We start from the raw sequence: 138,850 nt of genomic DNA, 5'->3' as shown, positions 1-138,850 counted from the left end.
TTCCTATTCAGTTGCTGATGTACTCCCATCACACATCTGTACTGTGTCTCTCTTCTGGAATAGTACTGTTTCTTTCTCTTTATACCTTTTGAAGATCTCATACACTTCCCAGTCCAAAATATTTGGGCTATTTAAGAGATGTGTCCTTTGTGAGATGGACCCTGAGTGGGCACAAGGGGAAGCACAGGATGGCTGAAACATCAAAAGAGGAAGCAAAGGCTGGAGACAGCACATTTCCTCTCCATGGGAGTAGGAGAGAAAGACATGGCTGGGAGTTTTCCAACACAACAGGTTTTCAGCAAAACATTCTGTTTCAACAGAAAGATCTGATTCATTGAAATGGAAATGTTTTACAAAGAAGCATCTTTCTCAGTGACCCGTTAGCAGAACTCAGGCAAGATGCCACTGAAATCCACCTGTTACTCTGCCAACTACAGTTAGAGAGCTCACTACACTTGCCATGTGAATCACAAAAATTAGAGACACTGTAGCTTCTGGACTCTCTGGCCTGCTAACTCCCAAGCTGTGGTACCCTCCTGTGCCACCTGCCCATATCATCCTCTAGGGGAGATGGAAGTGTACAGGACTGTTTTGAGACTGCACATCCTCAGAGCTTGTAAGGGATGACCCCAGTCTTGTCTAGCCTCCCCTTTTTGCAGCCACCTGTTTCTCTTGAAGTTGGGCTTCAAGAGAAATTTGAGGAATTTTGCCAAAAAGACTCCAAATGATTGTGAATTCATCTGCCATTGCTAACAAGCTAGTCCATTTATATTTGTTATTCTTGCTGCAAATTTGAAAATATGTCAACCTTGAGCTTGATTACTGTTTTAGTCCCTGTATCACATGACTTCATTTGCAAGAAAGAAAAGCTCCTTTTATTCTGGAAGTGCATATGCAAGGTGCACTCAAATCCTCCTAAGTCCATGTAATTTCCCTTATGACTAACATTAGATGAATCTATTGCTCTCACTTACCCTTTGGCTATCCCCCAGTACTTGAAAGGTCTCATTTAAAAAATAAAAGTATAAACATTTATAAAAAAATCGTGCAAAGAACTCGAATAATCATCTGAAGCACTTACATGCAAGTTGGGTTGTCTTGGCAGACAATTATATCTCTTTGGCAAATGGTAAATGTTTGATTGAAGGTACATCACCAGCTGGGATGCATCCAGCTTGGGCATTCCTAGTACAGAGAAGGAAGAAGTAATCAGAAATTCTGTCTTATTGGCATCGCTGCATTTTCACTTTGAGTTCCTTGTCGTCACTGACTGGTGAAGTATAATAGCTTTCTAGCCAAATGAAAAAGGCTTATGGACTTTGGTGCCTAAGCTATATATTATATTCTAGGTAAGTGATTAACTCACTTATGTCTGCCTGAATAAGGTGAATATTACATTACCTCTTGCCATGGAACATGGCCTTTGGGTCGAAAGAAATCATTAGTGTCTCTTTTAGAAATGCAATGGCTTCTTCAGAAGGAGCTTATCTGTGATAATGCAGTTTATGCAAATATTGGAAGAAAGATATGGCAAGAGAAAAACTCACCAAGTGAAGAGCGTTCACGTAGTGACCTCTCAGCTTTACTAAGGTTTCCATTTCTTCTCTCTAGAAAGCTGGTGGTGGCTATTCAATCTAAATTTCAGTTAATTTCACTTGTACAGAATGTAGCAGTAGCATGGTCTTCTCCAAGGTATAGCAAGGGACAGCCATTAAGGCTGGGAGATAGCCTACTACTTTTGTCACATCTCATCTGGAATTTATTTTTAAGTGAGATAGAGGCAGATGCTAGGCACAGAATTTTATCCAACTTCTATTCAAACTGGAAATAAGAAACAAATATGTCATGCTAAAGAAGGTTCAAATGAGGTGGCAATAATAATGTTTAATTCAGAAAGTAGCTTCTGTACTTTTGTCATGTGATCTATAAAATTGTAAACCACTGTTAGAATTAACATTTGTTTAGCATGGCTTTGTAAATCTCCTGTTACTTAGCGGTTGACAAACGAGTCTGATTTCTTTAAAAAGACAGCGTTCTTGAACTGAAGTGACAACGAGAGATACAATTTAAATAATTTCAATATGCTCATCCTCTTTGCCCGGGAGGAGCTGGAGGAGCAGAGGGTGCTGGGGAGCGAGCGGAGGCTGCCGGCAGAGGCGGCGGTAGCCGGGGCTGCAGCTCCCTCCAGCGCCCGTTTAGCGGCTTTTCCTGGGGAGGGGCCTCGCTGAGAAACCACCGCACCCGGGGAAGGAGGGAGGGGTGTTTGGAAGGTCTTATGTTATTTCTCATTATCCTGCTGCGATTCTGTTAGTAGTAAATTCAATTAGTATCTCTAATTTGCATCTGTTTTGCCCATGACAGCATTTGATGAGCGATCTCCCTTTGTTCTTATCCTCAACCTACGAACCCTTTTTTATATTTTCTCTCCCCTGTCCAGCTGTGGAGGGGAGTGATAGAGAGGCTTTGGTGGGTGTCTGGCATCCAGCCAGGTTCAACCCAACACACACAGTATCCCACATTTTCAGCTGATATTGCAGGATTTACTATTATTGAGTATAAAGGTGCCTGGTTTGCTGGAGAGCATTGCAGGAGCACAGGCTCCTTCCCAAGACAGTGATACCAAATTATAATGTCATTTGTATTTATCCAAGTAGTTCTATTTATAATAACCTTTCAGGTGACCCAATTGTACATTTGGTAAAGCATGTCTAAAGAAGATTAGTTTCTACCTTTCAGAGTATGAAGTAGTGTACTGTATAAATACTGCAGCTTAGCTACTGTCTGCTTGGAATGTCAGTTAGGATCAGGTAGTGTTTATGTGCTCTTGAGATTTAGCAGTTTTTATTCAGGATTTCTCAAATTTGCATCAAGCTGAAACTTGGCATGTAAGCTGTCAGCACAGATGCTAGTTTTATTCCAAAAATAGAGTAAGTTGAAGCTTTTAAAGGTGTCAAGTGGCTTATTTATGCAGTGGTTGCAGATCCTTTAGTTTTCTGTCTCTTTCAACTGTACAGAAGCTTACTCTGTAACCTTCCTCCAGCATTACTGCTTTCTCCAGCATTACACTCCTGAGCAGTGAGGAATAAGAAGATAAGTAATCACACTAGAGTGATAATCCAAAGATGGCATGCCCTGGAAACAGGTGCAAATAATGGAAATTTTTGGTGAAACAGAACTCCTTTCACGCAGTTACCATAAACAAAAGTAACTGAGAAAACATCTGAAATGCTGCCCAAAATGCTGACATACTGCTTGATAGCAGAGTGAAACGACAGGCAAAATCCCCAGCACTGTGAAGGTTTCCTAACACTTCCATTTAGTCAAGGAAGGACCTTCTTTCAGGGATCACTGAAACCTCTTCCTCCAGGAATCATTTCTGGGTACAGCTCTACCTCCACCATGGTATTGATTGAGTGTGTGTATTAAAGTCTAAGGCATAATAACTCAGAAAGTTTGTAGTAGTATGGATCACTTATGTTCAGTGATCTACAGCACAGTTTGAGGGTAACAAACTGCCCCTCATAGAATAAATCAACCCAAATATATATATATATATATATATATATATATATGGTTATATATGTGGACTCCTTTGCTCTATTTTGTGTTGCCGAAGAAAAGCCCTCTGCCATCATCTGCCATAACCTAAGCTCTGGTAGATTAGAAAACAAAACTAGGAGACTGTAAAAGACATGAGCTTCCTTGCAGAGTGTCCTGCCAACTGCTGCAGGAGAGGGCAGGTCAACGTAAACATGACATACACCCTGTCCTCTTTCCTTTCTAAGAACCCTGAAAGACAGGAGGAGGAAAGTAAAGCCAGGGAGGGCCTGCCTGGTCAGAGATCTGTCTGCACCTCAAGTTTCCATCTGTAACAAGTGGAGGCAATATCCAATTACTTGCAATAATGTTGATATATAAATAAATGATATGTAGGTTTTTTAAAATTTTGTCAGTTTTAAGAATAGTTACTAGTTGCAAGGACTGTGATGAGGTTTCAACTGAACTTAGTCATTTAACACAACCTTCCAATTCATAGCTGTAATTTTTTCCAGTGAGAAATTTAGTCTTTGTAAAAGCATTTGTGCCAGTACAAGTCAGCGTGCATGACTTCTTCATTCTACTCTTCTTGGGGAGGGATTCCCCATCTGTTTATGAAACAAAGAGAAGTTGTCACAATGGTAGCATAAAAAATATTTTTAAGTTAAGACTCTTTCATTCTACAGAACCAAACTAGGTCCAAATACGAATAAAGACCAATAACTAGATTATAAGCTTGAAGTATTTGCTCACATGTAATGCATATTCAATGCTCAATAATTTTATATTCTCTGAGGAATGGTAGAATTTCAACACTCACTGGCTATACCTCTTTTTGGAGGTCTTTAGCAGTAATTTCTCTTCTAAAATCTACTCCATAAAATGTTCAGCTGTATCAAAATCATAGACAAGACCATATCAAGCTCAATTTAGTGGCCAAAATTTGCCCACATACAATGCTCATGGCATGCAAACATTTTAGTCTTTCCTGTCAGAATGAAGCAATGTGAAAAACCTGAGCTAATTTATTTGGGCTTTAGATAGCTGTGGATGAGAGCTAATTTCTGGTCAGGATTTGAAATCATGCCAGCAGCAGCTTACCCTTAAAAAGATGCTCCAGAATGTTATAAGGAGGGTCACATATCTCATGTCATCATTTGATGGGTACCTGGTCAGAAGTCTCTTCCCTTCCTGCTACAGCTGTCCCTGTGAAATAGCAAACATGTTTTCTGGTCATTGTGTGCTCTGTGAATCATTTCTCTAAAAGGTTATTTATAGAAAAGTCAGGGTCCATTTTCTTAACTCTAAAAACATGGAGGTTTAACCAAATCTCGTTTTTTAAAAATCCCATCACTCTCAGTGTGGTACAATTCTGAATTTGTAAAACAATTTAAAGATGTTAAAATAATTTTACAGATAAAAAAATAAAAATTCCCAAACCCACAAGGGATCTTCTTTATCAATCCTTTCGTTTTGAAAAAAAAAATATAAAAATTAGAGATAGTATTTTTCCCTAGTGAGCATAAAAATGAGACAGCCCAGAAATATACAGGCAGAAGAATTCATGGAAAACACCTTGTCTAGATGCTTTTTGTGTCCCTTAAGCCTCCATGAACTCCAGGTCTCATTGCAATGTTTCCCCTCAGGAGACATCATGGTTTATGCCAGAGATTTCTATCTCCCAAGAGTTTCATCTGTACCTGTCTTCAAGCAAGACAAGTACAAGGTGGGTATTTTTGGTAGGTTGCTCATGCTGTTGATAGTCAGCAGTGCCTGTAGTTTTATGAATGCTTTCAGTGCTGGTGTGTTCAGTTCCGTTTTTGTAAGAAATAATCCTCCATCCTTTCCCGCAGCTATGTGCTGTCATCCTCCCTTCCACTGGTTTGCAGGAACATTTTGTGTGGTCATGCAGAGCTCTGGTTGTGCTTAAGCCAGGGAAAAACTCAGAAAGGTTGGTACATCATCCTTGAAAAGATGGTGAGGGCCAGGAGAAGGGGCTGGGGCCAGCAGTCACTGGGCTCAGTGCAGTACCTGATGGTCAGGCACCAGCTCCATGGCTGGAACTCACCCCACTGATGGTGGTGCTGTGCAGGAAAGGGTGACTAAATCAACCCCTGGGAGAGACTCAAACAGGGCGCCCCTGGGATTCAGAGCCCAAGTTCACTTCTGGTGCCTGTCTGCCTACACAAGCACAGAGGGGAACGTGCATGCAGGTTATATTTTGCAAGAACTGCCCAAAAAAGGTACAGCGAATATTTTTTGCTTGTGGTGTGATTTGACACATGACATACCACAGCAACCTTCCAGGGCACAGAATGTGATCCCACTCTGAATCTGATATAATTAAGGATGTATGACTTAAGTACCAGCTGTAGCCTGAAGTGATACCATTGGACTGAGATACAACATTGTGGTTTTGCTTTCCATCTAGGGAATTGTAATATGTGCTAAAAATACTGTTTGGCACATGGAAATGCCGACTGTTATCTCGTGCAGAGTGGGACATGGAATGTCAATCCCAGTAGAAGTCACCGCAGAAGAGGGAAAATGGACATTTGAAGGAAGCCTTCTTGTATTGCCAGCAAGATAAGCTGGGGCTGGGTTGATATTCTTTATCCCTCTCTCCACTCTGTCCCTTGCAGGATGAGGAATGATCTGTTTAAAGTGAGTCATAGATAAATAAATCCAGCATAGGTGATCATTTGCACCATATTAGGCAGCAGTTTTCCATCACATATTGTATCTATGAAGCTACTGGAGACGTTGTTTTCTTCCCTGTGTTTTTTCATGGGAAGATCCATTTACTTTTAAACTGTATTTAAAGTCACCATCTCTAGGGAAACATGGAGGGGATACTTGACAGGAAAGGACCTCATCCTCTCTCCAAAGCCACTTTGTGACCAGGCTCTACTATCCCAACTCTGGGTGGCACACCATGACTGTGGTTTAAGAGAGCATCCAGGAGAGAAGACTTGTTCTGGCAAACTTTTTAGAAAAAGTATCCAAGAGCCTGTCTGAAATTATGATTACAGACTGCAGCATCTGCTGAATTATTTAAATTGATACCTTTAGGTTCTATAACCATAGAATAAGAAAGGTGGGGAGCAGAGAAATTTGTACACTAATTTACTTGTGAAGGACAATAAGATAAAAACAAAAGATTCTGGATAAATATCAAATTAACCAAAGTGATTGAATTTCAGCCTTAGAGAGCTGTAGAGACAAATCCTGCCTATTTTACCCATATGAGTAGTTTCATTAACAACAATCTGCTTCTTAGTAAATTGCCAGTTATAATAAAAACAAATAACTTGTTCTTTTGTTTTTCCACTGCTATGCATTTTAATAATTCCAGACGTACTCATTAAAACTGGTGCTTTTGTACTCAAATGTTGTAAAACACTCTTGCATTACTGTTAAACCACTCCATCTCCCTTTTCTGTCTGAGCATCCATATAGCCACAGAAGAGGCAGAGGAAAATAAAAGCCTCCAGAACAGGTGCAAGAGCAGGATGATGCAACTGTCTGCTCACTCTGCCCACAGGAGCAATGTGGCACCTCGGGGCCATGAGCATGGATCCAGAAAGTGGCACTGAGTGAATTCCATGCCAAAATGTTGACAACATCTGATATGTGCAAGAGGGCCACTGAGTGCACAGAACTGCATGTCCAGCGGAACATAACACCATGCAAACACCGCTGGGGTCAGATTTGCACACAGTAATCATTTATTCGCTATAAAAACAGATGTGCCCTATAATTGCATCTAAAAGGTGCACTACCAAAATTAACAATCCAAAACCTGTAGGAAGATAAAGGTTTCATCACCTTTATAATTTATTTGAAAAAGTTGTTCTCCATTTTCTCATGCTATAAGTAGCAATTTTAATAAAGTACTGCGTGACATCTAGGTTATGGGTTTTAAAATATGCTTTACTTTGTCTCATTTTAGTGTTTATAATGAATGCATACTATGAGGAAAAAGGGGTGACAGAGCACCAAGATTGCTTTAAAAACATTGTTTTTTCTTTTATATTATTCAGGAATTACTTAAGGCTATTCAGGAGAATCATGATGTTTAATATGCACATGTACAGTACTTAGTCTGCAAAAACAAATTGGCAGATTTTTTGCATGGAGCTGTTGCTAACATCTCTTTCCTGAGCAATGGTACATTTAGGCATCTGTTGGCAGTTTTTAATTCTGCCTATGAGAAGGGACACTGCAAGAGGGTCACTGTGCCCATTCTTCAGGAGCATTACCAAGAGGGCAACTGGCTCAGCACTGGGACAACTCTGGAGGGAGAGATCTCACTCCAATGCCCCTGTGAATGGGGAAAACAGAGGTAAAATCAAATGAATTTGGATTTTTGTCCACACTTCCAAGAGCTACACTACAGAAGCTAGTGGAGTTCTGTATAGGCATTATTCATCCTTGTTTCTGAAGCCCCTGAATCTGTCATGCTCAGTGCTGTTTAGAACTGGGATAGAAGGACAGGCCCAAAGACAGCTGGCAATCTGTGTGTAATACAGCAGATCAATGAGTGCTAATAGATGGAAATAGGGAAATAACTCTGTTATGGGCTCCTCAGCCTTTTGGTATACAGGAAAAGTGAGAGAGGGTAAAAACTCACTGTTTTCTAGAAAAAAAGAAATTGTTTCCAAATAGGAGGACTGCTCAGTGTCTTTTTCCAGTCTGTTTGAAGACTCATGTAACACTGATGAGTATCTACTGAGTATGAAGTATTTCCTCTTAAACTTTTAGTGTTTTTGATGAATGACTGTGGAACCCTGTTGGATGGCTACAAAGCAGTGATCTCTGGGTTAAGGAGGGTCCCCTTAACCTTAGGGATCTGTCCTATGGTCAAAACTGCTCCCATCAGAGTTCAGCATTTCAGTGATGCTCTGCAGACAGAAATCAGCACTTCTGGCTCTTGTGTAGATTTATCAAGAGAATAAAATGGAGACCAGGATGCTGCCAGTATCCACAGGTCATGGCAAACACATTTCAAGTGGAAAAAAAATCGCTTGACTCTTTGTACTGCACCAAGGATAACATAGTCCCAACCCAAACAAGTAAAAATTATTAATGGTAACAGACAGCTGGAAACACAGGTCAAGGACAGAAGAGGTCCCTGCCTCAGTAGTTTTCCATTTGCTCATGGTGCAAAGTGACCACCTGACTGCTCTCCTGGCTAGTTGTAGTCTCGTGGGCAGAGCACTAACTGTGATGCACTTGGGATTCATGTGAGCTCAGCTCACATGGTAAGGCAGACTCCAGACTCCCAGTCTGTGGGTGGAACTCCTCTGATGGCATTTCCTTTAAAGCTGTAGCACTATGCCCTTTATTCTCTGCTGCATAAGCTTGGGCCCATTTAATCAAAGTCATCGTGCTTAAAACTGGTTGGCAGTGGAGTTTCTGCCTAAAGATGATTGAAAAAAGAGAGAACTGAGTGATAGAAAGTGAAGCCAAGCTGTAAGTGGTGTGAACCTTGTTTTACTTTTCAAAGTAGAAATAAATGTATGTGATTTGATTTTAAATGAAATATATATATATATAATGTTTCATTTTAGTAAGAAGAAGTGCTGAAAATCTTTTTGCTACCAAGAAAATGTGGATGACATTGACTGACAACAGAGTGGTACAATGGGAATCTTTTCAAACATTGCCACAGTATATGCTTTTTTTTTTCTGTTGAGATCTCACTACTATAACGCCAGCCAACTGAAAAGAATTTTTCATGTTTTGGATAGTAATAAATCTTCTACAAAGTGTTAACCAACACCTTGGGCAGCTTTTCTGGTTGATACTACTCTAGATCCCACGTTACAAATCGCTGAATCAGGAGAAGGGACTTAGGTACACGTTTCAAACATTTCCTCCCTAGTTTTGGTGAGCATCATGTGACTACATGAGTGAAATAGCAAGGGATTCATTAATAATAGTGGTAAACTAGAGCTCAGGGTTTGAGTTAAAAAAGAAAACAAAACCAAAACCACTTTTCCTTCCCCACTCCCCCTCCTTATTCCCGTCTAACAGTTCAACAGACTTTGTGAGAAGTCTCAGAATGATTTCTCTTTTCATGCTTCTAATTTAAATGATTTACTAGAAATGAATATTTCATGACATTACAGGACTCTCCAAAACTTCATCTCTTTAGTGCTAATTATTTCAACAGGACGTATACGAAAGGCAAAGGCCACTTTTCTATAGTGTCTGCATTAACACTATAAAACTATCTTCATTTGACAGTTAAAGTTCTCATTTCTGTATTTTCTCATTTTTGCTTTTTAGTGTCTCCCACAGAAAGTGACATAGTTTGAAGTGTCATGGGGTTAACCCTGCAGTCAACCAATTATGTCCTCATTAGTAAAAACGATGCAAGACTGCTAGCACTTAATCCTTAGTTTTTCTTTCTCTTCAAGCCAAAGCCACCTTCAATTTCCAAACTGGAAATTCTCATAGCAGTACCCCTAAACAAAGGACTGTTTAATCCTCCGGGCCAGTCTGATATAGTATCCATTGCTGGAGCAAGGAAGCAAGGTCTACTTAAGCACCTACATGTTTGGAGCTAAGGAAGTTTCCACTTTGGAGTAAATAGTTTCCACTAGACCTCACTCCTCTTGTGGTAAAAAAAAACCAAAACCAAAACCCAAAATAAATCAACCTTCCATCTGCGTTTCTTTCACATTCTGATGGGCACAAATGAAACAAAATAACCTCTAAAACCACAAACTTATGTCATTTGATCAAATGGGAGGACATGCAGTACAAAACTGGAAATCTTTTCCATGTACCTTAGCCAAGGTCAGGACAACTCTGAGTACAACCTGTTGCCTGGGGTGTCAGCATTTCAGATGTGCTTTCAGAGGCTCTTACCACGTTCTTGCATGCAACATCCACACTGAGGAAAACAACCTGCAAGTCCAGGCTCTTCACCCTTTGAAGTTCCCTCCTGTTCCTTAACTCATGCTCAACCTTCAGCAGCCCATCTCTCATAAGGTGCAATTGACAGTGATGGTCTTCCTCTGTTCTGGTTTCTTGAAGTCTAGCTGAGCATCCAGGTGGACCCTCACATGAGGGGTCAAGTAACAAAAGCCATGGGAATGGACTACAAGAGATCAGCATGGGGGCTCATGGTTCTGCCTGCCCCTTGCTGGTGAGAGCTCTGAGAGCTGCTCTGTGATGCCAGAGCAGCATAAAGCAAGACCAGTGCAGCCAAAGAGAGTGAATACTTTTAAGCATGTGGCAATAATTTCTCCAGCCTACTCTGTGTCATTGAGCAGCCCAAAGGAGGAAAGAACCAAAGTCTCAGACTTCCACTTCTTATCCTACAGCTTCTGAACTGAATGACCTAGAAAATTTGACTTTCTAAAAGTGGTATTCACAAGTGTGGCACTTCACTGCTCTAAATACTCTGGGCAGCTTTTCCCTCAGTACCTCCATATGGCCTTTTGTCAGCCACACTAAGTTCTCTGAGGGAAGGCTGGGTGCCTTTGCATGCCCTTACCCATTCCCCCAGCCAGTCTCCTGAGTACCCAGCATCCTCGTTCCCAGTAATCAGATGCATGAATCTAACAAAGCAATTCCAGTTTTATGAAGTGCAGATTTCTGTAAAGGAGTTATTAGCATAAAAGAACCTGATGTTTATTGTCAGACCCTATAGGTTTTGACAAGTTCATTCGTTTTGGATGTGGGTCTTAACTAACTTCCATTCTTTGGGTATTACAAGACTTTGGCCTCTTAAACATTTCGTAAATGTCATGAAACAGTAAACTAGATGAAATTAAATGTCGTGGAATTAACTCTGCATTTGAATTGCACTTTTGTTGTATAATTTAGCAACCAAAAGGATAAGTTTGCAAAGTGGTTCTTTTGAAACAGCCAAACAAGTAAGATGATTTGGGGACACATGGTGTAAGTAGGATGAAGTATTATAAAGAAAATTCCTTCATGACATTGTAGCTGAATTAAGCCAAGGCATAATAATTTCCATTTGTCCAGACAAGCTACTGGCACGATTTCTGCAACAGAGCTGAAATGGTATCTGCAGATGGTGATTGGGGTGCAAAGTTAATTTTTTTACGCATGAAGCATCCTGACATGTGCAGGTGATCTTCAAATGCCAAGGATTTGCTCTCTCTTTTGCATCACAAAACATCTGCAACAGTCCTACAGCATCCAACAACACTGTTTATGATCAAGAGCCAGATTGTGATATTTGTGTTCACAGCTATTTAGCTTTTACCCTAGATTCCCTTCCCAAATTTTCCTTCATTTTATCCTGCTTCTGTTGGGCTTGTAACCATATAAATTAAAGTAACAATTGTATTTCTGTCAGGCTAGTCGTAGTGTTGGAGCTGCCAGAATCTCACTGGGCTGGTAAATCACAGTTTGGTAGCTGCTGCCAGACATAACAAGGACATCCACCAATGTCCAGGAAGCTATTTGGGAAGCAAGACTGCTCAGAGGGAATATGGGTATCTCACAGTTGTTCTGCTTGCTAGCAGTATGAAAGCAAGGGGAGCAAAACCAGGCAGAAATATTAAAAAGCCCTTTTGTATGGTTTAATACTTGTTTTGGGATTGCAAAATACAGGAAAATAGGGAACATAAATATTTTAATCCAAAAAAACCAAGAGCGATGAAAAAGGTTCTGCACATAAAAGCTGAAGCCCAATGATGAAAAAGTAAATATTCCAGCAAAAAATCCATCACTATTTACTTCTCTCTATTAATACAATCAAATAAAATCATAGCTTAGTCAAAATCTGATGTAAAACTGAACTGGAAATGTGAATAGTCTGTTCTGCAACTGCTAAAAACAATTAAATGTGATGTAAAGTTCACCACAGGTTTTGTTAGCAAGTCCTTGCACCTTTAAACTCCTATGTACAGGCTTTCTAGTCTTTTGGAGTGGGGAATTGAAGAAGTCATTAACTTGGCTTAGTTTGCCTAGGAATTATGCAATCTGGACAATATGGAAAGCAGCATTTGAAAGACATTGTTTGCAAGGTTGTGCTGGGTGACAGCAGCATTTCCATCTGGCAAATGCCTGAAATGTGTGTTCAATGTGGGAAAGACTGGCATAAAAGAGGAAAATAAGGTGATATTGGCCTAACTGGGCAGGCTCAGAGTATATTGTACAACAACAGATAACACAGAAATAATTCTCATTTTGTCTGCAGTGCTTAGCAAACAATTTCACTAATTTTTCTTTAATCAGATTTGTAACTAAAATATTCCTTGCTTTTGTACAACTGGAATAAAGACTATTCTAAAAGCATTACCAACTGATAAGACATGAATAAAATTACTTCCATGTGTATGAGATTATTATAAAAGGGACTTTTCAACAAAGAACACTGTAAACAAATACGTGATCCAGTTTATTAACTGAGATTGGCTGGATTACATTTTGAAAATAAGATACACATGTTGACAATTATCACACTTCACTATAGTTATGCCTTTGAAAGGCATACATCATGTGTTTTTTCCAGTGGAAATGTTTTGTATCTTTTTTAGCTTGACTTACTAGAACATTTTAAGAAGTATCTTTTCAAAATGCATCTATTAGCCTGATTTCTGATTCCATGCTCAGACTTGAGAGGGCAGATGCAGATTCCTCAGTTACGTGGGCTGAGGTGGAAGTTAGGGAGGTCTAGGTGGGATACACCACAGAGGGGGACTGGGTGTGAATGTTTTAGTGGCTGCTGTGTTTGCCTGTAGCCTGTGTCACTCAGGGTGAGACCAAGAGAGCCATTGCCTGGTTCAGCTAGGAGAAGAACTGTGTCAGTGCTCTGTTTTGTTGGGGTTATTTTACATTGCAGGATGGTTGGTCTCATGTCCTGGTTTGTAAAATGTGGCAAAACAGACCTTCCCTACTTCAATAGATGTTATTAGGGGAACTTAAGCTGCTCGACTCAGGCAGTAGTTGCCTAAGAAAAGTAGATTTTTTTTTTTTTTTTTGTAGTTTTGAAAGAAAAAGCTTCTCTGCTTGATAAAAATAAAGATAGAAACCTTTTGAATAACAGCAGCCTGGCATTCAAGGCACTCATGGCATGTCTAGGCCAAGTTCTTGTTCCCTAACAGGTAGAGTCCTTGTTTTGCCCTGGCTCTGCTGCCTGGCTGGTGTACTAAGCCCTGAGCACTGGGCTGCTGGCCATTCTGTAGCAAGTCTCTCTCAGAGTGAGAGACTTCTGACACACCACAAAACGTGATTTAAGCACTCCACATGTTTTGAGAGAGCTCTGTGCTGGGATGCACTGGTTACAGTGGAGAGGGGCAAGTTAGATCACATGGAAAGTGATACAGATCTGAACCAGAGCACCACAGTCAGTCTAAATGTTGCACAGTTTGGACAGATGGCTGGCAAAACCTGCTAGGGGCATTTGAAAGATAATATTCATGTGTTGTCCCACTTCTCTATGCTAAGGAAATGCATGGTAATGTTAGCCCTGGCAGTAATCCAATACTGGGCTCTGACATTAGAAGGACATACACAGCAAGTAGGAACATGTCTGCAGAAATTAGAGATGAATCTTCACTCTCACAATACCAGAACTCTGTGCAACAGCTGAAGGGAAAAGAAGAGGAAACCCAGGCCCAAAATCTTTGCTTCAAGCCCATTATAATTTCCAACATGTCCAATAAATGATAAAGTATTTTGCAGACATTATTAGACTTGGGTGCTGCTAGTCCCATCCTGGCATAGATAACACACAAGCCTGAGAAAGACAGACCTAACCTCTTCTTCCTGTCGTGCAGCCTAGAAAACCAATGAGGTATTGCAATATAAATTAACAACAGCACAAAACAATCTCCTTATCTAATTGACACTAGTATTGGTAGCTCACGGTAATATGACTTAGGAAGATGTGAACTTGGAATGTCAAGTGCAGAAGATAAAGGAGCCCTGGCCTCAGCGAAGGTTCTCAGACAGCAACTCCCCAGGTACACAAGTGCCACAGTTCAAACTTTATTTACTTCAACCAAAACTTTGCACCTTTACAGTACGAAGGATTCCCCCAGGGAAGGAGCGCTGTCAGTCCTGTCCCTCCTTCCAGCACATCAGAAACAGAGATGGCCAGGTGATGGGTTAACTTCATGTACTGCACCTCGGGCTTCATTGAGAGTGTTGCAAGTCCTCATTTGTCAAACAAAGCCTGGGATAAAATTATATCAGAATGCCATACAAATCTTCAGCTGCCTTGAGAAGGCCAGTAACATGGGAAACCTTTTATCCCTATCTTAGGTTACAGAAAACCTCAGATTATTTTTGGGTTTGGTGCTGATTCTAATGTCACTTTTAAAAACCATGAAAAAATGGAGTTAAAAACAAGAACTTTATAAATCTTATTAGGAAAAATTCTGTTTAAATAGCAAGAAATGAAAGTATGTTCTGAAAACTCTCCAAAGGGTCTTAAAAATGCAGTAGGAGGAGAAAGATGCCATCTAATTAGTCCTCTAGTCCTACCCACGCAAAAATGACCACACTAAATAGCAAAATAATCAGTTAAGGAGGGATCAGAAGGCATGGGGCAAAGGACTCAGCAAAGCTGGCATCCCCACCTCTCTCAGTGTTTCAATTAATCCTACAAAGCCAAAGATTGTTTTCTTGAAATTATAAAATGAAAGTCAGCCCCGCCCTGTTTTGTTAGAAAATATTGATCTTTTTATATGAGCTACCTGTTCAGAGAAGCAGAAAATTTCAGATAAATCCTTTTAACAGGCTCTCTCTCTTTTTTTTTTTTTTTTTACTCTAAGGTCAAATAAATGGATGAGGCATTTATTTTTTGGAATAATGACAGAAGCATTTCTGCTCTGCCTCTGTGTTGGTGGCCCCTAACTGGTGACAGCAATTAGAAATTACTGCCTTGTAAATTTTCTTCCACTACCAGCCCCAGCTCCCGTGTTGGAGGCAGGCAGAGGTGAGCAGAGCCTCAGTCAGTGGGTTCCTGGTGCTGGCTGCCAGCAGTGGCACTATTGCTGCCAGGCCTTTATTCCTGCAGTGGCACTATTGCTGCCATGCCTCCATTCCTGCAGTGGCACTATTGCTGCCATGCCTCCATTCCTGCAGTGGCACTATTGCTGCCATGCCTCCATTCCTGCAGTGGCACTATTGCTGCCATGCCTCCATTCCTGCAGTGGCACTATTGCTGCCATGCCTCCATTCCTGCAGTGGCACTATTGCTGCCATGCCTCCATTCCTGCAGTGGCACTATTGCTGCCATGCCTCCATTCCTGCCCAGGACTGTGCTGGAGCAGAGATCCATCGGCCTTGCAGCTCGTACCCCTGCAGCCCCAAAGGGCTCACCTGGCTGTCTTTGCTTTCGTGTTGCCATCTTTGCTGCATGCCAAGCTAAGCCAGGAGCCAGCTCAGGGCTTTAGCAGCCACCTGCAGAGGATTAGGTGGACAGCCCTGGACTGAGGTTTCCCGGCGAGCCCAGGCAGCGGCTCTGGCACGCGGGAGAGAAGCGCGGTGTCCCACGGCCCCAGCAGAGATCAGACTGCATTTACACACCCAGGCTCTGCAGAGCAGCCATCTGTCACTCTGCAGCCACGGGGGACTTAGAGGGGCTTTGGCAGCTGGATCCAGCCCCCATGTACTGCACAGTCTAGATGGGACCAGATAGTAACCAGTGTTACAAGTCAGTGATGGAGACCTGGGGAGCAATGCCCATGCCAAGAGCTGCAGCAATGGAAGGACAGAAACATCCATCTCACTACCTAGAAGGTATTAAGTCTGTGCTTCATACAGTTAGAAGGTTATTATCACCCGCAAATCTGTCCCTTTCTCCAAGACAGAAAATCTGCAAAGCTATGAAGCCAGGTGTCTGATAATGTGGAAATCCCATCAGAGATGAACACCACCAAAACTGTTTTTAACTGCCATTCTGGAGGTGCTTCCAAATTTTAAAGTGATTGTTTAGGGAAAACAGCAAAGTTTTCAGGTGACAATAAGGTTACCTAAAATAGAATTTAGAGTTTGGATACTTAGTACAAAAATGAACAGACAGGATCATAAATCTATCTTATGCTAGATGCCTCTCTGTATTATTCAGGGACCCTTAGATTTTAATTATTGTATTTTCTAATGCTGGAATTCCATTCTGGCAGTAGTTATACTACTGTAATTTGGTCAGCTAGCAGCCATTACTTTGAATAAACCCAGTGGAAACAAAATTAGATGCAAACCCATTTACAGCAAAGCCCACTAACCCAAACAAACCTCAAAACCTGTAACTTATAAAGCACTTTCTCTGATGCAGCTCATGCCCAGCTCTATGGGAACCACAAGGGAGTTTATTAATTCCTCTGTGAGCCCAAAGAAGGCAAGTATGCAAGACACTTTATAGTGGGCCTGCTCTCAGTCATTCAAACTTCAGCAGCTGTTTGAGAAATCTTCTGGTTCGCTGACTATAGTCTGTTCTTTACAGAGCAAACATGAGAATTCTCAAGTCAAAACATTTTTCTAAACAACATCAAAAAGGATTAAAACAAAACCAAACCTAAAGCCCTTTCTCCCCTACAAAGTTAAGGGAAAGCTCACAACAAGTTACTGAAAACCAATATGCTGCTTTTATACAGAATTTCCAAGAAAATAGGAGTGGGGAAGCAAGTATAATGAATAGCCAAGGGATGGTCTTTAAGAAGGATGAAATATTAGAGAGTTTTCAAGCTTACCCTAAGCAGGTATCATTGTAAAAGCAGCTTTTGTTGGTGTAACAAGCGTAGCTGGAAGTAGAATTCTGTTCTGGTAATAAAGCTGCTACTGCAAATATTTTACAATGGAGCAATAAGCTTTCTGTGGTGAATAAAAACATATATATTTAAAGAAATGGTCAGCATTATATTTCACTTCTGATTTCCTTTTTTTCATACCCCCTGCATGCTTCTTCCTCACCAAAAACTATAGTCCTTGAAGAAGAGGCAGTCACGCTCTGCACAAGTGTAATAGTCTAAACACATTGCTTTTTTTCTGCAGATTAAGGCCTGAGAATTTAATGATTTACAGAACACCTCTGCTTGAGGCCTTCTTTCAGCTTTTATTAATTAAGAGTATGTGTCATTGATACAAAGGAGAATCTCTGAGAGGCCAGAGGCATTGCACTCTCAGGTATATTTAACACAGAGCAATGTGATGGATGCAGTTCAGGGTTCTACACCGCTCATGCCTTTGCTAGCATAAATTTAGAAAGTGTTAAAAGGTCTAGTGCCTATAAAAGTTGAGCATGTTACAGCAAGCCAAGAAAAGGGAGATGATGCATTCTCTCAGGAATCTGTCTAAGGAAGTTATGGGTGTAGCTGCTGCGCTCTTTGGCTTTGGTGAAAGTCTAGAGCAGGAAGTGTTGTGGGATGGCCCTGGCAAAACTTACAGAAACAACAGCTCTAAAGCAACAGGGAAATTTAGATAAGAGAGCTGATATAAATCCTTAGGACATATGAATCTCCTATTGGACTGAGAGTCTAGAAGATTAATATCTTCCTCCTGCAATTCACAGTTTATGGCAGAAAAATGAATGAAATGCGATAGCAATAAGACATTCCCCCAGAGTGGTCACTGTGACTTCTCACTTGGAGAAGAAATGAGAGGAATTTTCTTTTTTTATTCTGCTATTTTATTAGTTATGGCTGTAACAGAAATTTAGACAACAGAAAAAGATTCCAAGCCACTTGGGAAACTTGTTAACTTTTTGTGATTCATACAAAATAAGTGGAACTCAATGCAGTGGGACTCCAAATCTTGTCCTCTTCACCACTGACCTCAGAGCTGCTCTGAGGTAGTGGTGCTGTAGAAGCCTACATTTACTACTGGAAAAAGCCATTACTGACAAATGGGGTCTCAGAAAATGTTCTAAGGAGTCATGAGACTCCTAAAAGCAGAAGTTACCCTCATTAAGTCTATTCTGGAACAATGCTGTCAGTTGTTTTCTGAGTATTCAGAAAATCCTGTTTTGCTTTCAAAATTAGAGCAGAGAACAAACAAGAGTAAACTGTCAGCTTCAGCAAAACCATCTATTTGGAGGCAAATATCAGGATACCTTGCTGCCTGAACATTTTGGGCCAGACTACATCAAGTGGTGGAAATCAGAGTCAAGTTCAGCAATGCTATCTTGCCCATTCCCAGTAACAAACTGACTCCTTGCTGAGCTGTTCCATTTCCAGACTACAGCACTTTCACCCACAGAAGTGCCCAGCTGCCCTGCAGATACATGGGTGAAATTGTAGCATCAGTGTCTGCAAATGGAGACCAATGCCTTCACTTATATAATGCACAGGCTCTGCTCAGCATTGAAAAAAAAGCATGTTTAGTATGCTGTGATTCTTTAGGGAAATGGGTGAATAGAATTAACCTCCTTGAAACTTTTTTTTTCTGCTGCAGCAGCTTTTTAAAGTAAAGAGTTTATTGGCGTAAAAAACCAGTCATGTTCTTAATTGCCAAATAATGCCAAATGCCAGTGCCCATGTTTTATATCTGTGTTTGCTTCACAGCACCATTCAAGCCCTGGTCCAAGCAATCTTAATAATGATTGCTTGTTAATACTAAAGTAGTTCGTCAGGAAGTTCTCACATGAAAAAAACACTGCTGACAGATTGAGAAGGGAAGAGCTTCAGGTAGAAATTCTCCCTTCTGCACCAGCACTACAGGATTTGCTGTGAACCTAAACATGTGAGGAATATAGATTTCACCCACAGACAGCGACGAATACAGTCTGTGCCTTCCCAAGATAGAAGACTGGAGCTTTAGGCTCAAAGAAATGCCAACATACAGCTTAGAGAAAGGGGCTCTAGTTTATGTTAAAACAGGATAACCAGCTTGGCAAGAAAAATGTGAGAGTCAGATTGGTATCCACCCATTCATCAGACTCTGAGCAAGGCAGGGAGGCGAGGGGTCAGAAGAAAACTGCCTCATCCTAATAAGGCAGAGCTGTCTGGCAGTGACATAGTCTGGATGCCTTCTGTATGAACTAGTGGAGCCATGGAGGAGCCATGGAGGAGCCACTTCTGCATGGCTCAGGGGCCCTGTCATCTTTCCATCAATAACTGAGTGTGATCACCTCTGCAAGATTACTTGTGCTGAGTTGCACACAAATGCTGGGCTCGCTTGTGTGCTGCAGGAAAATCTCATGTTACAAGGAAAGCCACTTACCAATGTCCCAGGTTACCCCCTGCACCTCCTCCAACATGAAAGCCCAGGGAAAAGAAAACAGCCATCATGACTGACTAGCAAGCACTTTTTTCTGCCCAGGGGTTATAAAATTATATCAAGTATTTTATTTATTTTTTTGACTCTGTAGTAAAATGATATTGCCTCTTTGCTTGACTTGTCAAGACCTTCCTTTGTTTAGATTTAATTTGATATGACTGATTCCTTTGGAAATAATGGACTTAAAATGGAAGGCAACAGCTCAGAAGATGGGCATCTATGCAAACAGCTGGGTTTCTGCCTGCTGCTGAGTGGAGGTGGCAAGGTGTTTGCTGAGGTAGGAGCTGCTGCTCACTTATTTTGAAGAAATGTCTTTTTTTCTTGGTGTATTTATAACATTCATATTCACTAATACATTCCAGGGAGAGGCAGATCTCCCTACTGATGTCAAGAGAATCAGCTGAAAACAGGCCAATAGCAATTTTAGGACTTTAAAGCAAGCTCTGTGGCTGTGCAGGAAGAAGGAGATTTAGCATTATAAGCACAAATAAGAACCAAGTCATTTACAAAGAAGAGAGTAAGTACATCATGTTGAAAATTATTAATGTAGTTGCTGTTCTTATACTTCATAGCCAAAAAATGATCTTGCAGCAAGATTTCCATCTGACTTTTTAGGGTATTTGCTTGATTAAGTGCTGCAAGGTGTGCCTTTTGGGCCAAATCTCCTTTTGGTCTATTGGCATTGTGGACCTTTGTCATTCAGTCATAAATATCCAATGCATTAAAATGAAAAACAACACTCAGCTCCACTATTACATCTTACTCTTTTCTTGCAATAATTTTAAATACTGACCCAAAGTATGGTGCCATGTTGACATTTCCTACTTTTGCAAAGCAAGACAATTAAAGCAAGTGGTGACCTTTTCTTACCACCTACAATAGTCAACTATGGCTCTACTGGCCTCTTAATCCCCCTCCATGCCCTCCTTCCAGGCTTTGTACTACAATGGGGTAGTAGTGGCTAAAAAGAGAGTGAGAAATTGTGGTGAGGGACAGAGAATGTGCTGAGGTGCTCTTGGGTGAATAAACAGTGCAATTGAAAAGATTTTGTTTAAACACAGATGTTTGAGCAAAACAAAGTATGAACCTATTCAACTCTCACTTTATGAGATAGTTTGGGTTTGTTTAATCATCATTGAGGCTCCCTAAACTTCTACAATTAATTTTCAGTTTGGAGGAGGTGCTCTCCTTGCTCATCAATTACTCAGGAAATGAAGGTAACCCAAACATTCCCATACAGAGGAGCTTCCACCACAAACCTCCCAGCCACTGTAAGCAGCTCCTTTAATAGTCAGCTTCTGCAAAAGCATAAGGTGCTCAAGAGGTGCATCAGACTAAGCATAAATACACCTCCATAAATTTCTGCTAATAATGCAGAAAAGTGGAAAGTTTGAAAGGTACTCCCCAAAGCCCTTCTAACTCATGTACGTACACATCACCAATGAAATTGGGGACAGACTCCTGTGACATGCCATCTCCTACAGACACGTCTGTTCTCTGCCATGTCAGACTCCACCTGTGGCAGGAGTGAAGCTGGGTCTGACTGAGACCTACAATTCACTCACAAGGTTCCTATTTCACTTGCAATTCTTTAATAGTTTCAAGTTTCTAGACATAGGTTCCAACACTGTGCAACTTCCCTGCCTGAGCTATGGCTTCCACTTCAAATTGCCACATCTGACTAAGGAGACAGAACAAGCAACTTGAATTCACAGACCTTGGAACAGTCCATTCTGTTGGGGCAACAGAGAAGGGGGTTGAAATACACCCAGCAAAGAGACCAGAAGTGTGAGCAGTGCCACAAAAGCATTGTCAGGGTGCCTGGCCAAGCCACTGTAGGTGTAGTCAGTACAGAAACCCATCTGAAATTTTCCAGAGAGCACTTTCCTCATGACTGAGATCTTCTACAGGTCATTATCTCACCTCTCTGTCCCAAGGAGGCAGGACAAGAACACATACTGACACATCAGCATTGCACAGGAGAGAGAAATTGTAGTTTATGACCACCTCTGCATTTTGCTCCTTTAGATAAAGGATTTCTTCTGCCCCAGAATCTGTCAGCACACACCAGATATATTTAAGTGTAGTTACTCAGCACTATGCACCTACAGCTGTGAGTGCTGTTCATTTAGTAAGCCAAATTTGGAGCCTCATTCTGCCTACCCTGAAGAAATGCTCCAACATCCACAGCCAGCACTCTGCATGTGCTCTTGTTCTGCATCCACAGAAAGCCTGGTGGCTCACAAGTGCCCACTCTTGGGCAAAAGAAAATGGAAGACATTCCAAAATGCAAGCACAAGGAAAGCAGTCTCTCCAAGGGTGGGAGATCACTCATCTCCCACGTCAGTTGTAATGCAGGTTTGCTAGCCTGAGCTCCTTCATTCTGACTGAGAAAATAGATCCTTCATTTCACTACTTCCTTTACTCTTAAGTTTCACTTTGCTCTCTCCATGTCACTGTAATGAAAGAACAGTCAGCCCATTCCCAAGCAACAACTCTGAGCATGTATTCCAACATTGCTGTGGTTAATAAGCTTGTCAGATAGCAATCCTGGAGCAGCAGATATATAGGTCCCTCAGGCATGTTGCATATTTTATCTTTGCCATATCACTAATTATAACCATGGTTGTGATTAGAATGCTGAGATTCATGATTTTACATGTCACTCTTTCCTTGCCTATCTGATTTCAGCCTCCTCTCCCTGGCTCCAACAGCACAGAGACATCAGTGACAGGGAATGCCTGCCAGTGCAGCAGGAGGGAGCCAATGCTGATCCCTCTTCCTGTAACACGGCCTGGCTGAGCATGTCCAGGCTAAAACATCATTGCAGCCAAATTTGCACCTACCCAAAAGCAGTCTTACTTTGTAGCACTAAGTGCTAGTATGAACAGGACTTCACCCAAGCTTCTTGAACAGACACCTTTAGATTAAATGGATGCACTGGAAGCAGGTTTTAGGCTATCCTTTCCATATACTGGAGGACACTTATGTTTAGTTGCACTAGAAGTATCTAATCTCTTTAAATTCTTATCCTTTCAGAAAACTGTTAGGGTTCTTGAAATTAGGGAATTCAGACCAAGAGACCTGGGATAATTTTAAAAAACCTCAAAAACCAAACCAAACAAAAAAATAAAAAGAGGGAGAGAGGGAGACAAAAAAGGCATACAAGGACATCAAAACAGAGTTGTGCAGGACTCAAATATCCCGTTCCAGACTCTCTTTGCCTGATTGCCTCCTAGCACTAGAGAAAACCCAATTTCACAAATACCTCCTGTTTCCACTTCCCCATCCAGGTGCCCCGAGCTGCACCACTTTATGCAGCCAGACCTGCCTCAGCTGATAGTTAGCAGAGATGCTCAGCATCCTGCTCTGCTTTAACCCACTCCACACCCAGAAGCAGGGCTTTAGTTCAGCCCAGTGGCAGCAAACACAGCCAGTGGCAGTGGGTTCCCAAGTCTCAGAGATGCAGATGGATGTCATGGCACCTCCTGTCTTCCTGTAGAACAGAGAATGAGCTGGGGTGCTCTCAATTACTTCATCTGATGCTTGGCTGCTTCTGCCTGTGGGCAAGAAAGCTGTGATTCTGAGCAGGATGCCTCTGTCACTGGGTGACATCATCCTCCACAAGGCAACCCTCCTCATCTCACCAGCTGAAGCCATGGCACTGTTCAGGGAAGCACTCACCATGCTCAGGCACTCCAGGGGGTTCTGGCTTCTCTGGTTTCTCTCCCTGCTGCCAGAAGAGCTGGCACACATTACTGTTCCAGTGCCAAATACAGCTCATCCTGGGGGGCAGGAACCACGGCTCAGAACCCCCCTTGTCCTCAGGAGTGTCCTAAGCAGTAGCCACAGCCCTGCAGCCTTCTTGTTTCTCTGTATTCATACTTTCTCTCCTTTTAATTATTTGTGGTTTGGAAGAGCACATTCAACAGGAGAGAAGGGTTTTCTTCCAGGACAAGTGGTTGCCTTGGAAATGTGGATTTAAATTCTCTCTAGTAGAGAAGAGAACCAAATGTAAAGACCCTGCTTTATCTGCAAGGGCAGAAATCACCCACTGCCATGGGAAAGGTGCACATCTGAGACATACAGCAAGCTGCAGAAATGGACCATGGAAGTGTCCTCAGGACAGAGCCAGGAGCAGGCTCCTGCAGGAAGGCTTTTCCCTGAAGCTGTGGTAGGACATTTTACTCATGTAATCATCCAAGCAACTTCTTGCTGAGCATAGAGACTTTTCATGATTTCTTCCTTTCTGACTGTTCATATAATATGTCAGGGAGGAAAGGAAAAAACCCAGCCATTTTGCCTAAAAATTGGTATGGTAATAATGAGGATTTCTGGATTGAGCCAGTAGGTATAAGTAAAATGGTCTCATACCTGATTTAGTTGGTTTGTTGTTTTTGTTTTTTTTTTCCTGAAAAGTTCTTTCCCCCATAGCTTCTTTTCTAGCAATGTTAACATTAGGTCTGGGTTACTTTCAGCTAGTCAAAGTGCAAAAGGGCTGTCTCAGGGCATGATCTCCCTGATAAAATGCCAGGAGATTCACAAGCTGGACCCGGTGCACTTACTGAGTGTTTTAGGCTACTGTGAATGTGTCAAATGAAGACCACTTCAGGCATCCATAGCAAAGGCCCAGGAGCCAGAGAGACTGTCACCCTGCCCAACCTTTAAGCCATATTGTCTTGTGTGCCCAGGATCAAAGGAACAGAAATAACAGCTATCATGTTACATCGGGCTGTTCCAATAAACAAATGTGTGTCTTTCCACTTCAGCTTTTCCTGCCCTTGAAGAAAAGTGCAGTTTTAAAAACAAACCCCAAAAGACTATGAAATTAAACTGTATATGTCCAAAAGCCAAGACCGTTATGTTTTGCTACTTTCAGTTAGTTTACAATAAGAGGATTTTTAGGAGTTCAACATACCACCGCTGTCCTGCAATAATATTTCACAGTGTAGTAAGAGATGTTGTCTTATTTTTCTTCTTGGCCCAGAGTGAATAATTCAGCACTGCATGCTTCATAGTCTGAGTCATAAATGTTGAAATTGATTACACAGAGGCATTGGAGCAGCCTCTCATTTTGCTTGCTTAAAGAACCACTGAAATTCATTAGGACATTTACAATTCCCATGAAACTCAGGCTTCTAACTTGAGGCTCTTTATTTCTCCCCACCACTGTCAGGACAGCAGCTCCAAGGGCACAGTACATGTTCAGAAATCACAAGAACATTTAAACTCCCCTAAATTCTGAGAAGGGAATATATGAGGAACATTGCTAATCTGGCTCACTTCTAGCAGTGAACAGGTATTACCAGTACAGAGCTATATCCTAATTGTCAGTACTGTGTAACCTCAGTGGCAGTCCCTGTTCTTCTGCCTATGCAGCATTTTACTATTTAACAAAGTTTCTGTTTACTGAAATTACCTTTTAACTCTCCAACAACCCATTTGGTAGCAGAAGAATGCAGCTGGATCCTCCCAATCCCTTCTGTCCTGGGACACCAAACCCACCCTCCTTTGCCTCTCTTCTCCTCTGTCACATGCTCAGCCTCCTCCTCAGACCCCCATTTTAATGGCTTGCCATTGAATTTAGTTTTCAATAACAGCACTTGATTAAGAAGAAATATATATTAATAGTCTTCCTACTGGGAGTAAGCCCAAATAGACCAGAATTCAGATGAAAGATATGAAAGCCTTGTGTTTTTTCAAAAAAAGATGGGATTTTGCTTCTCACCTATGGAATCAGTTGTGCCCCTGTTGAAGGCCAACCAGAGCTGAGTAAATCTGCTCCAGAAAATGCAGCCATTCCAGCACTGGGTATGTTGTACTTCAAACAGGTACAACTGAGCCCATCCTTTACACCAAATCCAACACAAAGCAGATCAGTGTTTGCCATTTTGGTATGGAGATCAGAACTGACACTTGTTGGGCTTCCCTGAGACACTCCCAGTGGAAGGTGGAAGAGCTTCCTAACATAAGCTGGAGTCTAGTGGAAAGGGTGCAGCTCAAGGTAACGTGGCTGGCATGCAAAGGGCACTAGCAGCACTTCTTTCAATTCTGAATGTGCTGCCTCTGGGAAAAAAAAAAGTCAGTGGAAGACTAGGAGCTGTTGCCCCATTTAAACAATTGAGTTACACTACATTCAGTAGAGCAGATCTTCATCTGCCTGTAAATACTATGAAAATAGTATTAGTATTTGATTGCAATGCTTAGTTATTTTCTCTTCTGCAAGCTGATGGAGGCTCTGGGGCAGATCAAGGGAGTTGGTGCAACAACCTCAGCAGCCCATTCATTAGACCTCCTGTATGACCTGGGCTGGGCAGGATTTTCTGCATAGAATGTTCCTCTTCCCCAACCTCACAGGGCAAATTAGAGTACATCTAATTAAGCTATAGAGGACACTTCAGTTAGAGGGAAATAACCTAATTCATATTTCTCTGGGACATGAGAATGATACATCCATCTTTATTAAAACAATCAGAATGAGGATAAAACAGCTCCGCAATGCAGGGCAGCAAAACAATCCTCACTGTAAACAGAGGGTTTAAATTATTATTTTTAAAATTATAATAAATATTATCTTTTAGGACTAGGACTATCTCTTAAAGAATTGCTGAAATGTTCATTGGCCAGAGGTGATGCCTTCTGACTTGTAGGAAGCTGTATTTTTTAAAATGTTTTGTCTTTATGATAACCTTAGGAAGGCCATCACACATCTCATTCTGTGCTTGTTTCACACCTAGTACTCTTCCCTTTGTTGGTTCTATTTCCAGCACTATATTTCAGCACTGCTCTGATCAACTAATTCCCTATAAGAACATTTGGAATCAGAATAATAGAATTGTTTTGGTTGGAAAAGACCTTTAAGATCATCAAATCCAGCAGTACCCTAACACTGCCAAGTCTACCACTAAACTATGTCCCCAAGTGCCACATCTACACTTCTCAAATACCTCCAGGGATAGTGACTCAAATGCTTCCCTGGTCACTCTGTTCCAATGCTTGCCAACGCTCTCCATGGAGAAAAGTTTCCTTATATCCAATCTAAACATCCCCTGGTGTAACTTGAATCCTACCACGAGCTGCCTGGGAGAAGAGGCTGATCCATATCTTGCCATAATCTCCTTTCAAGCAGTTTAGAGAGCAGTAAGGCTTCCCCTGAGCCTCCTTTTCTCCAGGCTAAACACACCCAGCTCTCTCAGCTGCTCCAGACCCTTCACCAGCTTTGCTGCACTTCTTTGGACACGCTGCAGCACCTCAAAGCCTTTCTTGCAGTGAGGGGCCCAAAGCTGAATACAGAATTTGAGATGCAGACTCACCATTGCTGAGTACAGGAACTTATCTCTGAAAAATCACACAGCAAAACCACTCCAGAGAGAAGAATTTTCGGGTGGGCTAGGAAACACTCATCGTCACTGATGGGAATTTCATGGAAAGGTGCCCAGGCACGAGGCAGTGCCCATCAAGAGGGCAGGGCAGGGCAGGTGCTGCCACCAGGCCCTGCCAAACCCCGCAGTCAGTCCCTGCTGGCGCTGTGGATCTGCTTTGCAAAGCCCCAGACTCGGCGCTGGCTTTCCTTGCTGCACGCTTCATTAGCCCTGTTAGAGGAGTGCTGGGGAGGGATTTGCAGTGAGAACAAGGACCACTGCTGTGAACCCTTTATCCCTTCCAGGCCAGGCCCCCAAAGCTTTTCCCAGGGGCAGGGTGCCCTTGGTGGCTGCAGGGTGCCCTTGGTGGCTGCAGGGCTGTGCCAGTCTGGGCACTGTGGCTCCCCCACGGCTGCTCAGCCCCAGCGTTTCCCTGCACACACCTCTGGGGCTGAGCTGCTCCGGGCTTAGCTCTGGCAGGGAGCAGTTCAGTTGCATCAGTGCAAAGTTATTCTGTTCCACAGGCAGCCTCCCAGGCTAATGTGTGAGTTTTAAAAGCTTACTTAGTAAATATCAGATTTCATATTGTTTCATCTACCACTTCCCACCCCAGTCTCAAGGCTAAGGACAAAAAAAATAATTTAACTTTTATCAATTTGCTGCAAGTGTCCTTTCCCTTTTCCCAAGATTTCCAAATAAGAAGAATTACCATTTCCTAGCAGCCACTCCAAGCCCACAGCATCATAAAAGCCAAGTGAGGCCATGGCATCTCTTCAGGAACTCAAGAGGAAATGAGACCCAAGACACCCACGAACTGGCAGAAGGTAGAAACTCTTTCAGCCTGCTCCTGGGTTTAAAGAGTAAGCTGCCAGGACAAAAGACTGTGGAAAATGTTCTCTTATAAAGACTCACAGTAAATGAGAGAGGTCAGCAGTGACAAAGCTGCTAAAGAGACAGTAACTGTAGCTAGTTAGATGGGCTGCTGCCTGGGTCTCTGAAACCTAAGGATTTGTCTGGGAGGTATTTTAACTTTTCAGGGTCTTGCCATCCTTCCTTAGTATGCTGAAGTACAAACATACAACAAAAAGCTCTTTCTTTTCCCTCTCTTTATTGTTAATGTCTTGAATGCATCATTGTGTCCTTTTTTTTAGAAAAAGCAGGTGAAGGTGGGTAAAGGATAGAGCTGCAAAACCCTGCACACGCAGCATTAATGTGAACTTAACATATTTTGCAGGTGGGCAATTATTTCTGTGCAAATTTTCTCATTTAAAAAGTTTTAGCATTTGGAATGGCCAGTTCCAATATTTTCTTAATGTATTTTTTTTAAGTTAATAATAAAAAAAATCCTATTAGGGTCATTTTATCTTGTCATCTCCAAGTCAGCATCTATCTTCCTTTCTTAGCACATTTCTGTTCTTTCCCTGCTGGAGATAAGCTGGTGGATTTGCATGCTATTTTCTCACTGACTCATTTTCCAAATATGGCCATTTAACAAATATTATTTCTGCAGGCAGCCATCCCCTTCAGAACCTTCATAAAGGAAATTACTCAATCAATAAAGTTAATTTTCCCTCCCCCCTGAAGCAGCCACCCACCTCAGCAGATGTTAAGAAGCAGACTAAAACAAAACTGGAAACCTTCTCAGATCCAAACATCTCTTGCCAATATCCTCCTGTAGCTAAGGTTGAAATTAATACTTTATCTATACTAGGAAGCACTGCAAAGAGCAAGAACGTGTTCTGCTTCTTTAATTAGCTGATTGAAGGATTAATAAAGAGCAGTGATGAGCTCTGGTCCACTCTTGCTATGTTTAGACTCAACCCATTTCCATGATAAATCCTGTTTTCACGTTGAAACAAATGCAAAGTTGACATTAGGTTCAATTAATGATAAAGCCCAATGATGTGCACAGCAAAGATGATAACCATTCTAAAACTGCCCCAGTGGGACAGAAGGAGCCAGTCCCATTCCTGCTTTCATCCCAGGAGGAGTTCTGCACTGGAAACAAAGAGACTCACCTGGAGAGCTTGAGGAGACCCTGCAGCACATGGATATTCCTGGGGAGACCCTCAAAACCACTTGAGTAGGTAGGGGCTGGTTTTGCAAACCTGTGGGAAGTGATAAGCAATAGCAGTGATCACAGCAATGAAACACACAACAGCACCCACTTTGATTCTCTTCTGTTTTGAATAAGAAAAACAAAATTCAGCATTGTACATACTAAAAAGGGGACCTTGGGATCTAATTACTCTGCTTTACATGAACAGTTAAGGAGAAGAGGATTTCATGGAGAAATATACATCAGAAATTAGTCAGAAATGCAATATCAATGTGGAAGATTTCTCCTTGCAGTATGTAAATCATAATGCATGAAAGGTGTGAAGGAACTGGAGGAACTGGGACCATCAAGTCTAAGTCTATGGTGTGAACTAAAACCAAGAGAGAAACACTGTGAATAATTATTGGAGAGAGGATGAAAGGAGAAACTGATTTAACTACCTACTAGTTAGGATTTTAGATTAATATACTGCATTCTTAACTGAGTGCTGCCACTCAGGGCACTTACAGAACAGGTCTGCTCACATACCCAGAACAATCCTCCTGTCTCTGCAACATCAAAGCTCCCACTACCATGGGCCCAGCAGGGCACTGTTTATGTTACAGGTGGCACCAGTTAAGAGACAAAATTAGCCCATCACCCAGAGTTTATCTCCCAGGAATCTTCTAGGGGGGAGGCAAATCAACTTGCCCCATGATCTGCTGTAGGGCTGGGTGGGGCTGCTGCAGGTGTCCCAGGAACCTTCCTGTGAGTTTGTGCCACCCCATGCTGGTGGGATGGGGATTTTCCAGAGGATGGGCTACTGGGGGAGGATGTCCCATGCTTTGATGTTGTTAATAAGGAAGGAGTTGAGTACTAAGAGAACTTTGCATTCAGACCTTAGCAACTGCACGTACCTGTGGCTGCTGGTTTAGTAGCAATTTCCATCCTGCACAACAGGCACTGGGAGAGCTGCTTGCAAAGAAATTAACCACTGTAATTTCAAGCAGAGTTGTTGCTCTTAAAAGGACAAAGGCAGGTTAATGACCAACAGAGGGAAATCTTCTCTAAGAAAATCTGATAAGTCAGTACCTGTTTTGATGTGAGATCCAACGTGAAAGGATGGAAGCAGTTTAGCACAATGCAGCTGGCTTCTTACATGGGACTTCTGGTGTGGAGAGCAAGGACAACACTCACTGCTGCTGGGAAATCAATGGTTAAAGCCTATGCCTTCAGCAGCCCATGGGCTGCTTCAAATGAATTGACTCTAAAAGATGGTGGGCAAAATCTTTCTGTGATTTAAACAGACATCTGTGACATGTACCATATATAATGAACTTTAAATGTGGAGGTCCAGCACATTCATACCTACAGCTCCAGAATATGAGTAACTCCTCTGCTTATTGCTGGGCAGCAAAGCACCAGGTCAATTTACCTTTGTTTTTCTACATAACCACCTGCTATAAATGCCATAATATTGGCATTTAGATACAAAAATCAGAAGAGTCCAGCTCCAGCTGTGTCACATATTGAAAAGAACAAAGATTAAGGATATTGCTAGAAATATTTAGCACATAAGAGACTACAGCTGCAGAGCAGTGTTTGGTGTATCATCCAGCATGGGCATGGACTCACTGTTTTACTAACACCAAACTCCTAAAGATCAGGGCTGATGACAGACTGCACACAGATGGAGTTTCCAGACCTTAAGATAACTCTCTACACCTCCTCCCCAGCAATCACATCTGATCTGCAGCAGCTGTCTCATGCATTTCAGCTCAGTTTTCACCCAACCATTGTAAAGGTGGTTACCTTTACACTTCAAAATCTTGACTAGGACACATCTGAGCCCAGGGAAAGGCTGCTCTGCACTGATAATTAACAGCAGTATATTATATGCCAACTGCTTAGGGCTCAACAGGAAAAAACCCTAGATATTAATGAACATGGTGAACATCTATAAAAACATTAACAAACTTTCGGTCTTTTTTTTTTTTTTTTTTCTTATTTCCTTGGCTTTTATTTTGATATACTTGAGCTATTTTTAAAAAAATCTTTTGCAGTATTTTCTATTTAATAAGACATTTTCCATTCACAGACCCCCTCTTTCTTTTGCTGTAGTTGTATTTGTCATATTTGTAGTCTCTCCATGCCAGTGAAGTTCTCCCAGCGTAAGGGGGAAGCTTTGCCTTTTGATCTTCCAGTATTGGGCTTTATCATTAAATTTAGAAAAATAAAATGCCTAATGGGGCTTTTGGAAAATTGTCAAAAGGTACTTTTTCTTTGAATGCAAAGCACAAACTCGACATGCATTCCACCCTTGATGAAAGATCAGGCTGGGGGTGAAAGCAAAACAAGCCTTGATCCAACTGATTCTGAAGAACACCTGAGGAACTTTTCCTCCCATTCCTTGGGATGGACACCTGTCAGGGCTTTGTGTCCCACCCTGAAACCTGGGTCTTGCATACATCCACAGGGCTTTGCTGAGAGCAGTCAGCTGTGTGCTGGGCTGCTGCTCCCCATTCTTACTCAGAATTGCTTCAGCTCATGGGTGCTGCTGTCTTGCTCAGGTATTTATGGAAATCAGAAAAGTCTAACCACCTCCCTTTGTGAGTTTTGTAGAGACACAAGTGGAGCCTCTTTAAGTGTTGCTTGGAAGGAATCAGTGACATTTTAAGAATTCTTAATGCAGCATTCATTGATCATCATTCTAAATTTTACTGATGCATGAAGAGAGAGGAATTCAGTTCAGCTTTGGGTCCTCAGATTAAAAATGTATATGTGCCTTGTGGTCTGCTGCACTAGAGGTGCTTGTACCTGTAGGCTTTTGGAGATGATTATAATTGATCCTGGGCTGAAGTGGGAGAAAACATATTTGACTTACAGAGTCAGGATCATCTCTACATTTGGGTGAGTTCTCTGAGCAGCAGTGACAACCCATGATGCTTTTGCTTTTGAGACATTCTATCTTTTCTTAGAAGCTATTAATAGTATGAAGCACTGTCTAGTGCTTACTTTCCTACAGAAACCTTTGATTTATATTCACAACTGTGCACTCCTTACCACAGTATATTCCTTACCACTATTCTTATTCCAGTGGTTGATTGTGAGCAAAAAAAATGCAGAGTAGATGATACAGCTGCTTCACAACAGGTGATTTTCCTTCCCCATGACCTTTGCTCCCAAAGTTTAGCAGCAAGAAATCTGTGAACCCACAGCCTAGGTCTCAAGCTGATGGCCCCACCAACAAGTCTCCTGTTTTCTGTCACAACTTCTGCCTGCAGTCCTCTAGGAAGGCTCAGGAATGCTCTTCTACTGATTTCCAACTCTTAAGGTCAGGCTGCAAACAGCAGCTGAAACTACAGCTACACTTCCTAGTAGCACAATGTGAGGACATTTAGAAAACACATTTATCTGCTGGCTATGTACTTGAACCTGGCAGCAGTTAAGAATCTGGGTGGTATTAAAAATGTTTATTGGTGAAAAGTCCCACAGTGTATTTTCTATATAACCCATGGACAGACACCTTGTCTACAGTGAGGTGTGGGCTACAGGCAGGCTGGCTGGCAGTGACCTGAGCTCTACAAGGATTCAAAGCCCACAGCCAGTGCCTCTGAGCTGCCAGTTTCCTTGCACAGAGCTGTGAATAGCTCAAACAGTCCTGCACCACGGCAGCTGTGGAGCTTGTGCCCAGCTGGCTGGCTCACTCCTGCTCCATGGCTGCCTGGCACACCCTTGTGTTGGTGTGCTGAGCAATTTCCTCCACATGGTGCTCTCTGTGATGTTACAGCTCTGGCAATTCTTGTCCTCACCTACTCTTGTGCAATTGAGAGAGACAAGAACTACCAGAGCTGAAGACTGAATTTCTTAGGGCTATTCAAATCTGGTTTTAGCCAGTCTCCTCTGTGACTAGCAGCTGATGACATCAGGATAAAGAGAATTAGTGTACAGCCCTCTCCATTAGGAAGACAAGTAGGTTCTCCTATCACATCTCCACCCCCTTCTCAAAATCTAGAAGATATTAGGAGGAACTCAGAATAATTTAGCTTCTTGTCAGATTCTTTAAGTAGTGATTATTGTTTCTTCCCCATGATGGGAATTGAGACTTTAAAGTCTTTATTAATAATTCTTTAATTTAAAGAATTATTTACTCTGATTTTTTTACCTGAGAATTTGCCACTGAATAGACTTGCCACAGAGTAGGAGCTGCAGGCAGAAATCGGTGTTTTGAGCCTTAATGCAGATGGTAGGCAGCTCACTGTGTGGTCACTGAAAAGGTTGACTGACACTTTTCTCCAAAGTCAGGGAACAGAGCTGATTAGATTTAGGTGTGAATTCTGATTTCACATTACTGTTACCTTGAACACTTCTCTTGCACTTAAATTACTTTACTGGGATGAGTTGCTCTATTCTGCTTTTACCTATGGCCACGTTGCCATGGCAAAGTCACTCCTCATGTGTATGTTTTAAATACATAACCTAGAAAGCACTTTGGGTTCCTTTGGAAGGCTAGGCATCTATTTTCCAAGTTATTTTCTTGTTTTAAATGAAACCTGTAAAGCAAATGGAGAGCATGCTACCAGCAGTTGTATTTCCACAACACCACAAACCTATGTCCATGTCTTGCACGTTACACACGTGAGGATTCTTTCAGCACAAGCTTTTATAGGATCAGGCATCTACATAACACATGTTTGGTTTTATGCTGTCATTATAATGTGACATATCACCTTGTTTTTATAGCAAGTATAGAAAATTAAACTATAGCAGCCCTAGGTCAAAAGCAACAGCACAGATTCTTTTCCTTCATAGTGTCACTTCTTTAAATAAACTATACTAGTATAATTTATATATTTATTTTTATATGAACAAAAATTTTGATTAGCAAACATTTCTAATTTTTTATGTCTCTGAATAAATTAAAAAAAAAAGTTAAATTACATGGGCTATGCTTTGAACATGCATTCATCCACTCAAAGTATTAGCCAGGGAGCCCTTTTATAGTAATTTTTCCAAATAATGACTAAAACCAAGTTGCATATTGCTTACCTCAAGCCCTGTAGTAATTTTTTTTTTGCTTATTTATAAGGTATTCTGGAAGAACCTTTTCATTCTAAGAAGAAAGATTTTGGCAATCAGCAGAACATGGAAAGTGGGATAGGCTAACTGCTGCAAGTTACAGAACTATTCAGCAGTACAGACCCATGCCTTTTTCTTCTCTTGTTCCAGGGATTTTGGTCACCAGAGAACTGTCACAGCACATGTCACAGCTGAGATGGCCACAATACACAGAGTATCATCATGCAAGTTCTGAAGGCTTCAACCCATACAGAGTAACCCCTTAGCACTTCAGAAGGCTGCAAGCAGCTGCCCTTCTTGTTGTTTAGCCCAAGCTTTTATAGCCATGTTGATGCACTGCCCCTGTGTGCCCTCTGTTCCCTTTAGTGTTGGTCAGCGCCCCTGGGCACTCCAGGGCTCGTTGCTGTCAGTGCTGCTCACCTGCTGCTCACAGCTGCACCCACTGGGGATGGGGCTGGGCCAGCCCCACTCCCAGCCACACACACAGTGTGCCTGCAGTAACCTGGAGAGAGAGAAAGGCCCTGGAAGCAGTCGGTGTAATTGCTGTTCAGCATTATAAAGCAATCCACACGGGAGATGAGGGCAGCACTCAGGGAAGTACAGCTTCTATTCTGTTGGCTTCCAAGAGCAATCAGCATTGGAAGCCCTGCCTATTTCCCTGTCAATAGTATCAATTAGTCCATGAGCTCTTTGTGAGTACTAAGGTGCTTTACAAATCCAGCATCACAAACTAGCAAAGCACAGGAGCAGCACTGAACTTTCCTGAGCTCTCTATTTAGGACGTTTAGAACTCCTGATGCTGGGTGTAGCATAGGGACATGAAGAGCACACAGAGCACTCTCTCCATATCTACATCACTGCTAGAAGGTTGTAGGCAGGAACATGGGAACAAAATGCATTTTAGAAACTAGTCAAGAAAAAATCACACTACTTGGAGAAGGACGTGGACAGAGAAATTAAAGGAGGAAAACTGGCTAGTAACAAGTTCTGCTGGTTCTGGAGATGTACTAGGACACAAATGGAAGTCTTTGGGGCATGGGACACATACAAACATGTGCAAAAGGGTGACATTAAATCCAAGGCATTTAAAGTGTCTCCAAAATTGCTTTTAAGTACAGCTTTTCTAAAGCTCCTTTTTGTAATTATTTTCCATATCTAAAAGTGCACTTACTGTCATCATTTGTGTACTACAGGAAAGGCCAGAACATTACCTATAAATAGTTTAGAAAAGATAGGGTGTTTTTGCATATAAGAATGTTTTATTTTCCTGTGTGAGTTTAATGGGATGATGCCAATGCTTTTATGAATTGTGAATGCAGCAGTCTTCTTTCCAAATGAAGATGTTGGAAGTGTGCCACTGGAACAAGGTGCTCATATTACATACTGCCAGCAAATTTCTGTTGCTTTAATGAAACCTAAATTACAAAAGCACTTTTCTTCTGAAAAACATTACTCTTGCCTATAATGACATTGCATTGCATATCCTCCTCTGGAATAAAAGAGGAAAAATAATTAGGGTAGAAAGCAATGTGAATCACAGTTCCAACAGGGAAATTCATGTGCTACACCCTTGATGTAAACAGCTGTTTGTATCCCACCTAACTTCCTCCTTCTATAAAACATAATCCAGCTTTATGATTTATCAGGCATTTGTTACTATTCTTATGCATGGGTTTTTTTTTTCCCCACAAGGGTTCTCTTTTTAGCTACCCGAAACAAAGCAATTATTTAGAATAATTTAATCACTGCATTTTAAATGGAAATCTTGCTTGAGGAAAAGTTCCCTATTTAGGAGCAGAATGTTGCACTTATTTTTTGCACTTGCAATTCAATTTCTCTTTAATAAATAATGGAATGACATTATATAGAAGCATTATGTAAAGTTTGGGGTTTTTTTCACTGAGTGACCTTAAATCTCAGGAACACTTTTAGAAGAAGGGAAAGTATTAGTTTGTAACCTTTGACAAGTGTAGAGGTCAAATATCCCATGTGAAAAAGGTCCAAAGAAAGCCACTGGGGCTGCACTGCTTCCTGTGCACAGGTTACAGAGCAGCCAGTGGTGCCACAGCTGCTCTTAGCCTGTTAACAGCCAACTGCAAAATAACTAACAAATGCTATCCAATCATATGCATGTTTTGCAATGTGCTGCATTTCACATTTTGTACTCACAAGTGTTTCTTCTTGCTAACATGTAGAAGAATTTTACAAGAAGATACAAAATGTACTTTGTCTCAGATCACTTTACTTCAATCAGCAATCCTTTCTATTATTTCCAAATCTGAGCCACATCTCAGAGCTCATGTGGTGGTGTTGCAGGTTTTGTAGGAGCATCTCAGACAAAAGGTACAAGTTCTCTTGAATAACAGGGCTCCCTCCATTGTTTTTCTTTGCAGTAATTCAGTATATAGTGTGAATAATGCTACTTCACACCAAGGGCTCACTTGTAAGGATATCCTCTACCTTCCAATTTGCATGCACATTTATTTCACACTACCTTAGAGTTAAAACAACTCAATGACATAATAAAGGTAAGTGCACAGAATAATAAATACTGCTGAAACCATATTAACTCAGAAAAACATCAAAAAGGGAGAGAACAAAAAGCAGTGAAATTAGGTTAAAAAAAGTTGCAGAATCTCTATGGGATTGCTTTTGTTGTTTCTTTTCTTTTCTTTTTAAAAAAAGCCTCAAGCACACACTCATACTGTAACCCACCTGGTTATATTTTACAAATGGGTCCCAATTGCAGACAACTTTAATGTTAGGCAGAACTCTGGACCTGTGAAAATGAATGGTGCACTCTGACATTAACTAGAATGAAATCAGGCCATGAAAAAAACCTTCTTTTTTTCCATAATGAATAATATTAGAGCATTCTGTTTTCTACTCACACTTCTGTGAGTTGACAGTATGCTTGCATGATTAAGATATAAAGCTAGCAAATGTTTTAATTCAAATATTATTACAAACTAGAAGGAAGTCAGATAAAACCAGAGATTTTTTTATTGCACAAAATAAATTATATAGAAACAATGCAACAAAACAACTCGTATTGTAGGCTGCACAACAGATGTTACAACATGAATATATTTATTGCTTTGAGAAAGGAGCAATTCAGTGCTAGTAAGCAGATTAGTTATACTTCTTGCTCATCTAGATTTTTCATAAAATTAATCCAACTGGGCTAGAGGCATCTTGCAGCATACAGGTCAGGCCAAATTGTCATTTGTTATCAACCATTATAAAGGTGCTGTAAACCTTCTTGACATTAGCATGGAACATGCAATTTAACATCACCAGTACTGAGCCATACAGGTAGTTCACTGTTAGAAATATCATTACATATCTGATACATTTATACACAAGTTCTAGAGGCCCACTCACAGGCTTTGCATGAGCTGTTGTTTCAAAATAAATCTTGCTTACAAATGTTGATACAGATTTGAACAGGCTTCACTCTACATCAAGAGGCACGAGCACGAGGTTTTGCCAGAAAACCCCAAGTACAGCACTTCCTGTCCCTAAATGGAAAATTGATCACTAGTGCTGACTCACTTATAAGTGTCTCACTTTTTCTAGGGCCACACTCAGATTCCAGATAAAAAAACTCCTCACATTCCTTTGGTAAAACTGGGTGAAATTTACAGTGCTTTTTAAAAGTACTTCAAAACACAACATATTTGGTTCTTCAAAAGATACAAGCTTGCAGTACTGGTATTGCACTCAGATCAAATGGATTTTAAACTGCTACTTTGTGGACCCTGAGATGTTGACCCTAATGAATTACTATAGAAATTAGCTCTTAACAAAAATTATAAAAATGGGCACTGTTCATGTAATTAAACATATCAAATCTTGATCAACTGCAGATCTTTGCAAAGCATGAATATAAATGAGAGAATGCCATTTCAAATGTTCATAATCTGAGTCAAATTCTCCCCCGGTTTGTCAAGGACACAAGTATTTACTCAGTTGAGTTCCTACCAATGAATTCTACTGCTAGTGTACACATTCATTATTGCAAAACTTACTCATGAGAAGGTTAATATAATAAGAGTAAATTTAAGCAATATTAGTCACCCATGAAAGGAAATTAGGTGAGGAAGTGGGAAGCCTGGCTCATTTCAAGTCTCAGCTACAAGGATAATTATAGAAAGTCACTCAACTGAGGTCAAGCTGAAGAACTTAACTGAGCATCAGACCCATGAAGTTGATCCCTGTAGAATCCCACTGAAATAAGTAAAGAGATGTTGGATTGTACACTAATATGTACACAAGCAAATATGGTTGCCACTCTTTACTATACTTTAATAAAATTCTTTATTTTTTTTTCTTCCCTGAAACTGTGTAAATGCATTATGATAAATCAAAACACAGTTGAAAGTCAGATTTCAAAAAGCTGCAAATTATGACAAGAGGTGAATTTATTCTGAATTTAAAAAAAAGTAGTATTAGCCCAAACTCTCAGAATCTTTAGTGATGTACTTACATTCCATGCATGTACCCAGCAGTAGATTCCTTTGAAGGAAGGTAACTATTAAACTTGACTAATCTTGCACACTTTTTCATCCAGGGGACTGTTTATTAAATACTGTATGTAAAATTCTGTCATCTTATAAAAATGTTAGTAACATAGTAAAATCAACTAAACAGATATACCCTGAAATGTCCATTGAAACACATGCAGAACAAAAAAATGGTTAGCATTTTTTATACTTATTATGAAGTAGAAAAGTTATAAGGCAGGATGAAGCTAATATCAAAGATGAAAAACAGCACCACAAACCTGTGTTTTGCAATTGCTTTCTGACTGGACACAATGTATTATCATAGCCAGATACACTTGGTTAAGGTGAGAAATGCATTTAGCCCAGCTGCACTAACTATACAGCTTCACACAGAATAAACATTCCATAAATCAACAGAAATTGCATTTGAGCACAAAAAATAAAACATATGTAAGTGATTCTCTAAGCAGCATTTTGTTTTCTTTTTTCCAAAACATTAACATAGATAGATGTTGGACTGATTAAATATCTACAAGTGCTTTTCCTTTACAAAAATACATATATTCGTAAGAGTAGGATAGACTGTCATTAACAATGACCTGTGTTTTTTCACTTCAATTTGAATGATTTATAAGCTAAATTTTACAACCACAAAAAGGTTTATTTGTAATAGGATGTTATCACTTTTGACAAAAAGCTTAAAACATTTTACATTTTAAAACAAATTAGCAACGTAAGGTCACAATATGTTCTATGAGCTCCTAAGTACTGTGAGGGCTGCTTTATTAAAAACTGGTAACTACTGATCAAATGCAAGGAAGCATTAGAACATTATTACTGCTCACCATAGGCTCCTTTCTTTTAACTTGGATCACAGCTTATATAAGGACACTTAGGCCCCCACCCCCAAAAAATCCATTGAGAGTAACTCTAGATCATCTATTCAGTAGCCTGGAACATCCAACAATTCAGGCTTTGCATTAATTTTAAAAAAATGCAAAATACTTTCCTTTCAATAGTTAAGTCTGCAATAAGGGAAAAATGATGCATTGCTTCATGTTTGTGCTAAGAAGCTTCTATTTGAGAAAAAAATATGATCAGTATTAGGATGAAATCTTTCAGCCAGCTAAATAATTATATTGACTATATATAATATAAATTATATATAGTTTAGTTAGCCACTATCCTGGAAAGGGAAATCAAGATAATTTGGATTTTTTTATTTTCTCTGTTTTATACTTCACAAGTAAAATAATCACTTCTTACTAATCAATGGTCTCACATCAAGAACAGCAATGCCATTTGCTAAAAAAATAGCTATAAAAATCTGTAAAACATACTTAATATCTTCTCATTATCCTCCAAATCTGTCCTTTCCACCCTCCAAAATATCACGGAACTATGACTAGAAACCCCAAAAGTAGCTTGGTGACTATTTTGTGCTTTGGAAGGTTTACAGAACTGACAGCACACTGAGTTTTTTGTTAGTTCACAGGCCAGGTATAGCAGACACATCAGTAAATGCAAGCCAACGTGCTTTTCTTCAGGAACACGAGCTAGGACTCAGAGCTACTCTATGTCTGTTGACTAAACCTTAACGCTGTTCCTGTTGTTTCTTTCCTTTTCTAATTTGTTTTGGAAACTGCTAGGTGTGCCTAACCCTTTAGCTTGGTGACACAGACAACTACCACTGGTTCAGTTCTGCTTGATTGACTCCAGGTACCTCTTGACCCTTCAGGCACTCCAGGAAAGTGTCAATGTCATTTTCCAGGTTCATTTCTGGGCGGCATTACCTTTGGTATTAAATAGGTCCCTTAAAACTATCAGGCAATCAGATTATCCATAAAAATAGTTTATTTTTAAAAAACCCTAGTCTTTAAGAACAAACTAAGTATCCAACAACGAAGACTAATTTTAAATCAATAGGTGTGTGATATTTTTTCAGTAAAAAATGGAGCATGTTTCATTTTACCACAACAAAATTCAGGAGACAACAGGAACAATATCTACCATACTCAATATAATACAAAACTGAATTTTAAGAGTAGAATACCATTATAAAATATGTGCCTTGCACTTGGACAATAACCATCTTCATTACAATTTCATTTGTAATAAACCCCTCAGTATGTTAACTAGCAGCAAAACCATTTTACTGTGCAGCCATTCTGTATATTGTAGAGTAACCTTCTCTCAACTCTGCTTTACATTGACTGTCATAAGGAAAATGCACAGTTGCTACTTCTGTTCACCTCATCCTGTCAACTGTCAGCCATGTTAGAAGCATGTCCTAAAAATACATGTAGAAGTTACTTCAAAGAAGAGGACCTAATGGTTCAGAAAAGCAAGCAAAGTCAAACCAATGCCTATCTTTGGTTAAAATTAATGTAACAGCAAAAACTACTGCTCTACAGACATCTCTCATTCTAGAATTTCTCCTCCATCCTGAGCTTAGCAAACTTTGTCTCCTTCTGCAAATACAAAAGATAGCCTGGCCATCTCTACCTATGTAGAGAGCTCCTCTGCTTCACTGCCCCACTCCAGGATCACAGAGACCTAAGTTAAAAAGGGTACCTGAATGCAAAAGATTTATGGCACATACCTTGGATGGAAGGAACTGTTGGGAATTCATGAATTAATTAATTTCCTATTCTGGAACCTAAGGTTTTAATCTGACCTACAGACAGTGCAGACAGAAGGTAGAAAAGAAGATCAATAGGTAGATCTCCTTATGAAAAAATAAAAATTAAATATTGCAAGATCATCTTTTGAAGGGCATTCCAGCAAGGGATGTTTCAGCTGAGGTCTGAAGGTCTCGCAACCCCTATGTGACAAAATTATAGGTAAATGTGCAGCTGGAAGTTTTCACATTTCCTTCAGGTGAATCAATCCCCTCATGTTTTGGAACTCATCCTGGAGCACACTCCAGCAGGCTACAATCCCCCCTCAAAGAAATGTTTTTAGCTGAAACCTGTATAGAAGCATGACCTTGCTCAAATTGACTGTGAAGGATTGAAAATGCAGAGCTGTGAAAACTTTGCTGAAATCCATGAGAGCTGCCTGATAAATGCAACCTGTGAGCTGACACTTCATGTGCAATTTCACCTTTATAAGTCCTTAACATTTTGACTTTTGGATAGGAAATGGGATGCAGTATGGGAATGGCCAAAAGATGTGTAAGAACCTAGAATTAATTACTGGAGAGAAGGTGCCTGTTTAGACATTTTAACTGGGAAAAATAAGTCAACAAAGCATGAAGTAAAATGAGAAGGGAATATGCAGCATGATGTATGCGTTTTTGTAGGAAGCAAAGAGATGCCTTCAATCTGCCACATTAAGTGAAGTAACTGGACCAAACTCTTGGATAAGGATGTAAGTCTTAATCGCCTCTGCACTTTTCCAGGACAAAAATGAGTTTGATCAGTGAATGCTATTAACCAGTCTTTTATGTAGCCCCTCTATACACAAGGCTCAATCTGTTTATTTTGAGACCTGTTCTCTAGTAGTTCTACCAGACATAGGATCGGGCTGAGCTGATGCTATGACTTTTTTTGCAAGTCCTCTCAAGAATGATGAGAGTGAATAAATACCTCTTGTCTGCAGTTATATGAAAATGTAAAAAACCCACAACATTAACTCAGTGATTGGTTCAATTAAAGGACTAAGCCATGGTCTATTTTTTTTTAAACAGCAGAGAAGAAAAAATTGTTTACTTCTCTCACTAAGTCATGTACACCAGTTATTCATGGGAGAGATGAGATGGACCTCTGGACCATTATTTTGTCTGCAGTAAGAGCCTAGCTTATATCTAAATGGAATGGGATGAGTCTCTTTTCTCCTGCAGATACACTAGAACTGTTTGTGATAAGAGCAGAAAAGTCAAGTCAAGATGCTGAAAGCTATGGAGACAAAAAGACCAAGATCCAGAATTACAGAGTTCCTCACGCAGAAAATGGAATATTTTCAACAAAGAAGTACTTATTTTAATATAATTTCTACTGAGATAGGCTGGTTTTAATTTAAGCTATCTAAAAGAACACATTTCTTTTTATCCTTTTTTCCCATGAAAGCTTCTCAATACAGTATGCTTAAGATATATTCTTGCTGAAAATATTAAGACCATAGATAAAATTCAGAAGCAAATATTACCCTGTCAAATGAAAATAATGGGCTTAAAAGGTATTCTCTATTAGTAATCAGGCACTTCACTTTGTGTAACATTTTCAGTAAAGTCAAGATAATACTTGTGTAACTTTTTTTTGCATAACTGCAAGCTAGCTGAGTATGCACAATATACTTCTTGAACTGCAGACTCCTAGGACCCAAATCCCCAAAGCTTTCATGTGAACAATACCAGCTATGGTGATGAGTCACTTCAGTTATTGTAGCAATCTTATTTGGTATTTCATGAAAAAACTCCTTCATAGGACTAGGCCCTTAGCTACCAGGAGTGTAGTAATGCATCATGAAAGATACATTTCTTGATTAATCATCATAATTCCATATTGTTTGATATACTATAGGATCTTGTTTCTAAATTCTAGCTGACAGCTTGTTACTAGATAAATGCAGCAACCAGCTATGTTAAAAGAAAAAGTTGTTTATGATTTTCATAAATGAGTTTTTCACTTCTAGGGGAAAAAATCCAAGCAGCACCAAGTGTGCTAAATAAGGGACAGCAAGGTTAGGTAGTAGTACAGAATTTTTTAGGTCCCTCTGCAGTTAGATGCTGCTAATATGGAAAAGTCATAGAAACACAGTGGCAGCAACACTTATTTTATATTCCTATGTTTTACAAGGATGCAGCGGTGACACCTTGTCATGGAAATGCTCAGAAAGTGTGACTTTATCCAGGCATCAGTTCTAGCATGGCATATGGTGCAGTCTGAAGGGAAAGCCTAGGTACTCATTTCACTTTACCCCATCTTTGGCACACAGGAATCTGCACACGCATTCTCATATTCCTATGGTGCTCAGATACTCTTAATTGGCACAAATGAATTAAATCTGTGTATCTGCAGAGACATGGCACATATGTACTATCTGAGTGAAAATTTCCTGTAAAGAAGGCAGTGCCTGTGTTGCACAAGCTGCCCAGTTAAGATATGTATTTCACTGGCACTTTACTTTTACAAAAACGATTAAACTATAGCAGCACTCAGGCACCATGCCATCAAACCAGAAATGCAGAAAGTGTAGGTGGGTAGTTCATATGCATTTAATGCCGCCATTCGCAGCTGGGAACGTTCTGTCAGTATTTTCCATGCTTAAAATGAAGATTTGCCTTCTGAAATCTAGCTTTAACTTGCATCAAGAAAATACCAGGAATCAAAACCAATGTCCATCTCCGATTGAGAAAATTCATGGTTCTCTGAATTATGACTACAGCAAGTTATCAAACAGTCAAAAAAAAGCTTCCATTAGTGGCCAAGCTTCTATTGGCCATTCCAAAGCCATGGCAAAATAGTGCTATTCCAAGGGTCCTGTTAGGTAGATGGATTAAAACTTGTAACTTCCTGTCTTTTTAAAACAAGTCTGTTCAATTTTTTCAAAACAGCAAACACAATTGTTGAGAAAAAAATTGTGCTGTGAACCAAGCAGAAATTATGCTTAAGCATCCTAGCATTAGTTTTGTGATAAACTGAAACAGGTGTTTTATGTCAAGCAAATTTACAGTGAAAATTCTGGTATAAAAACACATGAAATATATAAAAATTGTAAGGTGTAATTGGTATGTGCATGTAAATATTTACAAATAATATCCTATTTCTACTGTACAAAACAACTGTATATACTAAAGAGAAGAATGATTTTCAATCAGAAAGCATGCTCTGCTCTTCCAAGCTGCTCCATGAGGTGCACTTCTGTATACAAGAAGAATCTATTTTCCCCTAGAGACTCTGCAGAGAAGGGCCCTCCCTACAAGGAGCATCTTCTTTCTGTCAAGTAGTGCATCACAGACTGGGTGGGCAGTAGGATGTCTGCTCCCTGCAGCCAGCACGTCCCCCCTGCCTGTTTCTGGGCAAAGCAGTGGCTGTGCTGGCCAGCACACTGCAGAAAGGGACAGCAGCTTCTTCCTAGACATTTTCCTTCCCCAGTTCCACTGGCATTCCACAATATGTGCAACCTTGACCTGTAATGGCAAGGTTCCTTAACAGACTGCTATTGACAGCATCTTGATTTCTGCACGTCATATGGGCTTTGGAGTGCAGTGGTAGGATTCAACCCAACTTCATGGGATTCCTCGGGTCACCTATGTTAGAATGCTTAACAACATTAAAGGGGCCAGACCTAATCCACAACATAGTTATTTCTCCTACAGAACATACTACTGTACATGAACATACTTACAAAGGAATTACAGCCTTACATCTATCTTTTGTATTTGATCCCAAGAAAGATTTTTCACTTTGTCTATCTAAGAATGATCAGTGCACTCTGCAGTAGTTTGTGAAAAATTGATTTGGTTCCTTTCTGCTGTATGCAAAAGGCATAAAGAAAGTAAATAGCTATCTACAACACTAGCAGGCATGTACTAAGCAGAAGTTACATAACATGACTGAACTGTAAGTATCTCCAGAGAATCTGATCAGAAAAACTCAACTGACTTTTAAGCAAAGACAACGGAAGACAGAAAACATACACACTGCTATGCTCCCTGCAACATTATCAAAAACCCCAAGGAACATCCCATACTAGAACCATTATGCTCCTAATACCTAAGGCAACAATCAATTTTTATCCAGCACAACCAGGTCTTAGGAAAAAAGATGACCTGAAGAATTATTTTGTTCAGACTGCTAATCTTCAGTATTGCATTACCTCTAATTTTATGGAAATAGTTTTATGATGTGATTTTAACTAATGAAAAATTTCTGTAATGAATTCTAAACTCCAGACAGTCACAAGAGATACAGTATGTAATTAAAGCTATGTATTTTTTTGTCTTAGTATATTATAGACCTCTATTCAATCTTAAAAGGAAATATTTATTATGAAAAGTAATAATTATGAAAAATTTTCCCTTGGTCATAATTTTGTAGCAGAATTTAGTTGTTCCATAGACATTTGAATTATTTTACCTTCATTTTATGGAGGCTTAATTAGAAGAAATGTAATCTGACCAGAAGACATTTTTCCAAAAATAGCTAGTATCCCAAATTCCCAAACTTCAGGGAAACCACGGAAAGTGCAATCACAAAGGCTACAATGCTTTCAAGCAATATTAGCAATTTTAAGGTTTAAAATTACTATTTTGAATTATCATGTTCTACATCTCTTGTTCAGTGTAATTAATCTTCATTCACTGCAAAAGGACTGTTGCACACTCATGAGTGAGCTATACCTGGACCCATGAGAACCTTATCAAGGAAAAGGTAGTGGCCTAATCACCACTTTTCTAAATATATTTTCTATACAAAATATCGTCAAGGTATAATCCTTAGTTATTTTTACAGTACTCTATGATTTAAACAACAATATTCAGTAAAGTAGTAAGTGTGTGAAACTGCAACACCACATGAATGAGCACTCTGCCATTTTGCTAGTGTAATCAATATTAGGACCAGAAAAATTTTCTAACACGCAAGCAAAAATATTCCATAGGTTTTGAGTCTTGACTGTACACTTCATGATTTTGGCTATGATTTGCAGCACACTCTTAAGATACACAAATATCTTATGCACATTTCAGTAGCAGAATGGCACTTGGCTTGCTCTAATAGAAACAACAGAGATGCAACTGACAATTTTAAGAAAGACAATGTCCTTATTTGCATGCTGAAATTCTGGCTGTGTCCCCCCAATCCAGGCACATCCATTCATTGTGCAATCTGTCGATGGGTAAACAAATAGTGCAGGATTCATCTCAGTGGGATCTGGCCCTTTGGTCTAACCGAAGTCAATTCTAGGTCGATACTGAAGTACCATAGGGTAAGACTGAAAACAAGCAAGGGAAAAAACAACAACAAAAACAGACAAGAAAGCATGAAGACAGGATTCATAAACAATACAAAGAAAATGCAATTAAAGACTACCTTAAGAATAGCCAGACCTCATCTCTAAGGCAGATGTATATGATGATGTTAAATCCATCCCTGTACTTCAAATCTATTAGCTATTTGTCACTGATATACAGTTTCTGTATCTGCTTTCATATATTTCAATATTTATGTTTTATTACATTTATACTTGGGAGTGCTCACACGAGTCTTATTTCTGGGTTCCTGTGTTTGATAAAAAGCAATCTTGACATTTTATACTTTCTAAACCCAAGTATATTTACAGGTGATGTACTTGGAAATTTATATACAGAGGTTCCATAGCTAACTACAAAAAAAAGGTCAAATTGCTGTCAGCTGGTTTTCTGAGAGATGACCTTCTCCCCAAAACCAAACTCCTTAACCTCAGATCTAGTGATAAGTTTTTATTGACTCCTACTGAAAAAAACCCCAACAAACCACACAAAAAAAAAGCAAATCAGCTTCTTGGATCCCTAAATTGGATAGAACTTGTGGAATGGAAGGCAAGAGCGGATGGGTTTCCCAAAAGGGCTGTAGAATATCTGGGCACTTGTTGCTCCTCTTATTTTTCAGTCTGTCAGCATTTCATTTGTCTCAAGTTTTCCTCTTAACTTCATTAGCATAATGGATATTTTTATAGCATAAAACCCTGGCAAATCTCATTGTCTCAGCTGCTGTATGGCCTTAAATACCTCTCTGCTATACAACAGAGAAACAAAGCTAATATAAGGTTTTTTTAATTCCAAATTTGGAAATACAAAGAATTATTACAGAAGCTATCATTAAAACCAGAAACATTTTGTTTCATCCTTCAAATGCAACAGAGATGAAGGAACGAAGACATAGCTCCAGAGACCTAGAGGGTTAAAAACTTTCCATGCCATGGTAGTGAAATATCACCAGAACTAAATGAGATCACACTTGAAGGGGATTTACAAACTGGAGTTCAGAGAAATCACAAGGTAAACCCAGAGGTATTACGAGTACCAGGAGTATATAGGAGAGAAGACAGGAAGCACCACGTGCAGACTGCATGTGCAATTAACAAACATGTATCTGTGATATCATAAATTACTTGGTCTCTGATTAATTTTTTTGTTTGCACAGGACATGAATACCATTTCATTTATATGCTGTTTCACATTTTAACCTTGATTATATAAATTGTCTCTAAAAGTGTGCAGATCTAATTGGAAGTGCACACAGGCAGAGACAGAGCGATCACCTCACTGAAATTTCCAAGTAAGCCAGTGAGGCTCAGTGTTTTAGCAAACAAAATCACAAAACTGTACAAATCAAATGCACTATGCTGGGACAATTCTAATTATTGAAGGAGGCATGGGTGCAGTAGTTCACTTCCATCACTAATGGGGAGTGACCCTCTACCACTAGCTCTAATTTTTTACTCAAGACAAAAATAATATTCCAAAGTTGCAAAGCAACTTTTAGAAATCAGTTCAAATCAAAATTCTCAATGAGGAAACTGAGATACTGTTTCAAGTCGTGTTGGGAACCAGATTGGTCACTGAAATTTAGAAATCAACTTCACTTTGCAGGTTCTGGATGTTTTTCTTATAGAGATTATTTGGTTTCTAATTTTAAAAATGTGAAAAGAAGTTTAGAAAAATCTAACATTTTTTTTACTCCATCAAAAAGGACATATGAATTCCCACAAAGAGATGAAACCAGTGTAGTCTCTTAATTCATACTCTTAATTTTTGATCCTTGCCAGTGACTGCCCAATACTGCTTAGTTAGAGGAATGAAATAGCAAGAGGTAGATAATCCTTTGAGGCTGATATTGATATCAACCTACATCTCTCAAAAAGATCACAAACAAAACTGGCCTATGGCACAGAAGACAAACTCCTAAATCCTTGAATAAAGTCTGTGCTGCAGTGATGAAAATGCTCAGACCTTGCTCACAGAGTTTTAGCACTTTGTAGTGAGGAATTATAAAAACTCCACAAGCTGAATTACAATGGATTGCTGACAGGACCTTAATGGCTGTAGTCTGTACAGTCGTGAGTGCCTCTTACCTGATAGAAAGTGCCATCCTGTGAGCAGACTTGCGAAGATGAGCAGTTCTGACACCGAAACTGCGGAGGAGATGATTTTCTGATCAGATAAGAGGCATCCACAACTGGACATACACATTTACCATTTATTGATTTTTAAAAAAAAATTTAAATGTAAAGGTTACAATCACTTTACTTATTTTATAACAGGAAAGACTTGTTTAATGAATAAATGGATATTTTTCCCTTTTCTTGTCTATCTCATGTAAGGTCCACAGCTATGCAGTAAAAGTTCATGGTCAATAGTACCAGAAACGAAGATACTGGATTCACTTGATCTTCATTCAGAAGAGATTGTTAATTAATTACCATTGCAACTTCATTGAGGAAAACAAGATCATAGAAGCCTAGATATTACTGGATTTATTGCCAGCACAATTTAATTTTTAGAGGTGTTAATCATCATTGACTTCAGAGGACTGATTTAAAACTACATGAAAGAGAAGATGAACGCACATACCTGGCTATGCTGTGTGTATATAAATACACTTACAAACTTAACCAGGAGTTGTGAACTCTTGCATTCACTAAATGTTAAAAGCTATAGTTCTGAGATCTTTGAAAATTTTTAGTGCAAATTTTTTTTAGCAAGATCATAGTTACTGTTGCCTCCAATTTCATGCAGTAGGCAAGGGCTGCAGGATGAAATACCATGAAAAAATTCAACTATCACTGAAATTGTTGCCTCAACAATTCCTAATAGGACAGCTAATGCTAACAAAAATACAAGATGGCAAACCAAACAGACATCCACTGGTTTCAGGGCAGTATTGGAAAAAATTCTAGTTAAAGCTCTCTTGGAGGTTTCAGCAATCCACAAATTTCAATGCAATATTACTTTCAAATTTATCAAATACTTGCCTAAATATATTGATCTCCCTAATTCCTATCAAAATCTATCCTTCCCCCTCCAGCTTCAGATTAGGGTAAAACTTTAGGAGACTTGTGAATTTTTAGCTTTACAGTGTATTAATCCTCTGTCTTCTCTGTCCATGCCCCAGCACTTATTATTCTAAGCACTAGGAAGCTTAAAACAAAAAAGAGTAGAAGAAGTTTGGAATTTTCTTCAGATCAGTACATTAGGGTATGTTAACTGCTTATCCTTAGTTGCACTCCAGTTTAGCCTCCACTAGTAATGATAGACAAACTTGCATGTACTACAAAGCAATAAAGAGTGAAGACCAATCAACAGGCACACACAAACAAATGCATAAAAGAAAGAGAAGAAAAGGGGATATGACTTCTAATAAAAAAATATACAAGGCAATACTAAACCAAACTGAATATCATTTCTGAAAAAAAAGTATTTTTAAAAGTTAAAAACTGCAATTCTAAAATATACACATGCAGTAAGGAAAACCCATCTGGCTGTTATCTGAATGTTATTACACAGCATATCCAAAAAGAATAGATGTAGTATTAACAGAAACAGTAACAAAACAATTAGATGTCACTAGTGTCACTTTCAGTTTATTGACTGAATAAAACAGGTTCTTACTGAAGAACTGTTGGATGCAGATTCCTCAACTATTCTAACTCAAAAGGTCACCAAAAGCAAATTTGCTGAAAAAGAACAAGGGCTTGGGTTTTCAGTTACTTGACTTAAAACTCTGAGCAGAACTTGCATGTACACAACATACCTCCACTATTCTGAAGTTTCAGAATCTACACAATATATGTGCTGAAGGGTTTCACATAAGAAATTAAAAAAACATGCAGAAGGTATTTCTAATAGGGTTTTTTTGAAGGGTCATAGGCCTAAGATGTGAAAGCATGTCTAGTGTCTACAATAAATACACCAAAACATCATTTATCAATAATGTAACAGCATTTACGTTTTCGCCTCTTAGCCTCCATCTCGTCATATAGATGAATTCCATAGTGTGATCCTTCCCCATGATTTCTCCGTTGCATAGTACATCCAGCTTAAAATACAACAGAACAAACAGTAAGACAAAGGGATGCAGAAATTTTCTGTCTAAATTAACTGCTAAGTGAATCTCCAGAGTTAATCCTTCCACTCCTACCATTATATAATGATTCCATCAGACACTTATGTCAAAGCTGGATGAATACAGCATGCTGACAATATGTTATTTTGTACCCTGGTATTCACTTTTGTGTTTTTATTTGAAGTGTGGACAGAAGGAGGTCTACTACTGAGGTATGAAATCACCAGTAGACAAACATTCCCTATATTTAGCTACACTACACAGTATCCATTTGAAGAGAAAGCCTTGTGCTGTATTTTGAAGGCTACCTTGCTATGCCAGTACTCTTTCAAACCCAAAGATATAAACCAGAGGTACAGTAATTTTCATTTAAAAATAGATTGTAAAGAAAATTTTTAAAATTAGTTTATAATTAACTATAAATTACAAGAAAAATGCACTTCAAACTACACAGACATTCCTTAACTGAAAGCAAAAGACAGCAAAAAACAATGATCTCAGTGTGAAAAATGTCTACTTTAAACTGTATTATAGCATCTTACTGCTGTCTGCCACTGCAAATGTTTGACTGTATTTTCATTATTAGATCTATATTATTCAGACAAAAAAAAAAGGCAAAATTTTGAAGTCAGCAGATTCTTTGTAACACAAGCCATTAAGGTACCAGGCAGATTAAAAATTAAATGACACCAAAAAAGCTGGTCAGCATGTCATGACACCATGACAAACTCCTGTGTATAGTTATAATCTGTGCACCAAACCTAAGTCAGCCCTACCCCTGACCAAAGCCGGGAGGCTGCTGCTGGTGCTACAGACAGCCTGCCCTGCATGGAGCCTTTGGCTCCTGTACAAGAACAGGCTGAAGAAATAGTCTGTGCTTCAGTCTAAATTCCTGTATCCCTAGAAAGAGGGAAAGCAGTTCAAACATGATTAAATTTCACAGAAATATATTATGTTGCAGGGAAATTAAAATACAAACATCTTTCTTTCAAAAGTACCTCATAGGAACTTGGAAGTTTTAACTTTAAGCTGAGAAACTTTTTGATAGTTCCCACGGTCACTCGAGTAGAACAGCGAATAAATTTCTTCATTAAGCCCTGAAGCAACAGCAACAAATCAGTAAAAAAACATGTTAGAAATTTAAAAATTTAAAAACATGTGAGCAATCTTTCAACCAGTAACCAATTCTCTTTTAATTCATAATGACACAATAGGTTCATTTTTGTTCACTTGTTTTCAAAATTTAAAAGATGACAACTTCATTTGACCCATCTCTAGTTCTAAAGATATTTCTAAAAGATACAGAAGGGAGGAAAGAAAAAAACCAAAGCCCAGCTACCACCAAACCCATCAAAACCCCCAGAAGAACTTAAATAATCAGTGTGTTTGTGTTAGTAACACTGGGGGTCAAACAAATGTTGCATTTCTTAGAAGTGTTAAGAACCTCCAAAGTTATACATGTAACATAACACTCAGAAAATACAAGCAGTTTTATTAGAAAAGTTCTCAAATATATTTTTACTTTTATTCTTCTATTTTTAATTTAATAAAACATTGTTAAAATCTAAGGTGATTTCTAAAGACTTCTAGACTCAGTATGTTAGGTAATCCCCTTCAGGAATAGAAACCAAATTCTTAAAACATCAATTGGCAGGTATTTCTCCACACATTTTGCAGACTGAACTGATCTCCCCAAGGCCACAGACAAAACATCAGGGTCAGAATCAGGTTTACAGCTCAGAAGATCTGGATCCCAGTCGTTCAGGGCACCACATATTTGATAAGCAGGCACATTCTGGCACGTTAAAACAAAATTAATCCTCAAGGTACAAGGCAGCTCCTCTACAGCTAGCTTTATAAATACCTCTGTGGTGTGCTCAAATCTGTTGTGTAGTGCAGTTATATACCATAAAGGCTGTAGTCTAAAAAACTATAATCCACACACAAACAAAAATTCCACTGTCACAGATGGCTTTCTGAATAGAACTGCATTTTTCACAAAATTCCCAAGATGCACTGAAATGCCTTAAAGGGAAGGACTAAATAAGCATGGAAGTGGGAACAGGTTGCTCCATTCAGGTTCATCTTTAATGGTTATAAAATGATTTGGTTCCTATAAGCTGCTGTTCTGTCATCAATTAGTGCAGCACAGTTTGTTTGCTACTCACTTTGACAACATTATCTCCGGACTGCCCGTTGTTGCGCAAACAGTCGAGGCAGATTGCAATCTGTGGGTCACTCCTGTGATAGTCTTTATCTTCTTCATTTTCATCACACTCCTCATCTACTTTGGGTTTATCAGCTTTTGGACTTTCATCTGTAAAATATGAAGATCATATTATTTAAGTATAAAGTAATTAGGAATCATATATTTAAGGAAATAAGGCATTTTTATGAGCCATAATATTTCTTCACATTGACTTCACACAGTTTTAACTCAGTGCATTCTTAAACTGACCAACTTAAAGATCTCTGGAAACAAATTTTTACTACTGAAATTTTAATGCAATATGCAACAACAGATTTCTATGGAACAGAAAATAATTAGTTGATGGACTATATTGGGTATGGCTGTCTACTTCTGATACGTTCAATAATTAAAGCCCTGCAACTGTGCATGCGCCACAATCACTCAGACATGTAAACCTACTGTATAGTGTGGCAGTTCAGTGACAAAAATAACGCTTTTAAAAAAACAATAGAATGACTAATCCCAACACTTATATATCAAAGTAACACAGCTATTCAATTCATATTAAATGTCACAATAATCCAGTGAAGACAAGTCCCTGTAATGTAATCACAAGGTAAACCAAACCTTAGACCTCATCCACTTCTGACCAGATCTAAATAGGTCACTGTAAGAACTCCAGGTGTTTCTCTCCAGAAGGATTTTACAACTAAATAGCCAAATATTTACTTACTCCCTTTTAAAAAGAAAATTATAAGAAAAGAGGAAAGGTCTGTGTATTTTTTAGCAGAGCTTATACAAACTACATAATTGCATAGAAAATGTTATCCCCTTTCCCTCTGCTGTTAACATGTTCTATTGGTTCCTGGTTAAAATTCTAATTCTTTGGAAAAGTACCATCTTGTATAGTTTAGAAAGGTTTAGCAAAGTTGAGCACTCAAATGCTAAGACTAGCAAGTACATCTTGGAGTAAGTTTTACAGATTTAGTGTATAGTATACAATCATCTTATTGTATACATTTGGGTTTTTTCTGCATCCCCAACTTACTTATTTTGATTTAAAACAAAGGCTGCTCTCTATTGGAATAAAACATTATCACAATTAACTTGAATAAGCTGCTTTCATGTTTTTTAAAAACCTTTCCAATCAAGTTCTGCTACTTTCCTACACTTACCAGATTCTAAAGGAATTTAGAAGAGTTCAGATGAGAAAATGGAATGTAAACTTTAATGAACACCAAGCCACGACCAAGTTTCTTGACAGAGTAATTAGTTGCCTTTGTTCAATTTCCATATTCAAGATGAGTTTTAAGCTATATTAATTACTTTTCTCTCAGAATTTTTAAGTTTTCACTAATTGGCAATATTTATCCCCAAGTCCCTACTAGCTACTGACACATTTAGTTGAATGTGTATTATACATTTTGTTCCTATCATCCTCCAGGAGCAGAATTTACAGTATCAAACTACAGATTTCTTATCTATTTTTCTGAAAGTCCAGGAAACAAATTCTGTCAACTGAGTCCACCTGTCACAAGCATTTGTTCACTTCAGGCTGGACAGTACCAGTGAATATTTTCTCTCTGTACCACAGTATTTCATCATTCATCAATTCTTTCTGGTAACCACTCTCCTACAGGAGTCACCAATGGCTGAGTCCTGCTTTATTGTTTGAGGGTTTTTCCTTCTGATATGTGAAAATTTTAAGTCCTGGGACTTTTTAACAGCTCTTAGATGCTTAGGTTAGGAACTGTGCTGCAACCTGTGGCACAGGACATAACTGACAGACTCTTAAACTACAGTGACAATCTGATTGCAGGGCATGGTATCGACAACTGAAACAGTCTCTTCTAAATGAAATTATCCTCAGCAAATAATTTCTTCCCAGGCAAGATTCTAAATACTTGTTTGTGGCAGAAAATAGCTTAAGTGCTCATAATTTGTATCAATGAGTTGTCATGGCTTTCAAATACTTTGCAGAGACAAAGTTCCACAGCCCCAGGCTACAGTCTCTAAAAGAGTTGGATACATCTGTAGCTACTCAGCAGTATAATTTGCGAGTTGGAGCCTTCCTCTCATTCCCAAACACAATCCAAGCTCTCACTACACTGACTAACTCATCTCCATTGGGTTTAATCATTAAATTAGGAGAGGAAGATAAGAACCAGAAGAGTAAGTTGGTCAAAAGTAAGTCACATTCTACAAATTTGCAAATTATCTGTTGATTCTTTCTATGTATATAGCAGAAGACCATTTTCTAAACAGTCAAGAAATGTCTCTATCTCACAAAAATATTTTCCAAGTTTTTTTAAAACTGAACAGACATACACTGCATAGTATACTGTAGTAAACTAAGATAATTTCATCTAAACTGTTTTCTGCAGTTCATAATTTATTTATATAATAGAGAAAGTAACATTGTCCCTCACAATGAATGCCAAATCCAAGTCAACAAAACTTGTGAGAAAGAAAATTAAACGTTACAAAGTTGAAAAGAAGACATTATAAAGAAATGAATGCAGAAGAATATTATAAGATGTTTACTTGACAGTTACCCTTTACTGAAAATAGCCATTTTTTTAACTTAGCAGAGTCTTTCAAGAGTTCTTTAAAATCATATCAAATAAACCATGGGATTAAAAACTTGATGTCAAATTAAAGGGGCATAAAATCAGCTGGATCTAGTCCTCGCTTAGCACCTCAAAGCTCACGGGTCAGCTACAAAAAAAAAATGAAACAAAACAAAGCAAAAAAAACCCCCAAAAAACCAAAAAAGCAAAAAAAACAAACGAAAAAACCCAACCAAAAAAGCATTGTGGGATCTATAGAAAACAATTATTTGGCATGTGTGGAAAACTGTTTTACTGCTTGTCATAACTAATTCTTGACAACCTCCTACTTAACAGATGGTGAAATTTGGTAATAGAAAATAATTTGTAAAAATCCTGTAAAAAAATCCTGTCTTGCTCTATTAAGAAAATTAAGAATTCAGCTGGACAATTGTGAGAGTGTTGCAAGTGAGCACCTAGGGTAATGCAAATGAAAATAATGGTAAAACAGCTCGAGTTTGTTAACCAACTGGTTGATAGATAAGCAGTAGAATGTGAAGGCTCATACATCTGCACTGAGTCACTACAAATTCCTGCAGTATCTTTGAATTCAAGAAAAACAGAAAATGAACTTGTGTCAGTGAAGAAACTGGTCTAATAAGCAATGTTACTTAACACACAGATGAGAGGGAAAAAATCATCACCTTGTCCATTTTCTTGAGGTTTGTTTTTCTTCCAAAATTCAATCTCTCGCTGCAGTTCCTCTAGTTAACATCAAAGAACAGTAATGTGAATTTTTAAATCAATACCAGGTATTAGAAAGAGCCATATTCCCCCACCAACCCAAACAGTTCCCAGAACCAAATGAGAAACTTACGTTCTCGAAGTCCAGGCACCAACTTAAATATAATTTCCTCTAAGGTGTTATCCAGCCTTTCAGAGGGAAAAAATACATTTCACATTAAATGGATACCAGCATTTTAAGTATTTTTAGTGTTTAAATAACAAAAGCTTTTGAATAATGTGTTGCATTTTTCTGGTAAATAACGAATTGTGTCAAAGCCAACTGATTTTAGTTTGAGAGACAACAGCCTTAAAGCTTATCTCAACCATCTCCTAAATGGTATCATAGAAATAATTAAGGAATTACTTTTTTAACATATAAAGATAAGAACGAAGCAAAAGATAAAAACATTATACACTGAAATTTTTATTTTTGAATTTGTATTACATGCAAACAGTAGTGTTACCAGAAGGAACAGACTGGAAAAGTAGTATCCAATTTTAAGGTCCAGCTCGTGAGTAGTAAGCATGAAAATGATAAACTCCGTTATCATACGAAGTGTTGAAAAGCTTTGGTAATAAGCCTGTTACAAAAAACAGAATAGACTATTCCCTCCTTACCACACCACAGCAAAGCAGTCTTGGCAGGATAAAGAAGACCACAGTGCACCCATGCTGCTCTGACTTGATAGTTCTCAGTCTCCAGCACAGTTAATTTGAACTATTTAAATCTGCCATGTGTTGCACACCAGAAGAGAGTACACAGCACAGGCATGTCCTCTGATACCCTGATATCAGTGCCAAAACTAGTTATTACAGTCCCTTCCAGTGTACACACTGCAGTTACCATTGTTGCTGAAGCTAAAGTACTTTTCTTTCCTTTTCTCTGAATTCAACCAACTCTTCTGTACATTTAGTTTATCATCTGCTTTCTAGTTCTACTTCCTCTCCTGGTCTCTTATCTTTCAATTTCCTCTGGCTTTCATTCTGTTTCCTTTTCCTTCCTCTCCTTTGCCCTTTATGTTCTCTCTTGTCAACAGAAACTTCCATTGCCACAGCCTAAACAAAAACTCATGACAAAATAAAACACTAAATAATCCAGAGCAATTAAGTATCTTGACATTCAGTCAGAATCTGGCATATTTTAAATTGCCTTTTTTTTTCATCTCAATAACAATATATTTCTTTATATATATATTTGCAAATACATGGGTGTACATGGTATTAATAAGACACTATAGGCTTGTCAAAAAAAAGTATGTTTGTCTGTTCTGTCATTTGCTCACCAACAGTTGCACAGTAGGAGTACGAATGAATGTCTTTATTGTTGAGGAAAGCCTACAATCCATATAAAATAGCAAAAATTATCTTAAAATAAATACATGAGTATTCAAGGTTCTCCTTAAAGAATTTGTACTTGTGCTTTACAATTAGACTCATTTCCCAACCATCAAGTTCTGAGACTAGATCCCTGTGGTATCCATCAGGAGATTCAGTCATACCATAGTAATATTCATGTTTCAGCTACAACCACAATCCATTTTTAATTGCTTCTTCTTAAGGGGACAACAACAACAAAAATTCAGCAAGTGAAACATCCCTCCCATAAAACAAAGCAGTGCAGAGAGAGCACTTTCTCACAGATAAGAAGGAAATTAAAATTGTAGGATGTCTGAGTGCTGGATTTCTGATAGATAACAATGCAGGTCTACCTTCCCAGGTGGTGTAACTTGCAGCCTCCTCTGTCAGTATCTGAGGGAACTACATGGTGCTGCTTTCTGTGAGGTACCCACAGCAGAGCTCTGGGAACTTGGGAACGTGCCTTAGAAATGGAATTCATTTCACACTGTAAGAAAGCTCCAACCTTCATCATTTACTCATTAAAAGAAATGAAATAAAGACTTCAAAAGAGAACACCACTACCTTAATTAAAAATCCCTCTGTTCTTGATGATGGTATAATACATGCTGGTCTTTTTTCATTTATTTTTGAAAATTCCCATTTAGCACTTTCTAATTTACTTTCAGTGGCTCAAAACAAAAGTCACTGGTAATGCTTAAATAGCAAAAACATCCAGTATACTTTGCAAATCTACAATTCTAGAAGCAAGAAGTGGCTTCCCACTTGAGTCAATGACTTAGGTTTTTTTTTTCAAAAACTAAGCAAAAAAATCTTCTTTCTTTACAGAACATAAATAGTAATCAATACTCTGACAAGGAGCAGGAAAAAAAGTCCAATCTGATCTTTAAATGAAGGGAAACATGAAATTCTTACAAGATTCTCAATTTCAGATGCATCTTTCAGTGTTCCCACAATCCACACATGTAAGCACTCTGACAAAGATTTGTATTTCTGTGTCTCACATCAAACTTATTCCAAAATGAAACTACTTGAAAATGTGGTCTCAGTCATTTACTGTGGTACTTTCTGTTAATACTGAAAAAAGAACATTGGTATTTCAGAGACACCTCTTTCCATTCCCATATCTTTTAACCATCTTCCAAATCTCCAAACCAGAATATACAGAAAGTAGAACCAAGCAGTTCTGTCAGCTTATAGCTCCTTTTTCCACCTCTTCTATAATATTGAATGAGTTACAAGATCAACTCTCTGATAATTATCAGCAAAAGTGAACCAAACTAAGACTACTGCTCAGGAAAACTTGCATGCACAGGAGCATGCCAGCAAGAGAAAAAGGAAGTCTGCCCTCATGACATTATCAACACAGACCCTACTGAGTACTGATGATGCAGAATTCTGCTAAATCAGTCAAGGGAATTCTTAACATTTAACACTCTTCCTCCTACATTTTCATTTTAGAGCTCAATGTTGAATTTCAGACTTAGTCTGTATTTGCAAGAGACCCTAAGTGCTGCCAACTAAGAGATAGATGTAAAAAAATCACATAGTTATGAAGTTACTCAGAACTGAGTTTAGAAGTAGTTTATAAAGCTTATCTGAGAGATCTTAGTTAAAACTCCTAAGTGGTGTTCAACACAATTTCTCAGAAAACGACTGCATTCTTTTGCAATGATGGGGCTGATCTCCATGTCAGAGTGTAACTCTTGTATTAAGTTATGCAAGCAACATCCAGGAAAGATAATTCCATTGCATGGCTCATGTGCTCTTCTGATTATTAGTTTAGCAAATGTTTAAAGCTGGTTCATAAAATACAACCAGGAAACTACTAACTATATGCAGTTTCTTGGCAAAGAGACCAAATGACTCTAAAAGGAATTCCAGGAAATAACTGCAGAGAAAATAGCTCTTCCCACATTTCTGGCCTCAACTTTCCTCACCCATTTATAATTTCCTTCTCAAAAGACAATATTTGTTTACTAAACATCTACTACATGTTTCAGAAAATGCATTTTTCATCTCATATGAAGTGGTCCTATCAAAATAAAAGAAATATTTCTAAATGCTTTTGTTTTCAGCTTATTATTAGCCTACAGCATATTCTGTTATGACTCACACAGCACCTCAGAAACTGACAGGAAATCAGAAAAATAATCTACGCGAACCTTCTCAGCCCCACCCTTCCAAAAATATTCAGATGAAAAAGTCTTAGGCCAATAACACCCTTTACAGTGGCTGAATTCAAGCTCTCAGTTATGCTCTTGGTACAGAACTGGGAATGGTTGTGCACAAATGGATCAGTCAGAAATCAAAGCAATGTATGACAAATTGTAACAAAACTAATGACATCAGAAAATTATACCAAGCCCAGTAAATTCCAGTTGTAAATTTATATTTTTAAATTAAGGTAAGAATAAGCCCCTCTAAGTTCACAACAGTATTACAAAACAAATACTGGGGGATGGGGTGGAGATAGTGTTGGAAGTGAGGGCACAGAGTGCCTTCATCACTCCAAGAAAACATGAAGTTCTTCCAATTATGATGACATTTGCAAATCTTTCTATCTTATTGTATGGTGTGTTAATACAATAAAGGAATCTCAAAAAAGGGTGTTTTTAATGTAAAAGCTTCTTTTCATGAGTGTCTTTTCATTAATCTTACAATAGATTTCAATTCAGCTTGGTGGACTTATGCTCTGAAAAACATTGCTTTTAACACTATTCATTTTCTATATGTTGCTCTGAAAAGAAAACATTGCCATGAGGTTTGGGATGCCCTAAATAATTTGAAAAAGCAATCCTCTAGAATTTAATTTCATGTAAAGAATAAAAAGTATCTGGTTCGTTTATTTGTTTAATAGAGATACTATTTTTTTTTTAAACTTGTACAATAGAAGCACTATTTCTGTGTCTTTCCCTTATGTTTCCTCCTTTTACTATATCTGAAAAATTCAATTTAGAATGTAGTCTGAGCTGAGAAAATGAAAGCCTGTATGGCTTAGAACAGTTAATATATGCATTATAAAAATAACCAAAACAATTATTGCCCTTTTAGGATAAAAAATTAAGATTTTGTTGTTGTTCTTCTTCTTCCATTTCAGCAAATGCTATGAAGTAGATTCTTACCTTAACATTTCTAGTGGATTGGTCTCATGCACTTGGTTGCCACATCTGGGACAGTCATTGCTGTCTTCAAAGTGTTGAACAATACAAGTCTTACAAACTAAGACAGAGAAGGGGAAAAAAATGAAATAACACACTTAGACAAAATCCAAATAATATTGCTCAAGTATGACCTAATGGTACCTGGTAGCTACCTCACACATCAGAAATAAAAGAGTATTGTCTTAAAGTAAATAATGACAATGTATCTTATCCCCTTCTTGTTCCTCAAAACAATAGTTAGTTCTGCTCTGCTGGGACACCAAGGTCAGCAGCACAGGCTGGACAAACACTTTAAATTATGAGATAATTTTGCTACTTAGAATTCTCCCAGCATCATAACACATCAAGCCCATAGCCTGTACCACCTTAAAGAGCAGGTTCTCAGGTGGGTGCTGGGGAACTTCAGCCAGCACAGCCCACCATCACCTCAGCTGATCTGAAATAACTTACATCAGTTCAATGGTGTTGCTTGCAGCTGAAAATACTGGTTAAAATACTTATTGTAAGAGAAAAGGTCACAGAAATTGTACACAGGTTCAAAGTGTTTCCTTTTTGACACAGGTCTTTCCAAAGCAATGACAGAATGTACCCTCAACATTTAATATTTGAACCTTATAATGAAAAATCAGGATCAGGACCATGGCAAGTATCAATAAACCCAAACCAACAACAATGTGAATTTAAAAACCAATCAACTGAAAGTAAACTAAACAAGGTGCTACACTACTGTTGCTTCTAAATGATCAATTAGAGACTGTAGATTTTAATGTCATTAATTATGGAAGCCAAGCTGATGAGAAAAAATATGCCTGCTATTATTACTGCACAACAATGTTCTGGATGGAGATAAACTCTACCCTCTTTTTATTATTAATTCACCTACACTGAAATAAGAACTGCAAATTCATCAGTAAATGGACTGAAAAAATAAATGGACTGCTGTGACTGCAATATGCTTTCTGCTGAAACACTGTAACTTTTTTCATCAATTACTTAAAGAAATATGAACATCTTTAAACAAGCTGGTAAATCCTAATTATAAGACCACTCTAGGAATATTGAACTTTCTTTAACAAAGCCTTTATTTGTCTTTGCCTTAGAATGCTCAGAAGAGTTATATCAAATCAGCCGATGCTGACAATGCACACACATTGTAGGTGCTTCTTCCAACTGCTTTAAATCACTAACTTAAAGACATTAACTTCACAGCCCAAGATTGTCAAGGAATTGTAAAATAACTCTTCTGTCAGTTAAGCTTTTCAGCTGCAGCACCTGATAGCTCCTAATCCTGGTATCTATATTGTGCTGAATTTACTGCTTCTGTCAGGAGGTGTATGGGTTAGGGCTGGCTGAGGACAATACCAATGAGCCACCAGGGTAAGAGTCACCTGCTGTCTCAGAAATGCCAGTAGTTGGAAACCTCAGTTTCAAGAGTGTGGGGGAAAAGGGCTGAGGAGCAAGTATGATGATGAAATCGTGAAGTCTAACACAGATGTAAATTACTGTCATCTGGAATTTCAGCTAAAAGTCACTGAGGCAAGTAACAGAAGAGTTTGGCTTACTCTAGGCCTCTTCTAACTTGACTTCATAGAAACTGAACTTAAAGCTAACTCTTTTTTCAATGGAGTTTCATCTGCTAACTCCTATAAAAAAGGAAGGAGTTAGTCTTTATGGTTTTGGTAAACCTTCTGTCTGGTACAAACAGCAGCATCTCTATGGAGTCTTTGTAGCCTGACACCAAGTTAAAATGATCAAGAATAAACAAAGTGGAAAAATTTGTAAAAATGTAATTACAATTGTTCAATATTAATTTTGGAATTGATAATCTCAACCCCTAACCTTCTCTTGTTTGGAAAATGTCCAGGCTGGATGAGGCTCTGAGCAACTTGAACTAGTGGAGGGTGTCCCTGCCCACGGGAGGAGAGTCACAACTAACTAAGGGTCTGTTCCAGCCCAAACCATTCTATGATTTTTTTTTGCAACAGATTCAGAGAATTAGCACAAAAATTCTTCAAAAGGAGAAGGGGCTTTGTTTCAATACCAGAGTGATTTGGTTTCTTTTCTGTAAGCAATAGAATTAGTCTCCTTCTGAAAGAATTTCCTTGCATTTTAGAAAAACTTTCTGAAATTCTTATGAGAATTTAATTCCCTTCACTTGTTCTTAGGATTTCTGCTCCACTCATGTCAGAGAAGTTCTTGAAGTCTGTGATGAGATGTCACTGTTCCTACTGCACTGAGCTGTCTTGTAAAGAGATTTAACATTTGAGCTTCCTAGGTTTTTTGTTTGTTTTCCAAACTAAAGTCAAATAGGGCCTATCTGAGCTATAGCTTTCATTTACATCCAGAAGAAATCTGAAATTTTACTATTCAGAAGAACTCCATGCCACAGGATCAATAACTAATACACTTATATAAGTCAGATAATTGACTCCATAAAATCTCCCAAACACTAAACACTGCTAAACATAAAGCATGCTAATATCCAAAATAATGTAATTGGAAGAAATATTTATAATATAAACCAATCTATGGAAAGAAACTGAATTCCTCAGTCTGAATATATTTTTGTGCTCTCTTTTCACCTTTTGTTTTTAAGAGGAGATGACACCCTTGGAAGGCATGCATGGTCCAAGAAAGGACCTAATGATTAAGAAAGAGCTTCATTTCAAGTGGAGGAAAGGTCTTTGAGTAGAACATATACAGAGACAACATCATAAGGAACCAAGAACCTTATTCCAGTCCTATATGGATGTTTCTCCATGCCAATAAACACACAGATCTGGATCACCTGTTTGTACAGCAGGCTCAACACCATAAAAACCCCCTTGAAACTGTAAATCAATATTGAAGTAATCTAAACCAACTTTTGCTTTTTCTCATGTAGAGTTGGTGCTATGAGGATTTGCTGACCACAACTAAATGTGATTTACCAACAGGAATATAAGGGTAGAAAATGCATATAAATTCTAGCATGGAAGAATAATGAACTGATACATGACACTCCTAATGGGATCATCAACCATATATTTTCCTATATGATAGGTATAATCGTCCTCTGTTACTCTTAATGTAAACACTGGACATTTTTCAAAGCCTATCTCTTTGCAGTTTCAGAAAATGGGATGAAATCTAAATATTGAGTGAAAAAGGTAGGCAAAAAGGGAATCCTTGAACACAATTAAATGACAAATATCGTTAATTCACCACCTAGGGAAAAAACCAAACCCCTTAACCCTTTAACCAAACCTTTCCAGTACAGATTAGGAAAATAACATGGTTTCATTTGCTTTACTGTAGTCATGGTAGGGCAGCAAACAGGCAAAATAAAACTGCTTAACCTAAATGTACAGTTTGCAGAATTTTGAGGTATATGCTACACATGCCAGTGAAATGAGAACTTCAGTTTCATAGTCGTACAATGACATTTCAGATGAGACACAATAAAAGTTAAACTCATGTAAGTTGACTTTCTATGGCTGATAAAAGTACTCATGTGACATATGCTAATTGGCTGGCTGCATAACAATGCTGTTTCCCAATACAGAGATATCTGGTTCACACATTCTTTCAGATCTTCATAATCAGATGAAAAACATAGATACAAGTGCCAAGACTGTGCAGTATGTCACAAACAAACAAAAAAACAGGATATAGCTTATGAATATCTACACACATATGTATCCATCCAGGTTACTGTTTAAATGTTGATTAATGAGGTACCTAAATAAAACTTCATATTGCATTTTTAAAATAAAGTATTCTACAAGATAATCTTTAATTAATTAATTGTGGTACAAATTCTTTGTCAGAACTCATCCTTTGAATTTTTCCAAGGATTTCCTCTCTCAAAGTTAATCACTCTGATTCAGTGAGCAAAAGAAGGGCACAGCTACTGGAACGTCAAACCCATCCAGTGGAACATCAAATCCATCTCGCTGATGGCACAGAGGTGCAACAAGGCATTTGGTATGTTTACTGAAGTATTTAATTATCTACCGTAAGCCTGCTTTAAAAGCATTTACTTTTAGGGAGAGTATTTGCTTAAAAACAAGACAGAAAACTTCACTTAACCACCCTTTTCAGAAACTATACAAGTGGGACTACTCCTCTCTTAATTACTACTACCAGACACAGTCACACTAGATTTTTTTTGTTAGAAGAGAGACAGAATTTACGTATGTGATAACCAAGAAAGACTTTTTGTCTTGAAAACTATTTAAAAAGAACATTTAGGCCCTGCTACATGCCATTGACTAAAGTTTCTGCAGGAGAAGGAGTCTGAAGGCAGCTCAGCTTGCTTGTCTGAGGGTGAGAAATTTTGCTGCAGTGAAGTTTTTTTGGGATCTTGTGTTGACAGCATAGGTTTTTAGCAAAATCTGAAAACCACTCTGGCTGAAAGATTATTTGATATTGAAAATTATAACTCTGGTAAATTTCCTGCAGGGAAGGACATTTCTGAAAGTTCCTAGACTGCCTTGGTTGGCAATTTCTTAACACAAATATTAGAGACCAACTAGGAGTAAACCACCTTTTGATCTCCTGCTCATATAGAGGGAAAAGTTGGTGATGAATACAGCCACAGAGAGCAGCTTGCATTGAGGTGAGTTGAGGATCTTGAGAAAGGATACACACTTAAACAGCAGTTAGGACTCTGAACTTCAGGAGATGGGACTTTAGCTTGTTTAAGCAACTGCTCATCAGATTTCCCAAGGAGACTATCATTGGAAAGAGACTTAAGGGAGCTGGCTAAGCTATACAGTCCACTGTACAGGGAATTATGTCAGAAGAACTGCCTAGTGCACAAGAATTGCTTAGTGCACATCTTTCCTAATTAATATGCAAAAGTAGATCATATTAGAAGTGGAAACAAGAACGGGAAACAAAATGATATAAAATCACTACTGTGGCACTTAAGAGACAAAGTTAGGAAAGCCAAGGCCCAGCCATAGCTAAAACTGATGAGAGACATAAGGAATTGTGTAAGTATGCTAGTAGCTGAAGGAAGCTTAGACAAAATATGCCTGTTAATGAATGAGGGAAACAATTCCTTATACAGAAAGGTTTGCAATCTTCAGTATCTTTTTGCCTTGGTCTTCACAGGCAGTGCTTGATCCTCCCTGCATACCAGTTTGATTTGGGAAGGAGAGGGATGATCAACAGCCAAAGAGCAGCAGGTTGAAGCTTACTGAGAAAGACTGGATGTACTTAAATCTACAGGCCAGGTAGGATCCACTAAAATGAAAGCTCATCACCATAATCAGGGTGATTATGAGAGGTACCTGATGACTAGAAAAGAGTAGCATGTTATGGTCACCTGTAAGAAAGAGGGGAAGGATGGCCCAGGGAAGTACAGCTAAACAGCCTCCTCTAGCTCACTGGGAAGATGGCAGATTACATCATGTCCCTTGGAGTCACTTTCCAGCTATGGGAGGGACAAAAATGTAATCAGAAAGTGGAAACAGCAATTTGCCAAAAGCAAATCATGCTATAGGCTGGCAGGTGATGTAATAATACCTTGTACCATTTGGACAGCAGTTACAGGAGAGATGGAGCCCATCTTCTGGGGAGTGGCAAATAGTATCACAAGGAGCAATGGTCACACGTTGACATTTGGCAGGACATTCAGAAAAACTAGATGAAGACTGTAGCACTGGAAATGGTTATTAGGAGAAGCTGTGGAGACTCCATGCTTAGAAATTCAAATGTCAACTACACAGAGACATGGCTTGACCTGGTAGAGTGCTGGCAACTAACCTGCCTCCTGCATGAAGTTAGCCGAGACAACCTCCAGATGTTTGTTGATGTTTTCAACCAACATTTCTATGATTGTGTAAACAGTCTGTTATTTTTTAAGATACTAAAGAATGTTCTCAAGGAAAGTTTATTTTGCAAATTTTGTAAGTGCACACTGTACTAAACAATGGAGTGACTCAGGAGACAGATGATGGGACATGCCCTTTAGCTCACATCCAGACTGCTTCCATCAGTGGTTCTTAAACATCCTTGACAACTGTGTAACAGACTAGAAAAAAAGGTTTCAGTCCATAAGACAAAACCATTTTGTTGAAAACAGCAAAAAAGAAATGAAGTACTGACTTTGCAGAATAAGTAATTTTGCATTAACACAACCGTTTCCTTTCCAACAGAGATAGGAAAGTTTGCACTTCTGGTACTCAAGTTGCACTTAGGTTTCCCAGCAAATAGTGGAATTTTCTGTCCAACATTTTCAAAAGCCCCAGCAGAAACATCTCCTATTGAAAAGACACTAATTTCTCAGAGCAGGACTTAATATTTTCCAGAAATACAGATTATGCAAATCAACTGCTAATTCCCTGCTGTGGTTACTACTGATCACATTAGCTCCCCTATGATCACTGGAGAACATCTATGTCAATACATTCTCTTCATCTTGTCCAAAGTCATACATTGTACTCCCAGTATCTAATGAATTTGCACTGCTTCTTCAACCATTAATATCTGCAGATTTTGATAATTTGAACAACACTGCTTTCAATCATGGCAATCGGTAAGCACAAGACAAATACCAAAGGACAGTTAAAATCCCTGTACACTGTAGTATCTATTTGGACAATACTGAAGAACCATACCTATTTGAAAAAAAAAATTAAAATATTAAATATTTTCTGCAAGATAACTTAGCAGAGTACCTCCCTGAATTCCTCCATCACCTTTTCCTTTGCAGACATAAGATTTGCATATCAGCACTGTTTTCAAGTTTTAAATTTTTCTTTCCATCACTGTAATCTTTGTATTTTGGTAACTGAAACTAGACTTTGCTTTAAAGAAACACCTCCTTCTTTCCTGCATTTCCACTTAAGGACCCAAATGTGGGGCAGATTTTCAGTGAGAAGACCTGTGTAACTATATGGCAGCTCAGTAAAATTCACGTGCTCTGACCTGGGAACTAGGGAGTGACAGAGCTGGCTCAGTGAAGACCTCACAAACTACAGAAAAAAGAACAAAAGAAGCAGATGCTGCTGAGAAGAGAATGCTCCTTCTGCCATTATTGTTTTGTAACAGGACCAAAAGTAAATAAAAAATAAATTATGTAAACAAAAAGATAGCACAATAAAAACATTTTTTTTCTTAAATCTGATTTCTGATGTAACTATTTTCCCCTAACCCCAACCTTTTAAAAGCTGTCAATGTTCATTAAGCTTCAACCATAAAAAATAGCTAATACTGGAATTTTTCCAGTTTCTTTAAAGGGAAAGAGAATTTATTAATATATTATCTGTCTCTAATAAATTTACCTCTGTTAGGTACCTCAGTCTTTTCCTGATTCTTTGTCACTATTTTCTCCCTGTATCCAATAAAGAATGAAGATCTTCCTTAGCGCTCCTTTTCTTGATAATGTATTTATATAAACATTTTTAATTGTCTATTATAGCAGTAGCCAGATTAAGTTCTGGTTGGGCTTTGGCCCTTCTAATTTTCTCTCTTCATAACTTCATGGTGTCCCTGCAGTCCTTCTGGGTTGACTGTCCCTTCTTCCAAACTCAAAAACTGTACTCTTCTTACTAAGATCCAGAGAAGGCTTTCTGTACAGCCAGGCTGGTCACCTTTCCTGCCAGCTCATCTTTCTGCACATGGGGACAACCTGCTCCTGGTGCCTTTAAGATTTCCTTCTTAAAGCATATACAGACTTCCTGCACTCTTCTGCCTTTCAGGACTGCCTCCCAAGGGACTCCATCAACCAGGCTACAAAATCTGCCCTCCAGAAGTTCAGGTAAGTGGTTCTGCCCTCCTTACTTTTCCAAGCATTGAAAACTATCTTTTCGTGTTTGCTGTGCCCCAAGACATCCTCCAACTTTCACATCACCCACTAGTCCCTCTCTGTTCACTAACAGAAGGTCCAGCAGGGCCTCCCTCACCAACTACCTCAAGAAGTTATCGTCCACCCACTCCAGGAACCTCCTAGACTGTCTTCTTTTAGAAGACTTCAAATGTTATTTGGAAAGATTCAAATTCTAAAGGAGGTCCAGTGAAACTACTGGTTATTCAGAAATAAATGTAAAAAAAGCAAGCATGTAAATAAGTTTGTGAAAGTAAGATAAGAGAGTTTGTCAGGACCATTCATACATTTAATACAATTCATACATGACAATGTATGATGATGTAGTAGGAGCAGAAGACAACCTAAACAACTTTTCCTGAGACAGTTTCATTGAAAGAGATCTATTCCCTAAGCAAATATTTTGCCACCTTCAAATGTTTCTCTGCATTGTGTCATGGAACACATTAGAGAGATGTGGGCCACTACTGACCAAACTAGTGTATGCATCACACATACTGCCAACAGATACATCAGTTCAAGCTTTCAGCGTGGTTATATCATCAAAAGAGCACATCTGTCCTAATGATCTCACCTGTGATCAGACAGGCTACAGTGATATGTTAGGTGTTAGAGCCAGCACTATCACCACTAGTCTAGGGCAAAGGGTCTCTGTACTCTGCCAGGTCCAGCAGAGCTGGCATAGCCTCACAGAATGGGTCAGGTTGGAAGGGAGCTCCCTGGGTCATTTGGTCCAACCTCTCTGCTCAAGCAGGGTCATCCCAGAGCACATGGCACAGAATTGCATCCAGACTGCTCTTGAATATCTCCAATGAGGGAGCCTCCACACCCTCCCTGGGCAATCTGTTCCAGTGCCTGGCCACCCACACAGTAAAGAAGTTCTCCCTCACGTTCAGGTAGAACTTTCTGTGCATCACTTCCTGCCCATTGCCTCTTGTTCTATTGTTGGCACTACCAAGCAGACCCTGGCTCCATCCTCTTAACGTCCACCCTAGATATTTACACATCTTAATGAGGCCCTGTCTCAGCCACCTCTTCCTGAGTCTGAACAGGCCCAGCTCCCTCAGCCTTTCCTTGTAAGATATTCCAGATCCTTGATCAATTCACTAGTCTCTGCTGGACCTGCTCCAGGAGCTCCATATCTCTCTTGTACTGCGGAGCACAGAACCGCACACAGTTCAAGATAACCCAGACTGCAGACCAGTGTTTAGGAAACTTCAGAAGAGACTGGACTAATTCAAAATATTTCATGTAAAAATTCAGTAAACAAAAACAGGCACAGTGACCATATTAAACACATTAACACTTAAAAAAACCCAACAAACTTATGAAGGCGGGTCTATTTTGCAAAGTATTACTTACAGGTATGGAGGCACTCCGTTACTGTAGTTGGCTTGATGAGATAGCCTTTACAGATATAGCAGGTGATATGAGGATTAAAATCTTTCACCAAGTGCTTCCTCTGAGTAGCCATTCGTGGATCAGGAAACGCTGGCAGAATGCTTGGGGCCAGATAAGCAAGTCTGAGAGGCGCTGATGTCCACAGTTCACAAGACCTGCGGCGCTGCTCTGTGCAGCTGGACTTCTCCAGGCATTTGATCTTAATTCCGCAGGTCTCACTGAGACATGGCTCATAACTCCAGCTTCTGTGCCGGGCGAGTCATTTTCCTACCTGTAACACACGTGGAAAGAGAGAGCGATGTGAACCTGGCCGGACAGCGGCGATGTCCCGGAGGACCAATGTCGCCATGAACTTGGCAGAGGCCCGGGGCTGTAATTTACATAACAGCAGCCGCCGTGAGCCGGCAGCCGAGGTCCGAGGCCGTGCCCCCGCCCCGCCGGGCTCCGGCCGCGGGCGGGACGGGCCGGGGCCCTCGGTGACAGGTGCAGGGGCCGCGGCCGCCCCGCCGGCACAGCCCGCCCCGCTCCGCCTCGCCGGGCCGGGCCCGCAGGCCGCGCAGGGCCCGCGGGGAGCAGCCCCCCCGCCGCCCCGGCCCGGCGGGACCGCGGCCGGAGAGGGCGGCGGCCGCCCGGCTCTGCCCGCGCTCGCCCGTCCCTCCCCTCCCGCACCTGCGGCGCCTCCCGCCCCCGCCTCGGCCCCGACTGTACCTGGCGCAGCCCCGCGGCCTCGGGCGGGCGCCCGGCGAAAGAGAAAGGGAAACGCCGTGCGCCTCCCCCGCTCGGAGCGCTCCCTCCTCCCCGCCGGGCTGCCGCGGCCGGTCCCGGGGCGGGCGGGACGGGCGCGCAGGCGCTGCTCCCGGCCGAGCCCCGCTGCGCCACAGCCCGCAGCGCCGCTCGGGGCGGCGGCGGCCGGAGCACCGCGGGCCGCCCGCGCACGGCGGCCGGACGGCAGCGGGGCGGCGGCGCTGCCGGCCCCAGGTAAGCGCAGCGGCGGCGGCCGGCCCGCGCCCTCCGCTCGGCTCACACCCGCCGGGGCACCGGCGCCGTTTCGTAAAAATAACTTCGGCTTCTGCCCGTGGAAGGGTGGAAGTTCAACCCATTTCTCAAGCCTTCAAACGCAAACACTAAACACTGCACTAAGTTAGCCCGAATCCCGAGAAAATACGTGTGCTTTCCTCGAACCGGGACCAACTAGCCAACGGCTTAGCACGAGTAAAAGCTGTCTCCGTGGTTCAGTGCATCTGCTTTTGCCCCCCCCCCCCCCCCCCCCAGTCACAGAAATCCATCATATTACCAGGTAATTACCCATAAAACTAATGCCTTAATTTTCCAATGGTACTGTTTCTAGAAAATTTCTTTTATACTGCATTTAACCATAATGACAGGAACATAAGGAGACATTTCCTGTATCAGCTGCAATGCCACCACATTACCTGCAACTTTTTTAGGTTTTTGTTCTTCTGTTCTGCATTTTGAAATAAACACTCATTTTGCAGTGGCCCTCCAGTGCACTCTTCCCTTTCATCCATGTGTAAGTGCTGCAACAGCTGAAGGCTTTAATAACTTTGGCATGTTTCTGCCATCCAGTCCTACTGCTCTAATATTTACCAATAGATCTCCATTAACATAAATTCAATGGCTAGTCTGAATCAGGTGCATCAAAAACTGTCACAATTAAAGTTACAGTGCAATGATGAATGCATGATAAACCAGACAGAGCAATTCAACAGAATCTGAATGATTTTCCTGATAAAACATTCATTTTGTGTGAGGTTATTTCTCCACAACATGAACAAAAGTTTATATAGCTAAAAATCTTTTGAAGCAGCATAGAATCATAGAGTGTCCTGAGTTGGAAGGAGCCCACAAGGATCATTGAACCAACACCTGTTCCTGCACAGGAACATCCCTGAGTCACACCATATGTCAGAAAGCATTGTCTAACTGCTTCTTCTACTCTGTCAGGCTTGGTGCTGTGACCACTTCCCTGGGGACCCTGTTGCAGGGCCTAATCACCCTCTTGGGTGAAGAACCTTTCCCAAGATCCATCCTAAACCTCCCCTGACTCAGCTTCAGGCCATTTCCTTGGGTCCCGTCACTGGTCACCACAGAGACAAGATCAGTGTCTGCCTCCCTGCTTCCCCTCATGAGGAAGCTGCAGACTCTCTGAAGCCTCCCCCAGGCAGAACAAGCCAAGTGAGCTGAGCCACCTGCTCCTCACAAGGTTTCCCCTCTAGCCCCCCCCCACCATCTTCAGAGCCCTCCTTGGGCACTCGCTAACAGTTTTAGATCTTTCTTTGCTCCAGCACCCAAGGTGAGACTGCACCACTGCAGAGGAGAAGGGGTCAGCCACCTGCCCAGACTGGCAGGTCCCTAATGCACCTCAGGATTCAGTATAGCTTAACAGAGTTGTGTTTTCATGGTTTAAACCTTCTACTCTTAACTGTTATTTGCAGTTTTATATCACAAAACACACATTGACAAGTCACAGGCTAAAGAGAGAAAGAGACACTTTCTCTCTCCAAACAGAGAAAGAGACAACAAAAACTACATACATATCATGGGAATATTTCCATTAGTCACATTCAGTTGGTTTAATAGAATTTGACTTATTTCAGAATGTGCCTAAGAGTGGCCCTGCTCAAATGCAGTTTGATACAGCATTATTAAACTTATATACATGCATTTAAAACATGCAGCTGCTGATGCTCTCCTGGCTGTTTCCAAACCACTCCTTCTGGTAAGACTTTTTTTTTAAACTAAACTCTATTCTAAGTGAGATTTCACAGCATAGTTTATCAAGTGTCCCATTTGAAAAAGTAAAGAACCCAATGTTTTCTAAATGAATTAATCAGCTGGGCTCATGTTTACACGTTAATGGATGCACAGTATTGTATTCAAGCACATTAAAAACTCAGTTGTGTCATTCATTATACTGTGTAGACCATGCAGTAATGCTCACACAGCAGTTGGGATGCTTGCAGACACACACAACTGGTATTGATCCCCATAAGTCATGCTGAAGTCCCTCTTTTAAGAACAAGTAGTCCCATGCCAGGTAAGTGACAGTGTACATGACAAATTCTTGCCTCATCTCTCCACAGTGCAGGAACTCAGTCCTGCTGGTACCAAGTTGATGCTGACTGAAGGTGATGAAAGCTGAGGCTTTCAGCATCTTTCCAGACCACAACATGAAGAGCAAATGAGAAGCAGCACAGAAGAAGCTCACATTTCATTATCAGAGAAAAGTACATCCTTAAATACTTATGTTTTATATCATCAGGAAGCAAATTATGTTAACAAATGCCTATGAATTAATTATAAATTCAAAGATAGTTAACTCCTAGCACTGCATGCAACAGGTTTGTTTAAACATACAGGTCCATATATGTGATGTGAACATTTTGACCTACTTAGAGCAGTTCAAAGGTAATAACAATGTTTGAATCAAACAAGGTATTCATTTCATATTATGAAAGAAACAGAATTAAGGAATGAACTGAGCTCATCAGAGTAGATATGTGTCATTAGTGACAGGAAACATGGTGTTCTCTTGCCAATATTTCCCCAGCTCATCTGGGTTCTGAATTTGTTCACAGGAAAAGTCCCAGGCTATTGGGTCAGAAAATTCCTTCAGGGTCTGGCCCATTTTCTCCCATTCCCCACACCACTCAGGATTTTCCCGCCTGGGTGTGCCTCCTCAACCCCTCTGGACATCTCAGCCCTCACTCTAGACAAGCTGCAGACCATATACAGGAAGCTTACCAGATAAAATACCAGGAAAGTGGTCTCTTTAACATTCAGGGGAAACTAAATATTCTCAAAAGGTGACATAACAGATTTAAAAGAGAAGAAGGAGAGGAAGGGCTGGGAAACCTCATTCCCTACTCCTCCTCTAACAAACTGGGTGCAGTTACCAATAAATCCCCAAAACAGGCTACAGAAGCTAGGATGAATAAACAACAGACCATACATATTTTGAACAAACCCCAGTACTTTTGTTAACTCTCTATAAATCATAGTCATCACACCCAGCAAAATATCAATCCTAATCAGTGCCCTTCTTCTGTAAAAGCTACATGTTAGGGACAGTACTGGAGCTATCTGTGGGTAAGAAAACAAGCCTAAGCCTAGGGACCAGAAAGACATCAGTGCCTCAAGCCAGAGAGACGTTGTAAATTCAAGCAGCATGGCTACTGACTGCTTTATCCCAATACAGGATAAGTAAAACCAAAATGCAATTAGAACAAATTTTTTTCTACTTCCTCAAGCCCCACATTGGGCACCAAAATATTTGTCCTGGTTTGAGGCAAATTTGGGAGGAAACACCCAAGGGCTGTCTCCTCTGAAAAGGCAGATTCTAGCAGCTCTTCCCCCAACCAGTTCAGGAGAAAATCTCCTTGAAGAAAATGGAAAAAAGCCACTTCTCTAACAAGCAAAGTATTCACAAGCCTGGAAAAATGGATAATATTAAACAATAAAACTTCTCGCTGTTCTGAAGAGATGGCAAATTCAGAGAGTCCTTCTGTGGTTCGGAGGGTTCTCTATGGGTTTGGCTTGGCTCTTGCTCCATCTCTCCATGGCTCAGGCCTGGTGTCCAGGCTGCAGTGACACTTGGGGGGGGGGGGCAAGCAATTGTCCTGGTGTTCCAGACCAGAGAAAAGCTGAGCAGTTCCAGAAAAAAGACACTGTCCCAGGAAAAATTTTCTTGACTCAGCTCACAGACGAGAAACCAGCTTAAAAAGCAAAGGAAAGCTGCCCTCCCTCTATCTGTGCTGCAGAAAACACACCAAGCAAAAGGCATCTGGGGGAGGAAGTGAAGCTTCTGCAGACAAAACTTCACGCCACTGCTTCTCCCTCTTTTGGCTCTTGGATCTGATCTTAAGGCACAGAACTCAACTTCCAGCATCAGCAGATGGTGGGAGATACAATACAGTATCATAGAGTCACCCTAGGACACAGGGTATGACAGAGCTGGTGACTATAGCCCTCAAATGAGTGATGGAAATACAGCTGCTCTCATTTTTCTGTGTTTCTTCAGCTTCTGACTTTCTCATCAACTAACTTTCACTCAGCAGTCCTCAGTGTTCTCTAACACAGTGCTTACTTTTTTTAAAAAGCCAGGTCCTTTTTCACATATATGACTTTCCTAACACATAGAAATAACTGCTGCTTTCTAAACATTCCCATCCTCAAGGAGTAGTTTCTTGAAATCCCTAAAGAACTACTGTATCATCCTGATGTGAAACAGAGTACTTACTTACATTTAATCTCAATAAAATGTATCTTTTGAAAGGAACAGCCAGGACACACAAGAATTTGTGAACTCCAAGCATTGCGTTAAAGCAGTTCAATACTTTTTGAAATATACCAATGTTCAATGTCAGCTCCCAAATTAATTTCAAAGACAAAATAAACACTGATCAATAAAGCCAAATTCTCAGCAAAATTTGAAATGAGTGAATAATTCTAACTTTGCAAGAAGATCCACATTGGTACAATGTTACATCCTCATCCAGCTACTCTGGAGTCTGTTTCTAGGCAAGTCTCCACCCCATCCACCCTCCAGTTATCCTAAGAGTTACTTGTATTTTGTAGATGAAAGAATTACTGAAGTCCATCTGAACTAGGAAACTAACAAAACAAAAAATCCTTAGTTTTCTTGATAGAAATTGTGAAGCAATCTGAATGGCATTTAGAGAGAACCACAACATTCACCTTCACTGGATACTGATTCTCTAGACATCTGATGGAAATGCCATTCTACAGCTTTTAAAACTTTGAAACCACAGAATTCCTTAGGTTGGAAGACACTTCTTGAGAGCATCTAATCCAACCTGTCTGCTCAAGCAGGGCCAGCTAAAGCAGGTTGTCCACGACTGTATCAAGATGGGTTTTGACTGTGTCCTTAGATGGAGCTATACACACTCTCTGGGCAATCTGTCCCAGTTTTGATCAACTTCATAGTGGAAAAAAGATATTTTCCTGTTATCAGATAGAATTTAATGTGTTTCAATTTGCACCTATTACCTCTTTTCCTGTCAGTGGGCACTACTGAGAACTGTTTGAAGTTTGACTTCTTCATTCCCTCCCATCAAGGAATTATATATGCTGAAAAATCCCCTTGAGAGTTTTGTCCCCCCAGCTGAGCAGTCCCCAAACTCTCCACCTCTCCTTATATGAACAGTGCTCCAATAACTTAAACACCTTTGGGGCCCTGAGACTTGCTTCATGTCCTTCTTGTTCTATGAACTGGACACAGCAGCCCACTTGTCACTTCACCTGTGCTGCACCACAGACAGGAAAATCAGCCTCCCTCAAACTCCAGGCAACCTACTTAAAATTACTGCATACTTACTCAGGTAGGAAGAAGAGTTCACACATAACCACCTGGGATCTCTTATTTCCAGTGTTAAATTCCCAACCAAGCAGAACATTATCTAGAATAGAACACTAATTGGGTTTGCAGGACCTTTGGACATCATCAGGTCTAATGCCTTTGCTCAGACCAGGTCTAATGTTAAAGTTATTTCAGACTGCTCACAGCTTCATCCAAATAAAGTCTGAGTATATGTAAAGATGGCAATTATACAACCTCTCTAGGCAACTTGTCTCAACCCCTGACTATCCTCATTGTGAATGAATTTATTTAGGTCCAGTTGGAATTTTTCTTGCTCCCTCTTGTATACTTTCTCTCATATATGAGCAATTTACTAGCAGCAAGTCAACTTAACTCTTACTGCCATTATCCAAGTCTTTGCCTTAATCTTGGGATGATGTGACATTTCTTTGCTTTTTAGGCAAAGAGTAGTAATATTGTTTATCATCTAAAAATACTAGTATGCTCAGTGTGAAAACTGCCTTTGATTTGATAGGAAACAATAGGAATCAGGCTACTCTTATCCCCATCAGTTACACATGAAAATGATCAGCAGTGAGGTTTTGCATTTCTACCAATAGGGTTTTTCTTCATCCTCACTAAGCTCTCCATAAGAAGCCATACATTAGCACAAAATAGCACTTCTGGGATATATATAGCATTTCTTAATGCTTACTCTTCTTTTATAGCCTAAATTAAAGTAGAAAAGCAGGTTGCAAAATGCCAACATCTGTGTTATTAGGCCATTGACAAATACATAAACAAGAAAAATGCATTCAAGAAATACTTCAAGTGAAAGGTAAAATTGTGTCACACAGTGTTCCAACTGTGTTGAACTAAATTCCAGGAACTTTTTAAAAGTAAGAGAAACCATAAAGTAAGTTACTACAAACTTTATAATAATTGGCTGTTAGTAAAGAAGAGAGAATCAAACAAGTGACTCCAGCAAGGGGAAGATGAGCAGATCTGTATTGTTAAACATTTCCTTAGAACACTGAAATACTGGTCAGCCATAGAACACACACTGTCTCTTCCCAGCTAGGGAACCAGAAATCAATAAACAAGGTCATAACAGTGGGAAAGGGAGATTGCCAGTGCAAGGAAAAAAAAATCAGAACTCTGAAACAAAAATTAACTAGAAATTGTCTCAAGCACGAAGGAGAAAATTTAACTTCAGTCACTTGTATGCAGAGGTTGAAGGGAAAAAATATCTGGTTTAGAACATATTATTAACTGACCATTAAACATACTGAGGGAAGATCTTGTGACCAGTTTTACATACCTCCCTGGAAACAGCAAATTCAAGAACTGTGATTATAAGTCTTCAGAGGTATTGCAAGTATAAAACCAATAATCTATCTCAGCAGAATCCAAGCTTTTCAGCTAAAAGCAGCTGCAGTGTGATGGGCATATTTTAAAAAGGTGTTTATTTTCCTTCTTTTTCCTTGATTCTTTTTTCACTATTCTGGATTTTTATTTTGAAGAATATTTTGAATAGGCATGATTACATGTATCAGACACAAACATATTCAGAAACTTCCCAGAGGAAGTGAGACAAACTTAGAAAATTTTACAGACCAAATGGTCTGTTCAGTTACCCCAGTGTCCAATGTGTGAACTGTGATCAGCTGTTGCTTTCTGGTTTGTTTGGGCTTTTTAAAGCACAGTTCAGGTATAGATGGCCATGTAGCCAAGCTGATTCTTTATGTGCAAATAACCTAACTGACACTATTTTGGCTTTAAAGGCAAAAATTCTTTGTTATAGTATAAAACTTTGTATTGTGCCACAACACAAGTGGCACATTGGTTTGTGTTTTTTTTCCCCCCACAGGTAATTGATTTTTGGTGAAGTGGGGTTAGCCTTTGAAGCATCAGAGACTGTTCACAGGGGGTGGTGCACTTTCAGGAGGTTTACAAGACATAAAACCAAGGTGCTTCTGTGCCTCCATTTGTCTGTGTGCTTTTGTCACTGGTTAAAAGCCAGTGATTTGTGGTGGAGTTAGGATCTCTGGGCAACTAAAATACTGGTATCCTCAACCTCTCCTGGATTTATCTCATGGCATGCCAACTTCCATGCACTTTGCTCTGCTGTGCTACATCTCCTTCACCATTTTATGGGGTATTGGGAACAAATGTTTTGTGGTTCATAGCATGTTCTTTAGACTGCAATAGAGCAGGCAGTATTTCAGAGTTGCCTGATCATGGAGACCCACAGGGCATGACCAAAGTAGTCTTTTACAGTCCTATGCTTTATATAAATTTCTAGCAGTTCTGTATAAGCACAGAATCTAGCAAGTCTCTGTAAGTAGAGCAAGTAATGGTGGTGTGTTCTGGTAAGATCTTAAAGAAGATACATAATTTGAAACAACTACCTTGGTTCCTAATCAGGTGTTCTCCTTGCACCACGAACATCTTGCATCATCAGAATTACATTTTTGGTCTCTAGCCATTTACTTCACTTCTACTGAAGAGTTTATTAGACTGTCTCTGAATTAATGGAAATCCCACTTGTGTTTCCATTTCTATTATTATATAATCTCCAATACTTCTTAACTACTTTACCTATTGCTATCTGATATACTTCTGCCAGTTCAGTTTCCTTTTATGCTCCTCTCTACAATAGTATCACCTGCTTATTCTGAGGCTTCTCCAGGGAAAATCTGCTCTGCAATTAATGCTACTTCAAGTATCCGTGCTACTCCACAATGGGAAAAAAATAAATCAATCAGTGATACTCAGAGCTACATTATCAGAAAAATTCCAGTGGTGTACTCATGCACAGAGCAGCCTGACACAGCTGTTGTCTGCATGGGCAAGACTATGTCTCCTCCATAGATTTCCAGGATCTGTAGGTCACAGAGCAAACAGTTTCCCAATTTGATGTATGCATCCTTCCAGAGGAAATGCATTTCTAGAACAGTTTGATCATAGGTTTCAAGTTTGCTGATCAAGTCACAACATAGTCTATGCTTTTTCACAAGACATCCTAGCAGCTACTTGCTATAATTCTATTACTTTTTAAAAATCATTGTTTCTGTAAGTAATATATATCCTCTTCCATTCTATATCACATTGTACACATATATAATATAAAAATACCTATTATAGATAATATTTTTTCCATTCTTTTTTCCTCTCAAATTATCAAAGCCACTTACGTCAACATATTCAGCTCAGCTAAACAATAACCTGAAGTCTTCAAATAGTTTTATAGAGTTTCATCTCTCAATTTCCATGAAATTAAAAGACAAATGAAAACAATGAAAACAAACTGTAAGAAGCCTCCAGTGACTACTACTAAAACTGTTACTAACAGATTTTGTTTCTTACAGTTGGAAACTGGCAGGAATGCAAATCAAATTGTATCACACATGTCAAACAGCTTCACAATTATGCAATCAACTTGCACTGCAAATTAAAAACAAGACTTGCTACTAGATCTTAAGTCAAAACAAATTTAAAGCGTCAATAAGCTCAGCAAAAGCAATCCTCAACAAAATCTACTCATGACTCTTATGATGGCAGAACCAGAAAACAAACAGGCTTGAAGGGAGATAGAAAAGTAGCAACCAAATTGCCTCATCTTTTACAAGACAAATTAAGGATATTCACAATGTCTTAGGGAGTTAACTACTCTATGTCAATCGATTTTCAACAGGAGTTCTGTTTGCAGCTCTCTCAAGAATAAAACATTTAAATTAGTAAGACAATGCTGGGTGGACTCCATTTCATTTGAACTGCATGGGACTCATTCATGGGAACTGCCACTTTGTCAGCCTATTAAAACAGTCAGCTTTGTCTGAGAAAACCTAACACAGACACCTGTGCATTTAAATTGTAAAACAGAGAATGTTTCTTCTGAATAAGCTAAGAGAAAATAGGGGGCAGACTAAGATACCAAGCTTCATATCCTCCTATGATCTTTTCTGACAGCAATTTAACATATATATGTATGTAGAGAGTCAATGTCTGTGCAGCAACACATTCCATGTGACCTGTCCATCTAATCATATGACCATAATCACTGTAGAATTTAGCCTACTGAGTTAGATAAAAAAACTTCTATATGAAAAAGCAAAAAAAAAAAAAAAGGTCTTTGGGTATTTTAGATGTTTTTAACAGTTTGCATTAACAAATGAGAGTCACTGCATGTAATATTTCACAGAAAGCATCATCTTGAAATTCTAATAATTTTTATCCTCTATACTAATGGTAACAATTAAGTAAAACTGATACATTTAGTTGACTCTTCATGTGAATAATGTGCTAGTTTTGAGGAGAGACAAACTCAGGATTCTAGCTAGAACCTATTCTCAAGTGAGCAATCAACCCATAACTTGGCATCGTCTGCCAGTTCTGCAGTGGCATAGCTTAGAAAGTTGGCTGCTGGTTTGCCCAACCTTAGTTCCATGACTGCATGAAACTAAAGAAGTTTGTATAAATGGTGTCAGCATGTGACATTATCATAAGGGAGTTTTCTAAAGAAAAGATGTATAAAACAGTTCTCAAGTATGTAAAATAAGCTTGATATTGTTTTTGCAATCACAGAATCCTGGCCTTCAGACTCTGCCTGCATGTAATCAGCATATTCCTGGTTTATGTGCATTTAATTAGAATGAACACAAAATCAACCAAAAACTGTGAGACCACGTTTACCATCCCTGCATCTTGAACTTCCTCTTGTAGTACCTGGAAGTCTGGATTTAGTGCAGTGCCAATGAGATCATGTGGCTTTTAGCTGACTAGGCTGTGGCAGTTTGGACTGCCTGTTTTTAGGGTTCTCGACAGAGCAGGGCTGAGTCTTTCTCAGAATACAAAGAATATACATGATCCATTTATAAAATTGTACTGCCTGCTGAAGCTCATTGTCACATTTCAAACTTAACCAGTCTCATCAACTAGACTTGATTGTGGACTACTTGGCTACAAAATTCTGAAGGAAGAAAACGGTGAGAAATGTAGCTAATACTTCTGGAGATTAGATGCTTTTGAGTCTAAAATGAATACCAGTACAGGCAAGGCCCTTCTAGAAATCCAGATATTTGAATAGAACAAAATAATATCTGTTTTGGTCCTTAAATATATAATGGCACTTAATGAAAACATCTAACAAATATACAAAGTGGATCATTGATTAAGAATCTTGCTTTCTGTATAGAGAAACAGATCATAATTTCCTCCTCACAAAGAATCACAATCCTACTGAAATCACTACATTCCCCTGCAGGTATATCTATATTACCTGCCATCTATAACATAGCAGATTAACTATATTTATGTTACATCTTTAGGCCTGGATTGTATAAACATTTCTATCTTGCTTCACTATGCATACCCAGAGTCCATGCAAGCCTGCAGTGCTCATTAAAATCATGACTATCAGCCTTCATCAAGCTTTAGTCTGGAAGTTCATGCAGGAATGTACAGATATATGTAACTCACCTCCTTATACCTTAAAAAGGTGTGTAAGTAAGTCAGCAGAGAGAATGCATCATTGTTTTGTTTCATACCTCACTGCTATTTCTAATCTGTGTTGCAAGAGTTCCAAATTCTATAGTGACTGTCAAACACTACGACATTCTATGAGATGAGATTTATCACAGATATAACAGCTCATCTTCAGATTGCCACCTGACTTTTCACTGTATCAAAACACTTGAAAAAGCACAAACATATCCTAAACATTTTTACTTGCAAAATTTTTCACATTTTGTAATGAACTGAGCTCCCACAAATGTTAAATACATTTCAAGGATGGTTTTCCAAAGCAAAGGATAAACTATGCTAAAGATGTCCAATTTCTGACCTTTCTACATTACTACAATCTGTATGCATTTTATTGGGTTTTTTTAGATGTGACTATTTTCTTCAGTGCTGTAATAACTTTAGGTTCTAGAGGCATGAAGCTAGAAGGTTTTACCTATCAATTTATATGGCAAATCTCACTCCATTCCCTGATCTAATATCCTGGGGAAGCTTTTAAGAGTAAAAAGCATAATACTCTTAAAATTATTTCCCTTTATCACAAATGCATAGATGGGAATATGAAATTATGACAAGGAATTTGGCTTATGAGAACTTGTTGATACATGTAACACACAGTCTGCTCCTATCATCATCATGCTGTCTATTTAATAATTCACAGTTAAATACAAGACCTCGGTTGCCACAGCTCAGTAGGAATAAAATTAAGGCGATTTACATTTTTCCTGCTGAGGAATATGGAATTCTGTCTAATGTTTTATCCTGTGTCTTTTAAACTTGTCAGAAACACTGGTACCATCAAAACCCTCTATCAGTCAGGAACTAAAATATGTATTTGGGGGCTGTGTCTTCCATTATGCATCAACTTACCAAATTCCTGACAGAAACCATTGTTACAAAATATGTCTAAAACAGATAATTTCAAACATAGAATAGCATTTCACAGTTTTACTTGATATATTTAAAATCTATTGTACAATTTTCTTCATTGCATCTGTTTTTCTTAACATTTGTACCAGTGAAGCAATGCCTTTACCCTGCCTTTTTCTTTATATATCAGTTAATAGTACAAAAAACTCAAGAACAGTTGAAAACTGTTAAGATGAGCTAGTGAAACTGCTTTCTTATAATCCTATTTTATGTTAATGTCCCTCAGTCAATAAGGGAAATGCTAATGAATTTCAGTAGAGAGACTCAAAAATACTCCTGAAAACTAATGCTTTTGGTGCAATTAATACGCTGCTAACAAAACCACCTAATAAAAATAGCCACAACAAAGAGAAATTGAAAGTGTACTGGTTTGTTAAGATAGATTGCATCCAGTCACTTTTTTAAAGATGGAAAAAGTAACTCCATAATTTGTCTGGATTTTAGGAACACCTGTCCAAATCTTTACATACAATTTTTACTCAGTAAAAAAGTCAGTTTTACTATGTTTGTTAGAGCAAACATCCTTGCTATGAACATGACTTCTCAATGGTGTTATTTTCCAAACCACTGTCACTGATGTACACAGGAACCAATTTAAATGGCATTTAGTGGTCAAAGAACAATAAACTTGTAACTGTGGGAAACAGTAAAAGTAAGTGGAGCCTCCATCACTGAAAACTTTCAAAATCAAACTGGATAAGGTCATGAGCAATCTCATCTGTTGATCCCACTTTCAGTGGGGGACATGGAATAGATGAGCTCCAGAGATCCTTTCCAACCTCAGTGATTCAGGGATTCTGTGAAATACCAACCAGAATTACTCATTAGGTCAGGAATATGTTCACTTCATGCAGTTTTAGGCTACCTGCAAACAGGAAGTGTACAAGTTGTCAGTCACCCCAGCTGAGTCTGACCTGTATCAGAGGTGAATGCCACGGTGAGTGATGGGGTTTGGTGTCACACCATGGCATTGGTCTCTCCTGACACCAGTGGTTACCCGGGATACACACAAGCCTGCACTGGCTCTGGCACCTCCTTGTCTACATTACCCATTGGCATCCACTCTGCTGAGCATCATAATGTCAGCTAAACAAACTCACTGGGCTCTCCTAAAGGTCAGTACAGACTGGTATCAGATTGCACAGCACCTTTGTGTCCACTCCCATTTGCTCCATGCCATGTCTAAAAATTTAAATTATGAAAAAGCTGCTAATTTAAGGACAAAACTACCATTGCTGTAAGCTTCCTGGAATAGTGCAGAACAGCAACTACCCCACAGTCCTGTTAAACTGTGTTAATGACTGCTTTGCATGGCTCAACTTCCCTCTTTTTTCCCTTAATTCAAGTTTTTCTATTTCTCATCTCCCTTCTGCATTCCCCTGCTTCTGTGGGTTGCTCCATTTCTTAGAAGCACTAAATTTTAACTCAAAATCTCTTGAACAAATGTAGCTTCCTGAGAAATAATTGTGTTTTCAAAACAGTATAGCTTTGGGGTAGAGATGTTATTCCATGTTATGTATGTAACAGGAGTCTAAATTCTTCTCCAAGAGGAAAACTCAATAATCTCAAATTGCAGGAGATGTCCTTTCACAGTACAGAATTCTACTCAAACAACTAAGTTTTATTTTCAGGTTACTACTTGTCTTAAAACACCTACAACCCAACTGTCCTAGAGGAGACTGCCATTCCAGAAGTGGGCAATTCAGGCTGGAAATGGGCTCTCTGTTAGGTGTGGTTCAGGATGAGAATGACAGTAGCCAAATTTAGGGTCCAGGCTATGTATTATCACAATCCAGCTCTAGGGAAATCTGGGCAAAACTCCATGGACTCAAGCTTTAATTAGGTCTGTCTTCTTTTCTGAAAGCACCAAGGAAATCATACCCCTTGGGAATTCTGGGGCAACTGTCAGCTAGTACTCCCCAGTAAAAGAGCTCTGTTGAGCAGAACAGCCACAGAGGTGTGCCTTTTGGTCTTCTGTGCACAAAGGAAGAGCCTGTGTATTTTGGGGCAGAGAGGGCCAAGGGAAGACAGAGGATGGAAAATTGCTGCCTCTGCAAGAAAATAAATCAGAAGCAAATCTAAAGGTTGTCAGCAGTATTTAGTAAAGGAGTAAGACAAAAGCTATTAAAAAGAAAACAACTTGTTTTTTTGAAAGGGAAAAGCAGATCCATTCTTTGAACTAGCTAACCCCATTAATAACAGAAGTGAACAGATATATCAGAATAATCTAGTCACACAAGCTCCAGGGCAAGCTGGGTCCCATTTACTGAAACACCTGACAGTATTTTTATTGGTATTTAACAAAACTGGCTAGATTGCATTTAGGGCAAATATATCTAAATATATCCATTTAGCTAATACCTTCAGCTACAGTGGAAACATACCCTTTTGAGAGTCCATCTGCTCTATAATGTCTACAATATAAACTGTGTTAAGAAAAGGATGCATTACTGAGCCTGTTTTACATAAAGACTAAAATATTTCTAGCTGTTTCCTAATAAATTTTTGATGTCAGCAACACAGGAAGACATGACTGCCTAGGAATTAAACCTCCAACTCTCAAATTCCAATACAATGTGTTAATCACAACATTAGTCTTCATCTGAATGTTAATTTGACATGCATTTAAACCAGACAGCTAATCTCTGAGGTGAGATATTTTATTTTAAAAAATAGCCATACTGAACATTCAGCCTACATTTTGCCTCATACTGCTATTGATACCAGCTCCTGAAAATAGTCAAGATATTGGCAGATAGTTTTAGAACAGGATTGGTAAAAAATTAAGAGTCAAGTCTCAAATTTTCAGCATATGGAGTAAAGTAAAACATTTTGCAAGATGCAATATTTGAAGATAAAAAGCTGGATTCTTCAGAATTTCATGCCTTATATAGCGTGTGCCTGTGTATTTATAGATACAAAATTTTATACGCTTGTGACTGAAACAGAACTTTTTGTTTTAATTGCATTTTTGAATTTGGTTTTAAGCAAGAGCAAATGATCACTTAAAATGGCTAAGATTCAGACCCATCAACTCATCTTTTTCATATTAACAAACATCCCATGAACACGAATATTGCTGTTTACATAGCCTAATCCCCACAATACCATCATGACTTCCTGAAACAAGTTATTTTTATGTCTCTATAATGTATTTAAATGTACTTTTACCTCTGCTGTGATGAAGAGATTGTTAATACACATCTAGAGCTGATATAGTGTTTTACAGCTATACATGACTCACTAAAAAGGAAATAAAAATGCACAGTTACACTCATTTACAAAGCAGCAGTTAATATTAATAATCACTGAAACAGAAATACTGTCTCATTTTATGTTTGTAATTAACTGAAAGTATTTTTGGTTGGAAATAGAAGAATACTGTTACAGATTCACTCTGCAGTGAGGTTTAAATATAATATCTCCATCATTGCCCTGTTTGCAGTGTGGTTAGAAATGTGCTTGTAAATTACGCCCATTCCACACACACACAAGTACCCCAATCTCCCAATAACCAGGGGTGAAGACATCAAATAAAGGATACCACCAGTGCCCTCAGTGCATTGATAACTGAGAGAACAAAGTCACTCCTTTTAACTCCTGTCATTCTTATGTGAGAAAATTCCAATGCATTATCTAATACAAGTGTGCTGGAAGCCTGTGGACAATTCAGAATCAAAGTGGTCCTCTGGTCTACTGCTCTGTTGCACTTCTCAGTCCTAAAGCCACAAAGATGCCATTATCGTCCCAAGGGTGTTTGTTATGCTTGCTTAGGTTGTGATCATGGCACAAGCAGAAACTTCTCATTTGAGACTGCCATTTGCTACATTTTTGTTCTTTTTCTAGTCCCTTCCTCAGACCTCCCAAACCCCAGATGGTTAGACACTGCAAGTATCTTCCAATACTTCATAAGCTCTCAAGCAAACTCTCTACTTCACAATGGAGTTGGGGGCTCACTTCACTAGCATGTGAGCAGAGATCAGGAAAGAATAAAGGATAAAGTCTTCACACAATATTCAAACATTGTTATTTAAAGAAAGCTACTCACATGAGGAACACTAGACTGTTTACATCCCTACAGACTCTGTGTCAACAAAAATAACAGTACCCTTTTTTCTCTCTATTCCCAAAACAGCACTGAGAGTAAACCTGCAAAACCCGGTAGATTCCAGCAAAAAATTCAGTTCCACCAGACTAATGCCAAATATGACCTTTCAGATCTCATTTCTCTAAAAAAGGGATGCATTACGTTCGACAGGAGTAGGCACAAACACAAGACAATTAGTCAAAACATCCAATAGGCTCCTGCACAAGAAAATTGATACTCTAGTAGAGAAAGCTGAGGATTATGTAATGCACACCACTGTATAAGTAGTCTGTTTTCTGCAGTGAGAGGAATGAAACAGAGTACCTACTGACCTAAATACAAACTTCTGTCCAAGACAAACATAAATTCTTATTTTTCAACTCTTGAGCAACTTCCATGGGATACACACATACATACCTTGAATATCTTTTATGTGCTGATTTCCTTCTCAGTCTGAGTTAGAAATATTCATCTCCTGCACCATGTGGCCTATGAAATGTGTTCAAAAGCACTAAGGTTTTATCTATAAAATACTGTGTTCCTCCTTCCTGAAAAACGGTTTGTTATTCAGATGCTCTCTAGGGCTTTTTATAGCTTAAGTCTCAAATGCTTTCTAAGTCCTCCTGCTAAATAACTGTACTGGGCCTGGCTAGGACAGAATTAACTTTCTTCCCAGCAGCTCATATGGTCTTTTAGTTACCTGCCCAAAACAGTGCTGACAGCACACTAAGGTTCCACCTATTGCTGAGCAGTGCTTGGCCAGCACCCAGGCCTTCTCTCTTTCCCACTCCCACCACAGTGAAGACTGTGGGGTGCAGTACATTGGGAGAGGATACAACCAGGTGATCTGAACTAAGCAAGGAGATATTCCATGCCATGTAACACCCCATTCAGTCATGATAAGGAATAGCAGGGGCCTTAGGGATGTTAGCTGTCATTTCTTTGGAACTGGCTGCTCTGCAGTCCTCTTGCAGGATGTGGACAGTAGCTGCCTTTGCCCCACTTGTTTTCTTTCCTTCCTCTCATCTTTCATCTATCCTTCACTTTATAAACTTTAAAACCTTTTTTTACCTCAACCCCCAAATTTTCTTAGTTTTTCTCTTCCCTCATCTCATAGGGGCTTGGGGTGAGTGAGTGAGCAATTTGTGGTGCTTAGCTGCCCACTGAGTTTAATCCACAAAAACAACACAATAAACAAAAGGAATGATTTCCCACCTTTCTGTTGTGCTGTCTGGTGATGTATGAGTAGGTACTGGGTGTTTATGCACATTTGTGACTAAGCCTGTATTTGTGTTACAAGAAGATACAAGCTGTCCCATTTCTCCATGGCCAATGCAGATGGGCATGGTATGACATGACCAACATCTCTGAGGGATGGAAAGAATGCAGGAGTGGGCTGGGTGACAGATGAAGTACTTACCTAGGCAGCATCCAGCTCAGTTTCTAGTTTGCCTATAGGTCAGTTAACATAATCAGAATAATTTTGTGTAACACTATATATTGATTATGAGTTGTCAACATAAATGCTGTCAATGGACTAACCTCAAACTAAACAGAAAAATTCTACCAAAACACAGCCATTAAATGCACATGCTTCTCAACCAGGGGAGAGGATGTGTGAAAAGATTGTGACAGATGCTAGGGACATTGTTTACTATGCTGCAGGAAGATGTTTCATTTCTATGGTAATTAATACTTTACAAGAAACCATACAGATTTATGGCATAATCTCAGACATATATTTATATCAAGTTATTAAATATTTTTAAGACTGGGAATATACTAGATACAAATGATATTTTTGTATTTTTGGGTGTCATCCCACTAAATACTTGTTGCTTTTACTGCAATTCATAGAAAGGTACCATTTGTATTACTGAATATTCTTAATGTCCTTTCACTGAGCCCTAAAATGCTGTATTACATCAAAAATAAAAAAACACTTTGCATTAGGTTTTCATACATAAATTTTATGGGTAAAATAGAAATCAAAGGTAGAGTCCAAGTTAGAAGTCATTGCAAGCAATTTTCCCTACTGATTTGAAGGGAATTTGAACCTGTGGCTTTTGACTCCTAAAATAAACACTGCACTACTGTCACATATGAAAAATATTATGAATAGTGAAGAACTAGTTTAATCTACTTCTTGGAGCACACTGAGAATCTCCTAAAGGGGCTTAAAGATTACTGTACATCTGAAGTAAAGCTCTATCTTGCATACCACTGAAATACTGTAAAAAGATGGCTTAAAGAATGTGGTTATTAACAGGGATATTTATTGATCCTAACAAAATATTTATTTTCTGTCAGTGGTCTGAAAAAATTTGCCACAATGAAGAGAAGGAGCCTTAAAGATAGGAATCCTGACTTCTTATGGTTCCTAAGCATATGCTAGTTTTATTTACACAACATACACCCCTGTGTTACTTTAGGGAAGCTGGGCATACAATTCCACTCAATATTTATTTCCTCTAACTTTATTTTAAAAATAAATATGAGCCATTCAATTAAGTCTGATTTTCTTCTTTCTGAAAGAATTCTGGAACGCTGATCTTGGACCATTCTGCACCTTTGCTGGTTTGTTTTTATTAATGGTTAAAACAACACATCTTCTCTAGGTTTATTTTTAAATACCATAAAAATATAAATGGAGAAGGACTTAATACAGAACAAACAAGGAACAGTATTTTTACAGAGAACTTCATGGCTAAGCAGATGTCTAACCTACTTTGGGACCAACATGTTATGCAAATACAGTACACAGCTCTCCCTTGTATCCCAGGGCTATCTTTTGCAGACCAGCTGTTGCTTTACTTTCCACATACTTTTTGAATACTACTCATTGAAAAAGAAGATAAAAGATCATTTAAAAATTAAGTAGTCAGGTATTTTACAAGGGACCCTATCATGCCTTTATAAAGTGCTGACAAATCACACTAGTTGTGTTGCACTTTGAAAATGTCTCACCTGATTAATGTCATCTTGCTGTCTTTCTGTTATAGATGTCTCTGTTCTGCTTTCTCTGAAATAGCAATCTGAATTCTGGAGAATTTGAGGTAATTGCACAAAGAACTCTCTGCCAGGACTGTGTGCAATTAAACTTCCAAAAGTTACAGCAAAGACTGACTGAAGAACCTTTACTCTGATACGTATGAAGTAAAAAAAGACCAATCATCTAATCTGAGTTGCACTAAAAATATTAATTTTCTCCTGAAGTTCAACAGATTATTTTGATTAAAACATCCTTCTCAATTTTATATTGTAAAGAGTGATTTACAAAAATCATTACTAGTTTCAAAAAAATAGTTAAAAAAATTAAAAATACTTAATAGTAGTCTGAATTACTCTGGTTTTTATTACCTCATTTGCTAATATACAGTAGTTTGATTTTCTTTTAATCAGCTAGACTGAATAATCTGGTTTTGAATATGACTTACTTTATCTCAAATGTTTCCATTTATGAAAGATAAAATCAAGAGATGGGCTTGCTTACTGTCTGGAAGTGCCACCTCAGCTTTACTTTTACTAAGCTGTGCCCCCAGCCATCCATGATAAAACATGTGTGCCAAGAACTCTGTCATTCTTTTAGGCTTTCTCTATACAACTTTCAAGATTTCTGCATCCTTCTTGATGTGCAATTGCCAGAATCAAGTTCAGAATGAGTGATGATCACAGCATTAAAAACCACTGAATCAATGTAATTTAACAACTGCTTGATATTCCCCTTGTCCATTCATCTAAGACTACCTTCATTATTTTGTGTCCCCTTGACACTGGCAGCTGATTATACCATGACCCTTCAAAACTCCTTTAGAAGTCTGTGCTTTGTGAGGGAAGAATGAGGCACTCTGTAAACAGAACCTACAAATAGTTTCTACATAGTGGTTTCTCTTTTGCTATCTATCCAATTCTTCTATTTCATTATCTTAGATCTTAGCTCTGCAATATGCCCATGGAAGTGTATAAGACTTCTATTTGAACTCGTCTGATGTCAGGGAGCTTAATTACATTTATAAGGAATATATCAATTTTAGAATTACTCCCTTGTGATATTTTCTGCTGTATCCCTCATGAACAACTGAACACTGCAGACTTATTTCTGCAGCTTTTAGTGTAGAAGGAGTTGATAGGACATGAATACATAGCCTTCCCCATTTTCATTGTTTTGCTTCCAACTCCTTTATGATTCTTTTTTAATTCATAATTAAGCTGACTCTAACATTTGAATCAAATGTCTGTTATAGAGAAATCATGATTATATTATTGTGAGAAAAGTGCCACATTATGTCTCCATTTCATTTTTACCAAAGCACTGGTCATTACTCAAGGGTCTGTGTCATCTTGTTAAACTAATTTTTTCATGAATTTCTCCTCTCCCTGCTTCCTGTTCTTTTTTCTGGCTGCACTAAACACAGAGCTAACAAACTTCTGGTAGAAGCACTTTACACCAGCTGATGTTGGCACTTAGTGAGATCATGGCTTGAACTGCAGTGCAGTGGATACTGTACAGGTGTTTTTATGAAAGAGCACCTAGGATATAGGCCTAGAAAACATACACAGAGACCTTCCAGTCTTCTATCTTGCAATTTCAAAAACAAAGGTTTTGAAATTGTACCAGAAAGTTCATCGACATAAGATTAAAAATAATCTAGCCATTTCTCTGGGATTAGGTGACTGCACTCAGTAAACTTTTAGTCTTGACGAGTCTTTACACAGCACAATTCTGGAAATAATTAAAAGTAAAAAATTGTGCAAATTTGCAGATTTAAATTTAGCACGTCTGCAATAAGTATAATGGATTCAAATTGTAGGCCCTTAAATTAGCAGGAATGCTTGCTAGTGCCTTCAGTGAAAACAGAGGCAGAAATAGACCAGGTATTTTCTAGGTGAATAATGATACAGCTTTATTTAAATGTGTGCAATATTTCAACATTTTCAGTGTTAAAAAAATGAACTGTCTTTTGATTTAATGTTGCAGAGACTGAAGAATGCATCTCAAGTAGTATTTAAAAATTGTTTTCCTTCCTACGTCTTAAGGACACAAAAAAAAATCATACTCAAAACATTTTTAATAGTGGCAAAAAAATCTAGCACTAGAAAGCTGACCTGACTTTTTGGCTAGTTTCCATATTAAAAAAGTTTTCTTACATATAAGATACTTCATTTGGTTAAAGGATGAAACATATCTTAATGGATACCAGGTACAACAGAGTAGGAGCTATGCTAGTCAGAACCCATTTAAACATAGTTTTTCTAGTAAAAAGTGATCTTTGCTAGCTCAATGAACTATTTTACATGCTATAATCTATGCTAAGCGAGGTTTGTCTTGCAGAGTAGACAGTGACCTGAATTCCAAGGAAAATATTTAGTTTCATACCAGAACTTGAACTCTAGATTCTTCTCAACAATCCTTCTGTGATTTCTTTTCAGCATACACAGGTTTCTTCTTATTCCGAAATTTATCTTCTACTTGAATTTTGGTCAGTTCCTTGTGTTTGTGAAACAAGAAGTAACATGCAAAGAAAAGAAAAAAAAGACAATGAAAAAACACACCTCTGAATATGAAGCCTTGCTAACTCAGAAGTGTTGCAGAGAAAAACACAAGCATGAGACCCAAAAAACAAAGGACTCTAAGCATTTGCTTACATAGACAGCACCTCCAGCCCTGCCCCCCTTTCCCCCCTCAAATGAAAGTATTTAGCACCTACTTGCTTACAGGAATACAGCTCTGAAGAAGACTCTTAATAAGTCCAGTAATGTCTGGTGCAGGTAATTGCAAAGCAGTTCACTCCTGCAAGATCCTAACAATGAAGGTGCTGCAAAGATCTGATCTACTGCCTTTCCTCTAGAGAAGGAATACAGCCTAAACACCTCCTCCTGCACCTATGCATGTTCCGAACAAATAAAAGCACAAGTTGTAAAAGAGATTTTTTTCAAAGGTTATTTCCTGAGTTAGTGCCACTCAAAAGAGCTCTGGAGTTCCTGCTCATATTACACTGATTAATTTTGGTACATAGGACAAGAGCAGCAACTGCACAGTCAGCAGTTGGATTTCCATGCCCTGTTTAACTTAAATGGAATCACTGCTTTCCTTGTATTTGGTATAGGTCCAGAGATGAGGCCTGCAGAGCTGGTGACTTCCAAGGGAATGTTGCTCACGGTACCATGATAAAATGAACAACAATGAGCATCAGGTTTTCTAGTCACTATTTAAAACCTGTGCAGCCCACAAAATACTTAAAAAAAAGTGGTCAGAAAGAAGTGACTATAGCTTAGCAGTTCAATTAGCTTGTGAGATGCAATGTAACACTTCATGCAACACCACTGTCCAGTATCTGAAAAAATGGTCACAGTGATTAATGCCAGTTAATAGCATTAACTATGCTATTAACTAGTTATAACAACACCACACTGAGCTGTCAGATCTACTCTAACCTACAAAGAGCTCCTGCAAAACAAACTTCTGAGGCTTCACTCAATACAGGATGCTCAGCAATGTTTATGCTTTTCTTACTGCCAGGAAAGCACAGGAATCAACACTTAACTGTCAATTGTAACTTTCAAGGAATGTGAGGGTTTATTGCTGTGAACAATATAAATTTCACCTACTCCAATAAGCACAATCAGTAACATCACACTCACTGATGCATAAGAGAAGGCTCTGCATTGTCCAGGTTCAAGGATTGTGGGCTTCTTTCTATTGTCCTAAACTTACACTAGTTCTTCCCTAAACTCTGCCTTTCTTCAGGCAAATTCCACATTCAGAACTCATCCACAGGATCCCTATCACAGCTTCCTAAAAAACGCTTTCTTTAATAAAGTATTTTTAATGAAGCTTGTTTGTTTTAAAGACAAGAAAAGTTGCAAGATGGTTCTACTAGCAGCAAGATGTGTCTGTGTTGGAAGCTGACTAAAACCATATTCTAGTCAGGGTTCTGTTCAGGGTAAAGCCTAATGGTGTTACCATGGCACTGAGCCACAGCTAATATACTCTGTCTTTATATTACACTCAACATAAGGGGATATCTTCTCAGTTTCTTCAAGCTCGGGCAGCAGGAGCTTACATATGTTTAAAAATTACACAGATGCACCTCAATGCATAATTCCTTTAAGAAATAAAATAGCACCTTTGTACTTCCAAGCAGCATACCCAAGCATGTTATGGAAAAATATACCTGAATGACTAATGCCTCTCCCAGAACTCAATTTGTCCATTATATTCCTTTGTTTAAATACTCAACCTTTAGACAAAACCAATCTCTTATATATATCCATGAGGCCAAACTCAACAGAATTCCATACATAAATGGGCCCACTGAGATCACTATAACTTCAATAAAAATTACAGATTTTAAAAGACTTACAGAGAAAAAAAATTGTGCCTTTGCACATATGTGAACTGCAGCACTGGTTTTAATATCTATTTACTACCAAACAAATGACAGTTATACCCCTTTTTAGTATTTTACTCCCTAGTGTTTGATACCACACAGAGTTATACCCACTCATTTCTCCAGTATTTCAGTGCTTCCCAAATACTAATAAAAGAATCTTCTTCACAACCTATTCAACAAGACAACTCCGTAAGCCATAATTTACAGATACAGAAAAGGGAGACATAGAAGTCTAGGTCCAAACTGTTTCAAGTACTCTTTATTTCCATACACCTGATGTTCAAAGGTTCAACTTTTCAGGACACTCGGGACTGAGTAAATAGCTCTGTTTCACACAATTTTGATTGTACTGGTGATGTTGAAACAAGAGCAAATTTGGCTGCATATGTCTCACAGCTGTTAAAAATGAAAGGCCATCTGTGAACCCCTGACCTATATTACCTACCCAGCAAAAAATAGTAATTTAGTATACAAGACAGGCTGATACTAGTCCTCCAAGGCAGTATTCAACTTCCCTGAGCTGACTATCCTTTGTCCTCCTGCAACATTCCTCTTGTGCCCATTCTACACTCGCCTGCAGGTGATAAGGGGGGTGCTGGGGAAAAAGCCTTTTAAGAACAGAAGTGAGAAGCATTATAATGGATAAATTACAGTCACACCAACAACCTACTAAAATAAGAAATGTCCTAACATTTTGGCCCTTTAGCTATATTAGAACAGTTTAATTTTTATACTTAATCATTCCCAAAATACAGGAATTCTCCTGCTGAGTTACTATGGCTCCATGCAGTCTAAGCCGTCAGCAGTTTGACTTCTGCACCTGTCAAACAGACTTCACCTTTGTGAATCAACAGAATCAATACCAAGCCAGAAAGCAATGAAGTGAAGAGAGGTTCTTTGCTTTTTCTGTCTGCTGTTCAAGGAGGAACAAAGAAAGGGAAAGTTCTACTCAATGACTTGGCTGCAGATACTGTCTTTGGAAAATGTCATGGGCAAACCCCCACCAACCTCATCTAAGAACATTTAAAAACATAGATTATATTTTTCAACGGCTTATACTTAGATCAAACACTTCTATTTTCACAAGAACAGGAAAAAATACATTTATAATACAAGGACAATAACTAAATCAAATTTGAGGTCCTGGCATAATGAAAAGGTTACCAAAAAAAACATTTTTACACTCGGCAAAATGACAACTACTCCCTAATCTTGTTCTTGGAATTACTTAATAACTGACAATTTTATAAGAAATTTGAGGTAAGGTCTATGGTAACTTAACTAAAGCAAGTACAAGCAGTACTTGTGGTTACTCTGTCTACAGGCATATTCAGTACTGGCATAAAGTCAAGTGGATAAATTGAAGCTAGAGTTACAGCAGTTTCCATCAGCTAAAGCTAAACTTTCACACTATTTGTATTTTTATGGCTTCTTCCTTTGGTTCATGAGAGTCAAGACACTTTTATTGAAAACATCCAGTAAAAATTACATGGTAAGGAGCTATCAACCCTTGTAAGAAATTTCAGTCACCATATTACCTGTCAGTGTTCTCTCGTATTACCCACCCACTCCAAGAGATGGAAACTGTAAATCCAAAAGTCCAATGTTTGGCAGATGTTTGCAAATGTTCTTTATTTATCAGATATGCTTGAGAAATCTAGGTGTAAAACAGCTGGATGGGAGGAGTGGGGAGGGTTCTCTTCTGCCAAGTAGGAAGTCAGATGCAGAGTTTGTATCTCATAGTCCAGAACCACAAAACACCAAACTTGCTCCAGCAGCTCTGGTCCATGTGACCCAAACACACTGCTAGTGCATCAGCCTAGCAAGAAAGGTAGACAAGAGATTAACCTCAGTAAATATTAGAAAACATTTCTTCATGTATGCTGTTCTATTTATGCTATTCTCTCAATGTTACACACATATTAGCAAAGACCTCTGGTGCCAGAATGAAACTTCTTAGTCCTGATCATGAAGTCAGATGTAGAAATGAGGGTTCACAGATCTCCTGGATATCAAAAATAATAAACTTAACTGCAGGTACTGTCTCTACTGTGTGGTGACACTCCAGCTAAGGCCTCCAGTGTTCTGGTGGGAATGATCTGTTTTCTTTCTGCCCAGGACAGAGCACTACCTCAGAATTTCTAACCATACTAATAACCCCTTTTTTATATAGGTGATAACTACACTTTTCATCAAATGAGCTATTTCATTGCCATAACTGAAATAAACTTACATCAACTGTTCGAAATTTGGCCTAAACCTATGGTTAGATGAACAGCAGAGCTGATCTAACCAACCAGCTGTACCAAAAAGAAGGGAAGCAACATTCTGGAGCTTGTTGATCCATCTCTAAGTCCATTTAATACTCTAGAGCAGCAGAAAACTTTTCCCTAGTTTTCTTTAGTTAAACCTAATTTATGTGGGGGTTTAATGACTGCCAGAGCTCAGAGTGAATAAGCCTGAGCAGCAGCACTTCCCTTGTTCTAAACAGTGGCTGTAGATGTCTTCTGGACCTGCAGCCCTAGTTCATTGTTTGCTGCTATTGCTCAAAACCTGAAGAAGGACTTGTATGCCCAACAGTTTGTGTGGTTTTCCCTACTGTACTAGAGGATGTACCTAAAGCTGTTACACCTGGAGAAGCCAGATGTTAAAGTAAGGCTCCTCTGTTACAAGCCTCACTGGTTTCACACAGCTTCACAATAAATAAACTGAAAGAGCTTCTCTGCAATTAATGGTAATTTTGAATTGGACATTATTCCCATGTAAATTTACATTTTAAATTTTCAGCAATAAATACACAAGAGTTACACATCAATAGTAGATTTTAAACACTAGCCTGTGTAAGGCACCAACTGTCACTGTGTACATCATTCCAAGTAAATCTATTTGCATTCTCTGATCACTATCCACACAAAAAAACCCCACACTTGTACTTTTAGTAAATATGTATTTGGGATGAAAGCATTAAAATTTACTTTATCCATGATATATCAAAAGAGTTAAGATGGAAAGCTGAAAAATATTGGTTTGATTAAGCAGCTCTTCAAAATCACTTTGTATGCAGGGAAATTCTACAGCCAGAATCAACCAAGAATACTTACTCAAAATATCATTTATATCATATAAAGGATCTTTTGTCTCTGCTGCTAGTACTGATGATTATTCAAAAAAGTAAACAACAATTTTATAAAACCATGAAAGAAAGAAACATCTTTAACTTCATTCAATACACATACTGGCTATTTAAGAGATGATCTTTCATCTGAAAGAAGAACTGTGTTTTCATTATGAAACTAATCAAGAGTCTGGTTTCTTACATATTCCATTCTTCTTAAGGAAGGAAATAAATATAATTACATTTGCTTTAATCAGTGTTGACACTTCTCTAAGAATCACTCAAGACTTTTATCTCGAGATCTACTACTTTTTTTTGTGGCATAAAGAATTTCTCTCTGTCTGATCTGATTAGTAGTAACCAGCACTGAAATCTATCTCCAGAATACTTAAAATGTGGATTCCCTTACTTTAAGGTACTTTGTTTATACACAAAGACTTTAATAGATGCAACACAATGCAAACACAATGTAATTCAGTCAGACTGAATTACAAGGGGTTCCCCAAGAGCTTTTATTTCAAAAACTGAGCTGCAACAACAGGTAAGCAAAACAAGTGTGTAGGGTGGAGTTTGAAAGATGGGAATAACCAACCGGATGTGAGCAATTCTACAGCAATTAGGAACGAGGGCTCTCCCTGCTGCTATCAGATTGTACTCACAGATTCAGCTGACAGAAAGCAATTCTGTAACACTGCCATCAATATCATGCATGTAATGAGAATCATAGCCGTGAACCATGAAAATACCACTGCTCACCATTTAGGTCTCACTGCTATTCATTGCTACATCTCCACTGGTATGTTGTGTGTGGGAAGGATTCTGTCTGGTAAGAATTGCCATGGAACACAAAGCGGTTTTCCTCCTTGTGGAAGAACCTATGCTGAAGCTGAGCAAAGGAGCCACCAAAGGCATCCCCTGTTTGCAGTGTGGATACCTGCTCTCCAGCACTCATTGCTCCATCTCCAGGTGTGCCCTCTCTAAAACAATGAGCACCAACTCCAGTGCCAGTGAAGACTTGGTGTGGGAAGGCAGTTCTTGAACCACTACAGACTGCAGCAACTTGAAGCTCTCTGTGATGCACCAGTCACTGACATGACAGTATCTCAAGGAAGTGAAGATCCTTCCAATAACTGTTATTCTCATCTTTGAGCTCTTCTGAGAAAGTTTACTTGTGTTTTCCTGGTTAGATCTTCCATGAAAATAGAAGTATTATGGCAAATCAGCAGGCTACTTTCTTAATTCCTTTCAAGTCTCAAAACATACATAAACCAATGGCAAACAAAATTATTCTATTACAGGAAAGAAATTACCAATACACAGCAGTAAATTATCAGTTTGGTTAGCTGTTAGGAAAGCTACTGACATATGCATGGATTTCACTATTAATAATTGAATAAATGGTTTCAGTTTTAGGTAACCAGACAAAATTACTTTCACAAGTAAGAACGAATAGTGACAGCTATTAAGACCACAGTGCTCAAGCAACACTACATATCTTTTATTCCAGAAGTGGCCCACACTTGACAGTGAATTATTTTTGGTCTATAAGCAATATTCCAGATAAGGACAGCAACACTTACTTCCCATGGACACACATTGAGACAGACAGTGTCTTGTCACAGCCTGATGGAACTGGCTGCCAGTGCTACACCTGCTCTGCTCATTACAGGATTCAGTCTCAAAGCCTGTCAAGCTGTTACTTTTCACGGCACTACATCTACTGGAAAAGTTTAAAAGCAAAACTACAATAATCACGAAAATAAGCTTCATTGTAAAGAAATGTTTAAGGCACTACCCACCATCACTCAAAAGAGATAGCTACAACACTGATACAAAATAAACTTTGTTTGTTAATCTTTCAAGTATTTAGTGTAAAAATATAAATGAAACTTTTTGCATAAATACTTTTTAACTGAGGATTTGGGGACCAAAGAACCCCAAGCTAAGGTGTACTTGGCACAAAGTTTTCAATAGTTGTAGAAAGGATTACCATTTTCAACATCAGCAGTATGACTTTCTATGGGAAATGATCAAAACTTTGCCTATTGTACTTGTTTAAAAAGGGTCTTTACAGCCAAAACTGCAAAAAGGAACTAATCTTTTGGGTTGTTTTTTTTTCCTCACTGGCATGTTCTAATTCAGATAGCTGGAAGAATGTATGAAGACGCTGTTGGCACCAGTCTTTCAAAGTACAGAAATATTATAACTTGATATATTTTTCTAAAAAAGGTAGTGTAAATTTATATATATACACACATATCAATAGATCACGATAAGAACAATTCCTATGTATCCCCAACTTGGCAAAAATCAAGATACAAAGTTCAGACAGCTCACTTTATCTGCACCGCCCTCCACTTTTCTCTAAGTTCTTCTGTGTATCCCACAGTAACTTGCTTATCAGTCTAAAAATGGAGCTGCACAGGAGCAACTTTAAGCCAACACATTTTTATCTCACTTTATTTTGCATATTCTGCAGGCTTAGAAGTGAAACCTAGAATTTTTCATTTCCACTTTAAATCCTAGAGTGTTCATAGAGCAGGGAAAACCAGCTAGAGCAGAATGTAAGTCCACTTTCAGTATTATCTCCTTTACTGCTTTCAGCTGAAGTCTGGGCACACAGAATGCCACACACTGTATGTTTTTATCTTCTTTTTAAGGAAATTGAATAAATAAGGATGAATGCTATTTGATCGTTGAATGAAATGCACGACTAAAAGAGCATTTTTCCTGTTTGGTAACTTAACCACCCAGCATACCTAAGAGATTCTCTATTACAGTGCTTTCACTGTCATGTGCAGTCTTGGTTAACACTTCAGAATTTCTGATAGGCAGATGTTAAAATCCATGCAATGAACCCTGAAGTAATACAGTTTTCCCACACTTTCCTGCTCTAATCCTCTAATTAATACTATGAGGTGCCAGTGCATAGTTCTAGACAAACAAAAATGGCATGTTCTTTTGCCCTAGCAGTGACAAACACCCAAAGCAATCCTTTCTGTTCCCACTTGGAGAATGGTGAGAGGTACAAAACACAGGCAGAGTGATAAGGGATACCTGATGCCACAGGAAAAAGAATTGTTTACTAGCAGGACATACAAAGACCTTCACACACTTTAAACTGTAAATCCAGGTGGTTGGATGTGTGAAGCACTGCCTCCACGCTGGAAACAGCGACTTTGCTTCTTCACAGTGGCAGGTATGCAGAGTAAAAAAAAGAAAAATTAATCTTTTAAAATTCATAGTTCTGCCTCTGTACAGGAAGAGAAGAATGCGTCCCAAAACCATGGAGGATGAAAAATCCACTTTGGAAGCAAGCTGCAGTTGAAAGGACAACATATAGGATCCAGACTCTATCCCATTTTAAACACCAACAGGCAAGAGGACCAGGAACAGAAGTCTATCTAGGTACAACTCCAACATGTTTATTACATCAGCTGTCTTGGCTTTTAAAAATACATATTTATGTATTTTTTACTTCAACACAGACTATTTTTGCTTAAAAAAACTAAGCAAAACAAAACCCTGATTAAAAGCATCTGGGATCTGTCTCTGGCTTCATGGTATGGACATAGTGTGATGCTACTTCTAGGTACTTTTGTTTAAATTTTATTTTAAATTAATACACTTTGAATAACACAGTTACTTAATTCTTACCATTTACAGCCCCCTTTTAACTATTTGGCTAAAATTATGGGTAACAAGTTGCTAACTGAAAGAGGCTACCACTTAACCACTGAGTCAGAAAAACTGCAATTGAATGCTGCAAAACTTTCAGAGTTCACAAACCAGCCGCAGGAAGCTGCTGGGTTTCTGAGCATTGTCTGTACTTCTGACATCCTATTGAGCGTCAGAAACTGACACCAACCTTTCACTATCTACGGTACCAACTATGCTCCCTCACAGTTGTGTATGTGAGATGATTCACTTGCTTTTATTTCAGGGAACTGATGATTCATTCAATCGTCTCCAGATCATATTAATCTACTAAATATGCACATAAAGGAAGCAAAAATCAAGTTCTTAAACTTTTTTATGCTCACATGTTTATTTTTTTTTCTTTGAGAGAGAATAGAAGCAATTAAACATGGGAGACGAACCAGGACAGGTTGCGTTTCTGCTCAAAGGCAAGGTTTGGGGAACACACCCAACCCACGTGTAAACCGAGCAGCCGTATTCCAGCGGCGGACTGCGAGGGAAGGGGAGCTCCTGTCCGCTCCCGTCCCCTCCCGGCCGCTCCGGGCCGGGGCTGCTCCCTCTGCTCCGGTACCTGGAGCGGGCAAGGCGCGGCGGACCGGTGCGTTCCCCCCTCCGCCACACCGAGGGCTTGTGCCTCTCCTCCTCTGGTGACATCTTACATAATAAGCCGAGCTAATCACGCCGGAAGCGAGCCAAACCGCCACGGAGCATCAGTGGGGATAACTACCCGCGGGAGGAGATGCTCCGACCGGCACCCGCTCCTCGCTCACTGCCCGCCCTGGCGCCTTGCTAGAAAAATCCTTGCCGGGGCGGCAGCGGCTCCCGCAGCAGGCGCCAGACGCGGAGCTCTCGCTCGTCCCCCGCCGCGCTGCGCGCCGTCTCCCCAGGAAGCGCCAGCATCGTGAGCGGCATCAGCCTCTGCCGAGCGCGATCCGCGCTCCCAGCCCCGCCGGCTCCAGCCCCGCCGCCCCGCCCGGCTGCCGCCGGCTCCCTCCTCAGCGCCGAATTGGAGGAGAAAGTTACTCGGCGGCGGCCCGGCGTCCGCCGCCGCCGCAGTTCAAGAGCAATGTCACGTTCAACAACTTGTTATGACACATGATCCCCCCCGCACGCATCCGCACCTCGCCGCCGCCTGCCCGGCGGCCCCCTTACCTTCCCCTGCAGAGGCCACGGGCACCCGCGGGCGTGTGCGGGAGTGGGTGCGTGTGGCAGCGCGGGCGGCGCCGGCTGGGCGGGCGGGCGGGCGGGGGAGGGGAGGGCGACGGAGCGGCGGGAACGCGCCTCGCCGGACTTGTCAGCGGGCGGGGGCGGCTGCGGGGCGGCGCGGGGAGCGGCGCGGAGGGGAGCGCGGGGGGCGGAGGAGTTCCCGGGGCTTGTTTACGCATTGCCGCCCGCCCGGTGCAGGCGCTGCACTCTCTGATTGGACACAAACTGGGGCACAGCCCGGCTTGGGCGCTGCCGCCCCAGGGCCCCCCGGCGGCGCTCAGCCGCCGGTGGAACCCCCGCCGGGCTGCGGGGCTCGGGACCGCCCGTGCCCCGCGGGCTCCGCCGGCAATCACCGCCCGCCCGTCCGCCCGCCCTCGGACGCTGCCCGGCTGCCACCCCCGCGCATGCCCGGCGCTCCGGCGGGCCTGGGACGCGCATGCGTCCTGCGCGTGCCCGCTGAGGCGGAGGGGCCGGCGCGGAGCCGCTGCCCGGTCGGTGCCAGCGGGGCCGCGGCCGGGGCGCTCCGCGTTGTCCTCCGGCGGGGCGGGGGCGGGACCGGCGAAGCCGCCCCCACAGGCGCTGGTTATGTAACTGGGGGTGTCTCTGGCGGCTCCGCGCCACCTCCCCTGTCAGCGGTAGCGTGTCGGGAGGAGGGGCTGCTGCTCGAGGCTCCCGTGGCTGCGTTTCCCGAGGAGCGGCAGCGGCCGCTGCCGTTTTCTGCCCCTTCCCCGGACAGGTGCGGCCCCATCCAGGGGCCGGGGACAAGCAAGAGCAGACCACAAGTCAAACCCTTTTCCTTCACCTGCTCTTAGTGCATCCCATCCCGAAAACTTCAAAGTTTGGGCAGTGCGCGGTTTCCCTGCGTCGGTGCAGGGCGAACAGCGGCAGGCAAGGAGAGCTGCTGTGTGTGGGCAGCAGCTGCTCACCAACACCGCGCTGCTCCCTCGGTGTAGGCAAAAAGCCATCCCAACAATGGGTATTTCCTCCTTGATTTATTTCTGCTGGGGTGGGTGCGACTCATAGCCTTGGTAAATTCCATTGAAATAAACAGTTTTAAACCAAGGAAATAATAAGGACATAACACAATTCTGTGACATTGCTCATATACTCATTATTTCTAAATAAGCAGCTCCTTAATGCTCCTTTTACTCCCATCCCACAGTCAGCAAATGACAATAAATATAGTAGCAAAATATAAGCCATGAGAGCTCTTTGCAATAGGAATCTCCACTATGCACTCTCTATGCACCACGGGAACTTCCCTGACTCATTTTCAGATGAGTAAGCTTCTCAATCAAGTTTTCCTGGCATTTGATGCTAAAGCATTCAACTTCCTCATACTGATAACAGAATCAATACTCCCTGTAACCTGTTCCATGTTGCCTCTTGCACAAAGTTTGGGATAAGGGCCCTGGCTAGAACTACTTCCTTGCAAGCATTGGAGTGGTCAGCCAGCCGTCAGGCTGCTGCTGCTAACTTAGAGCTGAGCATTCACCTGCAAGTTAGCAGCTTTCCTGACCTCAACTTTCATTCTTAGATGAAAGCAGGAGTGCAGTTTTGAGAGATTAATTTTAATATATCCATGCTGCTTTCCAAGTAGCATTGCATTAAAAAAAAAAAAAATTAGAGAAGACTTCTCTTGTGCCTTCTTATTTAAAACTTCTCCCTTTTAGTCATTCCTGGGACAAATTACCAGGATATCTGAGTTAAAGATGCTTTAACATTGTCTGAATCAGGTCACATTACCACATTTATTTAGACAGCAGTGAACCCTGCCAGTAAGTACATATTTTGAGCCTTTCCTGGTCAGACTAGTGTTGATCTTGACTGTCAGGTCAGCTGTTGGTTATAATTGTATTTTTGATAATAAGCCAGATTGGTTTTATCATAGCAATGCATTGAACTCCATAGAGTTTATAGTCAATGGGTGTCACACACTGTAGAGTATTTTTAGAGATTAAAAGAATCTCACTGAAAAGGAACTAGACTGTCTATACTTCAGACTATCAATATATCAAGCTCACTGAAAACTGAGACCTGGGTCCTATCATTAAAAGTTTTGGGGACTTTTGTAGGGTTTCGTTTTGGGGGTTTGATTATAAGTTTTTATTTGTAAAAATAAAATAAAAAAAGAGAGAGAAATTCTGAATCACGAAAGAACAGTTTCAGAGAGAAACAGTAGTTCTTTATCTGAAAAGAAAGGTCAGAAAGAGAACAAGTTCTTTCCTGTACATCAAAGTACTTGAACACTCATTGATTTTACTGGAAAAACTGATGCTGACACTAAAGACACAGAAAAAAAAACATACCAGAAGATAAAATTATTCAAGGTACTGTTACAAGGTGGAAATGTAGCTACCAGTGATGGTCTAGACATGGAAGGACAGAGCTCAGAGCAGATTAATTTTCTTTACTAAGAGAGCAAGGAAGGCACATAAAGCCCCCAAGGCCAAACATCAGTACTGACAGTTCTCTCACCAAATGTTCTGAGTCTACCTAAATGATAGATACAGATTTCCCTTTTCAAGGGTTTCTTCACAGCCAAGAGGGCCATCTATTTAAACATAAGTACATACATATGTAACTGTAAGTTGAGATGAAAGTTTATCAACTTCTCACTTGTTTTCTTGGCTCCTAGGAGACACCAAATAGTGAGAGAATAATTGAAGCACAAGAGTTGGCACTACTCATTTTGCGTGTAGCAATGTAAAGGTCTAAATCCATGAAGTGGCTGTGAAAACCTGAATTACAGATTCTATTTTTATTCTATATCTTACACCATACTGAATTTTTAGTGCAAACAGATTTTGCAGTTTCATGGTAGATTTTGCATACAGGAGAAAATGGTTTGCCTGGTTCAAGACTCAGTTCTCTAATTATCTTTCTTTCACTTCCTCTGCTGATTTTATTTCTAGTAGAGTGAGAAGCCTTAAACTGCTCCCTGGGGCTTCCTTCTTGATCCCTACCTTTGTAAAATCTAGATGTTCCCTTCAGATGATGGCTTTTATAAGCTGTCAGTTAATTGGGATTAGAGCAACAGCCACATCTGGAACTCCTCTTCTGCTAATGCATCTTTGGAGAACTGGCATGAAAATTGTACTCAAGCGTAAAATATGTGGTTGAGAAATATTTTCTAAAACTATAAATAAGCAAAATTATATTTGTTTAATTGGTTTTCAGCAATTGCTACATGTAGGTTGTGGGTTAACTTACAATTCATTAGTAGATGTTGCCTGTTAAATAAGCTCACAAAGTTTCCAGTGAAGGGCAAGCCACAACCTTTTGGTATATCAGGGATCTTTAGGATCCCTGGCTCTTGATTTCTGACCTAATATACATAAGTCTCAGCGGGTGCCCTCCCCACCTTCTCAGAAATGTTGCCAAGGTACATTTTTCCTTTTCCAAAGATTACATTGAAATTGAAAATTATGGCTTTAAAATGTCTAGCATTAATTATGCAGCTTTCTTATGACTCCTTGCCAGTGAGTGATAAATTCCTCTCTCCCTTTCATCCAGAATCTGACTACTTTAGCAGAGTACTAGGGCACTCTAAAACTACTTCAATTTGAAAAGAGGGTATCACTCCTAACCCCCTATTTAGAATTATGATGCTATTTTAAATACCATTTTACACTATGATTTTTCATTCTGTTTGTGTTACTAATTAACTTGCTCTCCAAGCAAGGTTATCAATTGTTTACTGGTCAGCAAAAGGCACTCTTTGATTTTACTGAGCACAGCTTAGTGTTGCTATAATTACAGAGTATCTCATACCGACAGTGAGACTAAATTGTGAATTCTGCTTTTTGGTGAATATTTTCAACTTGAGCATTGTTTTATTTCTATTCTATAAATACTGAAACCCCCTGACATATGAATTATGAAGCAGAAGAGAGTGCTCTCTAACCTTTGGACTATGCTGGGGGCTTCCTTTCAGTTGCAGAGGGGAAGAGCTGTAAAACACCTGCTCAGCCTGGCTTCAGGTCCAGCAGGAGTAAGAATTGCCAGATATCTACTGTCAGCTGGAATAGCTTTACAAAGCTATTCCAGTAAATTTACCAATTTACAAAGTTGGTATAGAGCCTATCACCAGAAAATCTAAGAGTTTACTTTCTCCTCATGACAGAGGCTGTTGAGATCCTTGGGTAAACAGCACATTTAATCATTTATTGGTGCATTATAAATATGTACGTAAAAGAAAAATAACTTCAGTGTTGGAGCAACATCAGGGTTAGACCCTCAGCAGGGAATTCTCTACCCTTGCAAATGCATCAGGAGTCTCCACTGATCTGCTCCTGTGCTTTAAGGCAGGTCATATCTCATCTCCAGTTGTGCTATTCCAGAAACTTTCTCTACTTCCTTCCATTTCACTACTTTTTAACTCAACCATGCTCTATATTGTTGTATTATGAAGCATTTGGTTGTAATATCAGAGAAAGGTGTTTCTCAGTTTGCTGTTCATCCCTTTATGGAATATGAACTGAGGTATAATTACACTACATAAGAAACTATTACAAGATATCATTTCACAGGCAGGCTAAAATATCTGTCAATGACTATGGGCAATCTTCCTCCAAAACGGAGGAGGGCACAGAGAGGTGGTCTCAGAGTAATGAGCTCTATTTCACAGTGAGGAGTTCTGCTCATAGAAAATTACAAGTAGCTTTTAGCAGACTAACCACTAACACTATTTGAGAGGGATGGCAGGACAAGGCTGATACCTGTGCTCAGTAATCACAGCAGCTCTTTCTGGGAAAGTTTCCTTCCTGCCAGGAAGGAAACAATCCCTTACCAAGGAATTGAGAGTGTAATTACTGAATGGTCTTTTCACAGCCCAGAGAACACACTAGACAATCACGTTTACACTGCCAAATGGAATGAATGCAGGAAAGCAGATGGAATAGCAAAGTCTCCAGGGAGACTTTTGCTCTTTGTTTATAGATGAGGACATGACTAGTCTTCTGCCCTACCCCTGCCTGTGGTGTGCAAAGCAGCTCACAAGGCAATTGAGAGAAGTAGCTGCTCATGAGGAGGAGATGAACCACGATATCTAAATTTAGATTCTATGTATACCCTACCATGTAAGCATTTACAGATCATCCTAAAAGAAAATATTTCCTAAATTCAATCTATTTCCTTTTGTTAATGTTGATTTGAGCCACTGTTGAAGTGAAAGAAAGGAGGATGACACTTGTTTTTTTTAAAGATCCCTAAAAATCAGGGTTTTTCTAAGTTTCTAGTGTTTCAACTAAAATACCTGCAGTAGTTCTTGCTGGCAACTTGAACAAATAGAATAAATTATAACCCAGTCAAGTTCTTGGTATTACACCAATTTCTAAATTAGAATTCAGAGTCCTTTAGGTGACAAGTGTTTCATCTGGTGTACTTTGTCACAGTCCTTCCGGGGGTATCTTAATACCTTTGTACTTAAAGGTGTTTTAAGTTTTAAAGTTTTTTTCTAAGTTTTTATTTGTATGTCAATTAGAATGTACGAGTAAAGATTTTCAAAAGGTAGAGAGAAAAAAGAATGTTCCTCTTACACAGTATTTATTTTCAGTCTAGTCTCTGGTTGTTGAAAACAATTTTTAAGGAGTTTATATATTTGGGGCAATGTGGTTGAGGTCTGGATGTAGATGACTAGAGCTATGGATACTGGAGATTTTTCTTTACAATGGGATGCAACAGTACACAGAGAAGAGGGAAGAGAAAGATTTGTGTGACAAATCCATTCCACAGTTCAGAGATCTTCCTTGAAATTCTTTAAAAAGAAGCAGACAAGACACAATAGAGCACTGATGGATTGAAGAGTTTCTGTGTAAGAGGGAGCTTTTCTAGTCTTCAAAGATCAACTTGTCCACTACCAAATACTTAGGATGACACAGCATGCATGTATTTGCAAAAATTCTATTTTTAGCACATAATAAAATGCACAGGTTTTTTTCCTGCCCCATAGCATTCACATATGTTATACATTTTTTTTATCCCCTCTGCATATACCTGATGGTACCATCCCTGAGAACACAGTAATCTTCCTTATAAACTTCCTTGCAGACAGCAGTGATCTGGCAGTTTTTAATCCTGGATTATTTGTACAACTACTGTAAAAGCACACATGAGCAGTCTGAAAGGCTACTGAGACTTTAAATTATCATCAGGAAATACATATACATACATATTTATTTTGAAAGTGAGTCAGTGAGTGATTAGTTATCAGGTGTTTGTGTAGTAGTACATTTTCTTGGCAAACATAGAAAAGATTTTGAACCAAGGGATAAGAAAGGAGAATTTGGCAGACTGGTTTTTATACTTCTAATCAGAACAGTTACCAAGATATTTTTGTTTATCCAATGCATGAAAATTCTCCCACTATGTGAGAATTTTTTAATAAAACATGAAGAGTCTATAGCTGCAAATCCATGCAGAAGAAATATAGTGCTTTTATAATTTGATTTTTCATAGTGCTAATTTTATGCATGGGTATGTCAATACTACCTGTGACCCCTTCCTGTGTCTGGCCATGTGTCAGTTGTGCTCTCACTGGTTCTGGTCACAGGGCCTGTTTATTTCTTTCTGGCTCCTCCTTCTCTTCAGATTGCCCGGTTTTTATCCCAGAGGAAAACACATTGACTCTGGATTTTATTTTAGGTATGTTCAGCCATGACTAAGGCTAGGGAGAATAACAGATGATAACACAAATGATCCTGCATGATGTTCCAATTCTCAGGCAGTAGAACTCTAGTGGGACAAACCCTTGTGCTGAACACAAAGAAGGATGAAACAGAAAGCAGAAATCCATTTGCTTATGTCCCAGCAGGGCTGGTAGCAAACAAAGACCAAAACACAAACAACTCACCTTCTATGGTACAAATGGAAGCTGGTGACATATGGCTATGTACTGAGTTTGTGGACAGAAATGTGTATTTAGAGGCCCTAATACAGCCCCTAAAAACACCCCATGTGGAAGGTGTATTTTACCCAAATCTGCACACGTGAGGATTTGGTTTGAAACATCTACCACCCCGATCCTGATTAAAAATACCCCAGGTACCCACAGATAGAGCAGGCAGGTTTAATCCCTCACTGTAAATTATGCTGTATTTTTCTAGGAGCTTCATGTCCTCCAAGTATCTCTCACAAAATACAGCTGGCACTTGTCAGTAAGCTGACCATTGTTAGGGAAGGGAAGCCAGAAGATGGACAAACTGTAGGACTATGGATCATACTTCTTGCAAAAACCCAGCTGAACTCCAGTTAGATCTGGACTTCAGAAGCTTAGTACTAACCAAACAGTTTCCTATAATTGGTTAAAAGTTCAAACTATGTTTTCTGTAAGCTGATGGTAAACACAGTGGTGGATATAATTGAAAGTCAAGGTTTTGAGAAAGAGCTTTAAGCAAGCAAATTTACAGACATCCTTAGTGACAAATAAGTAGAAGCAGGTGGACATCTAAGCTTAACATTTAATCTGTTTTCACACAGCTAAAACTGTAAATAGGAAGAATCTACAAGATGAATTGGTGATACTAAAAAAAATTTACGCCCCCAAATTTTATGTAATGAAACTTTCAATATCTCATCTAAATTCCTGCCAAATTCAGGATCCATATGCACTGCTATAGAGTTAATTTGAATTTTGAATGTAAGGTGTTACTTCTTTACTGGTGTATAGCATACTTGATAAAGACTAATTTATAGCTGAAGAGATTAAATGAGGAAGAACAGTAGAACATGAGGAAACAGATTGGAAAAATAAAAGCCACAGAAAGAGGTTTCACTCAGTGTCTGTGTAAATTGTCAGCTACAGTAGCAGCTGCTCTGCCCACCAGAGGGTTAAGTCCAGGTACCATGGCAGTGTCAGGCTTTTGCACCCTCATTGGGGTTTTCATTCACAAAATCTGCAGGGGGAAGGAAAGAGGCAATGCCACTTTTTTCCCCATCTCATTGCCCACAAGATCATGTGAATGAAATATGCCAATGATGTTAATGGCTTACCAGGATGGATGACTGTAACCACTGCAATTTTGTTCTTCCTTCCTCTGTGTTCAGCTTATATTTTCTCAGCTACAAACTGCTCAGCCCCACGTATCCTTAGTTACTGATTGAAGTCACTAATTTTAAATATACGAAGTAAATGCATTAGAGACTTGTGTTGGCCAGCCAAAGGGGAAGAGAAGATTCCACAATTGCTTAGATATAGATATTATAGTGGAAGAGCAAATAAAACATGGATGCACAACCAACTGGTGAATCACAGATATGGATAGATTTTGTCTATCTGGGATGATGTCCTCGTTTACAATCTCATATCTCTATTGTGATCCTGTGATTCAAAGATGCGTTTAGGAAAGGCAAGAAGGAAGGGCACCAGTGGCACCAGTCAAGTATAAATCACAATTCACAAAAGGCATTCCTTCTTTAAAACACTATGTTACGTCTAGGTATTTTCCTAAAACCAAAGAGAAGTTAGTAAATACCCTTGAAACTTATTTAAAAAGTCCTCACACATTAGGTCTAAGATAGGAAATGTCTGGTTCCTGACTGAATTTATTTCCTACTTGGAATGAAATTATTTTAATAATCCTATTCCACCACACAAAATAAGCTGGTCAGATCTGGTTTAGAAACTGACACACAAGAAAAGCTTTATCAACTCCATTTATGCAAAAAACCCCACCTTTTAAAAAATAAATGTCAAAATGTGGATATTTGAGTGTTTCCATTAAATAGTGAACTATTTTCACTTTCAAATAGTTTTACAAATATTTTAAGACTTGCTTTGACAGATAGAGTGAGTATTTTAAATTTTGCTGTTACTGCAGGACTTTGAACTTTGGGTCTTAAAAGACCAGATACAACTAGCTGGGCATTCTAAATTAAAATCCTGTGTGATATGGGTAAATTTTAGTTTCTGTTGGAGATCAATTTTTTCAGTTGTCAAGTATCAAGCTCAAAAATGAGTCACAGTATTTGTGAAACAGTGAAGCAAATAATGAAAGGTTATCTGTCTAAATGAGAGCACATCCTGGCAGTGATAGTCTTTAGTGTTTCAATGTCTCTTAAGCCTCAGAAACCTGAGTAAGGCTAGCCTGAGACCCCTGTTACTTATTTCATTTGGAACAAGAGTTCTTAAACCATTAGATGGAGCCCCTCTTCTCCCTGTATGGACGAGCCCCTCAGTGATGTACAGACACCTCCAGGGTGACCCCAGCTACACCACAAGAGGGGCCGGGAGAAACTGGGAGACTTTCAATGCAAAATACACCTTCTCCCTTAGAAAAACAAGTGCTGATCTTCTATTTATCATCATTTAGACTCAGGAGGCTGGCTGAAGAGCAAAGCCACGGAAGAGGGACAAGTGGAGCTGGGGTGTCCCTGTGCATTATCAGATGTGCCTCACTTGCTGAGCTGAAGGAAGAAGCACTCTGGTGTGACAGGAGCCACTTACACTGGCATTAGCTATGCTAAACCTGCCTGATAGATAGAAAAGTTCTGTCTTCAGAACAGATTTTAGGCACATTTTATCAGCCCAAGTTTAATCCTGCTGACAGCATGGCTACTTTAATGACATCTTTCTTTTCAGAAAATTTCACCCATCTTTTCCCAACAGCTTTTACCACAGGGTTCCTAAGGGTGTGAAGGGTGAGGAATCGTTAGCAAGAGGTCACATTCCTTTACCCAACAGACTTTATGCAAGCCCTAGACTAAAGGTTAAATTATTAAATTACTCAGCCTCAGGATTAGGTAACGCAGTTCACATGTTCTTAATGCTTAGCCAGACTTGAGGCCAGTAGTAACTCTTAGTAGTTGTTACAGATTATTTGTCTTCTGAGAACATCCATCCACTGCCAAACATTTTCCAGTTGACAGACTCAAACCATGACAAGCACCAAATAAGGACTTTTTTTTTTCCATTTAGCTGTAAAATGCCATATAGTTAACAGCACAGAGTTTGGTGGGTTTTTTTTTTTTTGGTTGTTTTTTTTTTTTTTTTTTTTTTTTTGAGGGTTAGTGATTTGGGTTTGTTTTTGGTTTTTTTGGCTGTGTTTTTCAGAGCTTTTTCTGGTTGTGGTTTTTTTTTTTTTTTTTTTTTTTTCCTTTTTGTTTTAATGGCTTATATAATAGCTCCAGCAATTTCAGTAAGCTGCAGCATCTTCCTTCTCTCACAATCTCTGAATAAGCATCACTGCTGGTAGCCCACACCTCTCCTTTTCCACCCCTGCAGCAGCTTCCGATTTGTTCATCTTTGCTCTCTGCAGGGAAGGTACCTCAGCTGCCTTGCATTCATTCTTCATTCAGCAGAATGTGGAACAAATGTTCAGTGACAGCCTGTTGCACACCAGTTTAATAGTGCATAAAACAGAGAGGCTACTGCAAGCAGCTTTTGGAAATTCAGCATTTAGTATTTAAAGCTATTTGGCTTTGTATTAATGTGATGGTTCACTCTGCAGCTAGATTTCCAGAGATGTGTGGTTTATGTAAAGTAGCACTGATGTATTTCTAAGACACTTTTGGATTTTGAGTAGAATCCTTTTTAAACTACTATGAACATATGTTCCAGATATTCTGAGAGGAGGGGTCAATGATGCAAATATCCCACTAACCTCAGCAGAGTACTTCATGTTCCATGTTCTCCAAGAAATCAGTAAGAAATTTTTGAAGATACCAAAAAAAATCAAATCAAATTCAATCAATAATGATATGTTTCTCTGTTGAATATGTGTTTCTACCTAATGGAAGAGTCTTAAGTGCTGTTTAAGCACTTCTTTACCAGACCATGTATCTTCTGACCACTAGTGAAGCTGTTTTGCTTAATTAAGGGAAGAGGAGTTTGTATGAGAGAGGAAAACAGCAACCAATTTTTCAAACTTGAAATACAAACTTGGAGATACGTTGTCCCAAATTTCCTTTTTTCTTCCCAGCCTCTCCCTCTGCTCTTGCTTTATTTTCCCCTTTAGATCTCTAAGCAGCCCCATTTTTTTTCAGATTTCTCTCTCCCCAACACAGGAATTGACAGTGACGCATGACCTTTCTCCTTATATTTCTATCTCTCTGCCATACCTTGGAGGGGTTATAGACTTTCCATTTGTAGCACCTGCTACCTGTGGCTGCACGAAGGAAATCTCCCATCTCTTCCTGTGTGACTGGCAAGCGGGCTCAGTGAGGTATAAAGAGGAGCAGAAGCACCTTTCCTATGAGCCTCCATGGCATCCCTGTGCCTGGGTTCCTGCCCTGGTTGCTATAAGCAGGCTGTGGGAACCCCTCTTTAGCCATATGTTCTGCCTACTACTTAAAAGACTCCATTTTTTCTGAGGGCTGAAGATGGCAGTGCAAACCTGTTCATATCCTTTCCTCTTAGAAGGCTGTACTTATTTTGTCTATCAGAGGATAACTGCTTTCCCAGCAAACTTTGCTGAAGGCAAAACAATGGAGGCTCCTTTCAATGCTTAAAGAGCATTGAAAGCATCTGGGGTTACAGGAGAACTTACTGGATCTTTCCAGTTGTTCTCCTTCCTGTTGCACAGGCTTCCCATTGCCAGCCAGCTCTTCTGAGCCAAGCCAGGAGATATTATTGCAAAAGAACACAGGGGGAAGTAGCTGCTGGAGCCAAGAGCATCCTTTTACACATAATACTAAGTTTTATAAAAGCATTTGGTGGTCAAGAATCATTCCCTGCCTGCATTCAATCCCTGTGAATGTTTTTAAGCATCTTTGCTCCTAGCAGAGCCTTCCTTTTCAAGCTGTACATTGAACATAAGAAATGACATTTGAAGAAATACTTTTGTGTGTGGTTAGTATCTAAGACTAATCTTCTAAGAATAAGCCAATCAAATGCAAATCTATTTCCCAACACCATATAATAATGTCATCTTAATATAGACATCTTTCCAGGCAGTATGGTTTCCCTAACAGCAAAAAATAGAAAGCTGTCCTCATGGAGGGGGTTGGAAATAGTACAACACTGATGAAATAATTCTATTGCAACATAGTCAAGGAGCTTCCAGATTGTCACTTGCCACAAATCCTGATTGTTTGCAGCTGGTAACAAAGCTAACAGTGCACTTCTGAAAAGCATGCTGCTTCACTGGTTTGCCTCCATTTACCCCTGGCACACCAGCAATATTGTTAGAGGGATGCAAGCTGCACCACCACCAGTCCTTTGTGAGCATGAAATAACTACACAGAACAAAAAGCAGTCTCAGCTCACCTGTCATCCCTGCCTAAATTTTAGTGAGGCAAGAAAGGGTGACAGATTTTTAAGAGTCACCACCTGCTAAAGAAAACCAGAAAAATCCAAGTGACTCCTAGGTGAATGTTGTTACTTTCCATCAGTACTGGAACTGGGAGGTGAACTGAAAGGGAAACATTTTCTGTGTGTGAGCTTTCTCACAGCAGTACATGAAACCAGCACTTTTGTTTCAGGTATAAAATATTGAAACTATAAAACTGAGCCTGTTCTCAGTTTTCCCTTTTTCCTCAACAAGGAAATAATAGCAGAAAGACTAACTTTTGAGTCTAGAAAATAATAGGAAAACTTCACAATTATCAGCTCTGTAATACCCTACAACATAAAAAAATGTTTAGGAAGAAATACCATCTTTTTAAAAGAAATATCATGTTGATTTATGTAATGAAAATACATTTAACATCTCAGAATAATAAAACTCAGTTGCTCTACACAAAACTGGTGGATCACTGGGACTGATTTTCCTGAGAACGACTGAAGTACTGAACAACAGAATGAGAATTCATACAGCAGTAATGTGCCAAAAGGATGATTTCATTCACTGCTTCATATATGCAAAAATGGAGTTTTACCTCTGTTCTTACAAGAGGAACAATGGAAGGTTTGCAAAGTGCTTTCTGGTCTATCAAAAGCACTCAGTGTTTGAGTCATCACAATGCCTGTGACCTGGAACGCCTACCACGTTTTCTGTGTTGATTAAACTTCATTAGAGGTGAAAGAACTATGCATGCTGTTGCAGGAGAGGAGCAATAACAGGCCACTTTCCAAGCTGATTTCCCAGAAGTAGAGTAATTAATAAAGCGCCCTAGAAATGCTACTCGTGCACTTCTATTTATAATGTCATAAAGTGCAAACTAAAAGCCTAATTATTCATGAAATGCAGCATTTTTATGATTATTTCTTCACGCATAATCCGTATCTGTCTAAACAAACAGGGATAGTAACGTAGAGGCAGAATTTAGATCTGGCTTACCCTCAGCCAAGGCCGCAAAAGGAAGGGCTCTGTGAAGAGAGCTCATAGAGCCTGATATGCCATAGATCTTGTCTGGGAGCTCAGTTCATCGGTAGCAAACAGTGCATAAATTTTAAGTGAAGTTCCATCCGGATTTAGGATACTTATGACATAGTTCTTCAAGTGAAACTTTTGTATCTTGGAGGAGTTGAATCATTAGTAGAGGTACTATCACTTGTCAGGGGCATAATTAAAGCCTCACTTCCAAGGAAAAAAAAGTGGAGGCAGGCATGTTGGGGAAGTTTTGCGCTCTGCTTGGGACGCCTTTTGGGACTGCAGTGTGCCTGGAGCTCTGGGCTTTGTGGTTTCTGAGATGCTAACCCTAGGCATAACCCTAACCCTAGCTCCAGGCTGAAAAACCTGGTTAGGGTTACGCCTAGGCATCCCAGGGAGAGCTCAAAACTGCCACAAGAGGCCTGCCTCCATGTTTTTTTCCATTAGGCAGCCCCAGGTCAGGGCTGGTTTTCCAGCCTGGAGCTAGGGTTAGGGTTACACCTAGGGTTAGCATCTCAGAAACCACGAAGCCCAGAGCTCCAGGCACACTGCAGTCCCAAAAGGCATCCCAAGCAGAGTGAAAAACTTCCACAACATGCCTGGCTGCGCAGCTTTTTCATCGGAGCCAGCCCCAGGTCAGGGCTGGTTTTCCAGCCTGGAGCTAGGGTTAGGGTTACGCCTAGGGTTAGCATTTAGAAATCACAAATCCCAGAGCTCCAGGCACACTGCAGTCCCAAAAGGCATCCCAAGGAGAGCGAGAAACTGCCACAAGATGCCTGCCTCCACGTTTTTTTCCAAGGAGGCATCCCCATGTCAGGGATAATTTTCCAGCCTGGAGCTAGGGTTAGGGTTAGGCCTAGGGTTAGCATCTCAGAAACCACAAAGCCCAGAGCTGCAGGCACACTGCAGCTGCAAAAGGCATCCCAAGCAGAGCGCAAAACTTCCACAACATGCCTGCCTGCACAGCTTTTTCATCGGAGCCAACCCCAGGTCTGGGCTGGTTTTCCAGCCTGGAGCTAGGCTTATGGTTACGCCTAGGGTTAGCATCTCAGAAACCACAAAGCCCAGAGCTCCAGGCACACTGCAGCTGCAAAAGTCATCCCAAGGAGAGTGCAAAACATCCACAACATGCCTGCCTCCATGGCTTTTTTTCACGGAGGCAGCCCTAGGGCAGGGCTGCTTTTCCAGCCTGGAGCTAGGGTTAGGGTTACGCCTAGGGTTAGCATCTAAGAAATCACAAAGCCCAGAGCTCCAGGAACACTGCAGTCCCAAAAGGCATCCCAAGGAGAGGTGTCTGCCTCTGAGAAAAAAAGCCATGAAGCCAGGCATGTTGTGGAAGATTTGCACTCTCCTTGGGATGCCTTTTGCAGCTGCAGTGTGCCTGGAGCTCTGGGCTTTGTGGTTTCTGAGATGCTAACCCTAGGCGTAACCCTAACCCTAGCTCCAGGCTGCAAAACCAGCCCTGACCTGGGGCTGCCTCCATGGAAAAAAACGTGGAGGCAGGCATCTTGTGGCAGTTGGGCACTCTGCTTGGGATGCCTTTTGCAGCTGCAGTGTGCCTGGAGCTCTGGGCTTTGTGGTTTCTGAGATGCTAACCCTAGGCGTAACCCTAACCCTAGTCAGGAAAAGCAGGTTAACCTTGGTAACATGTTCCTGATTTTCATGAATATATAAGAATGTAAATTCTTTGGAGACTGCTGTTGCTCTTCTATTTGGTTAATTTACTAGTTTGTTAAGATGCTGGCACAGGAGGACAGACAGATGGAAACTACATCCAAATCACATGATCGTATAAACCCATTGCCTTCGAAAATCGGTAGAGGAATTGCAAGACCCACAAAAAGGAAATCACCAAGAAGGAAAATAGCAATTTAAGCAATATATTGACAATACCTAAAAGTACTCTCTATTCCTGTCTATAGCAAATCTACACAGATAAATTTTTTGAGGCTAATATTGTTCACAGATTAAAAACATCTTAATGGCACATTAGTTTTACTCATTTTCCACATTAGTTTTACTTTTCCTTACGGTAAACCGAACTGAACCTCACTGAGCTAGGTACCAAAGAATGCATTCTTCATCATTCTAATATCAGTAAAGCAACACAATCAAACATCAAAGAAATGTTACCTAGTAAATGACATTTCTTACTGTATAAGCGAAAAGCCATCAATATAATTAATCTCTTAGGTTTTTTTTCATTGACAAGAAGTCAGGTATAAGTCTCTGTTCCTTCCTGTTGAAGGAAGATTTAAGCCCTTTAAAGGTTTTGGGGTATTTTTTATCCTATAAGCCATACAGTTTTTGTTTTACACAGTATTTTTCACTATAAACAGGATCAAAGCAGACTTTCAGAAAACACCTCCTTGGTGTTTGCTCTGGAAAATTTTCTCCTTTGTTTCCTTTTCCCTCCCCAGGACCTATTTTCAGTGTTTCCACCAAGTTGGTAGTCATAACAAGTTACCAAACCTGGAGGGTGTTAGCTTTGCAAGGAAGCAGAAACAAGTCATGCATGAGGTTGTCTCCTAATAGCTTTATCATAAGAATGACACAGAAATTGAGCACCCTGGGAACACTGATGCAACTTACTTTGAATCCACAATTTGATCATATTTTAGAAGAAATTATTTCTGACAAACAGTCAAAATGGGCCTCCCTTACACAAGAGAGGACGAACTTATGTTGTCCTAGAAAGATGAGCACAGGTGATAGGGGACAGGGTTGCATGGCACAAGGAAGCCACCTCCGCCCTAAACTGAGAGCTGCAGTATTAATGGATGTATAATTGATGGAACTACGGCAGCACTTGTAGCCCTCTCCCAGCTTTACACACACCCTCTATCCTGTTTTGCCTGTCCTCCCAGCTGTAACCCTTGCTCAGTTCCCTCCCGCTGCTTTTCTCCTCCTCTCCCGCAGCAGAGACCGCAGCAGCTGCATTGGCCATGCCAGGGGTCGCACACCGTGTGCGCCCGCACAGAGCGGGACACGGCCCGTGGGTGTGCGCCCGCACAGAGCGGGACACGGCCCGTGGGTGTGCGCCCGCACAGAGCGGGACACGGCCCGTGGGTGTGCGCCCGCACAGAGCGGGACACGGCCCGTGGGTGTGCGCCCGCACAGAGCGGGACACGGCCCGTGGGTGTGCGCCCGCACAGAGCGGGACACGGCCCGTGGGTGTGCGCCCGCACAGAGCGGGACACGGCCCGTGGGTGTGCGCCCGCACAGAGCGGGACACGGCCCGTGGGTGTGCCCGCAAGCGGACAGGCCGTGGGTGCGCCCACAGAGCGGGACACGGCCCGTGGGTGTGCCCCCGCACAGAGCGGGACACGGCCCGTGGGTGTGCGCCCGCACAGAGCGGGACACGGCCCGTGGGTGTGTGCCCGCACAGAGCGGGACACAGGGGGACACGGCCCGTGGGTGTGTGCCCTCACTGAGGGACAGAGCAGGACACGGCCGGTGTGTGTGTGCCCTCACTGAGGGACAGAGCGGGACACGGCCCGTGTGTGGGCCCGCACAGAGCAGGACACGGCCTCTGCTGCCAGACTGCAGAATGGAAAGAGCTCACTGAGTTCCACTGAAGTGCACTTAGGTGGGTGATGCTCAAGGTAAACACATCTTCAGCTAGGGAACACGATCATGACAACTTTTACCATTTTCTCACTGCAGCTGCTGACATCAGTGCAGGAGCATCACTCATGGGTGCAGCACTGCTCCAGGGGCTCATTCAGGAAGGCAGTGCTAATCTCTAGTACTTAACAAAGAGGATGTCTTTGTGAATACTTAGATTGGTAGGTAGATTACATTTGATACCATGAGAAGGGTTTATAAAGCCAAAGATTTTATGAAACCTATCATCACTCAAAGGAGCAAATGACATTGTTTCCTTGCTTCTGAATTGGCTGCAGTCTCTATACTAATTTTTAATTCTCAAATTTGCTCCGAGCAATATATGCTGGTAAAATTCAAGACTTAAATGATTCTTGTGTTTAATGGAGCACTCTTGCACAAAAAATACAGACATTGTCTAACAAACATACTTGGAGTCTTTTTTTTTCCTGATGTGGGGTAACAGCAGAATTTTTCTTACTAATTAGTCAGGTACACTTAAATAGCTGGTTGTGAAGTTTGTGTACAGAGACAAGCTTGCAAAGTGCCAAGTGCCAAGAGTAGCCTAAGTTCTCCATATGGAAGTAGCCTTTCTCATGACAATCATGCTTTGTCTTTTTAGCAGACAAGCTGTACCAGTTGCCACATGGTTGTTTTTCTGATGGCCTCCTCTCCCAGGGCAACAAAATCCCCAGCAAGCAGCAGTGACTGCTACAACTTCTGAGAGCAGAAATAAATGCACATTCAGGACCGATCTACTAAGAGCCTTTACTTTCCTTGCCCCAGCCCTTTATCTGTGTTTTGCATCAGTTACACAGCACCCCAGAAGTATCTAAGCAATTCTGAAACTAGAGCAGCTGAAATTGTTTCAGTCCCTCCCCACCACCAAGGAGCTTAATCTACCTCTGGCAATTAAAAGTGAAGCTTTTTCATTCAACTGAACATGCACATTTTTCAAAATGTTCCAAGTCCACACTCTGGACTTGGATTAACCCAGAAATAACAAGGAATTAATGCAGACCAGAACTTTAATGCTCTCTTACACATAGCATTTGTAAATTTCTTATCACTGTTGAATGGTTTTCTCATCTCTAAATGGCAGTTTGCCAGTGGCTTCTACCTCCTGAACTTCTCCTTTGTGTGTGCTAGATTCAGTACAAGGATCAGCACACATTAATATTTCTATTTTTGCACCAAGCATCAATTTGTAAAATTACAAATATGGTTGCATAAACTCAACTTAATAGAAGCTTATGATCAGAATCACATTTTTGCTGGTGAGATTTTGTTGATATCTAAATGAAGCAAACTTCTTCATCATGTGTGACTTTGGGGAATCAGATATGCACTAATTGGAGGTCAACCCCTTCTCTTTTCATTGAGATATTAAATATAACCGCTCAAAATTAATCTTATTTTCTTGCTAGAGGACAATACACTTCAGAGAGACATGCTGCATTTCCCACCTCCCTATCTCCTCCCTTGTGGCTTTATCGCACCAATAATTGTCTACCATTATTCTACAATAAAACATTCAGATTTGGCACTTGGGTTTCCTTCAGGATGACAGGATGCAAAACCACACACCTTCCAAAGTAATTAAAAAAAGGCTTCTTCCTTTATAATTTATCATTTGAATACTTCCTGTACAGAGGACTTATTTCTAGCTCAAGATCCCACTCTGGAAAGTTTTCCCCAGTTTTCTGTTTCCATTCAGCCATAAGAAAGCAGGATTCAAGCCATTCCTTTACCAAGGTCTTTTTCACCTCTGTACAGCAGCAGGGTTTACAATATAACCTTCATTAAGTGCTCTTCTTGATTCTGTCTTCAACGAGACATTTTAAGAAACATGGAAGAAGGTATAGTTTATACTGCTTCCTGTAGTGGACCGAAGAGAATGTTTGGCAAGAGAGAGAATAAAAAAGACAAGGAAGACTTCTGCATGAATAGATCTTATAAAAAGCATTTTAGCTTTGGAGCCTCTATTTCATTCTAATGTGATTAGTAGCAGGGGTACACCACCAAAAGTGCTCCAGTATGAAACTGTATTTTAGACACCAGAGCCTAACTTACAGTTGTAATAAATCCATGTTTCAGTCAGTTATTTATTGTATTTTAAACCAGAGACAGAGCAGGTAAGATGTCAATAGTACTTCTTGCTGCTTTTGCCAAAAGCTGAGATTGTCAGGAGGACTGATGGGCTCTTTAACTGTAGTGTTGGCTCACTTTGGAAAGATCCACCCAAGGAATAAACTTAAATCTAAAAAAGGCATGTCCAATTTAAAGTCCAAATGTAGCCCCAAAAGTAGGACATACTCAATGATATACATAAAAATTAAAATAGATACATATATATACATATACATGTAAAAAGATGGTTAAACAGCCTTGCACTCCCCTCTGCTCTTGTTTAGCTGTCCTGACCAAAAATTCTACAAGAGAACAACTGGCATTTAACATTATGAACAGCACAACTTTGACCAGCCTGCATTTGTCTTTGCTTTGTCAATTGTTTAAGAAATTGGACATAAAGAGGCTCTTATTTGCCTGACTTCCCTCACTATTAAGGGCTAGATAACCCTGAACAACAACAGAGGAAAAAGCAGAATGGATTTTACTGACCCAGCCATCTTGCTCAGGTCTGGTTCTCACTCCTCCTCCCCTTTCAGACAGCCCCACCCATATCAGAGTTCCTGCTTTTTCTTTTGAAGGAGGCATAAGGAAGGGACTCTTTTGGCTGCTTTTGGGCAGGCAGGCATCTGATCCATGCAAGTTGTAGAGCAGAAATGCAAGAAAATATTTCTTACCAACAACAAGACCTGTAACTTCACCGTTTTTCCAGAAAGAGCAGCATAATTTTTGGACATGTCCCATATCCAGGGTATGTTTCACTGCCCTCTGCAGGAGTATCAAAACATGACTCAGCTACAGTGCCATAACCTCTCAGTCACTTTGTTGCTTCTTACTAAATTTTGAAGGGTGGCGGTTATGGCCCTGATTTCAAGGTGAGGACATGAAATGTTACCAGTCCAGAGACCTGCAGTCACAGTTGCACTAGAGAGAAGCTTGCTCTTTCGTCAGCTGAAAGAGCTGCTAGTCATAAATCATTTATTTGCCAGGTATCTCAGATCATTTCCTGCTGGGTAAGGAACTGTCCTCTCTATGGAGCAAGGGTAACTGTACCACTGGAAAAGTAATAGGTTGAGATCACACTAATGGTCTGCTACCAAAGTTTCTTTCCAAGCCCAGGGAGTCACCTTATTCCCTAGCAGGACCATTCTCCTTTCTTTTTCATCACAATTGGTCACTCTGGTGAGCCTGGTTTGTGGTGACTTCATGAGTGGAAGCTTCTGCTGACTTCAATAGGAGTTGGGCCAATACAGATATTTTTCAGAACTAATGTCTGAAATACACCTCAAAGTTAAAAATAAAGTTTTCAAACTAAGGCAAATGAGGAAAAAAACATAGGACTGTCTGTATCCCATGAAACTGTAAGGCTCACAGAGAGCCTTGAAGCATACTTCAGTTATGATCTGGCTTTGTTTTGGGATTTTTAGCTTAGAGGATATGTCTCCTTTTCATGCAATAAGGCCGAGAACTTCAACTCAGAGTACAGAATTCTCTCCTAGCATCAAGATTTTGGTTACCTTCTTAGAATCTGAGGACAGGGGGAAAAACTTTAAGCTCTCACCTTTTAACTTTTTTGGGAACTTGAAAGTGCTGAACTTGCTGATAAATATTAAGAAGCTCTTCACTGTCGTCATGATAAGTTGGAAACAAAACTTTCACTGAGACTAAAAGTAGTAAAGCTCTAATTAATTTCAGGAGAGCACAGACAGTCAAGTCTGATAATTCTTCTACAGGTTCAAAAGAGAAGAGACTGAAAAAGGCTTTGACTCATCTGTCATTTATGCTGCCCTAATATACATAGGCTACAGAACTTCTTCTGAGAGCAAACTCAGACTAAAGAAGAATTCTCAAAGCTCATTATATGGTACTTGCAAATGAGTTGAAGTGCTAAGTCTTTGATTTCTGGAGTCACCAAACACTGGCTCAAATCCTGACCCCCCCAGCACACAGCCTACATAACTAGGACATGCATGCGCTGAGGAAATCAAGAGGGAGACTTTTTTCCTCCTTAAGGGTTTGAGGCAACAATAAAGCAAATTCTATCTTTAACAGTTCCCAGACACATCTTTTCTCCACTGCAATGGCAAACATATCTCAGTGCCCCAGAGTGTTCTTTCTCTGGCCCTTTCTCTTTCTCTAGCAGTTCCCTCCAGGCTGTGTAGTCCCCGAACAACAGACCCAGTGCCTGCCTGGCTCTGCCTGGGTGTTCAGAAAGAGTTGGGAAGCTGTACAACATATTGCACCTATCCGCAGAGATTACCTTGTAGACAAAAACAAGGCTCTGAAATGTTAAAGAATCCCCAAACTCTCAGCTTCCTGCTGCAGCCCTATCCCCTTTACCATTTGTTACAACACTGTCCAGAAGGGCAGAAGCATTTCAACAAGAACATGTTTTCTAGCCAGGCTAAGGAGTGGGCAAGTACAAAAACTGTGCATCACAGGATTAGTTTAGAGGCAGCATTATGCACCTTGAATTCTGAGGCAGAGCTGTGCTGTGGGGTAAGCCAGATAACATTGCCATTTCATTCTTATGGCTATTTACAGTGGGTGGAGAGGAGAGAGAGCAAAGAAGCACTTTCTTAGAAGTGCTTTTCCAAAGTGGTGTCATCTGAACACAGAGGATTAAGTCCTCTACTGACATAGACTGACATAAATCAATTGCCTTTAAGTACTGTAGCTGCATTAGATCTTGCCCAGAGCTTCTATCAAGTCATCAGAAAACGTTCTTAGTTACTTCCAGCATCACTAGGACTCATTCATTTCATTCCTGGGAGGCAAAAACTGATACAGAGTTACATGACTGAAAATATCCTTCAAGTGGCTAACTTCTTTGGGATCACTGAAAACTCAAGGTATAAGCTCTGTACTTCTCTTATCTTTGCCAGATTGAGCTGCTGTACAATTCAAAAGCTGAGTCAAATTTTATAATCATGCAATTAAACTCCTGAGGAAAACCTTCTGCAGTCTCAACAGAAAACAGTCTAAGGTAATGGTTTGGGTGTTTTTCTTAACATATATCTCGACTATGTGGTTCTGCTGTTTGGGTTTGACTACCTTTTTTTTTTTCCAGCTAAATAGACCCATACTGTGTGGGCTGTTTACAAAGTGCTGGTAACATCATCAAGGCTATGTCTGATCACTGTGCCAGGAGCATGCTAGATGGAAAAGGATTTATGAATGTCAAAACACTCCAGAGAAACAGGCAGCTTACAGCCCAAGGGGGCAGAAATCATCCTTTTTAGTTAATCTCTGCAGAGGGTTTTGTATAGACACTACATAGGACACCCATCACCAGGGTGTCCTTTCCAAGAGGAAAGGAAGACAGCAGGAGTGTGTGAGCAGTTGCATCAGTAGGGCTTAAAAATATAGGCCCCTCCACTTTGTGAGGGACAAATGGCCTAAATTCTGTGTGATCCTTTCTGTCTCACTGGTTTTTGGTTTTATTTTTTTTTTTTTTTAACTCTTGAGGCCTAATATATTCCTTTAATCCATAGCAGACAAGCTGCAGGCTCCTCAAAGGTAAATCACAATCCATTTTGTGGTGGTTTTCTGCATTACATGAAAGACAGACTAGTCTCAGGAATTATACATAGATATTGGTTTGATTTCAAAAGCTCTTAAAATTGAGGGTGTAAGTTATCTAATTAGTCTTCTGTGCGAAAAATCTTTTCTTTCTTCTAATGAGGATAATGTGTCTTAATTATTGTTGTGTTGCTAGGTTAGGCCACAAATTAAGTAAAGAGTAAGTAAGAGTCCTGTAGGAAGCACAAAGCAAGTGAGCTGGCCCTGCTTTAAGGGTTGCACAGATGTGCAAGATGGGAACTAAGGCTGTGCCCTTCCATAAAACACCAAACACTGCTGTGCCACAGCACAAACACTGCTCTAGGGTCAAGGGAAACAGCAGGTAAGGAGATCTTTTAGTTTCCTGAGAAGACAAATCCAAGCCAATTTCATTTAGTGTCAACCCAATGCTGTTCTTGAACATTCCAGCTTAACCTCTGATAAAAAGCCCCTCCTAATTCAGGCAGCTTTGATTACAAGCCACTCCTCAGCTTGTTTCCAGAAGCTCAACTTGGAGGAGGTTTGTGCTGATGCTCAATGGAAATGCTTCAGACTCAATCACAGGAGAAACTGCATCAATTAGAGGAAAATCATACATCCATACACAATTTACAGATGTGAATTTGAAATATCTTGTGATTCTAGTTGTAGAACCTATTTCAGCCCCATGGGTCTTCAGAAGACTGGATATTCCTCTACTGACAATGATATTTGTAGATAGTAAATAAATGCAGTAATTATATAATTCTTAAACAAATGAAAACCAACACTTGAAATAGATAAACCAACAGTTCTATTTCAACCTCTTACAAAATACTTTTACTTGTGCATCTAGTGTGTGGTTGTATGGAAGAGTGAAAGAAATTTGGGTTTGGAAAAATAATGCTGGCAAGTCTCAGATCTAAAAGAAAACTCGAGTGACCATAACTGAAGTTTCCTTTTAAAATCTTCCCCTTCCTAACAGAGAAATTCACTTCACACAGCCTTATGCCCTGCAGCTCTTCTACTCTTGGCTGTATCAGCTGGTGCTTGGGAGAGCAAACCTGTTATTTTGAGGTGGCAGCATTCCTGATAGCTTCTGAAATTAGCAGGACTTGAACACATTGCCCTTCCCTCTGCAGCTTCCACCTCTTCATCCCCTTTGTCTTTGGGGGATGAAGAGGAGGAAGTGGACATAATTTGGCTGTAAATTGACCTAAGAAGTTGCCTGAAGTATTGCCTCCTCTCACTTCCTTTCACTGTTTTTGCCTCAGGTTTAAGACATGATGTTAAAAAGTAGAAGACATTAGAAAACAAGCTATATTCTGTACTAGATGTTACCGACAGATGAACTATCAACTATCACAAACAAATAACACTTGGCATCATCTTTTCCAAAGACCTCATTATTTCAGCTTTAATATTTGTTTTCTAAGCTGAAAATAGATTCTGAAATACTTGCTTAATAGTCACTCTGTTGGTGACCATTCCTGGTATAAAGCTTAGATGCAAGGACAGCCACATAAAACCAGCAACAATGTAGACTGTAGACCTGAGTTTTTGCAACAGTAAGTTTTAGAAAGGGAATGAGTTGTCACAAAAGTCTGTAATGCATCTTCCTTCTTGCTTCATTTTCACCACAAGCCTGCAATGCTGTGATGAACTTGAGAATGATTTTACAGCCATGATATTTTTAGGGAATTGCTGCTGGGTATTAAATGAATTCTCCACTCCAGCCAGTCCTGGTTGCTTTATTTAAGGGAAGGAGCTGCTATGAGCTTCAGGTCCAATTCTCTTCCTTGGCATCCCACTTGCACCCCATCTCCTGTTCTCTGTTTTATACCCTATAGCTTGTTTATAAATTTGAGGTCTACCTAATTATTCTGAAGTATTCAATAAGAAGTTTGCATACCTGTCACAACAGATGCAGTCAGTTTTAGAATGAAAAAGCACAATGAAGCATGAAAGCGCCATTGGAGGACACTAAGTTTTTTTGTAGACACCACTGGAGAAACAGCAAGTTTTTTTCTAGCACTGTTTGCCTTCATATAGCTATAGATGCCATTTGTGAAGTTTTATCTCACACAGAACTGGAAGAGAAACTCAGTCTGTCCTGTCAGCATGGGCCATGGCCTTGCAAACACATGAGTACTCACACTGCCAGAGCAGCCAGTGCAGATGGAGCCAGGCAAAGCCACTGACCCTCCATGACACACTAGCACTGCTGCACTTCATCATGCCACAGAGGGCCTGGCACAAATCTGCAGTTCGCTTCTGGCATCCTTTACAATTTAGCCATCACAGGTAGAAGGCAGAGTCAACCCTGATTAACTAGAATTCAGGGTGTGTAATAACACAATCCAGTCTCTTGCTTGAAGGGCTGTGTTGTCCTGGTAGCTGCATGATCATTGAGACTGTTGCAATGACTGTTCTTTGTGCACTGGAGGCCAATCACTCCCCTTACTGAAGGACAAGCCCTTTCCTCCCATCTTTTTGCAATGGCCAAACAACTACATAAGAACAGCAAGCAGAGATCATCAGCACAAATACATTAGAACAAGCTTAAATCTAGAATTTATTCTTCACTTGTGGGCTAATGGAAAAGGCTGACTTCTAAAACAATGCTCAGATCACTATGACAATGTGCAGTTACTTATTCACATTACTTTTGTAGCTGAGAGCTTCAGCCAAGAATTCATGCTGCAGTGGCCAAGGCCTTATGTGAGGGACTCACCCAGTGCCAGCTGAGTGCTTTTCCTCAGTGCAGGCTGTTGTGTGCAGCAGGCTCAGGTGAGTGAATGCAGCAGCCTGGGACTGTGTAGGTGCAGATGCACTAATGGACTGCTACAGCAGATAAAAGGTAAAAGGTGTCTACAGGGAGAAAAAGGCAGAGGCCAGGGAGTCATCACAGCACTGAAATGAGGTTTCATTACTTTGGCAAGCTTGCATTTTAGATTGCTTCAGTTTGCACTCGTCTCCATAAAATGGTATGAGGTAGTTGCATGGTGCAGTCACAGCAGGAGAAAATATAGAAAAATATTTCATTTTCAGGACTATGTCAAACCTAATTTTTAGTTGTCCATTTTCTTTTCACTTTCCACTGTGATAATTTTCATTTGTGCTTGTTCATCTCCACAAGTTTTTACCGTATGCTAAGTGGAACATCTGCTTATCACTCATTTTTCTGCTCATTTATGCAGGGTTCATTCAGTGTGATGGATGGGATAAAACCAACAAAAAAATAGAATTAGTTTTAGTTTATGGAAAGAATATATCCAGCTGGGAACATCGTACTTTCCTAAGAATGGACCACTTTGGAACACACTACCTCAGCAGACAGCCAAGCATGCATCAGTAGAATAAACTGCCTTCCTCACAGTTATCTGTTCTTGCTGAGATCTTGTATCAACACTTACAGAATGAGTGCCAAACAGCACATGTCAATATTATTAAATGCTCTACATTTCTTATCTCTTTAGAAATATTTTCAGTTGATAGATGTACTTCCAATTATTCATGTTTTTTATTTTATGTTTATTGCAATACTTTTCCCTGGCAGGAAAACAACTGTTATGTGCACATAAAAGAAAGCTATTAGAAGCAATTTAGCCCCATGAGCACTTATCTAGGTATTTGTGTGGCCCCTGGCTATATGAATGTGCTCTTATGCAATAGGATTTTGTAATCTGCAAACAGATTTTAACACGTGCCAACCAAGAGCTCCCTAAGCAAACCTCCATACATGACAAATCAAATATACAATTCAAAAATAGAAACTCAGCATAAGGTTAGAATTTTATAGAAACATTATTCCACTGTTTTATTATATAAATCCCCTGAAGACTGAAGAAACAGGAAACTGCTTGGTGAACAGGCATAACAATTCTATCCTGGAATAATTCAGTGACTCAGGAACTCATCTGTGATACCACATACCTGAGTTCCCAACCTTACCATGTCCTACTCGTGTCAGAGTTTTGCACCCGTTTCTCTTTGTCCAGGGGAAACTTCCTAATCATTATCTATTTGTTGCTCTGCTTTTCCATTCTTATAGTGACAAGAACTTAAGGAAGAACAAGGCTCAATTAAAAGATGAGAGGAGTATGTTTTAGTGAATCAATGTTTTTGTTTGGAAATATGGTATGTCAAAAAACCCCCAAAACCCCAAAGCCTTTATCAGTTCTACTGCCAGAGACACTAAAGGACTTTGGAGCCAGAGTGTGCAGCTCTGCTTCCTGGGGGACCCTGCACCTCCCTGCAGGTGAAGGTCCCTGAGGCTGGCCAAGGAGCTCCTGGGTTCCAGCTTAGAAATGATGGTAGGAGCAAACCAAAGGGAAACTTCCTAAGAAGATCTCAACAACAAAACAAAATGAAATCAAGACAACTAATAAGAACCCATCTTAGTTGATATTTAAGATCTGAGGGCTGGAAGAAGAGAAAAAGCACATCATTCTTTATATACAGACTCATGTTACTTGATATTACGTGATTTGAATTTAGGTTTGAGAGGCAGGGGTGGAGAGAAGTTAATGTTAAGACTAAATAGCAGCAGAGAAAGGATCAAAAAGTGGTGAATAGCTGGGTGGCTGCTATATGAAATTTGCTCTAGGCAGATGAGAAAATGAAAAGCAATCAAATTGAAACTGCCACATGTGCAGCATCAGAACCTAAAATATGAGCAATAGAGGTACAAGGAGAAAAATGAGCTTGAGCTGGGAGAACTTGGAAGTATGGAAGGTTGGAAAACTAGAATCTTATCCTCATGATTTTAAAATGGGATTGAAAGAAAATGAGAAATTATTTGAAATAGGAGAGAAATTGCAGCATCATGTCTGTTATATTTAAGAAATAATCAAGAAAAGCATGGAGAAGGAAAAGAAAATTAGTAACACATGTTTACATTCATGATAAAGTTATCAGAGAAAAAAATATCATCAACACCTGATAAGAGTGCCCTGCAGATTATATTCTGTGAATTTTCTAGAGTCTTACATGACCTCTCAATCAGTTTCAGACTAAAGGTTGTCCTTGAGCTGCTGACTGCGTTGAATTGGGTTTTGATCACATCATTACCATAAAAATTACCTTCAACTTGACCTGAAAACAAATAAGACTAGCTTTTACTGCATGAGGAAATACTAGGCTTGGTCTTGCAATGATTCAGGCTTTGACAGGGAGAAATTTTATTTCATCTTACACAGGGGACAACTTGGGACAAGAATATTAAAGTTTTTATGATCACTCTGAGTGCCACAATTTTAATACCACAGCTTATTCACACAATAGTACCAAGAGAGTTTTAGCAGAAAATCACCAATTACTGTTGGAGTCATAGCACAGACTCCATAATCCACACAGCAGTGTCCACCTGAAGCCTGGTGTTGGCTGCTCCAAGCTCCACGGAATTGAAGGAGTCAGGCTGCCTTGTCACTGCAGCCTTCTGCAAAAGCACCAGCTGAGCTGGAGCAATGATATTTGTCCACGTGGATATTTACTATGAATCTGGGAAAACATAACCTGGAATCATGGGAAAACTGAAGGCATCTGGAGTGACTGAAGCATTGCCACAGGAAGAATTGCGCTCTGAAAATATGAGTGCTCAGAGCACTAAGCAGGTGTGCATCACACTTGCTCAGATTCATGACAGAAAAAAACCCATCTGCTTTTGATATGTTTGTTGTACAAAAGCACAGATATGGTTTATTGTGGAATGATGCTGATGCAAGACAAACAATATTATAATATTTTCTCCTAGAGAAAATTGCCACAATGTTTCTCACACTGCAAATCCTTGGATCTGAGTTCTGAAACCTATCTCTTGAAAATGAGAAGAATTCCCAGGGAGGTTTGTCCCAAGAGACAGATCAGCAGGAGAAGTTTTATCCCAAAGACTTGCTTAAAGTTTTCTTATAATAAACTTGAACAGATACAGTAAGGAAGTGTAGAACTTATGCAAACTGGCCCATGAAGAATAAGAGGGGAAATGGCATTTATGAGGTATCTCTACCACCCTCAGACAGTATCTAAATGACAATCCTATTTCTCCTACCATATCTCGTCTATGCCAGATTATCAAAACCCCTGTAATATAATGAGATTAAAAAACAAAAAACAAGATTTGTTGTTGTAACTAAAGAAATATGGACAGGCCAAATTGGTGATAAAGTGTGAAGTATTTCCACAGCCAGTTTTCACTGCTTCAAATGACCATTCCTTAAGAAGATGGATCAGTAGGTCTTACAAACACATTGAGGGGAGCCCAAAAATATTTTTGCATCATGAGTAACAACCTTCTTTCTGACAGCTACTCTGCCTCCTCTCTTCTTCCCTTCCATTTTAGACATCTGCTCACCATAGTTTTCTCAGACAAGTTTTCTTTCTACTTTTTACATAGCAAATCACACTGTTCATCCTGAGGTAATGCTTGGAGATGGGCCTTGTACAGCTAATGCTCTTTACCCAGATCCTCTCCATGTCCATCCCAGAAGATCAAGGCAACCCTGAGAAATCTCATTTACCTTTCAGAGTTGAATCAACTGTTAGATCCTTCTTAAAATGAAATTTCTAAATGGACTGAAGTGGACTGCTTAATGCCCTAGTAACCAAAGCAGAGTGATCCCTGGAAATCTCTTCAGCATTGCTCTGACTAGGTTCCTACACCCAGCTAATCAGCTGAGCACCTTCCAACCAGCATTAAAAAACACAGCCAGAGTCTGTCACATGCTGCTTGTTCCAATCTCTGCTCCTCATTCTCATCCCCCACCCCCACTTTACCCCAGGCTTGTGCAGTAGCGTCCCTTGTTTTGGAAGCTTTTTTCCCCCTGAGAACATAAATCCTACTCTATGTTTGTGCTATAGTTTGGAGGATGTGTGACTTGTTCTTGGGATATATTTTGTTGAAAGCTACAGCAACCTCTAGCTTGCAGGAGAAAGTTTCACTCTCTTGAAGACAGTCCCAGGAAAGATCCATCTCCTTTCCAGGCTGCATGTGGAAGTGCACTTACTGACCTGCAGGTTTGGCTGCCAGCTCACCAGGACACAAAGCAGAGCAGTGGGAAATAGGTTAATTGAGAGTGAAGGACTTTTTAGACAGAGTGTAAATCCCTGTCCAGTGATACTTTTGCTAAAGGTGCTACAGGTGCAGCTGCTCTTGGCAAAGTCTCAGAAGTCCCTCTGTGCTCTTCTGGTGCCCCCGTGCTGTGAGACAGTGCAGGAGCAGTAAGGTGAGCTTCCCCACAGAAGCAGCTCCCACATGGGGCAATGGTCAGGGCATCCAGAGTGCTGCCTGCAGCCCTCCTCACGGCTCCACTGCTGCTGGAGCCCAGGGCAATGGTCCTGCTGCACCAGACTGCCCCACACTGGGTGCAGACAATGTCAGCAGCTGCTAAGTGTGTGTGGAGGAGCTTGCTGTGCACTATTGCATAAAACAAATATACCCTTTGAGAGCAAAATTAGGGTATCTGCATCTGTTCCAAACACAAGACATGACTCCAGTCAATTTCCCAAACACTCAGAGGAGGAGCTACTAGGATTTTGCACGTTAAAAATGAGGGTCTGCAGAACCTTATAGAAGCACCAGCATGTAAAATGTGGGTGTGGCACAAGGACCACTCCCACCCCCCAAGAGCTGGTGTTGGAGAAGTCTTTTCTCTGCAGTGCATTGAAGCATTTTATTCACAACAAAACACCCATTGCTGTACCAGATGCCAAGGTTGAATAACTTCTCACCCCCAGAGGCTGCTAACCAAGCTCTGTTACAGTTTAGTGCTGCTCTGGGAAAACCGGAGGCAATTTCTCTAGCACACTATTAAACAGAAGTCTCTCTCCATTTTGCTGCTGGCTGGGATGCAGGACCTTCCTGCTCATGCTTTCTCTACCAAGAAGTTCTGCAGAGTCTAGCAGGGGTAGGGCCTCAGTTTTTCTGCCTTGGGAAGATAACACCAGCATACTTCTCCCCCCCCCCACCATGTTGAGACACAAGGACTTTCAACACAATAGCCAAAATCTATTTTGCTCCTTAACAGCATACTTTCAGCACATTTTTCTTGCATTGAGCAGTGAAGTTTTCACTTGTACAGTGTTTCCAAGTTAAACAGACCTAGCTCCTCCCTCCCAAGGCCATCAATGATGTTTTTCTGCTTTACACAAAGTCCCACAGGGCACCAACTCAACTCTGCTCTTCTAAGATATCCTTTAAGGCATCTTCCCACAGATGACTGAATCTGAACTCCAGATGTCTGCAGGCACAACCTGCAGCAGCAGATAATTAAAGTACAAGCAACACTGTGTGGGTTTGAGTGAGGACCTGCAGAATTTCCTGGCTCATAGCCAGAGCTCAGTAGGCCCTGTCAAGGATGAAAGCAGAGTTTTATGCCCTCAGTGGTCAAAGCTGAGGATTGATTCAGAGACTGTTTTAAAAGTAAAAAATTAGTTTCTGGTGGGGAAATAAGAGGAGGAATACCACCAACCTGTTGCCATGAAATGAGAACATCCCATAGGCACAGTCACTATGTGAGTACTTTGATGAGACACAGCCCAGTAACACCCAGTCCCATAACACCTCAGCTAAACCCTTTTCAGAAGGGAATCACCAATATCCTACAAGCCTCCAAGGGGTATAACCAGTTGCACCAAGGGAAGTTCCCTTTCCAGGGCCTCTGGGCAAGTTTACATAAGAAGTAAAACCAAAAACATATCCCCTTCCATCTCTTCCTCTGCTCCTGGCTATAGCATTTCACATGGAGCACAAGAGTGTCTCTGAAGTGCCTTCACCTGCAAGTCCAGAATGTGGGTCATGCTTCAGTGAAGTCTCATGAGGATCCCAGGTCTGCAGCCAAGGGAGCTACCAAAAATGCCACGCAGGGTGCAAGGTTTTGTGTAGCCCCATCTTCCCTCTTCTGCCACAGCCTCACCCTCCAGCCTCTGGCAAGACTCTGAATTTCCTTGTTTGCTAGTTCAGCTCCACCCTACATGTGCCTTCCCAGAAAGAAGGCAGAGGGGCAGACTTCACAGCAGAGAATGATTTCTTTTCAAAGCAATGGCTTAGCATGAGCCCTAGAGCATTAAAAGAATACCCTCATCCTCATACTTATTTCAGGAGCTATTATAAATCCTGATAAATCCAAGGCTATGTTTAATTTACATTTCTTCTAACAAAACAACTCTAAAGCCATCTACTCCTTGTTACCAGTGCTGGTAAGCTGAAGCACCTCCTCCAAGGGTAGGTGGAAGATCACGGGAATATTTAGTGCTTCAATAAAAGGAATTTTATTACAAGCTGCTCTTTCCTTTTTGTTCTCCATTCAGCATAAATGGCAATGTCACCTTATGCATTCACAATTAATTTCTGGAAAAGAGGTATATTATTTTATAGCCTAGGCAAAGACACATTGCATTGCCATGAAGAAAACAGATGCATGGGATAAAACAAAAACCTCTTGCATCACTGGTCTTCTACAGTCATTGATTTTAGCTGGAACTCACTCCCACAGAGCTGCCTTCAGAGACACCAACAAGAGGAGATCTCCACCCCAGAAGTGCACATGCTCTTCCTCCACAACACTGGCTGGCCAGGCACTGAAGTGAGGGTCCACAACTCCCATATCTGAAACTTTCCAGGAGAGCTAGTATGTGGGCAGAGGAGATGTAGCTAGTGGGAGAAGAAAGTATATGAAAAGAGGCTGTATTTTATCTGCTGAAAAGGAGGAGTGAGGAGATGGCACCCAGGTCTTGCTTCATGAGACCCCCTGCTCCCAGAGGAAAACTTGCTGCTTACACCAAATGTCAACAGCCTTTGGCTGCCCTCCCACTTCGCTTCAGACTCTGAACCTCCTTTGCATCACATCAGCCTGGAATAAGCATCCCTATAAACAAGGACACTCTCAGATGGTCACACTGAGTTAGACATTAAATGTCTCTATATGGCCAAGTCATAAACAAGGAGAACAAAAGACAGAAAAAGAGGAGGAGGGAAAGATTCCTGAAGAAGTAGATGGCTACTAAAGGCTCCAGCCCAATTCCCCTCAGAGAGAAGTGCACCTCTCACTGCAATATTTACATCAGTACATGCAGTATCCCAGCTCATCTTTTGCCTTTTTAAAATCCACGTTACAGCTAAATACATGCACACAGGGCATTAAGCTGCTGCCAGACAAAGGCAGTGTGTTTCAGGGCTGGATTTAGCCACGCCACACCTGCCAGGGTGCCCACAGAGCCACACTCCTCACATGGCAGCATCAAAGGGATGAGTCTAGGCTCCCCTGCCCTAGGGTATGTGCAACCTTGCCAAGGCCATGCCGAGACTGTTTAATCCTATTAAAGCATAAGCTGGAAGTACACGATACTCATTAGAAGAGAATAGCTTGCTTTGTTCCTGAGCTCTAAGCCCCACAGCAGCAGACACTGTGGGATAACCCACCATTATTGACCTCTGCAGGCAGGGCTTGCCATTCCCAGCTCCACTGCCAGCAGAAATCTCACAGCCCTGCTCTTTGCTCCCATATGAAAACAGATTTAGGATCCCTACTCAGGTCAGGTGCCAGAGCTATAGCACACATTTCCAAAGGGAAATTGCAAATATTAGGGTCCAGCTAATCCTTTGGGCGCTGCTTTACAGTCACACAGGGTCCATACAAAACCACAGCCAGTTGTCATTGTCCCCACACCACCCTTCTCACTGAAAAAGTACCAGGTGGACAAAATATTAGCTGGTTGTACAAGTCAACAGGTAAATCTTTTAGGAACAATAATTATCTAGCAAAAGGTCTAGGTATATGGGCTGTGTAAACTCATCTAGATCTCTTGGAAGGGGCAGGAATTCAATAGCACGTGGAGCTTGTCTGCAGCATCCAGCTTAAGAACAAATTCAAGATTTCCAATGGTTTTAGCTGTTTCTAACATTTGATTTAATCTGTTAAGCTTCTGAAATGTGAAGAAATTTTCCCCTTCCAAAACTGTTTCTTTTTAAGACACTTGTGCTGCAGTGCAGCACACACTGTTGATTACATATCACCTTACTAAGGAAGTGATGACATCAGCCTTGTTGCTTTTATTCATTCCACCTATAATAGGCTGAAGCAATTCCTTCCAGTCTCGTGCCATTTGGAAAGACAGAGCTGTTTGTATCCAGGTAACCAGTGCTGGCACCACAGGGCTGGCTGCAGGTGTGTGCCCAGGGACTCATCTCTGAGGTGAAAGGGCTGAGGAAGGGGCAAACCCAAACCCTCCCGAAGCAGTAACACCCCTGACCCTAGAGAAGCCAAGACACTTGTCTGCCACATTCCCTGGAGAAGCCTGCTGGGGGTGTCCAGGTACTGGGCTGCCTTGTGGGTACAGAGAGCTGTGCAACACCCCCCCACCCGGAAAAAAAACCAAACCAAAAAACATCCAAAGAGGAAAAGAAGCAGAACAGCAGCAAGGGGAAGACATACATATGCATGTAACCAAGAGTTAAATGGCTTTCAGTCTTTCATGCCTATTTCCCATCTTGTTTCTCTGCATGTCCAAGGACTAGAGCATTGCCTCCTTGACTTCTGATAACAAAGTCCACCCCACAGTAATGACCACAAAACCTATTACTTAAAGGGACTACCAGCTGATCCTGCTTCCCTGCCCCTCAATCCATGGAGCAGTCATTCTTCCCTTCCCCTCGGTGCTTGCCTCAGGTAACTCTCTATCAGTTCTTCACTCCAGGTATCAAACTCTCTCTGTTGCTGAAGAATCACCACAGATCTTTCCACGCTCTCTGCATCCACTAACAGTTTATATAAAGCAGAAATCCCTCATTCTCTTTACCCAATAATGTTAATTTTTTGAAAGTGACATCTAAAAAAAAAAAATCCATGAATATAATTTTTTTACAATAAAAAACAAAACAAAAAAAATTTCACAACCCTCCCCTCACACAGCCAACTGTGAGTGGTTTGGATTTTTTTTTCAGAGCCCATGTAGTCAGTTATTTCTTAAGCAGGTGCTTTCCATGCTCTCCAAGGCAGCATTCATCCAATCCCACATATTCTGGCTGTTGCTATGGAAATTCATTCCTCTGTAAGTTGATGTGTGAATACAGGTCTCATTGCTGCTCAGCAGAGAGGCTAAAGGTGTGCATGAGTCAAACTATTTGCTGTGCATTACTCCTCTGCAGCCTCGCTGCTGCCAGGGACAGGAAAGGAACAATTAGTGTCTGCACAGAGGGTGCCTGTAGCAAGGAGCTGGGCAGTCCCAGGAAGGCTCTGGCTGTTACCTGCAGCCAGGCACGGCTCAGTCATCCAGCTGCTCTGCCCTGGGTGCCACAGAATAGCTACAGGAGGTACAAAACAATTCCTGATGTTTTTAAGCCTACCAGAGGGAAGGTAAGTCAGCATGTGCCATCACAGGTACAAGGCACACAAGGTACAAGGTACCCCTGCCCTGTCTGTAGGCGTGTGGTCCCTCTGAAAGGTCAATGATAGAATCAGGCTTTTGGCAAAGCCCTGCTGCTGGCTACAGAGAGGCAGAGACTGAAAAGTGCAGGAGAGCCCTCTGACTCTGGTAAAGCAGCAAGACCAAAAGGGAAAAACCATTTACAAAAATCTATCTTCTTCACATATGCTGTTTGGCAACTTGACTAGACACAATTTTTGAGCTCCTGACTACCTATGAATAGGCATTAAGGCAGATATTGGAGTACTCCCAGTCAAAACACAGCTTGATGCCAGCAGGCCCTTTACAGAAACAACTGCTGGCCTCTCCCAGAGTAGCAGAAACAGAGGAAGCTGCTGCCTCCAGGACTCAGCCCCTGGCCATGAGTGCAGACACAGCCCTTAGAGCTGGGGGCATGTGGGGGCAGCTGCAGAGCTTCCCTCTGCCCCACCCCAGCCAAACACCAGCTCTTCTCTGCATGTGGAAGGCTGGGAACATTTCAAGACTAGCATCCCACACCCCTTTTTTTTTCCCCTCTCCCCTGGAATACTTGGCAATAACTTCCATAGATATATTGCAACAAGTAGGAGGTCTCAGGGCAGCCCCTGTGCCTCAGTAGTTTCTTAGTTCATCTCTTCTGCAGCCAGAGGGGAGGAACTGGGATCAAAGAGGGAACAAGGGGTGTCATGAACTCAGACTTACAGCAGGTTTTTAAGGGGGGAGAGGGCAGGGGTTTCTTTAGTAAAGGTTAGATTGGCCATCTGAATATTCAAGGTTTTTTTCTTTCAAATGAGGCACTAAAAGGCTGTAGCAGGCAAAGGCAGAGCCATCAAAAAAAGCAAACGTGATTTTTTTGCCTTTAACCTCCTGAAGAAATTACTCCTGCAGAATAGCAACAAGTCCATCACACAAACCTCAGTTTTCTGTTCACATCTTACCTCCTTTCTCACTGCTCTACAGGAAACAGGTGCTATACCCAACCTGAATTATCTTCTGTCCTAAACATTAGGGAACTCTTAGAAGCCAAGCAAACAGCTTCAATTACAGAATCACAGAGGTTGGTGAAGTTTTTAAGTTTTTTTTTTTTTGTCAGTTACCCTGGGGAAAGGCAGCTAGTTAAAGCACAGATTCCAAACACTCAAACAGAAGTCTAAACTTCTACAAAACATCTCAAAGCACAATGGCAATAATCTCAAAGCACAGCTCCTGTGGGGCACATTATAAATGACAATTAAACACAGTAAACAGACGGCAGCATATCAGTGTAAACAAAGCAAGCACATCTCCCTCAACAGTAGCCCAAAATAAAGGTAGCACTTACCTCATTTCAGGGCTGAAAAGGAGCCTCCTGGCACCTAAAGCTACTCCACTCCTGCTTGCCTTCTCACTGGAGATGATCTGCTCTCCTCTGCTCTCTTAAAAGCTACCTGCCAGAAGGTCAGCTGGTCCCTGGTCCTTAGGAGAAACACCTGGTTCAGCACAGCTTGCTAACAGAGCACAGGGGTAGCTGGGATTTAAAAGAAAGGATTTTAAAAATTAGTTAATGATTATTTATAAAGCTTGTTGTAGTTTTAACTATCTGT

At 40.1% G+C, this 138,850-nt stretch overlaps 1 protein-coding gene across 5 annotated transcripts; it reads right to left on the bottom strand.

Moving 5' to 3' along the window:
- Positions 1 to 37,207: 37,207 nt before the first annotated feature.
- PCGF5 (polycomb group ring finger 5) lies at positions 37,208 to 102,378 on the bottom strand. 5 transcript variants are annotated; one of them, XM_030240981.2, is made up of 11 exons: positions 102,289 to 102,378; positions 92,306 to 92,416; positions 70,010 to 70,319; positions 60,793 to 60,889; positions 56,403 to 56,458; positions 56,230 to 56,289; positions 52,954 to 53,102; positions 51,784 to 51,882; positions 50,669 to 50,758; positions 48,795 to 48,854; positions 37,208 to 46,673 (listed from the first exon to the last, which is right to left on the bottom strand). In XM_030240981.2, the coding sequence occupies exons 3-11, from the start codon at positions 70,119 to 70,121 to the stop codon at positions 46,626 to 46,628; spliced, it is 771 nt and encodes a 256-aa protein (XP_030096841.1). In that variant the 5' UTR covers positions 70,122 to 70,319; positions 92,306 to 92,416; positions 102,289 to 102,378; the 3' UTR covers positions 37,208 to 46,625. The 5 variants fall into 5 exon arrangements, with proteins under 5 accessions (XP_030096841.1, XP_050832063.1, XP_050832064.1 ...); XM_050976106.1 differs by lacking the exons at positions 92,306 to 92,416; positions 102,289 to 102,378 and adding an exon at positions 70,757 to 70,969; XM_050976107.1 differs by lacking the exons at positions 92,306 to 92,416; positions 102,289 to 102,378 and adding an exon at positions 70,430 to 70,585.
- Positions 102,379 to 138,850: the final 36,472 nt, after the last annotated feature.

The sequence above is a fragment of the Serinus canaria genome, chromosome 6 (assembly GCF_022539315.1).
Source record: "Serinus canaria isolate serCan28SL12 chromosome 6, serCan2020, whole genome shotgun sequence".
NCBI lineage: Eukaryota > Metazoa > Chordata > Aves > Passeriformes > Fringillidae > Serinus > Serinus canaria.
This window is presented reverse-complemented; position numbering and strand designations above follow the sequence as displayed.

Excerpts from the sequence above, each read along its gene's own strand:
- PCGF5 (XM_030240981.2), bottom strand. The coding sequence starts at position 70,121 with ATGGCTACTCAGAGGAAGCACTTGGTGAAAGATTTTAATCCTCATATC. Across the intron at positions 60,890-70,009 it reads AACGGAGTGCCTCCATACCT|TTTGTAAGACTTGTATTGTT; the intron begins GTAAGTAATACT and ends TCTCTGTCTTAG. Across the intron at positions 53,103-56,229 it reads ACCTCAAGAAAATGGACAAG|ATGAAAGTCCAAAAGCTGAT; the intron begins GTGATGATTTTT and ends CATATTTTACAG.